This window comes from Orcinus orca, chromosome 7 (assembly GCF_937001465.1).
Source record: "Orcinus orca chromosome 7, mOrcOrc1.1, whole genome shotgun sequence".
NCBI classification, from domain to species: domain Eukaryota; kingdom Metazoa; phylum Chordata; class Mammalia; order Artiodactyla; family Delphinidae; genus Orcinus; species Orcinus orca.
This window is the reverse complement of record NC_064565.1, coordinates 59799341-59929951: the sequence shown is the minus strand read 5'-3', so window position 1 is coordinate 59929951 and position 130611 is coordinate 59799341. Positions and strand designations below refer to the sequence as shown.

Here is a 130611-nt window from a genome sequence, read left to right as displayed (position 1 = left end):
GATATTTATACCAGTATTAGAAAAAAAACGCCTTACAGAGGTTTAAGCAAAATCTAGAATACAAAATCTAAATTTTGAAAATGTAGTGTAACCTCATCTGTCAAAAAAATGTGAGAAATTGTCTTTAATTAGAAAGAGATTTGTAAATCTTTACTCAGTTTTCACTAGTGTTCGTGGTTGTAAACTGGCTTCATTGGGGTGTTACAGTTATGAAAATTAGCAAGAAAACCTCTGATTCCTGTATTTCCTCCCAAATTTCTTTAAATGTAAGTTTCTTTAAATATTCCATGTATACATGGAATATTTATTTGAGCCTGCAAATAAAATGATAACTGTTGCAATCAATGAATCAATAAGAATATGTTAATCAGCATAGCAAATAATTCCTCAGTGTTTTGTTGCAGTGTGGTAGGTAGCATTTGGGTTTTATCTCAAAGAATTTTTTAAAAGAAAGCATTTTATACTATTGGAATCTAAACCAAGCAAGAAGGTTTCCACAGTTTTAGATTTTTTTAATATACAAAGAAAGCAAAAGTTATTAGAATATGAATTTACCAGAAATGTGTGGATTGATACACATTTTTTAAAATTTTATTTAAAGAATTTAAAGCATTATTTAGCAAGAATTAAAGCTGACACCAAAGCAATGTCTTTCTTATATTCTAGAATGACATTGCCCGAGTCTAGCAGTAATCCTAGGATTCAAAATCTAAGTCCTTGGGCCTGTGTCTAGTCTTTTCCTTGTCTTGCTCTGCCTATATACAAGATAAATATCTCAGAAATAAATTTGAGAAAGGAAATCCTTCAATTCCAAGACTTTCCCCCATAACCTAAAATTTCAAAGAGGTTTATAACTATACTCCCTTTTTGTTTTCTTTCTTTTTTCCTAATATTTAGTTTTCATTTATTAATTTGAAGAATTGTTATTGATTACCTACTGTGTGCCAGGAATGGTAAGAGCTAAAATGCATATCTCTGTTCTCAAGGGGGAAGGACAGTCGGGATACTCAGTTCAACTAAGTATTATGATGGGATTAAGTAAGGAAGTGATGGAAAAACTCTGAAAAATAAAGTTTTCAGGAGGAGGTGATTCCAGAGCTAAGTCTTTGATTCTGGAAGGTTAAGTGGAAGTTTGCCAAGCAAAGTAGATGCATAAGATTGCCTTAGGAAGAGGAAAGAATATGGCCAATGTAGAGAGAAGGTGTGAGATCAGGGACTACTGGAGAATCTGGAAATAATTCAGAATGGCTGTAGGCTAAGATAAAAACTGGGCAAATGAAGCCATAGGCAGGGGTGAAGTCACATATTCCAGTTTAGATTTAGTCCTGAAGATGATGTGAATCCACTGATAGATTTTAAGTAGGAGAATGGTATGATAAGTTTAGCATATTAGACAACTGACCTTTTGAAGTGTCTGAGGAAAGGCTGGTGTGCTGGTATTTTCTATTTGGCCCTTGGACTCATTTCCTGCCCTTCTCTGCCAAGCTCATGCCTCTGGGGGTTGACCTCATCTTCTTTGAGGTTGGGTTTAATGAAAATGAGGTTTAGGTAAGGTTATCAGAAGGCAGATGGAAAGTGAAATTGGCACCTCTTCCCCACTCCTTCTCTCCTTTGATGTTATATCTCTAGTAGTAGCTTCATCCCTCCATGACTACAACTCCTGCCTGGTGGCCCCTCCTCTATGGCTCTGCCTTTCACTGGGCTCTGGAAACTTTATCTTCTCTCATTGTCTCTTTATCTTCTCCTCTGTCTCTAAGTGTTTCATCAACTCTTATTTGCTCCCTTACCTCTGCTAGCCCCTCTGCAACTGATCCTTTCATTAAAAGACCTTCATTTGAACTATTTGAGTGAACTCTGTTTCTTCCTGAGACCCTTATTGATCCTGCTTGGTTGGAAGGATGGGATATGGAGAGAACAGGCAGAGTAGAGACTAGAAGCAGGGAATGCAGTTGGAAGGCTTTTGGATGGAACCAGAAATTACATGTGTATGAGCCAATGCATTAGCAGTAGGGATGAAGCAAAATAGATTAAAGAAATATTAACATTGTGTAAGACTTTTACAGCAATAAAGCAGAGTTGTACCCCAACTGACCTTCCCACTGAAAATAACTAAAAATGAGGATAAAATAACTTCCTTCTTGCTTCAAGAAGCTGGCAAGACAGTAAAGAATACTTAGGATAGGGCTTCCCTGGTGGCGCAGTGGTTGAGAGTCCGCCTGCCGATGCAGGAGACGCGGGTTCGTGCCCCGGTCTGGGAAGATCCCACGTGCCGCGGAGCGGCTGGGCCCGTGAGCCATGGCCGCTGAGCCTGCGCGTCCGGAGCCTGTGCTCCGCAACGGGAGAGGCCACAACAGTGAGAGGCCCGCGTACCACAAAAAAAAAAAAAAAAAGAATACTTAGGATAAAAGAAGGTAGGAACCCTGAGGGCATTTACCTTACCTTGTGAATTTTCACAGCCCTGTAGGGGTCAGATCATAAAAGACAAAGCCCAAGGCCTACTCTAGACTGGGATTTTAAAAAGAAACCTCCAAACACATCCTTGATCTAAGAAATCCACTCCTACTCCTGAAGGACTGCCCAACAACTTTGCCACTGAGAGGGGTGGGAATAAAGAGGCAATTCTCTGAGAATGTGCAATCACAAAAGGGCCTTCATGTGGATTTGCAGCCTGAAATGTCAGTACTTGGATGGTTCGTAAAAACACAGATGGAAAATTTTGTTTACAGTTGTCCCAGACTTGTCATGTACTCAGGTGCCTAGGAGAAGCAAACATGAATCTTTTTTATAGAAATCCATCCTTATTCCAGGCTTTGGAGAATTCTACACAGACAAATTTTAAGAAATTTGAGCTCAAAAATCACAAAACACATGAAGAAAGAAGGCACCAAAAGCAAGAGCCAACCAACTAAAACAATAGATAGCAGAATAAGACCCACAAGGACTTCAGATATTGGAATTATCAGACACAGAATATAGAATAAGTAAGGTTAACATGTTGAAAAAAATTAAAGAAGGAACTTAAAATATGAGTAAAACAGAAGATTGTTAAAAGAACCAACTGGAACTTCTAGAAATCAATAATGTAATAACTGAAATTAAAAACTCAATAGATGAGTTAAACATAGCTAAAGAGAGCAGTATTGCCCTTACACAGCATTGGACACTATGCTTTGGAGAATGTGCAGGCCTTCATCCAGCCACAAAAAATCTTCATGGCTAAGGATATAGTAAGTCACACAGAATCTATATGCCCCCTTCTGGATCATACTTCTGCCACCAGGGGCCCTGAAATTCCCAGTTCAGATGGCCCCAAGCCTGCTTCCAGTTCCTCATGCAGACCTCTTCCTTAGGTCTCTCCCCCTGAGAGTAGACTGTGCCCTCAGGGGGTGGGCAGGAAATGGCTCTCATGGGACTATGGATGGAATTAGGATTTGTAAATTGGGTGTCTAAATGTGTACATTTGATGTCCCTTTCAGTGTGGAATGGAGCTGAGGAGAGAAGACAGGGGTTTGGGGTTAACAGTTAGGAGTTAGCTCTCCCTATGCCACTATATTATAGGGCAGAGCTCTAGGTATCCAAGAATTTTATACTTTTTTTTTTTTTTGGAACGCGGGCCTCTCACTGTTGTGGCCTCTCCCGTTGCGGAGCACAGGCTCCGGACGCGCAGGCTCAGCGGCCATGGCTCATGGGCCCAGCCGCTCCGCGGCATGTGGGGTCTTCCCGGACCTGGGCATGAACCCGTATCCCCTGCATTGGCAGGCGGACTCTCAACTACTGTGCCACCAGGGAAGCCCAATCCAAGAATTTTAAATTCAAACTTGGTCTTTGTCAAGATCAGAGGATGGAATCTATTTTATTTAATACTTTATTAGCTTGATTGCTAACTTTTAAATATATTTATATAGTATGTTGCCTTCCATTTGTACTCTTTCCCAGGGTCCTAGAAATATTAGGAACAGGTCAAGAAGAGAAAATTTGTGTATTGGAAGATAGTACTAAAGACACCATCCAGAATGCAATATGGAGAGAAAAAAAAGATAGTATGTTAGAAAGATTTAGAATCATGGCGGAGAGGAGAAGTAGGTCTAATAAGCATGTCATGAAGTTCTAGAAGGGAAGGGGAGAAAGAGTAGAGCAGAGGCAATTTCAGATGTAAAGACAATTTTCCACAACTGGTGAAAATCACCATTCTACAGATTCAAGAATTCCAATGAGTTGCAAACAGGATAAATGAAAAGAAATCCAGAACTTGACACAGCTGAATATAACTGTAAAAAAACAAAACAAAACAATAAAAAAATCAATCCTGAAAATAACCCAAATATCCACCAACTGGTGAATGGATAAAATTGTAATATATTCATACTGTGGAATACTACTCAGCAACAGAGAGGAATGAACTACTCATATACACAACGGCATGAGTGAATCTTGAAAACATCATGCTAAGTAAAAGAAGTCAGACATAAAAGACTATGTACTGATCACATTTCTATGAAATTCTAAACAAGGCAGAATCCTAGACAATGACAAAAAGCAAATCAGGGGTTGCCTGGGCTGGGATGGAGAGAGTGACTAACTGCCAAGGAGGCAAAAGGAAACTTTTGGAGTCATGGAAGTGTTCCTGTGGCTTCGTAGTATGTTTTGAAGTCAGGAAGTGTGAGACCTCCCACTTTGTTCTTTTTGAGATTGTTTTGGCTATTTGGAGTCCCTTGAAATTCCATATGAATTTTAGGATGGATATTTTTATTCCCGCAAAAAAAAGGACATTGGGGTTTTGATAGGGATTGTATTGAATCTGTATATCGCTCTGGAGAGTATTGCCTTTTTTTTTTTTTTTAACTTTTAAACCTTTAGCCAGAGTCATCAAGAAAAAGAGGGAGAGGGCTCAAATCAATAAAATTAGAAACGAAAAAAGAGAAGTTACAATGGACACCACAGAAATACAAAGAATCCTAAGAGACTACTACAAGCCAACTATATGCCAATAAAATGGACAACCTGGAAAAAATGGACAAATTCTCAGAAAGGTACAATCTCCCCAGACTGAACCAGGAAGAAATAGAAAATATGAACAGACCAACCACAAGTACTGAAATGGAAACTGTGATTAAAAAACTTCCAACAAACAAAAGTCCAGGACTAGATGGCTTCACAGAATTCTCTCAAACGTTTAGAGAAGAGTTAACACCTATCCTTCTGAAACTACTCTTCCAAAAATATCACAGAGGAAGGAACACTCCCAAACTCATTCTATGAAGCCACCATCACCCTGATACCAAAATCAGACAAAGATACCACAAAAAAAGAAAATTACAGGCCAATATCACTGATGAACACAGACACAAAAGTCCTCAACAAAATACTAGCAAACCAAATCCAACAACACATTAAAAGGATCATACACCATGATCAAGTGGGATTTATCCCAGGGATGCAAGGATTTTTCAATATACGCAAATCAATCAGTGTGATACACCATATTAACAAATTGAAGAATAAAAACCATGTGATCATCTCAATAGATGCAGAAAAAGATTTTGACAAAATTCAACACCCTTTATGATAAAAACTCTCCAGAGAGTACTGCCATCTTAACACCAAGTCTTCCCATCTGTGACTACAGAGTATCTTTCCATTGATTTAGTTCTTCTTTAATCTCTTTAAGTAATTTTTTTTTCTTGGTTTTCAGTGTACAGGTCTTGCTATCCTCAGTTAAATTTTACCTAAGTATTTAATTCTTTTTTATGTTATTGTAAATGTATTGGCTTTTTAATTTCCTTTTTGCATTGTTCATTGCTAGTGTATAAAAATACAACTGAGTTTTGTGTGTTCATCTTGTATCCTAAAACTTTGCTGGATTCGTTTATTTGCTCTAACAGCTTTTTTGTAGATTCTTTAGGATTTTCTATATATAAGATTATGGGCCTTCCTGGTGGCGCAGTGGTTAAGAACCTGCCTGCCAATATAGGGGACACAGGTTCGAGCCCTGGTCCGGGAAGATCCCACATGCCATGGAGGAACTAAGCCTGTGCACCACAACTACTGAGCCTGCGCTCTAGAGCCTGCGAGCCACAACTACTGAGCCCACGTGCCACAACTACTGAAGCCCGCACACCTAGAGCCCATGCTCCACAACAAGAGAAGCCACCGCAACGAAGAGTAGACCCCGCTCGCCACAACTAGAAAAAGCCCACGCACAGCAACAAAGACCCAATGCAGCCTAGAATAAATAAATAAATTTATTTTTTAAAAAAAGATTATGTCACCTGTGAATAGAGATAGTTTTACTTCTTCCTTTCCAGTTTAGACATAGTTTATTTCTTTTTCTTGCCTAATTTCTCTGGCTAGAACTTCCGGTACAATGTTGAATAAAAGTGATGAAAGACAGCACCCTTGCCTTGTTCCCTAAGGGGAAAAACTTTCAGTCTTGAAACTACTGCTTTTTTTTACAAAGTCAGAATATCTCCTCCTTTCATTGGAAGAGTAGCCAAGATTATTCTGTGGAGTCTGGTCTCTCTAAGACCATGGGAAACCTACTCACCCAGGGAAATATGTCAGCTCTGGGCTGGAGGAACTGAAGACTACTGCTTTCAGACAGGGAGCTGAAAGAGGTATGGGAAATAACTAGATATTGTTTGGAATTTCCATCCACTTAATAGGGAATAAAAAATATGTGAAACCCTTTAACTGGTTTCTATATCTTAGTGTCCTGAAATTTCTCTCTCATTGTGGTTAAAGAATCACTGGCCAAACAGGGATGCATATCTGTTTTTCAAATTCTAAAATCTGATTAAGTAAATAAAGGTATAGCCATAGAATGCAGTACCATGAAACCTTTAAAATTAGCATGGTAGTTCTCTACATGCTGATGGCAAATTACCTCCATTATAATTTATAATTGAAAAAAGTAAGGTACAGGGCTTCCCTGGTGGCGCAGTGGTTGAGAGTCCACCTGCCGATGCAGGGGACGCGGGTTCGTGCCCCGGTCAGGGAGGATCCCACATGCCGCGGAGCAGCTGGGCCCGTGAGCCATGGCCGCTGAGCCTGCGTGTCCGGAGCCTGTGCTCCGCAACGGGAGAGGCCACAACAGTGAGAGGCCCGCATACCGCAAAAAAAAAAAAAAAATAGTAAGGTACAGAGTAATTTGCATAGAAGTATTCCATTTCTGTAAAAAAGAAGAAACATATCTGTGTGTACATACCTGTGCAAGGATACACAAGAAGTGAGTAATAATGAATGTCTCTAGAGAAGAAGCTTAGAGGTCTTGGGATCTAGGATAAAATGAAGACTTTGTCCTGTGGCCCATTTGAATTAAAGAAAAAAAAAAGTAAATGTGTAATAACCAAAAAAAAAACCCACACAAGTTTTTATTTCGTTTCATTTTTAACACTTTTTAAAAACTCATCAGCATTGATTAGAAAGACTGTAATGGCTGAGAAAAGGTCAGTTCTACAGATATTATTTATTTCAAACCACCATGCCATTCCTACTTCTTAAAGTGGCAGGGCTGAGGAGGAATCATAGTAAGCATTAGTACTGAAGGGGCTTTTTGTTTTGGGGAGAGAGAGAGGGAGCTTGCATTTTAAAACTTCGCAGATGGGACTTCCCTGGTGGTCCAATGGTTAAGACTTTGCCCTCCAATGCAGGGGTTGCAGGTTCGATCCCTGGTCGGGGAGCTAAGATCCCACACATCTCGTGGCCAAAAAACCAAAACATAAAACAGAAGCAATATTGTAACAAATTCAATAAAGACTTTGAAAATGGTCCATATCAAAATAAATAAATAAAACTTCTCAGAATAGTTTGTAAGAGAAAAGTAAAATAGATAAAAACTGCATTTGCTGAACACACTCATATCTAGAATTACACTTGAACTCAACATGCCAACATTTAGAAAATTTTATATAAGTAACATATTGGACACACTGGAGGATTTCATTTATATGAAAGTTTAAAGCAGGTGAAACTAATCTCATGCTGTAAGTCAGAATAGTAGCTATGAGGTATGGGGGTATTGATTTGAAGGAGAAATGGGGAGGTCTGTGGTGTGCTGGTCATGTTCCATATCATGGTCTGGGTGGGGGGGTTACACAAATTTATATAATCTATAAAAAATTCATTGTACAGCTGTACATTGTAAAATTGTATACATTTCATGGATTTATATAATCTGTAAAAATTTCTACCTTAAGTCGGGTCTTGTTTACTGTTTATAGGTTATATTCAATAGAGAAGTTAAGAAAAAAGTAGCATATTAAACTGTGGCACTTAAACAAACTCACAAACCGTCCGAAAGATGCAACACCCAAATCAGAAGAGGAAGGAATTTGAAAGGGTTAGAAATGTGTCACCCAGTGATCCAGGCATCACAAACTATTCAAGGAACTCCAGTAAGTCTTTCCCAGGTAGTCGAATAGCATTTAAAACTGTTGACAACTGTTATGATATATACCCTCATTGTACAAAGTTTAAGAAATTATGTTGTAAAAAAGAAACTTATAGCTGCATTAGTGATACACAAAGCTTTCTGGTAATTATACTTTTAGTATTTTTCTGTAAATGTCACTTGTTTGGTTATAAACTCTGCTAAAATGAAATGTACTAAAATTTAATATATACATTCCTGTGACCTTTTTATCAGGCAAAGAGCATATTTCCTGGGATCTTTTCATAAATATTGCATCTCTCCTATTGTTTTGACGTGTTAATCAAAGGTCCTATACGATTTCACTTTGGTTTTGTTCCTGATGTTTCCACCACCCTGCCTTTGTGCTTTGAGACTGCTCATCTTTTGCAAGTTAACAATTATTTCCATGTCACTTGCCTTTTTATACTTTCTAAATATTTCCACTTCACCTTCAGGAAATGTATTTGACCTTGTCTTTTTGAAACACTGGCACAACTATTTTATTCCAACTTTGGAAACTATCTTAACTTTCCCATTTCCTCTCATGCCTAAGGGAAGCTATTTAAGAAACTATCTTCACTCAGAGAAGTGTTCAGGAGCTGACCAGCAAATCTCTCCTCATAATTTAACAGCATTACTTTTCTATTATCCTTATTATTGTTCTAGTCTGTATTTTTCCCTTTGGAGTGTTTGCTGCATTGTTAACTTAATATAGTTGTGTTTTTTTTTTCTCATTATTTCCTCTGCTTGTCTTGATGCACATATTTTCTCTCTTAGTGTCAAAATAAGGTGATGGTGAATTATGAGTCCCTTCTGAGCTGAGGATACTTTTGTAATCTGGTAACCTTTGGCAGGAAGTACATATCCTAGTGAATGATGGAGCACTTAAGAGTGATTCACCACCAAGCATTACAGAAAATAGGCTGAGGGTTCAAAAATTCAAGGCACGTTTCCTCTCCTCAGCATGGTGTATATACTGTGCTCTCACTTTTCTACCCCCTATGATGTGGTTAAGAGAGAGGAGATAATGACGGCTTCTTAAAGTTACCTATAATGCACTCAAAACTGTTAGGTGTAATGGTTTTAAAAGGTAGAATGAAAACACAGCTAGGAGATCAACACAAAAGGAATCATTTTCTGATAGAGACAGCAAGGCTTGTGTGTTTCTCGTTACACACACGCAACTCCCATTAACTGTAATGGGAATTAAGAGTGCCCCTTTAAAGGAATACATACCCCCCACCCTGAGTGTGGTAGGGAGATACCTTTCTCCCCCAGAATTTCTTGTATTGATTTACTTTCTTGTGGTAGAATCAAATCTTGTATCATTTTTTAAAAGTTACTCCTGCATATTCAATATGCTATCTAATGTAAGGGTGGAAAACAACAATTACTAATTGGCAGGTGTAACATAGCTAAACAACCACAAACCCTATGTAAAGCCCAAACCAGACCCAGATTGATTGATTTTCAGGTTAGAAGCATCGATCTGTAATATTCCCCTTTGAATAAATATTTATTCAACATTTGACCTTACTGACTTTAGGCAAATTTCAGGGTGGCTAAGACTTTCTACATTAACGTGGAAATGAGCTTCCAATTATACAGAACTGTTGATTAACAACATGTACAGACTTGCATAACGGGAAAAGAACTTTGGTTTGCTCAGTGATCTTTTCAGCTATATATGAATATAGAAATCTTGGTCACTGACAGATGCTGAGCTTAATATATATCTCTCACTATCCCCCGAGCTCCCAAGCCATACATCCAACTCTCCACTGGATATATCCTGGAGATCCACAGGCACCTCAAATTCAGTGTGTCTAAAACTGACCTGTCATCTTTCCCAGCAAGCCTGCTCCTCCCCTCTTCCCCATATCACTGAATGAAACCACAATTCCTTCAGTCATTCTAGCCACAGTCCTGCAAAATCATCCTTTTCACGTTTCATATCTCCCACATCTATCACTGTTGATTCCATCCCCTAAATATTTTCTGGAGGAAAGAGAAAGACATCTGTGGTGCTAAGCGGGCAGGTTGCAGCAAGTGTGACTCTAGCTAGCATCAGATCCAGGCAGATGGCCTTCATGAGGGAAGTGTGGTAGCAGGAAATGAGAATCCAGCCACAAGGACTAAAGGGGTTAAGGTTCAACCAAGACAGCACTGGGCACAGAGAACTAATAGATTAGGGGGAAAATTAGGTAGTGGTAAGGGAAACCAGGGGTGGAGACACAAGATAAGGGTTCCCAGAGTTGGGATGGCAGGCAGAGACTTGGTCACACGTGGCCTGAAAAAATGAGTCAGTTGCTAGAAGATACAAAGTGAGAACTTGATCAGCATTAAGGGTGACTTGGGGCAGAGCCACAGAGCAGTAGATCCCGTAGTCCTTACGTTTCCCTGGCCTTGGAGCCAATTAACCTCAGAGGCTGGAATAGGAATGAAGGAACAGGTGGAGTTAGATCCCAACTTTTGGCTTCTAGGACTTTAGGGCCAGTCGTCATCACATCAGCTGTCGCTGGGTGCTGTCTATAACTCTCTCACTAACAGCCCCCTCATTGTTTTAACTTGCTGCCTAAGAAGCTTTTCCCTGAATGACTGCACAGTTTCAAAAGAACAGTATTCTGGGCTTCCCTGGTGGTGCAGTGGTTGAGAGTCCGCCTGCCGATGCAGGGGACACGGGTTCGTGCCCCGGTCCGGGAAGATCCCACATGCCACGGAGCGGCTGGGCCCGTGAGCCATGGCCGCTGAGCCTGTGCGTCCGGAGCCTGTGCTCCGCAACGGGAGAGGCCACAACAGTGAGAGGCCCGCGTACCAAAAAAAAAAAAAAGAACAGTATTCTGCCGTTGATTTGACTGTTTCAGGTGTATTCTAGACTATCAAGGTACCAAAGTAAAGACAGTAAATTGCAGGGGCTAGGGCTCCCCTCTCGCTTGGCGTCATGGCCTCCCTGGCCCCGAGAACAGTGTCTAGCCCATGGTGAACACTCAAGAAATAGTCATTGAATTTTGAATGAATTACAATGTAATTATAGTGGTACTTATTACTTTGGACCTTACAGATTTACGATTCTAATTGTTCAAGACTCACAAACCCTAATCTCGCCTTCACATTGTAATACAACAAACAAGGAAACTTAGAAGTGATGGCCAATAGATTGTTTCCAAGCAGCTCTGCAGCAAACCATTTGTATTAAAATCAATGAATGTACTACTTATAAATTATTTTTGACATTCAGAGAACTCACAGAAATCATAGAAAAATTACTAGAAGACTAGGAAGTAAATAGGCAAAGAAAAAGACAGTTTATAACAGAGTAACAACAAATGGCTAATAAGTGTGAAAATGTCCAATTCCTAGTAGTGATGATATGCAAATTAAACAAGGAAATATAATTTTGTAACTCAGGTTAGAAATTATTTAAAACGTCTAGGCCTCAATAGGTAGACAGACACTCTTAGATGCTTTCAGTAAATGTGCACGTGGTTGCTGTCTTTAGGAAAATAATTTTCAGTGCTTGAAAAATATTTGCATCATTCAACAGTTGGTTCAATACCTGAGAGTGCATCCTAAAAAATAATTAAAAAAATATTGACAGAGCTTTTTGTGACTTTTAAAATAATTGTGAACAATTAGAAGCAATCTAGATGTCTACAGAGGATAACCAGCATCAATTATGGTACAGGCAATATGGTGGAAACATTCACCACTGCTAAAAATGATGCTTCTGAGGAGTGTGATGATATGAGAAATCCTTTGTTATAATGGCAAGTGAAAAAAGAAGAATATAGGGGCTTCCCTGGTGGCGCAGTGGTTGAGAGTCCGCCTGCCGATGCAGGGAACACGGGTTCGTGCCCAGGTCCGGGAAGATCCCACATGCCGCGGAGCGGCTGGGCCCATGAGCCATGGCCGCTGAGCCTGCGCATCCGGAGCCTGTGCTCTGCAACGGGAGAGGCCACAGCAGTGAGAGGCCCGCATACCGCAAAAAAAAAAAAAAAAAAAAAAAAAAAGAAGAAGAATATAAGTTTGTATATAGAGTATGGTTCCAATCACTTGTAAACAATTACGTGGGGAAAAAAACTAGAGGGAAATTCACCAAAATGTCTCACTGCCTCTAGGTAATGAGACAAGGACCCAGAACAGGAGTTGGCAAAGGAGAGTCAAATAGTCCTAGAAGAAAAAGTTTTCATCAACTGGGTGAGGATATAAAACCCCTCAGGGAGAACCAAACCTTCTCAGAAAGCATAGTATCATCTATACAAAGGACACAGGGAGTGTGACATCAGAGAACGTCATTATCATTAGCAGCTTCTAGACAGGTAAGGCTGAGAAAGGCCTGCCTTGTGGGAAGAACTCAATGCTGAAATAGTTTTTGTCAAACTGTGTCTCATAGAACCCAGAATTCTATACATAATAGTATTTTAGGAAGTCCATAAGCCTCCGATTGAAATCTCTTCAATGTTTACATTACTAAGACAGCAGCTATCATCCATTAATTCCATTTTCAAATGCATGTGTTTATCCAAAGTGTGCTCTTTGATTAACTTTATAAGCAAATGTTAAATGTTATAAAGCTGACTGCATAAAATAAATCTATGCTGATAAAATGCTGGTCTTATCTATCTTCTATATTGGGGGGTTAATTTTATTTCTAATAAAATTAAAATAAAAAAAGAGATGACACACTCAAATTAGGATAATTCAAATAGGGTTTATTTACCAAAGGGACCATAACTTTCCCAGGTACGAGGGGTTATGAAAGAACCACGAGTGATACTGCAGGATCCAGCATGGAGCTCATAGCTACAGAGCTGTCACCAGCCCTGAGGCTTGAAAGACGAGAGGAAGGAGAATAACAGAATCCTGAGAGGAGAGAAGATCCTAGGGTGTGAGCTGCTTTGAGAGGAACAGTAACCTTCTACCCAGGAACCCAGGCACCTAAGTGTATCTTACAGGTAAGCAAGTAGGGGAATAAACATCCTGATGTTACTCTCACTCTGATCTCCTGGGGCTGCCCGTTAGGCAAACGCACTTGGAAGCCAGAGAGCACAGAAAGTGATCCATGCAGGTCAGCCTCTTGAGACAAAACGCAGGAAGGAGAAGCGTAAAGCACGGTGGAGGGGCAAAGTATCAGGGGGAGAGTATCACATGGCATATTATTTCATTCAATTAATAGAATAAAGCGCTTGTTTCCGATAGATAACCTTGCGTTATTAAGTTTTGGATTTCAGCTAACTGTAACTACTGGCTTCATCTCAGGGTAGATATAATACATGTCACAAAACACTTAATAGAGATTAGAACAATGCCTGCAAGGAGTGTATGTGTGTGTTTCTTTTCTACTAGCCAAGGCAATATTTTCCAGGAATGAGAACCATGTATATTTTGTCACTTATAGAAGAAATTGAATGTGGAAACCTGAGTTAATTGGCACTATATTTCTAATTAATTCTAATTAATTAATTAGAAATTGGGCAATGTCTCAACCCTGCCCTTTATTTGGAACTGATTGGATATAGAGGAGTGGAGGAGGTGAAGGACTCTAGAATTCTTTAAAGGCATTGTATTTGATGGGGGTAGATTCATAGCACTCCTTTTTCTCCACTCAAATGTGGAACCATTTAAGAGAGACGGGGAGAAAGAGACAGAGAGTCAGAGAGACAGAGACAAAATCAGGCAGATGGAGATAAAAACATCACCTTATTATTGGTAAAGCCGTTGGATAATGTGGCATGCTAATATTCACCTCTGAACTAGGCAGCCTTACCCAGTCAGTCACTGGAAGCCCTGAACAGCACCTGGTCTCCTTGGGGAGGGGGGACCACTTCTATAAAACTCACAGCAGAGAACAGAGATTGTACTTTCTTTAAGTACACAGATGCCAAAGGAAAGAAGAAAGAACCAAGGAAGGAGGAAGCTGAATATATTCAATTTTTTTCTCCCAAACTTTCCAAGTATATAATTCTCTCTTCCTCCTACAGGGAGGAATGAGGGAAGGGATGGAAACAGGCCAGGGGTTGTACTCTGGAAGAGATCCTGCCACAAGGAAACATAAGGTGAGGAGAAAGGAATCTCTTCTCCAATAGAAGCCGATATCTTGGCTAACTGGATGCTATCAGGGAATATAGGAGAAGAGGAAAAATTGTGACTTATTTTGGGCAATGTTTGATTTGAGAAGCCAGTGGGCATCAAGATGGGGATGTACAGCAGGCAGTTCCATATACGGATCTGGAGTTCAAGAGAGATGTTGGGCTGGAAATGTAGATTTGAATCACATACATATAGATAAATGAAGATGGATATGGATATGGAAGATGGACATGTATAACAATGCCTTGGATTTAATGTACATAAAAAGAGAAGAGAGCTCTATATGGAACCCTGGAGAACACCAGCATTCAAGGAACAGGTGGAACAAAGTGATTATAAAATGGTAATGGAGAAAGGTAGGTAGGAGAAAAGCCAAGAGAAGGTGATTATGTAAGCTACAGACCCAATGACTCAACTGGGATGAGAGAGAACACGGGTGAATGTATTCAGAAGAAGAGTTTCTGAGTTCAATACAAATCAGTGGATTTTCATTATGCACATTTATAAGGTGCAGTGATTGAAGGTGTAGCGGTGTAGGGAATGCAGAAATTAGGAAGACGTGGGAATTGGCCCAAAGTTGGGGAAGATTCCTTGATTTAATTTTTCTAGTCTATCCTCTGGCTCTGGAACCTCTGAGAGTATCTGAGTTAGGGTAGTGACAGTGGGGGAGTCATTCAAGAGTGTGTCTTGGTCAGCTTTGGTAACAGTGAGATAGGGCCCCAAACTTAGAAGAGACCAAAAAGTCAATGTCTCTATACCTTATTCATAGAGATTTTTTAATTTAGGCAGGTTTAAAGCATTAATTGGCAAACCATCAGTTAATTGAGAAAGTAAATTATTATATCCAATTTCTCAACCAGACCAGTTTATTAAAATGTATTGTGTCAAATCATAAATTTTGACAGTGTTGGATTCTATTTAAAGAAAAAACAAAGGAAATACATATATAAAGAGTAAATGGATCATCACACAAATTCTTGACGCTAAGAACTAAAAGAATAGCAAGGTCCATACCAAAATACATCTGTGTGTGTGTATTTTTTAAGATCATTCTTCAGTTGACCTATCTCTCTTATAGGGTTTTAGGGTAAAATAAGAAAAAAGAAGAAATACATGAAAAGTATTTAGAAAAATGACTATCACACAGTGTCCATGAACGTTTATTAGTACTATGATTATCATTACTGTTACCACTACTTCTTCTCTTTTAGGAAAACAGGGAGAGAGGAAGTGTGCATGTAGGTAGAATTTTTCTCCACCTATACTTCCGACAGACAATTTGAGATTTAGAAGACTCTGGAGCAGTAGTTCCTAAACTTTTCTAACTCAGAGAGGCTGGTGAAAATTACAACCTCTCCTTGAATAAATTCACCTACACACAAAATATTGTACACAATTTTGCAAGTGGGATAAGGACCCTTAGAAGGGATAAGCCCTTTTAGAATAAACTCTAGACTTCCCAGGGTGGTGGGACAAGGAGCCAGTTGCAGTTACTGTAGACAGTGTTTACAAGCACTACATTAAGTGTGGAGATAGAACACAGACACATTTAAAAGAGACTTTAAAATAGCCACTAACCTCATGTAGCCAACATTCAACGGAGTAATAATTAATATGTGTCCAGTCCTCTGTTGAACATTCTGGAAAATGCAAAGATCTATAAGACTCTAGATGTCAGGGTCTCAGATTCTTGTGGTGGAGAAATACTAGACCAGAGTCATGTTCAAAGTCCAGAGGCACAGAGCCAGGAGCCAGCTTGCTGGAAGTGGCGACTGAGTGGCTACACTCATTACTGTAAAGCTAATGATGAATTAAAAACATATTTACTGAGCTGATGCAGTCAATAAAAGCCCCAATTAAGGCACCATTAAGGGACTTAACAGCGTAGTGGTGGGGAAGACATTCCTAAAAAGGTTTAATGATCTCAGATCCTGACATAGCCGGGAAGTCATTAGTCATTAATGCCACGTCTGGATCTCGATTATGAAGTTCTCTATAAGAAAACAGTTGGCATATCATAGCACACAAGATTATACCTGATTTGTTACAGAGAGCAAGATACACCTTTTCAAACGTATTTTTAAATCTCTGTGTTTTCAGGTAAGAAAAGTGGCCAATTATGAGCAGAAACTGCCGAGTGGAAATCCATAGCATGATCGCATGCAAATTAGATAAGCATTACCATTCAAGTGAAAAATAATAATAATGGAAATACAAAATGGAACATGGTATTGTACTGATTAATAAGACTGTGACTGTGCCTATAAAGCAATTCGATTAATTCCCAGTGTAATGTGTGGAAACTCCTTCAACGTAAAGCTACATTGAATCTAGAGAAAATTAAGCAGATAGAGTCTCTGCCTTCTTAAGTACTCATGCACTTACTCGTTCATTCAACAGCTATTCACTGAGAGCATCTGTGTAAGGCTTGGTCGGGGGCACTAGGAAACAGGTGAACAAAGCAGTCAAGGTACTCATGAACGGTACAGTCCAAATAAATGATGATTGACTGTGATAAGTACAGTGAAGGAACAAACATGGTGCAGACTGAAGATCTTTTAAGATAAGGTGGTCAAGGGAAGGCCTCTGAGGAGCTGGTTCAACAAAAGACCTGAAATGTAAAGAGGCCAGTCTTGAAAAGGCAAGCAGGGAAAGAAATGAGGGGTGGGACTTTTTGGCTATCTAGCATCTGAATTCCTTTCCTGAATTCCTTCCCATGCTGTGAGTCTTGGTAAGGGGCACGCTTCTCCAAAGCCCACCTACTCACTTTCCTAGACTTCCTTGCAGTTAGAGTTTGGGAACGTGACCCAGACTTGGTCAGAGTCATCTAAGGCAGTGAATCAGGAACTAGTGATACCAAAAAGCAGAGCTGAGAATTCCTTTTGGTGGCAATGAGTGTGGTAGCAACATTCAGTTTCTGGAGTAGCGATTCCAGGATATCCTTGTCTAAGGGAGCGTTGCATTCAGAGGCAAAGGCAACAGAGCCCTCTTCAGGCTGGTTCTGGGTGTGATTTTGCCTGAAGTTCTGTTTGTCCAGCTTTGCTTTGTCTCTTCCTAATCTCCAAACCTCATATTGCAGCCTTCCTGGAAATTCTGTGAGCCACCCAATACACTCCATTTCTCTTAGGCTTAAATCACCCTGAGTCGGTTTCTGATGACTCCATCTAAAAATCCTGAGAGATTGGAGTACGTTGCAGGTAGATGCATGTGCAATAGCCCTAAGGTGGGAGAAGAGGGAGAGAGGGCTTGGAGGAACCGAGAAAAACCCCGCGTGGCAGCATTAGTGAAAAAGGTAGCAAGTGAATAAGATGGGCGCAGCCGGCGAGCCAGGCAAGAGCCAGAGCAAGCAGGTGTGCGTAGCAGAAGCCGGGAATGTGCTGGGCCGAGCCTTTTCTCAGGGACACTCAACTAGCTCCCATGTCCTGATGGGATGTGTCCCTACTGGTCTCTGAGGACTCTGAGGCAGGGCTAAAGGGTTCTGGTTGGGTGGTTGCCACTCTCTGCTGTGCCAAGGAATTCCAGACTCTTCTCTACTGAGAAGGCTAAGCCTGAGCTTGCCATTTCCGGCTCTGTGAGATCACTCTCTCTTTCTCTCCTTGAAGTACCAAGATGTGTATCTCTAAAGGCATTTATAGCATTAATTTGGTTATATGTTTTTGAGTGTCACATCCATCATTAGACACTAGCTAACTCCCTGGGGTCACAGTGGGGAGGTGGGATGATTACATGCTTTGGATTAAAACAGATTTGGATTTTATCTCAGACAAGTTCCTTCACCTCTCTGAACCACAGTTTTCTCATTTGAAAAATGAGGATACTGGGCTTCCCTGGTGGCGCAGTGGTTGAGAGTCCGCCTGCCGATGCAGGGGACACGGGTTCGTGCCCCGGTCCGGGAGGATCCCACATGCCGCGGAGCGGCTGGGCCCGTGAGCCATGGCCGCTGAGCCTGCGCGTCCGGAGCCTGTGCTCCGCAACGGGAGAGGCCACAACAGTGAGAGGCCCGCGTACCGCAAAAAAAAAAAAAAAAAAAAAAAAAAAAATGAGGATACTAGTACCTCATTGAGGATTACATGCACTCTAAGTTACTACGCTGTGCCTACCACATAGTAGGCACTCTGTGATACTAGTCCTTTGCTCCTTAGTATTTCATGGAATTGAACAGAATCTTCTGCAGCTAGGAAAACAATGTAAAATCCTTACTTTGGTGCTTACCTTATTGTAAAGTGCTAATTTAGAATGAAGTAGCTTACATTGCTTTCTTAGTTCAGAATTTGATCATGAAAATTTCCTTTTTCTTAAAAATTCCCTAAAGAGTTATTGCCATTCACTAAGTTCACTCCAGCAAAATTACTAGCCAAAAAAAAATAGACCATTTTCCCCCTTCTAAGATCCTTACATTAATGATGTAGAGTACAGTTAAAACACTGCATCCAAAACCAGAAGGTAGATTTTGTTATTCTTGAGAAACAGAGGAAGATATTACTCAAGTCCTGATTGTCTTAGCCAAAACATTCCCTTATGTAATATTCCTTGGGCTTGAGTCTTTTTCATTTTAAGAACTTGAAATCATAGATGTTCTATAGGTTTGTCATTGATTGACCAAATATGTAACTCAGCTCTGAAGATATTAAAAAAACTTTACAAAACAAAAATCCTAGAGCCTCCCAAGCTCCTTGCTTACTGACTTAAACACCTTAATTTAATCTAATGAATTAACAGTCTTTTAGTATCCTTTTCTTTCCTCCTTGGCTCCTGATTTTTTCTGCAGTACGCGGGCCTCTCACTGCTATGGCCTCTCCCGTTGCGGAGCACAGGCTCCGGACGCGCAGGCTCAGCGGCCATGGCTCACGGGCCCAGCCGCTCCGCGGCATGTGGGATCTTGCCGGACCGGGGCACGAACCCGTGTCCCCTGCATCGGCAGGCGGACTCTCAACCACTGCGCCACCAGGGAAGCCCTTGGCTCCTGATCTTTAATATACATTTTCTGATCTCCATCTTCCTCTGATTTCTTGTTTCCTTGGTTTTGGTATAGTTTCTCTTTTTGTGTCTGGGGCCGTGTTAAGAAAAAAAAAAAAGGTTATATTGCAAGTGCGTGATGTTTCCCTTCAAATGGCAAATGAGGCAAAGCAGCCAGGATGCAGGATTCATTTGTTTTTCTTCCTCTAACTACTTTCTGTGACCACAAGACCTTGCAACCAGTGAGAGGCCAGTCAAGGAAGGTCTTGATTTACATAAGGGGGTTGATAACACCATTTTTGAAAAACCTACACTCCTCTCTTTAAAAATTCCCATATTCTTGGCACTGAAGTAGCACTCCCAGCACTGAAAATTCCTACACAGCCCTGGTGATTCTGAAATGGAGCAGGTCCTTGCCCCCCATGTCCTCCGCCTGCCTTTTGTCTGTGAAAAAAACTTTAGCCAAAGAATAAGTTTAATCAGAGAAGTGAGGAAAATGCAGAAGCAAAGAAAAACAGGACAAAACAATAAGAGTTTAGTCAGTAAGCAAAGTCAAGGACCTAAATAGGTAATATTCTGAGCCATATCCTGTGAGCTGTCTTATAGATACTAAACCTCCACCAGGTAAAAGAAGTTAACTACATGGTGACCAGACTGTAGCCACAACATAGGCTACCACAATTCTGAGGACTGGCCTCAAGGAAATGGGAACAAACCGACCCAGAAACTGAAGATTAACTGTACTTAAAACAATCAAGATGACGCTGGTCAGACCACCGATGACCAGTTTCAAGATGACTGTCAGGGCTGATGGTGCTGTTTCTACATACAGGCCCCTCCCTCTGTCTATAAAAGCTCTTGTGGGCTGATTGTCAGCGGTGGTGGGGGAAGGAGGGAGTCGGCCTCTGGAAAGGCATCCGCCCTCCCCCCACCCCCAGTTGCCAGTATCCTAAATAAAGCAAAGTTTACTTTCCACCAACCTGGCCACTTTATTGGCTTTTGAGTGGTGAGCAGCCGGACCCCACTTTCAGTTACAATTGGAGCCTCAAGTGAAAACATTATCACAACTTCCCACAGAGGGAAGTGAAGAAGGTTTTATTGCTGCTAAGTAAAAATGTGACAAATAATTAAGAACTGAAGAATATTCTTATAGGATAATCAGGCGCTTGTAGTTATTTCTTGGCATGTTTGCCTTGGAATTCTAATCACTAACAACAGTTCAGATTCTCAGAGAAAAGATTATCTGCCTGTGAAAACCTCTAGGCAAGACAACTGGAAATGCTTATTGCAAAGAAAAGCAAAAGTACAGCAAGATATATTTGTAGCATGTGAGAGGAATGCATAGGTGAGCATTGGAATGTTCTTTTGGTATTGGTCCTGAGGAGTAACTGTTTTAGGAGGATTTAACCAAGACAACTTTGAAAGCATCTTGTCTTCATGTGAAGGGTTAATCACGCTTAATAGGAGGAATTCTGCTCTTTGGTATAAGTTTTACCCACAAATAAGTAACTGATTTCCGGACCTCCAACACCAAACTCTAGTTAATGAGAGAAAGTGAAATCCCTGACTCAACAAACAGACTAATTTAGGGGACTAGTGCAATTATTCTGTCTTTGTTTAACGGCAGGTTTCAGGTGGCATGCATTCACCTCACTTTCTGCCTCTCACATCTACATTTAAGGACCCATGTGATTTCATTGGGCCCACTGGAATCACATCATCATCCTCTCCTTTTAAGGTCAGCTGATTAGCAACCTTAATTCCCTTTTGCCATGTAACATAACATATTCACAAATTTTGGGAGTTAGGACATGATTTGGGAGGTCCTTATTCTGCCTATCACACTTCTCAATCAGACTGTAAACTCCCTAGTTGTCTTATATTTTTCTCTGTATTTCTCATAGAGATAAGAATAGGTCTAACTATGTTTGTGTGTTGGTTGATTCTTGAACTAATAGAATAAAGGTTCTCAAAGGATGGTCTAAGGAGCTTTGGTGGTCTTTGACTTTCAGGTATATCGCAAGTTGTGTTAAAATTCAAGTCTGAAAAACATGTAGCTAAAAAAACCCCAAGTAGTTTTCATTGCCCATACAAGTTTACATTATTTTAAGAAAAGAAAGAAAAGAAATTTTATGACACTCTTCTGCAGAAACAAAGGAGTAAGCCGAAAAAGAAGACATAGGGTCTGGGAAACAGGAGAGGCAATACAGAGCAGGGGAGAAGACTGTTCTCAACGCCTAGCAGGACTGGACACAACCAAGCCAAATGGGAGCTGGAGAATGTGGGACTCCATTAGGATGTCTGTAAAATGATCAAAATGGAACAGCTAGATTACTTGGTGTGTCTCATGTACTGGAAGGATATTTACACTTCTTTCAGAGAGTTTGGAGATGAATCACAGAAAATTAAGCAAATAAAAATATGAGGCAATTCTTGTACCATAAAGAAATGTATTTCTAGAATACTATGTAGCTTAGCTGTGAATAATATTAACAAAATGATGAACACTGAATTAAATGAAATATTGATTAAATTGATATTGAATATTGATAAAATGAAAATTATAAGTACATAGTGGAATGAGGAGAATATATGGATAAGAATTAAATTCTCATCTTACATAGTAGGAAGTCAGATAAAATCTAAAACTGACAAAAAAATCAAGAAATAGTAACCTAAGAATATTATTTAGAAATAAGGATAAGCAGCTAAAAGAAGAGATATTTCTAGTAGGGAAGTTTGGGGCAGAGTCCTTGTATTATTATTTGACTGTTTAAACTACATATGTGCATTAATTAATTAATTAAAATTAAGACAAACTGTATCCACATTTTGAAAAAGATAAAAGAAAAATGGAGGGATTATTTATAAAGGCAAAATTCCTTTACATGTTGCCCTCTCTCTTTCTCTGTCTCTTTCTTTCTTTCTCTTTGTCTCTCTTGCCTATGGCAAGCAGGCCACAGGAACTTTTATTCTAACCAGAGTGATGTTTATTTTATACCTCGATTCTAAAAATTGAAAGACTTCAGTATGATTTAGCCTATTAACAAACCAACGTGGCGGGCCAGGTAAGGGTCATCAGGTGGTGCCTGCACAAGGTGATTGGAAAGAACTGTACTAGGAATAGCAGGGCATTGCAGGAAAAATGTCTAGTGGACATGAGAGGGTATTGTTAAGGAAACAATCTGGTTTATGTTTCTGTCAAACCGAACTATTCCCGGTTGCCTGTGTGCCATGTTTTCCTTCCAGTTGGTTCTTCATATACTTTTATAAACCAAACACAATTAGTCTCATCACTCCTGATATTACATTGGATATCAGAAAATGCTGAGCTACCTATGCTTGCATTATTAACCCTTTTACCTTACTTGTGGGAGGTTGTCCATGCTTGCTTGGTCGGATTTTAAATAACTCTCAGAATGATATATCCAGAGGAGACAATTTAGTTGAATTAAGCTTTGGCAAAACCTCTTCCCTCCTTCCTGTTATCTCCCTACCTTCCAGTCTAATTATAATGAGCTTAACTGTAACTATAACATGGTCAAGCAATGATTTAAGGGGCAGTGAGACAAGATTTTAAAAGTTAGAACTGTCTCAGGGATTCCAGCAAATACGGTTATCCCAGGTTCTCAATTATGTTTTGTTTTGTTTTTAAGTTTGTTGGGCAAGATTATCGATTTATAGGTTAGTTTTCTTCTACTTGTTTTTTTGAGTTGAGAGGCCCTAATCTTCATTAAACATTTTCCCGTTAAGTTGTGCAGTTTGATTAGTCGATCCCAGGAAGAGGTGTTTGGAAGCAGGAGGAACTGGAGCAACCAGCCCAAAGAAGCCAATCAAAGAATAGCAGGCTGGGGGCTTCCCTGGTGGCGCAGTGGTTGAGAGTCCGCCTACCGATGCAGGGGACGCGGGTTCGTGCCCCGGTCCGGGAAGATCCTATGTCCCACATGCCGCGAAGCGGCTGGGCCCGTGAGCCATGGCCGCTGAGCCTGCGCGTCCGGAGCCTGTGCTCCCCAACGGGAGAGGCCACAACAGAGGCCCGCGTACCGCAAAAAAAAAAAAAAAAAAGGGGGGGCAAGGTCCTGCACTGTTTGTCCCTATATTTAAAAAACGAATGGCAGGCTGTGGACATAACCAGGCTACAGGGCAGTGTCTCTCCCTGATACTGACAATATCCCATGACAAAGGCTCTGTCCTATTACAGTTCATTCGATATTTACTGAGCATCCCAGTGCCTGCCACTGTTTAGACGCTGGGAATACAGCTGTGGACGGTGTCATAATTCTGCCCAATTGTATCTTTTTCAGATGCAGCCGTGCAAATTAAGAAGAATACAGTTGAATTTTCTACACCCTAATCCAAACTTAGTCCAGGGGTCTTACCTGGCTTCATTTAACCAAAAACTCCAGAGGAAAGAGCCCTTCCCATGAAATCTGCAGTGTTCCCAGCTTCTGATCCCTCTGGGGGAACAAGGTTTATTTCTGAAGTAGTTTGCTCCAAAGCGTTCTCCCACCCCACCACCTCTCAGATAAAGGACTAAATTCCATGAAAAGCCACGGCTACCCCGAAGTAGAAATCAGTCCCTAATGATATTACACTCGCACAAATTGAAATGGGGTTAAAAGCTCAGATTGTGGATTCTTAGATTTCTTGCTAAGCTGGAAGCTTTTATGGGCTCACTTTAAATTGAGAGGCAGAGTTTAGATCCTTTTGTTACTTAAGAGACTGAGCAAATTAGCAAGTCTGAGGCAAATCTTTTTTGATTACTGAACTATTACAAATGCCTCCTGGCCAAAGAATAACCTCTCTCCAGAGGGAAATGTTCAGCAGGACCTTTTGCTTAAATTCATAAAATCTGTTAAAGCAAATCTCTCACTTTTCCATTAAGTCTGTAAATTACTTCTAGGGGAAAAGGAAAAAATGCCGGCAATAAAATGGCTGGACTATATTAATCATGGGAGGTGGGGCTGCAAAGGTGGAAGAATTGATGCTACATTTATGGTGCAGAGAATTTCAGGCTTTTTCACGTGTTGAACTAAATGTAAATGATGTCACCTTTTCCTCTGCTAGTCAGAGGCAAAGTTATCCGTCCGCAGAGGCTTCACCGAATGCATTGCGTGGCTGACATTAAAATGACTACAAGATTATTTCTTTCCATATCTATCCCCTTAGAAAAATTTTCAAGATTTTATTGTAGATGGGAAAAATGCATAATGCTACGAGAAACAAAGCCCTCGTTACATTCTTGCTACTGGATTATTGCCATTCTATCTCAATGCTGATTGAAATCCAAGATTTTGTATCGGTGCTTTAATTAGATGCTGGCAAATATCTTTCTGCCCCACTGGAAATGTAATCTTTCTATTGAACATTTTGTCCCAGTGAATTTCATCTGCAATAGCATTTTGCATTTGAATCAGGGAGGTCAGTGCTTGATAGCAGACCATGTGGCGCTGGCTCTGTTCACTTTTGGGTGAAATTGAACCCTGAAGGTGTTGAAAGTACAGCAGTGAGTCATTATCCGTAATTATCTCATTGTTTCATCCAAATGATTAAAGTCATAATACCACTGCCCAATTTGTTGTGTTTCTAAAAATCGGACTTTCCTATGAAAATGACTTGCCAATTCCCATGTCCCCAATGCTTCCCAAATATATGAATTAGCATATTGTCTCAATGCATCTTGTATACAGGCATTACATTTACTTAGGGAAACTCGTGCATGTCATAACAGTTGTCCCTAAAAGGGTCATATTTTTTTACATTTTTCTCAGTTTGTGTGAGTGAAGAAGTAGTCCATGCTGTGAACTTAACCCAAAATTTAAAGTTAAAATATTCTGTCCCTTGTCTAACCATCAGCATTTTCTGAGCCTTGGAAAAGAGTTAATCATCAAGCAAAGTGCTAAATTATACTCTTTTCTGAGGTTGAGATAGCAGAAAAGAGAGTGTCTAGCTAGTGGTTTTTTATACAGACTAGAAGCAGCAGCAAAACACATTTCCAAATATTTGGCTTGGTAGTTAAATAATTTATTCCATATCTGTAAGCAACAAAGCATACCCCTAGAATGCATCTATACACATATATGCATATTTTTAAAGTAAATGTGTGCTACCAAGATATAAAAACTTGCCTTTCATGCTGTGCTAATATGGAAAGACTGAGCATTTAACTGCTATGTGGACAAGGCTTTTACAAGTAAATTTGCACATCAAAAAGGCCTAGCATATTCTAATTTAAATTCACCTAATTTAAATAGTGACAGCTTATGGTTCTTTGCAATATGATCAGTTTAATCAAAAAATGTATAGAACTACTAGAGAGATTCGCCTATATTAGTAGACAAAAAAATTGGGTTACAAGCCAGGTTATTGAAATTCCAAGTGTAGAAGAGATTCAAGAAAGTAAGCAGCTGGTAACTGCTTTAACTTTTAGTAAAAATAAGACCTAGTACAATTTCCGAGTAGTATATTCATTGTCATCATAATGTAACCTTAAGTGTGGAAAAAGGAAGTGAAAATTTTGTATGAATCTGTTAAGTATAAAAAGAGGAAGTGAAAATTTTGGTACGATGATTTAATAATAGACCGATAAAATTTCTCTAAGTAGAGAATATAATTCATAAAAATATTTAAATGTGCCTCAAATTTTTGTGATATGTATTTAAAAACTTAACATTGTACAAACACTTTGAAGTACTGATGAACCTAGTGGCAGGGCAGAAATAAAGACATAGACTTAGAGAACATACTTGAGGACACAGGAAGGGGGAAGCGTAAGCTGGGACGAAGTGAGAGAGTGGCATGGACATATATACACTACCAAATGTAAAATAGTTAGTGGGAAGCAGCAGCATAGCACAGGGAGATCAGCTTGGTGCTTTGTGATGACCTAGAGGGGTGGGATAGGGAGGGTGGGAGGGAGGCGCAAGAGGGAGGGGATATGGGGACATATGTATGCATATGGCTGATTCGCTTTGTTGTACAACAGAAACTAACACAGTATTGGGAAACAATTATACTCCAATAAAGATCTATTAAAAAAAGAAATTATACTAAGGGAATTAAGAGTTTAATAAGGATGCTTAAAGGAGTTTAGTTACAATTATCATAGTGCTGTTAATTATAACAAAAATAGCATTGGAAAAGTCTAAAAATCCTATACTGATGATTTGATTGTGCACATTATTTCCAGTATAGAACATGTATTCTATATGATGGAATAGTATGTAGCTATTAAAATTATGTTGCAGAAATATAATTATAGAAATGTTATATGGAAATATATTTGCAATGTTATGCTGTGTAAAAAAAAAACGTTCAGTTTATACAATAGTACATAAGTATGATCCCATGAATATATGTATAGGTGTGTGTGTTTGTTTTCAGGAAAAGTTGTCGCCAAAATATTAAGACTGGTGATCTCTGAGTGGTAGGGTATGTGTGATTTTTATTTTCATTTTGCTTTTCTATTTTTTTTTTCTTTTCTATTTTTGATTTGCAGAATTTAAAAATTTAAAATATAACAGGAATGGATTGCTCCACAGTGCCAGAAGTGTTATACATTATTCTAGCTAGGATTCAATCTGGCTTTGCCATTATTCTCTTAAAATTGAGGGAATCCAATCTAAGTAATTTTCCAATCCCCTCTCTTCTCTTAAGATTATAAAAGAACCCCCAGGAAATTGGAGCAGAGCCTGTGCTCTTCAGTTCATTATGGTTGGCACTCCTGATACTCCTCACCAAGGGAGCATGCTCCATCTGAAGGTGAGCGGCTCTACTGGTGGTCACGTGCTTCCTGCTCAGTGTGGCCACAGGGGCCTTCACTGGGGTTTAAGGCTCAGTTCCCAGGCACCCATTCAGCCTTTTAACTTCATGGTGGTGCTGGTGGGGACTTGGGAGGAGCTGGTCTTTCTTTCCCTCCCTTAATTTAACAGTATTCAACAAACAATAACAAAAATAAAAAGGAATTTTTTTAAAGTAAAATTACCCTGTTATGCCATTTATTTTCAAAAATGTGCTTAATGCCTTTATTTTGAAGATAATGGCATTTAAATATTAATTTTAAATTTATAAGAACAACAACAACTAACTATTCTTAATATTTTCAGGCAATGAATGATACCAGTGAAGACACAGTTCTTATCCCCAAGAAACATAATTAAATTAGCCTTTTTTTTCTTTGGAGAAAAATAAAAAGCAGGTCTATGGACAAGAGAGACTTGTTCAGGGCAGGCAGCTACATTTCCCCCTCAGCTTCACCTCTTCTTCCCATATCCGTCTTGCTGCTGATGCAATGTTGGGTGCTCTGAGAGTCAGCTAGATCATACAGCATTAGATTGAGATCCTCTTCCAAATGAATGGACAGGATTTAATGCTGGGAGATCCAGTGACTGACCATATACAGCCCCTTGTTAAAAACAGAACAATTTGCCACAGTCTATCAGGGGCTGGCTCTAAAGGATTTGGTTCTGCAAAGTTAGAAGAGGGAAGGAAGGTGCTGGCATCGGTAGCACCTACCAGATTTGAAAAGAGCTCATCTGCAGAGATGAGACTGAAGCCCAGAGAGCTGACACAGTAAAGACCACCCAGTGCCTGTTTGTTGAACGTGTGATGGTGATATCTGAGCCCTACCCTTGTCACACAACTGTGTTCCTTCAATAAGAGCACAGGTTAATTGGACATAAGACAAATAGTTCATAGTTTTGGTTTTAGATATTTAGTTGAGATTAACAAACAAGACTCTTAATAATAATGACCTTCCAGAATATAATGGATTGTTTCACAAGCAAGAAGTGATCAATTGTCTTCCACCCTCACTCAAGACAGGTTGAGAGCCTGAATTACAGCCTGAGAAAGTTCAATTGCCATTTCAAAGAGCCAGTCATTTAGATATTGATTATCTGTTTCTCCTTAGTGTTACAATGTACTCTTTATTTTGCACTTACAGTGCATCAAGTTCTGTGCTAAACATTTCACATGCTTTTTTCTCCACTAAATTTGTACAGTAACTCTGTATAGTAGGTATTACATACCCCAATATACCGGTGAAAGAACTGATGTTTAAAGATTTTAATTCTTTTTCAAGTTTACATAGAACAAGTAGGAAACAGGTTTGCCTGATTTCAAAGCCTCACTCTTAACTGCTGCTTTTCAAACATTTAGGATGCTTTTGGCTGCAAGTAACAGAAAAACCCCAACTCAAGTTGCCTTAAGGAAAATGCTATAACTAACATAACCAAAGGTCCAGAGGGAATGTGGATTCAGGGCAGTGTGTCAGGGCCCAGGCCCTCATCACAGAGCTTCCCTTGACTCTGCCCTCACTCCACCCCACCCCCTCCAACCCCCTATGTTTTGGCTTCATTCTCAGGCTGATACCAAGAGGGCTCATCAGTTCCAGGCATCATATCCAGGCAAAACAACATCCAGAAGAAGAAAGGGACTATGCATTTCTTGTCTCTCCTTTAAGAATAAGAAGGAGAAGACCTTTCCTGGAAAGCTCCCCAACCCCCAGAAGACTTTCTCCCACATCTATTTTGCCAGAAATAGATCATATATATTCTTAATCAACTTACCAACAAGAGGAATATGATTACTGTGACTGGCTTAGATCAATCACCTGGGGTGAAACAGATTCTGATGATTTGGGAACTTGGACCACTCTAATGTTATTAATTAATTGTAATGCTCAGAGCCACATTTTAGGTTTACCACTAGCAGTCTCATGAACTTTGGATATTAACATTACCTTGAGCCTTATCTTATTTTCTACCTCGGTTTTTTCATATTCTTACTTTTCAATATATTGAAATATGTGTTTAATTGTAAGTGACCTCAAATCCTTTTTAGAATGAGGTGGAGTAAAAATAATAATGATTAAGTAGCTATTTAGACACTTAAATTTTAAAATAGTGCTGGTTTTATTTCTAACCTGCTTTATTATCTGTGAACTTCTTGTGAAGGAACAGGGCTAGTATAAATTTTGTGCATATTTATGACATTTTGGGTTATTCTGCAAGGCCAGGTTATATTTTTAAGAGGAACTCCTTGACAGTGATCATTGTTAAACCTATGATTTGAGTGATGAGAGATTATTGGATTTCCTCTAGAGGTCTTTGCACATAAAAAAATTAAGACTCTAACTACCCGTGTGATTGAAGCAGTTTTGCTGGATGAAGAGGGCTTGAACAGTCAATTATTTATTCAAAACTCATCTCTTATGTTTCTAGACACTGAGCCGACTGGAAAAGTATGAGATTCAGATTCTGCCCCAAAGGTGTTTACCAACTAGATGGAGAGGCAACTGCTCCTACACAGAATAATCAGATAAAAGTCACAGACACTGCATGGTTCAGGCAACTGTGGGATGAACTCTCAGTTTTCCCATCTACAGTGAAAGAAGGTTGGGCTGCCCACAACTTCTTGGTTCTGACAGTGCTTAACCTTCTGTAATCCTGTGATGCTTCTAATGTTATGACTCTGTCTCTATTTCCTCTTCTTTCCTTATCTCCATACTCAGATTTAATAAGGTTAAGAGATGGGCCTAAAACAACACAAAGTCTAGAATCAAGGCAAACCTTGATAGCTCAGGACACTCAGTTGATAGATTTTGTGGGTCCCTTTGTTAGGGGGAAACAAAATCACAGCAAAAGAATTTTATGTCTGGTTGGAATTTATTCAAAACAGAAGAGAACTTCCAAGACAAACTGTGAGGTCTTCTCCTAAGTCCTTAGTATCTACAACTAACAAATGAGGCCTCAGGATGGTCAGCACTAGGTGCTGACAGATCCTGATTTACCAAAGAATGATTCAAATATGTTCATTGTACCATATGTACTTATGAAAGAAAGCACCTGGCACATAGTAGGTGATTAATAAATATTTATTGATGTCATTAAATAAATTGAGTGAGTGAATGAACCAATGAGTGAATAAATGAATGAATAATTTTATCAAAGTGTTTCAGGTTGATAAAGAAGATGTGGTACATATACACAATGGAATATTACTCACCCATAAAAAAGAACAAAATAATGTAATTTGCAGCAATATAGATGGACCTAGAGATTGTCATACTGAGTGAAGTCAGGCAGAGAAAGATAAATATCATATGATATCACTTATATGTGGAATCTAAAAAATAGTAAAAATGAACCTATTTACAAAACATAGACTCACAGACATAGAAAACCATCTTATGGTTACCAAAGGGGAAAGGGGTGGGGGAAGGATAAACTAGGAGTTTGGGATTAACAGATACAAAATACTATATATAAAATAGATAGGGCTTCCCTGGTGGTGCAGTGGTTGAGAGTCCGCCTGCCGATGAAGGGGACATGGGTTCATGCCCCGGTCTGGGAAGATCCCACATGCCACGGAGCAGCTGGTCCCGTGAGCCACGGCCGCTGAGCCTGCGTGTCCGGAGCCTGTGCTGCGCAACGGGAGAGGCCACAACAGTGAGAGGCCTGCGTACCGCCAAAAAAAAACAAAAAACAAAACAAAACAAAAAAAACCAAACAACCCAACCCAAAAATGGGCCGAAGCCCTAAGTAGACATTTCTCCAAGAAGACATACAGATGGCCAAGAAGCACATGAAAAGCTGCTCAACATCACCAATCATTAGAGAAATGCAAATCAAAACTACAATGAGGTATCACCTCACACCAGTTAGAATGGGCATCATCAGAAAATCTACAAACAATAAATGCTGGGGAGGGTGTGGAGAAAAGGGAACCCTCTTGCACTGTTGGTGGGAATGTAAATTGATACAGCCACTATGGAGAACAGTATGGAGGTTCCTTAAAAAATTAAAAATAGAACTACCATATGACCCAGCAATCCCACTACTGGGCATATACCCAGAGAAAACTATAATTCAAAAAGACACATGCACCCCAATGTTCACTTCAGCACTATTTACAATAGCCAGGTCATGGAAGCAACCTAAATGCCCATCGACAGATGAATGGATAAAGAAGATGTGGTACATGTATACTATGGAATATTACTCAGCCATAAAAATGAACGAAATTGAGTCATTTGTAGAGACATGGATGGATCTAGAGTCTGTCATACAGAGTGAAGTAAGTCAGAAAGAGAAAAACAAATATCGTATATTAACACATATATGTGGAACCTAGAAAAATGGTACAGATGAAGTGGTTTGCAGGGCAGAAATTGAGACACACGTAGAGAACAAACGTATGGACACCAAAGGGGGAAAGCGGCGGAGAGGTGGGGATGGTGGTGTGATGAATTGAGAAATTGGGATTGACATGTATACACTAATATGTATAAAATTGATGACTAATAAGAATGTGCTGTATAAAAAAATAAATAAAATTAAATTTAAAAATTAAAAAAAAATTAGAAATAAAAAAATTTTAAATAAAAAATAAAACAAGCCTTATTTTAAAAATACAAAAAAAAACCCACAAAAAAATAGATCCAGTAAATTTACGTAACTCTTAAATGCATTTGGCAAGAATAAACATCTACCTAAAACCTATGTAGAATTCTGTGAGGTGCTTTTGTTTTGGTAATGTCCCATCCCACCCACTCACCCTGGAGGCAGAAAACGTCTATTCCATTAGCGAAGGGCTGGGCTGCTCTTGAACATTTGATAAATAATCGCTGGAGTTATGGCAAAGTAAGGGTCAGTGATGTGGCCTCAGTCATGTTAGCCAACATTCATTTCCTGTGGTCCTCGGCACACTGCAGTGTGGTCTCATCTTACTGCACAACAGCAGGAGTGAATGGAGGGGAACAATGCACAGGCCCTGAAAAAGGCACAATTCACATACTGCAGCCAGGCCACCCAGAGGCTCTCAAACACGACAGCCCCTAATCCAGGTGAGTGCAACGCTACAATCTGTAATCCAAACACTTAAACGCTGCAGTCTACAATCTACTTGAGTATAACATGAAGGCCCTAGAGATCCTGGTGCAAAAGGCCACTCCAGGCAAATACTGTTCAGCAAACCAACAAACAGAACCAGGAGTGAGAGACCACTCAGCCCAGTGCGCTGTTTCCCATTTCCGCCCTCAGCAGTTTTCCCAGCCTCAGAGACCTCACAGAACTGCCATTTTGCAGGAGTGGAGGTTTCTTCTTGGGTTCCCCGGTTTCCTTCTGGTATATCACATAGCACTCACTTTTGGTTCCAGGTCAACATTTTCTAACTTGACCTATACATCCAATCAGTGATTTATCCTGAGTTGCTCACCATTCACAATCACTGTTGTTATCTGCTTTGTGTTATAAATCATCACCGTTTCTTCTCTTTTGCGAAGAACGTGGCTACACTTAAGAGAGCAACTATCATTAAAGCAACATATATTTTTAAATAACACTAAATTGGCGTTTAAAAAGAAGCTAAGGCACGTCTTGGCTGAGGCTAGAAGTCAGAATTTATCAATGTCATTGATAAACGCTCAGCCTTTGCACACATTCTCCCATCTCTCCCCACCACCCACACATAGGTTGTTATAAAAACACCTCTCAGATTGCTGGGGTTGGTTATAGTGCCCTCTTGTGTCTCTGCCTTGCAATGTCATCTTAAACCTTTCAGAGGACGTATTATTTTCATTCATATAAAATATAATCAGTAATGGCATTTTTAAACAGTAGAAGCAAGTCTAAAATTCTCAAAATGTACATACAACGTTAGACAGCTTTGAAGAGCCATAAATGGCTCAGACTGGTCACCCCGGTCTCATGGCAAATTTTAAATTTAACGACAGAAAATCAACAAAGATTTGACACCAAGGAAAAATATATCTAAGGGACAGATGATGAAAATATTACATCCTCCTTAAAAATAAACTTAAAGCCCCTTTAAACCTTGAACTTTTTTTGAAACCAAGTTGCCTTTATCATCTCTGTTCAGATTTTGAAGAATTCTAATTGTACATTTTGTGAGAAAATGCACGTTTGACAGTAGCTTACTCTTCCACTCCCCAGCAAAACGTCAGAACTACTTATTTCAGAAAGGTTAATTTCAAGTCAAGCTTCACTTTTTGTTTTAAAATAGGTCTTAAGAGAGAATATTTAAGCATAGCCTCAATTTAATTGGTTTAGCACCCAGAAACTCATGTTAAAAATAAGGACATTTATAACAAAGAGAAACTGCCATGGCAGAGAAATTATTACATTCTCTGCTCCCTTCAGATTTTTAACTCATTGTTTTACAAGCCCACCTCACCTTAATTGCTTTTCTTTTTTTTTTTTTTTCCCCCATAAGCTTATAGCGTGGTCTCAGCCCAGGAAAACTGCTGCCATTTGCTGAAACTGGCAAGTAGGTCATCCTAGTCAGTAATAGCAACGAAGAGCAGGTATCAAAAGACTCCATTTCAAAAACATAGCTTTTAAAAGAACATACATAACATTTTCCTCCTTGCTGAGAGAGCCAGTAAGTGTCAGAAACATTTAAATTGAAATTCTCTGTGGACGTCATCCCTATTCTTCATCCCACAAATTTTGGAAAAGAGAATTAAGTCCCAGGTCATTTGACAAGGATCAGTCTTGGGAAAAAGAAAGATTTATCTCCGACCTTACTTTTTAAAGGACAAGTTCTGAATGACATTACTGCCTCTCTAGGAAATCGCCCTTCTGGCTCTTGGTTTCAGGTTTTATTTCATTTCCTACGTTACTCTCCATGTGACATGGGGATGAACCAAGATCAAAGTCATTCACAGTCTGGAAAAAGGTTTAACCTGTGATCCGAGGAACAGAGACAAGAAGTAGAGACAAGAAGCAGCCTCAAAAGTTCATGAAGAGACTCTGACATCTTAACAAGAGGGTAATGAAAGCCGTACTCCAACAAAAGTCTGAAAGAACGCAGTCAGATATCAAGCAACAAATATGTGTTTCCAACCGTAGTGGGAAGCTTACAAAATTTTGCTGAATGGCATTGGACCTGTGAGAACTCCAGAAACTCTTGGCACAGTGACTTCATCCAAACCCTGACACTAAGAGACTTGACCAAACTCTACCACAGCTGCTAGCAGCCTAAGACCCAAGGAGACTTAGTGATAATTCAGAATCCAAAACCAGATAAACCAAAAACCAAAACAAACGAACCCCATAATGTTTAATTTAAACATTACAGGAACTCACAGCTGAAATAAATTTCAAGGCTTTCCGTTTTGAAAGTCAAAGAAAAGCCTGGTAAATATACAATGAGACATGAGGAAGAGGGATAAATAACTTTTTGGCAAAACCACTGAAGTTCCTCAGACATTGTCGTTGTCAATTATATTCAAATGGTCAGAGTGTTGGCTGGAATGAAAGGAATATTTGTTATCATGATGCTAAGAAAATTCGGTTTTAATAATATTGAGGTTCAAAGTTTGGATACAAAACAAGATAAAACCATCTAAAGAATTACAACATTTTTTTCTAATACTTTTTCCAGTGTTAACTTTACTAGGAAACTTGTCTCAACACCCAAAACTAAAAGCTAATGTGAAGAAGATTTAGAACTGCCTATTGATGAGATGACCTGGAATTCAGTCTAAAGCATCGAATTTATTTGAGGTAGGGGATGGTGGGGTGAGAATGTCATGTTTGAACACCATGAGGTTTAGAAGAGTATGCTTTGGTGTGTATGTTGGTCCATATCCAATCCAGAAGTCGATAGTCACATGAAATGGAATATAAACTGTCTTGGGTCTTGGCTCTCAAATGTCTAAGAAGCTCAGCTATGGAAGGTCTGCTGCTTGAACAAAGACTGCAGAATCTGCAGAAATATGAGTGCCTTGGAGAATTAAGAAAAAGGGAAAGGAAAGAGAAACACCAACTCAGCCCTTCAGATGGCTTTTCAGGCATGGGGCTAAATGTTTACACTTAGGTATGAATAAACAAATATGCTGAAATCACCCCTCTGTAAAGTTGAGGTTTTTGTCCTGAGAGAGAAATTTAATAAATTTTAAGCAAGGGGACTTTAGTTTTAGAAATATATTATCCAGGAATTTATTAGCTATTAGCATTTCTAAAGCTACCCCAGAGGTCTACGTCTTGGTGTCTTATTCTGAGAAATTGAGACTAACTGGAGAAGAAAAATGGAAGTAGTTTGAAAAATACAGAATTCTTTAATCTGGCTACTTCTATGTACAAGCTATCCCCAGAAAGTGGTAGAGATACAATTTGACTCCAGTTTCCTTACTTTAGGTGTTTACATTTTTAAAATGATATATTTAATTTTTTGTGCTCAGGCAAAGAAATTCAGATTTTCTTTAAAAACAAAACACTGTATGGGTAAGGAAAATGTTTAAATGGTAACATGAAAGTAATAAGCTAAGCCTAAGCTATGATTTATTTAATAAATATTTATTGAGCTTCTGCCATGTAAATGGCACTATGATGATTAGCCTAATGACCTGAATAAGAAAATGTGGAAGTGCTTATAATATCAGTGAGGACTCTCGGGGTTAAAAGGGATAGACATACTATTCAAGCCAGCTTTTTTTTTTTACCAAAAGTGATAAAGGGAATTTATTGTTCACTGTTACTGAAAGTTCAAGAGCTGCTTCAGGGACTGCTGAATCCCGGGTCTCAGTGTCTTATCTCTCTCTTTATCTCTTGGCTCTGCCCTCCTCTAAAAGGAGTTAGATGTTAAAGAAAAATAAAAGTAAAAAAATAGGGCTTCCCTGGTGGCGCAGTGGTTAAGAATCTGCCTGCCACTGCAGGCGACACGGGTTTGAGCCCTGGTCTGGGAGGATCCCACATGCCGCGGAGCAACAGAGCCCGCGCACCTGGAGCCCGTGCTCCGCAGCAAGAGAAGCCACCGCAATGAGAAGCCCACGCACCGCAACGGAGAGTGGCCCCCGCTCGCCGCAACTGGAGAAAAGCCCACGCACAGCAACGAAGACGCAAGGCAGCCAAAAATAAACAAATAAATAAATAAAAATAAAAATAAAAAATGAAAAAGAAAGAATGCACTGCAAAAATAAAAAAGGAGTTAGAAGAGCCAGAAAGGAAACCCACAATTTAAAGACTTTAAGGTCACGTTTACAATCACCATTAAGGAAAATCTCCGTTGAGACTCATATCTCTTGGTCCCACTTTCTTTTCCTTAAAATGAAAGATGTGAACTATCATTTCTAACGTTTCTTCCAGCTTCAACATTTAGATTTAGCAAATAAAAATACGCACATTTTAATTTCAGATCAACAAAGTAATTTTTTAGTCCAAGTATGAACTGAATATTGTGTGGGACATACTAATACTGAAAAGTTTTCTTTGTTTATTTGAAATTTCAAATTTAACTGGATTTTACCTGGCCATCCTAATCTAGACCTAAAGTTCCATCTATTCACCCATTCACTCATTCGTTCATTCATTCATTCATTTCATCCATCCATCCACAGATTTATTCAAATGGCTGGTAACTGAGCACCTGCTATGTGTCCAGATAGGTGCTAGGGATACAGTGAAGAACAAAAACAGACAAGATTTCTGCTCTCATGGAACTTTCAATCTCTCTAGCTGGGAAGAGTGACAATAATCATAAAATTGACAAGGTGAATGGATAACTGCTAGCCGAGTTAAGTGTGCTGAAGGAAAGGTGAGCACATTACAAAGGACCAGAGGTCAGAGAAAGCTTCCCTAAGGAAGTGGTATTTGAAATGAGAGCTGAAGGCTGGGGGAAGAGCATTCAAGATGGAGGAATTAGCCAATATTTCTTGTCTGTGTTAGTGACTGCAGAGTTGGATTGAAAGATTGGTTGGCCTTTTACTGGGTAGAGTTGGAGAAAAACATGAGTAGAGGCACCCTCTCACCTCCTCAGTCATTCTGGTTCCTGTTACACCCCCAGCCTTGCTTTGTGACCATAATAGGACACTTTCCATGAGTAGTACCACTGTTACCCTAGGTAACCCTTTTTCGGATGTCATTATAAGGAAATGTGGGCATTAGAAGATACAACTTATGATGCCAGTCCTGAGAACACATTACTGGTTCTATTTCACTTCTGCTTATTAATGATGAGTAACAACACACGGAATTGTTTTCTAAGTCAGGAGACCTGGATTCTGGCATTCACTCTGCTGCTAGCTAGCTAGGTGAGTGTGGGCATGCCATTAAATCTCCCTGTGCCTCAACTTCCTCAGCTATCACATGGGATTCACATCATGAATTCAGCCTTTTGCTCACTGGACTGTTGTGAGGAGTAAAATAACATGGAACCTTATGTTTGAAAAATGAGTTTTATTGTTCCTATATTATTGGTTATACTGACATAGTTACTACTATTGTTTCTGGTATGGAATAACTTCCATACAATATTCAACAAAATATGTCTCCAGATGTTATGCCAGGTATATTGAAACTCGGACACATATAAATGTGACATGAATAAGTGCCTTTATAGGTTTTTCATCAGTTTAATGAGAATACAGTATAATATTTGCTAGGTTTCCACCAATGTGGGGTTGAGAGGGTTAATGTGCTTAGAACTTTTTGAAAGTAGGCTGCTTACTGAACACAAATATAAATCTCACTTGTTATTATTACTATCATTATAGCTGATGTTTCTTTTTTTATAAATTTATTTATTCATTTTTGACTGCGTTGGGTCTTCATAACTGCACACGGGCTTCCTCTAGTTGTGGCGAGCAGGGGCCACTCTCCGTTGCAGTGCACGGGCTTCTCATTGTGGTGGCTTCTCTTGTTGCAGAGCACGGGCTCTAGGCGTGTGGGCTCCAGCAGTTGCGGTGCGCGGACTCAGTAGTTGTGGCTCGCAGGCTCTAGAGTGCAGGCTCAGTAGTTGTGGCGCATGGGCTTAGTTGCTCTGCGGCATGTGGGATCTTTCCCAACCAGGATTAGAACCCGTGTCCCCTGAATTGGCAGGCGGATTCTTAACCACTGCGCCACCAGGGAAGCCGTGATGTTTCTTTTTTTTAACACATTAACTTCCCTCCACTGAGCAAACTGCTCAATTGTTGGGAAGACTCATGTCATCATTCATCTCTTCTTGATGTGTCTCACTGCTGTTGAGCTAAACAATTCTTTAGCTCCCAGGGTGCCTATTTAATAAATGATGCTGTGAATTTCCCAAAGAAAGACTTTCAATTTTCCTCTTGTGTGATGGCTGTGATCAAGCTCCAACACCCTGTGGTCTGGTTCAATGGGAATGTGTACTTGGAACTCATTCACTAACTTGCTTGTTGTATTTAATCTGTTAAGTTCTATAAACTGTAGAAGTACCTAATGCTTTTCTTCTTCTCTTGACAATTTTCTCCTTTACTTTCCCCCAAACTTGGAAAAAAAAAGGTTAATTGCTATATATTTTTGAGCTAATTTTCTCTGACTTCTATAAGACATTGTGAAATAAGAAGGTTATCAGTATTTTATGTATCTCTTAAAATGCACCCACACACACACACACACAATACATCCTGTCTAGAAGCTGAGTGGAAATCATAGCCGATGCACTGAAGTTGCAGAATCATGGAGTTATCAGAGATTTTGAGATCAAGTTCAACTTCTTCATTTCACAGGTGAAGAAACTGAGGCTCAGAGTTTACATGTTGGTGCCAAGAGCACATGACAAAGGCAGCACTAAAATGTGACCTGAGGACCAAATCCAGCCAAATCCAGCCATCATTGTATTGTCTATGGCTGCGTTTGCACTCCAATGAGATGAGTAGTTTCCTTTTCGTTGTATTGTTTCTAATTTTATTTGATAATTGATTATTTATTTTTACTGAGGTATAATTGACATACAGCATTATATTAATTTCAGATATACAACATAATGATTTGATATTTGTATATGTTGCAGAGTTGAGTTGAGTACTTTCAACAGAGACTATATGACTCACAAAATTTAAAATATTTACTGTCTGGCCTGTAAGGTAAAAGATTGCCCACCTCTGTCTAGGCTTTTGGAGTCTTCTGCCTCCAGCTGGCAGATGGGGGGCAAGCAGGAAGCATACATGAAGTGGGGACTGGGAAGGCGGTGAGGGCAACCAGGCCTGGAGGGGTGAACATCGTTTCTGCTCACTTTCCACTGGTGAGCATTCATCATACGGCCCCACTTAGGAGCAAGAAGGGTTGGGAAATGTAGCCCTGAGCAGCTGATTCCCAGTGCAAATTCTACTCTATGGAAATGGGATCATGACTTTTGATGGATAGCTGGTTGTCCGTGCCACAGGTGGTCAGAACCTGTTGGTCCCCCGTAGTGTAGTAGATACAGTTTGTGGGTATCTGCTCAACACTTGGCCCCCATCCTTGAGAACTATCGCCTCCCAGAGGGTGGGCCTCTTTGGCCATGTCTTTAATATCTGACCCCATTGCTTGTCATAGCTAATTACTGAATTAAATGATGACACTTAGTCCAAAAGATAATTCCAGAGATTTGGATCAGATACTAAGAGACAATAGTTGGTCTCTGTGGTTTATTTTTATTTTTTTAATGTTCTTCATTTACTAAACTTTTAACTGGAATGATATATACAGACTCTCAGTAGAGGCCATGTTTTGCTTTAAATCTATTCCAAATGTTACAAATTGCTGGACCTTTAAAAATAATACACATAGCTTATTCAGCTAAGACGGGAGTACAGCATCATAATTATAATTAGTAATACAAAATCTACAGAGGAAATGCAAAAGATTAATATCTTTCAGTATTCAAGACAATAAAGCATAATAAATTAAAGTATTTTAATTAGACACGGAAGCTGTGGGGCAGCCATTTAGCCCCCATAGAAAAGCAGAGAAAGCCACACTTCAGAGCAAGTGAAGGATGAAGCAGATACACAGAGAAGAGACAAGAGACCATGTGGCTCCATGAAGAACATAGATTCTTTAGCTCCTGATGGTTTTTGGATTCCTGGTTCTTGTTTTGCATGAGGCCCATCTATACTTCCTAACTTTGAGACTTTTCAGATGCCCATTGTAGTGGACATATATGGTTTTTGTCTACCCTGCACCTCTTCCTTTATTTAGGGGAACAACTCTTCATCCACCCCATACTTGTGACCCAACGTGTGATCATATGACCTTGATTTTTTATTCACGGTGATTAATACAGGGGAGAGACACATGACCCAAGTCTGGACAATCACAGTCTCCTTCTAGGATGTTTTTGAAATGGAAATGGGAGAAAGAAACACTTTTCTCCAAAGAAGGAGTCAGAAAGCTATGTTCCAGCCAAATTCAGCCTACTACCTTCTTTGCTTTTGTTTTTTGAAATAATTATAGATTCACAGAAAATTGTAAAATTAATAGGGAGATTCCAGTAGCCATCACTCAGCTTCCCCCAATGACAACATCTTATATAACTATCATACATTATTAACATCATGAAATTGATGCTAGCCCAATGCAATTAACTAGACTAGAGACCTTACTCAGATTTCACCAGTTTTCACTTTTCAAAAACGTCTTTGTGTAAAGTTCTATGGCATTTTATCGTATTTATAGAATCCTATAACCACCATCACTATCAAGGTACAGAACTGCTCCATAACCACAAAGGAGGGCCCTCTTGCTACCCCTTCATAGTCACATACTCCCCACTTCTTCCCTAATGTATGACAACTACTAGTCTCTTCTTCATCTCTATAATTTTGTCATTTCAAGAATGTTACATAAATGGGATCAACAGCACATAACCTTTTGAAATTGGCTTTTTTTCTCTCAGCATAATACCCTTAGAGCCATTCGAGTTGTGTGTACCAACAGTCCATTCCTTTTCATTGCTGGGTCGTATTCCATGGTACAGATGTGCCACAGTTTGTTTACCATCCACCTTTTGAAAGACATTTAGGTTGTTTTCAGTTTGGGGCTATTACAAATAAGCATTCATAGACAGTTTTTTGTGTGTGAAAAAATTTCATTTTCTAGGGTAAATGCTCAGGAGTGCAATTGCTAGATCATATGTCAGGTGCGTGTTAAACTTTTTAAGAAATTGCCAGACTGATTTCCATTTCACATTCCCACAAGCAATGTGTGAGATCCAGTTTCTTTGCATCCTTGCGGGCGTTTAGTCCTGTATTTTTATTTTAGTCATTTTAATAGGTTGATGATAATATCTCATTGTTGTTTTAATTTGCATTTCTCTAATGGCTAGCAATTTTGAACATCGTTTCATGTGCTTAGTTACCATCTGTATATCTTCTTTGGTAAAATGTCAGTTCAAGTCTTTTGCCCATTTCCTGATTGGATTGTTTGTTTTCTTACAGTTGGGTTTAGAGAACTCTAAACATTTTGGATATGAGTCCTTTGTAAGATAGGTGTTATGCAAATATTTTATTCCATTCCATCCACCACATGTTTTTGTAAACAGTTTTATTGGAACTTTGTTTCATTTTTGTAAATGAAGTTTTTATTGGAATGTAGATAAACTTACTCATTTATTGAAGTATTGTCTGTGGCTGCTTCTACACCACAATCGCAGAATTGAGTAGTTGCAACAGCGGCCATACGAGAGACACCAGAGACCAGCAGAGGCCTGCACAACCCACAATATTTACTATCTGGATCTTCACAGAGTTTGCTGACCCCTTCTCTAAAGTAGGGAAGGTGGAAAGATGAAAGCCCAGAACTGCTAGAAGTCACTCCTCACTTAGAGAAAGTCAGTGTAGAGTAAAAGGGAATAAGGTGGACTTGAAGAGAAACTAGAGAAAAGACCAGGACATGAGAAACCAGGTTCCAGACCCTGGATTCAGTCCATTTACTCGACGCTCCAGCACTTGTACAAGAACCAACAAATTCCCCCTCTTGCTTAAGCTGGCTCAAGTGGTGTGAGGCAGGAAGGGAACTTGCCATATGGCACAGGCAGTATAAAGGAAAGTCAGGATGAAGACCACTGACCAGCCCCAAAGAGCGATTTCAGGATTTAAAAAAAAAATCTGTCCTTAAAACCCATCAAAGCAGATGACAGCTTCTGATTTCCCGTGTCTTCTCATTTAATAGATCTACTTTTTTTCATTTACCCCTTTATAATGAGTCTTTTTATAAGTGAGTGATAGTTGTGTTTCCTCTGTGTTGTACAGACCTGATAGTAAGTGTATCTATCAGTCAGCATTCTCCAGAGAAACAGATCCAATAGGATATACCATATATATCCATATTTATAGATATGAACCTATACATAGGGATATATAGATAGATAGATATAAAGAGAGATTTATCTTAAGAAATTGGTTCATCCGGGGTGGGAGGGAGGGAGACGTAAGAGGGAAGAGATATGGGAACATATGTATATGTATAACTGATTCACTTTGTTATAAAGCAGAAACTAACACACCATTGTAAAGCAATTATACCCCAATAAAGATGTTAAAAAAATATACTAATACCTAACTAAAAAAAAAAAAAAAGAAATTGGTTCATCCGATTGTGAAGCTTGGCAAATCTGAAATCTAGGGCAGATCAGTAGACTGGAAACTAGGCATAAGTTGATGGTACAGTCTTGAGTCTAAAATATATAGGGCAGGCCAGCAGCCTGGAAACTCAGGCTGAATTTCTATGTTATAGTCTTGAGGCGGAATTCCTTCTTCTTTGGGAAACCCATTTTTGCTCTTAAGATGTTCAGCTAATTGGATGAGGCCCACCCACATTATCCAGGGTAATCTCCTTTTCTTAACGTCAACTGACTGTAGAGCTACAAAATACCTTTCCAGCAACATCTAGTGTTTGACCAGACAACTGGGCACCATAGCCTAGGCAAGCTGACACGTAAAATTTAACGATCACAGTTAAGATATGACAAAATCACTGCTGAATTCATTTTTTTATTGAAAGCCAATATAGGGATTTTTCAGTCACATTTATTTACTAAATATTTATTTAACATTAACTATCTTCCCAGCTGCATTAAGGTATCCACATAGCCACTTCCATCTCAAGTGCTGCTTACAAGTAGGTCCCAGGAGTACAACACTCACAGAAACTCCTATAACCCCAATTCCTCTCCTTTTCCAGTGTCGAGAAAGCTAACACTCTCCATTTTGCACCACCTTCTTTTTTTTAATTAATTTATTTATTTTTATTAATTTATTTTTGGCTACATTGGGTCTTTGTTGCTGCACGCGGGCTTTCTCTAGTTGTGGTGGCGAGCAAGGGCTCCTCTTCGTTGCGGTGCACGGGCTTCTTATTGCGGTGGCTTCTTTTGTTGCAGAGCACGGGCTCTAGGCACATGGGCTTCAGTAATTGTGGCCACAGGCTCAGGAGTTGTGGCTCGTGGGCTCTAGAGCGCAGGCTCAGTAGTTGTGGTGCATGGGCTTAGTTGCTCTGCAGCATGTGTGATCTTCCCAGACCAGGGCTCGAACCCGTGTCCCCTGCATTGGCAGGTGGATTCTTAACCACTGCGCCACCAGGGAAGTCCCTGCACTTAACTCACATGTCAGCTACAACCCCTTGCGGGAAGCAGCTTTAGCTTAGCTCCTTCAAAGGCTAACATTTACAACCCTGAGTAGTCCCTAAAACACAGAGAAGCTCTTAACCACCTTCCCTGAAGTGGGGAGTGATGGAGCATGAGATTGTGGGGTGTCAGGGCTGGACCAAAAGAGACTGGACCCAAGAATTAGAGGGTTTGGCTCTTCTTGCAGGAGGCAGGAAGCAAGGAGAATGATCGTTTTATTCTTTTGAATCCCCTACAACTCCAAGACAATGTAAAGTTAAATATCTCAATCAATTGCCCTACCCATGATTTTGATTCATTTCTTGAGAGGAGCAGAGTCAAATCGTAGAAATAGAATTTGGCAGAGAGTTGGGCGTTTGGGTTCTAATCCCATCTTTGCTGTTATGTATAAATATTTGTTGAATGAATATTCAAGTCGCTTCATTGATGTGGGGTTGATCACCACCTCTTACTCCTTCTTGCTTCATTTGTACCGCTCACTTCTCTCAGAGAATCTTTGTGAAGATTTTTAAAAGAAGGGAATGACAAAGAATTTTGAGTGCGTACAGACTGGTTCCTGTGGTGACAGGATAATGGCCTCCTGAAGATGTCCAGGTCCTAACACCAGACCTGTGAATATGTTAGGTTACACCATAAAGGGGAATTCAGATTGCAGATGGAATAAATGTTGCTAATTAGTTAACCTTAATTTAGGATTACCCTGGATTATCTGGGTGGGTCCAATATAATCACAAGGGTCCTTGAATATGGAAGAGGGAGGCATTAGTGTCAAGGTAATGTGATGTGAGAAAAATTCAACCAGCCAGTGCTGGCTTTAAAGACTGAAGGAGGGCCCAAACCAAGGAATGTGGGTGGCCTCTAGCTGGAAAAGGCAAGGGAATGGATTCTCCCCTAGAGCCTCCAGAAGGAACACAGCCTTGCTAATGCTTTGATTTTAGCCCAGGGAGACCCATTTTGGATTTCTGACTTCTAGAATTGTAAGATAATAAATTTGTGTTGTTGTAAGCCTCTAAATTTGCAGTAATCTGTTACAGCAGCCATAGGAAACCAATACAGTTACTTATAAACCTTTTAGATGGCATTGGTCCCTAACCCCCTAGAATGAAAATGGGTCTCTCTAGATTATTAACCATAGTCAGATGTTTGTCATGCAAACTAAGGTATCCATGCCTAAGGCTCTTTGTTCCCAATTAATCTGAACCGTCAAGTACATTATATTGATATGCATTTTACTTGTTTGTGTTTGCAATGGATAGCAGTGTCCCTTAAAGTGAAGTGTGAGGCTGCATTAATCTCCTAGGGCTGCCATAACAAACTGGTGTCTTAAAATAACAGAAATTTATTCTCTTACAGTTCTGGAGGCTAGAAGCCTGAAATCAAAGCGTCAGCAGGGATAGACTCCCTTTGAAGACTCTAGGGAAGAATCTTTCCTTGCCTCTCTAGCTTCTGGTGGTTGCTGGCAGTCCTTGGTGTCCCTTGGCTTATGGCAAACTATGTCTCCATCTTCACATGGCCTCCTTCCCGTGTGTCTCTGTCTTCATCTCTTTCTCCTTCTAAGGACACTAGTGATCGGATCTAGAGCCCACTCTAATCCAAATGACCTCAGTTAACTTGATCATTTGCAAAGACCCTGTTTCCAAATAAGGCCACATTCGCAGGTACTGGGGTTAGGACTTCAACATACCTTTTAGGGGACACAGTTCAACCCACAACAGAGGGCTACTTCCTCAGAATTCCCTGTTGCGCTCGTTAAAGGTGCAAATTCTGGGGGCCCACCCCTGACTACCTGATTGGTTTCTCGGGTTCAGGCTTAAGAATCTGCTTATTATTTATTTATTTATTTACTTATTTATTTTTGGCTATGTTGGGTCTTCGTTTCTGTGCAAGGGCTTTCTCTAGTTGTGGCGAGTGGGGGCCACTCTTCATTGCGGTGCGCGGGCCTCTCACTGTCGTGGCCTCTCTTGTTGCGGAGCACAGGCTCCAGATGTGCAGGCTCAGTAGTTGTGGTTCACAGGCCCAGTTGCTCCGCGGCATGTGGGATCTTCCCAGACCAGGGCTCGAACCTGTGTCTCCTGCATTGGCAGGCAGATTCTCAACCACTGCACCATCAGAGAAGCCCATGAATCTGCTTATTTACCAAGCTCTTCCAATGACTTTATTTAGTCACCCTAAACTTTGAGAACCATTGATATGTTTAATGGTTTTATTTTTCACAGTTTAAAAATGGTAAGGGAAGACAATTTAGCTTAAAGCCTGTTTTTGTCTTCCAAATATTTATTTTACATATTTATTGAGGTGAAAAAATAATGCAGGGAAGCCCTCCACCTGTGTACAGTGGCATCCACAAGATACTAAAGGAGCCCAAGAAAAACATCAGGTGTGCAAATGCTTCCATTAGCACAAAACTGACCAGTTTTCAAGCTTTCCCCAAATGACCTCCAAGGTGGGCAATTTCTTAGCTTAGAACATAAGAGGTGCCCCACAAAAACACCGATCTGAAGGAAAAGAGAAGGTGGCTTTCTAGAGCCCCTGAAACACAACATGGTCCCAAGAGAAGCCCTGCCATGCTTTCTAACAGTGACTCGGGTGCCTATAGAGAGGTGGCCCAGGGAGAGGGGAACAAAGGAACGGGAGAAATTCTGGGGAATCTGGCAGAGGCAGTTCAAGTCCCCAGGAAAGTTCTGTGTTGTGCTGTCTCTCCACTTAGACTGTTAGCCATAAGCCAACACAAGTGGATGGATGTGTCCTAAATACGTAGCCACCCCCAACTCCCGCTTCTGTTTTCTCTAGACAAGATTTATTCTAAGGTTAAAGTATAACAGATATACATAGAAATATTGGGAAAGATGTTTGCCAAAATAGAAACAGTGGCTATAACTGGTCTAGGTTTGGGGTCACCCTACTCTTTTTCTACACAGAACCCCATGCCTTATCAGATGTTTTTACTTAACATGGCCGTAAAGGTAATTTTTCTCCAGGTATTATTGCAGCTCTAAATCATGGCTTCTAGAACATTTCTAGCTAACGGGGAGTTTAGAGAGTTTAAAGTTTTAAAATATAAGCTTGCAAGATTTAACATATTTTTATTTTCTATGTTTCTTTCTGACAGGTAAAAAATAACTCTGAAATCTTCACCACATAGCAATATATACCCATAGTCCACACTTCCAACCACAACATGATTTCCGCTGGGGTAGAGAGATGCCGGGACTGACTAGAGATTTTCTTCAAAACTCCTCTTTACCACAAAGACCCTGTGGAATTTAGAGCATGTGTGGAAGGGAAGGGAAAGAGCTGGGGAGCAGACAAGATGAAGCATGATAGAGCAACAGAAAGGAACGGATTTTACTTAAAGATTTTTAAAAAGAGAAAGAAGTGAGCTGGTTAAAACTGCGGGTAGGGGCCTTCCCTGGTGGTACAGTGGTTAAGAATCCACCTGCCAATGCCGGGGACACGGGTTCAAGCCCTGGTCCAGGCCGCAGATCCCACATGCCGCAGAGCAACTAGGCCTGTGCGCCACAACTACTGAGCCTGTGCTCAAGAGCCTGCGAGCCACAACTCCTGAGCCCACGTGCCACAACTACTGAAGCCTGCGTGCCTGGAGCCCGTGCTCCTCAACAAGAGAAGCCACTGCAATGAGAGGCCCGCGCACCGCAACGAGGAGGAGACCCCGTTCGCCGCAACTAGAGAAAGCCTGTGCGCAGCAACGAAGACCCAACGCAGCCAAAAATAAAAACAAACAAATAAATAAATTTATTAAAAAAAAAGGAAAAGAAAACTGGGGGTAAGCGAGCAGCAGAGCATTTGGAAGCATAATAGGGGCTGGAGGCAAAGAGGAGCCATTCAGAGCAACACGAAAATTCCAGTGAGGTGAGAAGGAGGAAGAGAGGCTTTGCCAACACAGGCCAGGGTCATCCTGGCATGTAGCTCTGAGCCTGAGCCTGGGGCCCATGTTTGGAATCCTGATTAAGTTCATCCCTCCATTCCTCAGTGTCAGGAACTAAGAGGGCAGTGGCTGGGCCAGAATACGTCAGGGAAAGGGAGCCTGCAGGAATAGCCAAGAGAAAAATCAACACTTTCCACTCTGCTTATTCTAGCAAAGAGTGTGTGACTCATCCTAGAGCAAAGTTATTACTTGTCACCTAACAGCTGAATGTGATGCTGCTAAGTCTGATTGAGGGGATATGGGAAGGAAACTAACAGTTGGCAAGTTCCCACCATGTGCCAGGCACTTTGCTAAATGCTTTTCACCTTATTTAATCTTCAAAACCATACAGGGAGACAGCACTGTTGTCCATATTTTGCAGATGAGGAAACTGAGGCACAGGGAACTTACATAACTTGGCAAAATGACAAAATTATCAAGCGGCAGAACTTGTAGGATCTATCTGGCTTGAAAAATCATTGCTCTTTTTGCTGAGTAGAAACACTACGGCACACCGGAGAGTTCAAATCTCTACTTTTGTTTTTGCTTCTGGTCGTCACTGCCACCCATTACAGAAGGATTTTGGGCCTTGAATTTTTAAATTCTTTCTTTAGGGTAGGGGCTGCCAGTGCATGGTGTGTTAGTCCAGGTCCTCCAAGAAGCAGCCCTCAAGACAGGATTAGATGTGCAAAGATTTTATTAGGGGAAATGCTGATGTGAGAGAATATAGGGCAAGAATGGGAGAAGGCTGAGAGCTGTCAGACTGCGATGCAAGTCTAATCCCGATGAAGAAGAAAAGGAAGGAAGATTGGATGGAAGCATGTGAGACCACAGAGCAATCTAAGGAAGGTCTGGTAAAGCCTTCAGGGATCCTTGAGACAAAACCAGCTATGGGAATAATGACTCTCGAGCCAGAATCACCTTGCACCAAAGTTGAGAAGTCACACATCTCCTAGGAATGAGCCTGCCTCAGATTCCTTTCCTTATTCAGCCATTGGCTGGGAGCAGCTATGGGTATCGTGGTCTTTGCAACCATTATGATGGACAAAAAAGTGAAAGACAACCCATAGAATGGGGAAAATATTTGAAAATCATATATCTGATAAGGGACTTGAATCCAGAATATACAAAGAACACAATTCAATAATAAAAAGATGAATAACCCAATTAAAAATGGGCAGAGGATCTGAATAGAAATTTCTCCAGTGAAAATATACAAATAGCCAATAAGCACGAAAAGATGCTCAACATCATTAGTCATTAGGAAAATGTGAAAACCATCATGAGATATACTTCACACCCACTAGAATGGCTATGATTAAAAAGATGAACAATAACAGGTATTGGCTATAATGTGGTGAAACTGGAATTTCATACATTGCTGGTGGGAATTTAAAATGACGGTGTTCCTTTGGAAAATAGTCTGACAGTTCCTCAAAAAGTTAAACATAGTCTTGGCAATTCTACTCCTAGATATTTACTCAAGAAAATTGAAAACATATGTCCACATAAAAACTTACACACTAATGTTCATAGCAGCGTTATTCATATTAACCAAAAAGAAGTGCTCATTAACTGGTGAATGGATAAACAAAATGTGGTATATCCATACAACTGAATATTATTTGGTCATAAAAAGAAATAAAGTATATGTATGTATATATAAATACACACACACACACACATACATACATACATATATACACATATATAGTTGACTGTTGAACAACACAGGTTTGAAATGTGTGAGACCACTTATATGTAGATTTTTCAATCAATATACAGTTAGTCTTATGTATCTGTGGATTCAACCAACTTCAGATCATGTACTAAAGGGACTTGAGCATCCGTAGGGGGTGGGAGGGTGTCCTGGAACCAATGCCCCATGGATATAGAGGGACAACTGTATATATATAATGGAATATTATTCAGCCTTAAAAAGGAAGGAAATTCTGTCATGCTACAGACGACGAACCTGGAGGACATTATGGTAAATGAAATAAGCCAGTCACGAAAAGACAAATACTGTCTGATTCTACTTATATGAGGTACCTAGAGTAGTCAAATTCATACAGACAGAAAGTAGAACAGTGGTTACCAGGGGCTGGGGCTGGGGGTGGGAGCTGTTGTTTAATGGCTATGGAGCTTCAGTTTTACAAGATGAAAAGAGTTCTGGAGACTGGTGCACAACAACCTGAATATACTTTACATTATTGAACTGTATACTTGAAAATGGTTAAAATGGTATTCTATGTTATATGTATTTTAATACAATTTTAAAAAGAGGGTGGAAAAAATGGAATGAAGTAGTGACACATATCACGACATGGATGAACCTTGAAAACATTATGGGAAGCCAAAGAAGCCAGACACATGTTGTATGATCCCATCTGTATGAAATGTTAAGACCAGGAAAATCCACGGAGACAAAGAGTAAGTTAGTGGTTGCCATAGCTGGAGGGAGTGAGGAATGAGGAACGACTGATGATGGGGACAGAACTTCCTTTTGGAATAATTAAAACGTTATGGAATTAGACTGGGAGGGAGGCACAAGAGGGAGGAGATATGGGGATATATGTATGCATATGGCTGATTCACTTTGGTGTACAACAGAAACTAACACAGTATTGTGAAGCAATTATACTCCAATAAAGATCTATTCAAAAAATGTTATGCAATTACATAATGGTGATGGTTGTACACCTTTATGCATATAATAAAAACTACTGAATTGTATACTTTAAAAGGATGAGTTTTACGGTATGTAAATTCTATCTGAATGAAGATATTATTTTTTTAAACACTGCAATAGATTTCAGAGCACATCAGTTGCTGGGGCCCCCCGGTCAATTACACTCCCTGCAGTTACAGACCTACAATGTGTATTTTCATGGCTACCATATATAAAGCTCTCCCACAAGTACATTTTTGGTGTTGATCACGATAATGGTTACCTCAGATGCATTAAGTGCAGACCTGAGCAGAGTAATGGACTAAATTATTTCCCCAAATGATTTCTTTTTCCAGGATTCAGCAAATGCATGGTCCTGAATTTCTCACTGAAGGTATATGAGTTTTGCTGCTCCTATTTCACTGTTGCAACCATTTTGATTCTCAGAGAACAAAGAGTATATCAGCAGAAAGTATGAAATGCTTTCAGATCTACTTTGTGACCCTAACAAACATAAAAGGAAGTTTGAAACAACTTGGCATTTTCAACTGCTGACCAGAGCCATGCTTATGCAAACTGTCACTGAGTTGTTACTGCCATCATCCTCACTTTGGGCAAATCAAATGCAAAAAAGGAAGAATGGGACAAGCCCTGCTGAAATAAGATGGGAATGCTCGTGACTCGAGGTACATGGTAATTTTTTTAAGTTTCAAATTTATTAGTTTAAGTGGAAGATAAACCAAAATCTAATCTTAAAAACTTTCCCAGAGAGATGGAAAGGACAAAAGGTGGGAATAGTGATAGAAGCCAGATGTTTCTGAAATTACTTTACTTAGATATTTGACTTTGGAATTATGTAAATGTTTTACATGATTAAAATAAAATAACTATGAAAATCAAATATGAAATTAATAAATCCAATTGTGGATTGAGTGGGTGGCTTAACTACACAGAGAACTATTTCAAGGTATTTTAAAAATAATAATTTGACTGAGATGTATCCTAAGATAAAAAGAACTGCAAAAATGTACAAACTTGAATTTTTTTCCAGTAGTCATATTGCTAATAATAATATTGATATAGTTATTCTAAACTATTATGTATGTAATAGGATAAAGCAAATAAATAATTATGTTCATTCATTAGAAGCCAAGATTTTCAACATAAAAGAATTATAAATATAAAATAAGAGAAGTATAAAACATGCAATCCTAAATCTGAATCAGAAGTATAAATGCACAATTCATTTTCCATTAAAAAATATTTCCTAGGGGCTTCCCTGGTGGCGCAGTGGTTGAGAATCCGCCTGCCAATGCAGGGGACATGGGTTCGAGCCCTGGTCTGGGAAGATCCCACATGCCGCGGAGCAACTAGGCCCGTGAGCCACAACTACTGAGCCTGCGCGTCTGGAGCCTGTGCCCCGCAACGAGAGGCCACGACAGTGAAAGGCCCGCACACCGCGATGAAGAGAGGCCCCCGCTTGCCACATCTAGAGAAAGCCCTTGCACAGAAACGAAGACCCAACACAGCCAAAAATAAATAAATAAATTTATAAAAAAAAAAAATTCCAAAAACAAAAAATATATTTCCTAGTTCTGTCTACTGGAAAGGCCTAGGAACAATGATGAATCCAGTCTCATTGATCTACTCTGGCACTCAGACTACAGTCTCTAAATACAACTTCCCACCAAAAGCAACCAAGCCCGCCTGGGGAAATAGCTAATTAACTGGGGCAGGAAATGATTATGACAGTTTGGAATACCTTGTCATATTAGAAAATCAGGAAGCTATGAAAAACTGCTGGAGTCATGACAAAAGGATTCAGAAGGCAATATGAAGAGTCTCCCACGGGCCAAAATTGGGACAATTCAATCATCAAGATGAATAACTTCAATGAAATGAAACACACTAAAACAAATGAGTTTCATCTTTGGAGAATGCTAGCAACCAAATCATTTTTCTGAAAAAAAAGAAAAGAATCAAGCATTTATTCTGCCTTTCCTGTATAAATTATACCTCAGGACAATCAAATTGTTGATGAGAGGAAGTTTCTCTTGATAAGATTTAGGCTAGTAAATGAAGAAGGAATGATAGAAAGAGAGTATGATCATTTTGCAACCCTCTAATGAATTAGTGGATATAGGCAACAATCTCATTGGGCTGCTAACATTACAGAGACAACCAGACATTTTTCGCCCCCTAGTGGAAGCTCACCATTATGATGTATTCTTGATAAACAGGCAAACCTGAATCCAATAAAGTAGCAATGAACAATTTCAAATAACCTAATTCAAATTTCAATTAATCTCTTTGTGTTGTCCGATATGGTAGGCACTAGCCATTTGTGTCTAAGTAAATTTAAATTAATTAAAACTAAATAATTCAGTCCCTCAGTCACATCAGTGCAATAGCCACATGTGCAGATATAGAACATTTCCATCATCACAGAAAATTCTGTTGGGCAGGGCTGAAAATGTAACTACTAGTTTATAGGAAGTACAGGAAACAGAAGAACACTATTCACACAGTATGAGGATTCAATCACCAAATCCAGGATGTAGGAAACTCTATTGGACGAATGACCCAGGTCTTTTACCCAATAAATTATAAGGGGAAAAGCGGGGATGGAGAGGAAGAGCCTATAGTTTAAAAGAGACTTAAGAAAAACATCAACCAAATGTAAAGTATGGACCTCATTTGAACACTGACTGGGTATTTGATGATACTATAAAAGTAGTATTACCTTTTAGTGATAGTGATATTTCGGTTATATCTAATACATAATTATCTTTCAGAGATATATCCTGTAATAGAAGGAATGATTTGATGTCTAGATTTAGCTCTAAAATCCAGTAGGGAGAGAAAGCAGACCCGGGCATAAATGGCATAAGATTCGCCATATGTTGATAACTCTTTTTTTTTTTTATTTCTAAATGTATTTTTATTTCTATATTATATACAGGCACACTTCGGAGATATTGTGGGCTGGGTTCCAGACCACTACAATAAAGTAGATATCACAATGAAACGAGTCACACAAATTTTTTGGTTTCCCAGTGCATATAAAAGTTATGTTTACACTATCCTATAGCTTATTAAGTGTACAGTAGCATTATATCTTGAAAAATCATGTACATACCTTAATTAAAAATACTTTATTGCTAAAAATTGTTAACCATTGTCTGAGCTTTCAGACTGTCGTTGTCTTTTTGCTGGTAGAGGGTCTTGCCTCAGGGTGGATGGCTGCTGTCCGATTGAGTTGGTGGTTGCTAAAACTTGAGGCTTTGGAAATTTCTTAAAATAAGAGGACAATAAAGTTTGCTGCATCGATTGACTATTCCTTTCACGAATGATTTCTCTGTAGCATGCAATGCTATTCTTCAGCATTTTACCCTTGAATTTAGAGATTCCATTAAACTATTCTATTTTTTTGTATAGGTCTGAAGTCTTCCATAAGAAAAGTTTAAAAAATGACTGATTTATCTTTTAGATTCATACAGCTGTTGTATCTTTTTTTTTTTTTTTTTTTTGCTGTACGCGGGCCTCTCACCGTTGTGGCCTCTCCCGTTGCAGCGCACAGGCTCCGGACGCGCAGGCTCAGCAGCCATGGCTCACGGGCCCAGCCGCTCCGCAGCATGTGGGATCTTCCCCGACCGGAGCAAGAACCCGCGTCCCCTTCATCGGCAGGCGGACTCTCAACCACTGCGCCACCAGGGAAACCCTGTTGTATCTTCTTTATTCTCCATGTCAGAATGCTTGCAGCACAGAAGTGGCGGCATCACATCGTGCCACTCTGTTCTCTGACGAGCTCTCTCACCCTTTGACAAGTTACATAAATGTGCTTTCCCATTATATTAGCTGTAAGACCACTTGGGTAGGTGTCCAGCAGCCATTTGACATTCAACGTACACTACGAAGTGATCATTGCATCCAAAGAAACATGTAAGCTGCTGGAATTACAAAGATGAATAAAATATAGTTCTTGACTTCAGGGAAATTACACTCTCATGAGGAGGTGGTTATATAATTCATAATACATAAATTACTACAATAAAGTAGTCACAAAGTTTAGCGAAGACTGAAGAAGGATTGGTCTATTATATCTTGGGGTAGTGTTGAAGAAAGGGTGTATAAAGAAGGTGGACTTCGCACAACATTTTTTTTAAAATAAATTTATTTATTTATTTTTGGCTGCATTGGGTCTTTGTTGCTGTGCGCGGGCTTTCTCTAGTTGCGGTGAGCGGGGGCTACTCTTCGTTGCAGTGTGCGGGCTTCTGATTGTGGTGGCTTCTCTCATTGCAGAGCACGGGCTCTAGGCACCGGACTTCAGTAGTTGTTGCATGAGGGCTTCAGTGTTTGTGGCTCATGGGCTCTAGAGTGCAGGCTCAGTAGTTGTGGCACGTGGGCTCAGTAGTTGTGGCTTGTGGGCTCTAGAGTGCAGGCTCAGTAGTTGCGGCGCACGGGCTTAGTTGCTCCGCGGCACGTGGGATCTTCCCAAACCAGGGCTCGAACCCGTGTCGCCTGCATTGGCAGGTGGATTCTTAACCGCTGCGCCACCAGGGAAGCCCTCGCACAACATTTTGAAAGAATGAAAACACACTTTAGAGGTTGACAACAGGAGCAAAGACAGACAGGCATGGAAGGGGCTGGCATGTTGGAGAGACTGCACACAGCGTGCCTCACTGCTCTGGAGGTGTTCATTAGTAAAATTCAAGTAATTACTGTCTTACTAATGGTAAATTTCAATTCAGTTCAATAAATTCAATTCAATAAACTTTCAGTTCAATTTAATTAATACCTAGCAAGGCAAATGAATAACTGAAAACATTCGATCATTTAAGCAGTTTCTACGTACTTAACACTCCCCTCAGAGTCTGTGGAGGGTCCAAAAGAAAAATAGGAATAATTCCTAAAGGATTTTCTGGTCTTGATAGAGAAGTAGGATTTACATGTGTGGAATAATCACAGAGAATGATGAGAGAATTCCTGAGGAAGGCAAAAAAGCAGACTTTTAAAGAGACTTAAAAAAAAAATAGGCCAGGGTTTTGTTCTAATTTGAGCTAATTTTGTTGGTAATGGCAGCCAACACTGAGGACTCCAGGACATGTCAGGTCTTGTGTGAAGCGCTCATACCACCTCATTTAAGCTGAGATTCATGAACAGAAAAATCGAGGTCCCAGTGACTTGTATAATGGATATTTTTATATCCATTGTATCCAGAAAAATATAATGGATATTTTTCCTCCCATTTTTTAACTGTAGATACTGGGAATGTCATCCCCCAAGTTTGCCTCACTCAACTTTAGTTGGTCTTCATGTATACATGGGGCTTGGGGAGTGTGGGGAGGATGGGGCTGTGTAGCATGGGATGAGACTGACACAGGGAAGTCTTTGGCCTGCCTGACTATGGTGAGACTTGCTATGAACAGATGAGCTGGGCCAATGTGATTCCTTCTCCAGGCAAACTGGTCTGCAAACGCAGAAAGAATCTGATAGTTGGACGAGGAGAGAAGGGAGAAGGGAGCAAATACATGAAGAGCAAGAAGCTCAATCACATTAGTCCAAACACCAGTGAGAAGCTCCTGTGGCCCAACCTAACTGCCCTTCTGATTTTAGTCTAGATATTTGGATTTTTCCAAGGTCTCTTTGCACATTCATCCTTTTATAGGTGGTATGAACTTGAGGTCTTAGGATTAAGATGTGCAAAGATGTTTTTCTAACTCAACTGTGGTTTCAACTTTGGTTTCAACTCAGTCTCTTTTGGGTAAATACACATCAAATATGGAATTCTCCCTCTCCCTCTTCTTCCTTTCTCCCTGGAGGGATGTAATTCCCACAATGGAGACAAATGGGCCCTGGCAGAAAGAGGGAACTCTGGCCTGTACAATGTTCACCCTCCCCGAGGCCCATGTGGTCCTGGGTGATCTCCTTCCTCTCTACGGCATCCCTGGCTGATGACCTAACCCTGATAGCTCTGAGGCTGGTCCTACACTGTACCTCTTCCTCCTTCAGTGGCCAAAGTTGTCACCCCCACTTTTTCTTTGAGGGTCAGAGACTCTTGGTTATGTTCCCTGAACCATGCAGGAGTACACTGGGCCTGAGAGGATGCCCTAATCTATGAGACTGACATGCTGCCTACTGCACTAAGGAGGCAGGTTGGGGATGCCCTAATCTAGTCTGAGATAATCTAGGATGTGCCTGGACCCTGCCCCCAGCATCACAGTCTACTCAGGAACAGTGTTGGATGCAATACTTCTCTGTGAGGCTTGCACTCTCCCCAGCTACAACCCTGGGCCCAGGCACAGCCCCTTCTGTCCTTGGAGCTCCCCAAATGCAAGCTTTCATTTGACAATCTGCACTCTGCCATACATGATTTAGCCAGGCTGAATAAAACCCAAGTCCTGGATGAGTTCTTCTAGAATCTTCTTTCCCATTCCCTGCTCAAAATTCACTTCGGAAAGATAGGTACCCTGCTCTTGCATGTTCATGCACGCTGCTTCTTTCTGGGGGTTGTTGCTTCATGTTCTCAGTACTGAGCCCTTTCAGGGAACACAGGCTTGCCTCTCTCAACTGGTCTGGCTCCTACATTAGAAAATTTACTTACAAGATTAGTTTCATTTCTCTTCTTAGTTTTAAGAATCTAAATTGGAACTCAGAGGTGAAGAATGATTTCTTTTTTCTTGCCTTCACACACTCTCTTCCAGTGAGCATGCAAAGTTGCCTGCTGTCTGAAAGGGAGAGGGAGTGTAATGATTACAAGAAAGCTTGAGGAGAAAACCTTAATGGTATTGCAAAGCGTTATCTACTATATAACAATACTTGAGTATCTTGGTGAAGTTTCTTACAACCTGTGCAACACACCACCGGAATCCCCTTTAAAATGCTGATATTTGTGCTCCAGGATACTTTACAGTATAGACTTCCTGAATTACAGTACAAGGTTTGCATGACATAATTCTGTCCACAGGAAACTGTCCAACTCACAATATAACCAACTCTTCTTTTTAAATAAATTTATTTATTTATTTATTTTTGGCTGCATTGGGTCTTTGTTGCTGCATGCAGGCTTTCTCTAGTTGCAGCGAGCGGGAGCTACTCTTCATTGTGGTGCAGGGGCTTCTATTGTGGTGGCTTCTCTTGTTGCAGAGCACAGGCTCTAGGCACGTGGGCTGCAGTAGTTGCAGCACGCGGGCTCAGTAGTTGTGGCTTATGGGCTCTAGAGTACAGGCTCAGTAGTTGTGGCGCATGGGCTTAGTTGCTCCGTGACATGTGGGATCTTCCAGGACCAGGGCTCGAACCCATGTCCCCTGCATTGGCAGGCAGATTCTTAACTGCTGCGCCACCAGGGAAGCCCAGATACAACCAATTCTTGAAATAGCTTCATTACTAGATTTTTCTACATAACTAGGTCTTTCAATTTTACATGTAAGATATGTGAAACCCACAGATAATCTACTAAATTCATTTTCACCATTATCTCCAACATCAATCTAAACATACTCTTTTTATGGGCATGAGCAATTACATCTAGTAAAATAATTAAAATGCAAGTTTGGAATTTTTCCTTTTCCAATCCTTGAGGAAGATACTAAGGAAGAGGAAACAGAAAAAAAGGCAGGACATGATAAAATGGTAGAGATTTTAAAAACCCACTCCATTTGGAACAATTAATATTATTAAAATGGCCATACTACCCAAAGCAATCTACAGATTTAATGCAGTCCCTGTCAAAATACCCAGGACATTTTTTACACAACTAGAACAAATAACCCTAAAATTTATACGGAACCACAAAGACCCCAAATTGCCAAAGCAATCTTGAGAAAAAAGAACAAAGGTGGAGGTATAAGCCTCCTAGACTTCAGACTATACTACAAAGCTACAGTAATCAAAACAGCATGGTATTGGCATAAATCAGACACATAGATCAATGGGACAGAATAGAGAGTCCAGAAATAAATCCACACAGTTATGGTCAATTAATCTATGACAAAGGAGGCAAGAATATACAATGTATACAAGAATATACAAAGACAGTCTCTTCAACAAGCGGTGCTGGGAAAACTGGTTAGCTATATGTAAATCTATGAAATCAGAACACTCCCTCACACCATATTCAAAAACAACTCAAAATGGTTTCAAGACCTAAACATAAGACCTGAAACCATAAAACTCCAAAAAGAGAACATAGGTGAAATACTCTTTTACATAAATTGTAGCACTATTTTCTTGGATCAGTCTCCTAAAGCAAAAGAAATAAGAGCAAAAACAAACAAATAGGACCTAATTAAACCTAAAAGCTTTTGCACAGCAAAGGAAACCATCAACAAAATGAAAAGACAACTTACAGAATAGGAAAAAATATTTGCAAATGATGTGACTGACCAAAGGTTAACATCCAAAATATACAAATAGCTCATATAACTCAATAACAAAAAACAAACAATCCAATCAAAACATGGGCAGAAGACTTGAATAGACATTTTTCCAAAGAAGACATACAGATGGCCAACGGGCACATGAAAAGATGCTCAGCATTGCTAAATATAAGCGAAATGCATATCAAAACTACAATAAGGTATCATCTCACACCAGTCAGAATGGCTATCATCAAAAAGTCTATAAGTAACAAATGTTGTAGAGGATGTGGAGAAAGGGGAACTCTTCTACATCATTTGTGAGAATGTAAACTGGTGCAGCCACCATGGAAAACAGTACAGAGGTTCTTTAAAAACTAAAAATAGCAATTCCACTCCTGGGTATATATCTCCCAAAACCAAAAACACTAATCCGAAAAAATGCATGCACCCCAATGTTCATAGCAGCATTATTTACAATTGCCAAGATATGGAAACAACCTAATTGTCCATCAACAGATGAATGAATAAAGAAGATGTGGTATATATACACAATGGAATACTACTCAGCCATAAAAAAGAATGAAATGCTGCCATTTGCAACAACATAGATGGACTTGGAGGGTATTATGCTAAGTGAAACAAGTCAGACAGAGAGAGACAAATACTGTATGTTATCACTTAACATGTGGAATCTAAAAATAATATAAATGAATGTATATGCAAAACAGCAACAGACCCACGGATATAGAAAACAAACTTCGGTTACCAAAGGGGAGAGGGAAAGGGGAGGGACAAAGTAGGGGTATGGGATTAACAGATACAACTACTATGTATAAAAAAGAAAAGCAACAAGGATATACTGTATAGCACAGGGAATTATACACAGTATCTTATAGTAACCTACAATGGAATATAATCTGCAAAAATACTGAATCACTATGCTCTATACCTGAAACTAACACAATTATTGTAAATCAACTATACTTCAATAAGAGAAACAAATTTTTAAAAACCCAATCCATGCTAGGATTATGACTATGTAAAATGAATGCATGCAAATTCAGGGCATAAATGAAGCCTGGAAAATGGAAACCCAGCTGACTTTTTAGTGAGGTGGGATTGTGATTTTTTAAATCTTTAAAATTTTTAGCTAACATTATTGTGTTAAATAGAGGAAACATTCTAAAGCACACAATAATTTGGATTTACAACAGAAAGATCATTGTTAAAGACTGAGAGGAAATAGGAGAGAGAGTAGAAAAATAAAGTCTAAATAATCTTAAAATCCTGGTGAATTCTAACTAATCAATTCTCATCTGGGAAGAAATGACAAGAAATCTATGATATTTAGAAATAACGTTGAAACAAAGCTCCACCGTCTCTCACATGTAGGCATTGTATAATTCATTTCATTAAATGGGTGTGCAGAAAGGAGAAGTTTCCCTCCAACTGAACAATTTAGATGTCTAATTTGAGGTCGGATCCCTTTTAGCAGAAGATTTTTTTTTTGTTTGGCAAACACAGCAAACGCAGAGCCTCTCCTATTTGTCCTCTCTCTGGATTATTTGCCTACCCTGGGAAATGAAAGGATGGCATGGTTTGTGAATCAGGAGTTGTTATTCTTTGCCTGCATATCATGTTGGCTTTTTTTGGTAAGAAAACTCACAAGAGTATACAAAAATTTTTGGTGAATAGAACCCTTTATTTTTAGGAGAAAATGGATGGAACGGTTTGGGGCTTTAGGGCCGCCTGTTGCTCTTGGGTGAGCGCCTCCCACCGCCTTGACTTTTTATTCTGCCACGTACTTGGTGCCAAGATTTACATGGCCACGGTGGGGAACAACAGGATTTAGCATAAGTAAGAATAATTGCTTTTCCCCTGCGGAGAGACAAAAAGGATACGTGCACAAGGTGCAAAGACAATATTATCAGGAGTTATATTCCTGTTCGGCTCTTTTATTCACTCTGAATCCTGGATTCTGTTGCAAATAATAAAAGCAAGAAGCCAGTTGGCTTGGAGCCAAGGTCTGGGATTAGCAGAAGAGACTATTTGGGGCTAAAAATATGTTTGCCGGTGATGGTTCTGTACATTACAAATATGGCCATTTGGATTAAAAATTGTTTCTTTTTTCTGCAAATTGAGACATTGCCAGGAAAGCACAAATTAATAACGATTTGAATTAGGCAGGGAAAGACAGGTTTCTATGAGTACTTGGGATCCCACACGCTGTGCAGGCACACCTGTTACTTCTTGCCACCCTTTCTCAGTTTGCCCGTCTTCTCTGAATTTGGGTTGGATTGTCATTAGTCCCTTAATAACCTGCACCTTGTTCTCTCTGTTAATTCAAATTGTGAGGTACTTTTTACTCTAGCACTCTAAAATCAAATGATGTCCATAAACAACAATGTGCTGCTGTAGAGCCCAGGGAACTATAGTCAATATCCTGGGATAAACCAGAATGGAAAAGAATATGAAAAAAGAATGTCTATATGTGTATAACTGAGTCACTTTGCTGCACAGCAGAGACAGGCACAACACTGTAAATCAACTATACGTCAATTAAAAAATTATTTTAATTAAAAAAATAAAATAAAATGATGTCATGTTTTCCTTTTTACCCTCCTTTCAAATATCCCCCTCTTTTCCCCCATAAAATACATCGAGTTAATTGCAAGAACTCATTTTGAATTCAGGCAAACCTGGGTTGGAATCCTAGTTTCCCTGCATGCTACCTATCTTTGTGATCCTGGGGAAATTAATTTTTTTTCATCTTAGTTTCCTCATTGATAAAATGAGGAATCACAATAATACACATCTCGTTGAGTTTTGTGAAGATCAATGAAATAATACGTAAAGAGCGTTTTGCATTGCACCTATGCAATAGTAATGTTGCATAGTAATTGTAAATACTCAACAAGATTTTATCTCGATTGTTATTGTGGGGTAAAGTGGTATTCAGAGGGAAATTTATAGCTTAAAATATAAAAAATACGAAAGCCTTAAAAATGAGATAAGCATTCAACTTTAAAAGTTAGGAAAAGACAAAGAAATGTTTGTCTTTGATGATGACTTCCATTTCTGATTATATGGAAGACTAGATGTCCAGAGAAGTCTTCCAGTACGGAACTAAAAATGCTGGATAAAACATACTTTAAAATTTTTTTAAAAAATACTTGGCTGGCCTATCAGGAAAAGGAGGAATATCCTTGCTATAGATAGTAAGAAATTAAAAATTCAGAGAGGTAAGCCTATCTGATACTGATGTTTGCCATGGAGGTGTCTGTCTATCTTAGGTGGCCATGTGCTGAGGAGAGACCAAAGCATGAGGCCTGTAAAAGCTGAGATGATGGGCTGGAGAACATCCACATGAAGCCAGGATTCCAGAAAGGTTATACTAGGTACGTTCAAGAGCACTGATCTGGGATGTGGTGGTGAGAGTGGGGTGCCCTAGAGAAAGAGAGAGTGGAGGGAATTTACCTATCGTCCTTGCATCTAAATGAAACGTAAAAATGGGGAAAAATACTTGGAGAATATCTAACCACAAGTTTGTCATCACATGTGTTTGAGGCCAGAATTTATACCATCTGTGTTACCCACACCCCAATCAACCTGAGCTAAATATTTGGTTAAAAGTGCTCCCAAATATTTGGTTAACAGAATATTAACCAAATATCAGGATAAGCCTTAAGAAGGCAGAAGGGTGGAAATAATAAGAGAAAAAATTAATGAAATAGAAAGTGAAGAAACAGTACAGTCTTTTGAAAAGACTAATAGTAGCGATAAACCTTCAGAGAGTTGCCCAAGAAAGAGGAGAAAACACTAATAATATTAGCAGTGGAAAGAGGACATAATTTGCCAATAAATTTGAAAACAGGTGAAATGCACAGATTCCTACAACAGTGTTTCTCAGATTTCAGCATGTATCAGAATCACCTGAAAGCCTTTTAAGACCACTGATGGCTGAGACTCCTCCCTCGAGTACCTGATTTAGTAGGTCTGAGATGGAGTCTGAAAATCTGCATTTTTAGTAAGTTCACAGGTGATGAAACATTGAGAACACAGTCCTAGGAAATATAAATTACCAAACACACTCTGAAAGAAATAGAAATTATTTTCTAATCCAGTGCTTTCCTACCTTTTTCACATCATGTCACATACACACAAAACCCAGTAACACTGTATGCCTCACTGGGGTAAACAGTTGAGGCTGCCCTTGGCTGGGGATAATATGCTCTTGAACTCAGCTTATCCCGGGCCCGCCTTGACCTACCTGTTCTTGGCAGCCCTAGTGATCGAAGGAGCAATATCTGGGCTTACCTGTAATCCATACTCCATATACCAGTGTGCCTTGCTGCACCTGCTGGGAAGCGCCGTGCTAGGATTTATACTCAGACGTAGTAATTATCTATTGCAGCATTAAAAATTTCCCCCGATTTAAACGGCTTGAAACAACATACATGTATTATCTCACAGTTGCTATGGGTCAGGAATCCAGACGTGGCTTAGCTGGGTCCTCCGGCTCCGGGTTCTGACAAGGCTGCTATCAAGACGTGGGCAGGGGCCGCAGTTATCTTGTGGGGAAGAATCCGTTTCCAAACGCACTCACTTGGTTGTTGGAGGGAATCGGTTCCCCCGGGGCTGTTGGGCTGAAGGTTGCTTGGCTCCTGTCCGGTTGCTGGCTGCAGCCCTCAGTTCTTTGCCCTGTGGGTCTCTGTGTTGGTTCAGCTTGCTCCAACAACTTGCTTCTCGCGAGAAAGCGGGAAGGGCTAGAGAACGAGAGCTAGGCAGAAGTCAGCTTTTTGAAACCTAATTTCAGGGTGGCATCCCACCACTTTTGATGTATTCTATTAGAAGCAAGTTACTAGGTGTAGGTCACCCTTCAGGGGAGGGAATTGCACGTGGGCATGAAAACCGGGAGGTGGAGATTATTGGGAGCCGTCTTAGAAGCCTGCTTACTACACCAGAAGAGAAATCCCTGGGTGATAGGGTTAATGCACACGTTCAGCTTTACTGGACAGTTCCAGATTACTATTTAATGCTGCGTGATGGTTGCCATTATTACAAATTCTCACCAACACTTGCTATTGTCAGACTTTTTAATTTTTGTCAACCTGGTGGGTATGAAACAAGAACTTGTATTTCTCTAGTAACTAATGAGGTTGAACATAGTTTCGTATGTTTATTTATCACCCAGATGTGTTCTTCTGTGCAAGGCTATTCATATTTGGCAATTTCTATATTCGATTTTTATCTTTTTCTTATTGATTCAAAGGAGCCCATGTGTCTGGTTATTAACCCTGAGTCCACTCTATGTGTAATGAGTATCTTCCTCCAGTTTTTGGCGTCTGTTTTCACTCTCTTGATAACTTGATATTCTTTGAGGAACAGCAGTTTTATTATAATGTAGTTGAACCTGTGCTTCCGGTTTTATGTTAAGAAATCCTTTGTTACCTCAAAGTGAGAAAGATACTGTTCTACGTATTCTTCTGAAGTTTTAAAATCCTGTCTTTAAGGCCTTTATCTATCAAGAATTGATTTCTGTGTACAGTTGTGAGATAGGAGTTCACTTACCTTTTCCCCTCACATGGTTAATCAATTAACACTTATTGAATAGTCTGTATCCCTCCTCCTAATCTGCAATGCCATAGATAAGTTTTCCTTATATTCATCTGTTCATGGGTATTATTCTGGACTCTGTTTTGGTCCATTGATCTATCTCAGAATTGATAACATGTTCTTAGTTTTTAATGACTTAATAACAAGTCTTAGTATCTGGTAGTAAGACCATTGCTTCTCCTGGTTCTTCTCCAGGATTGTTTTGGCTATTCTTGACTCTTTGCTCTCCTGTATCTTAGAAGCAGCTTGTCAAGTTCCATGAATAGAATGTCATTCAATCTATAGGTCATTTTAGCAAAATATTGTTTACATCCTCTTTAATGTCCTTTACTGATATTTTATGATTTTTTTTCCATAAAGGACTTGTACATCTCTTGTCAGATCTATTCCAAGTTGACTTATATATTTTGTTGCCATTATAATTAGCATCTTTCTTTTAACTGTGTCTTCTATATATTTATTGCTAAAGGGTAGATTTGCAATTATATTTTGTCTATTGATCTTACAGTGGCCTGAAAACCTCTTTTCCCAGTTCTTGTCTGGTTTTAGTGTCAAAGTTGTGCTAGCCTCAGTTAATGAGCTGGACGCTATTCCCTTTTTTTTTTCTGTTCTGCAAGATTTCATGTATGATTGGAACCATCTCGAATATTTGGCTGTTCTTGCCTTTAGAAATAGCTAGGCTTAGCGTTTTCTTTGTTGCAAAATTTGTTACTACTAATTAAATTTCTTTAATGGTAGTAGCAGAGTTTTCTATCTGGTGTGCCGTGTAAGCAAACTGGTGTGTTCTGAATGGGCTTCAGGGTTTTTAAACCCTCAGCCCTGACGAGGCCAAGGCAGATAGGTGAGAAGTGGACATGGGCTGCAGGAGCCCCTGGACCAATTGCCTCTGGTCATGAGCATCCTCATCCCTTTGCCCCACTGTACCTTTGATGTATATCACTGAAGCTTTCTGATTTCTCCATAAAGACCTTGCACATGTTTTGTTGGATTTATTCCAAGGTGCCTTATAATTTGTTGCCATTACAATTAGCATCTTTCTTTTAATTGTGTTTTCTAATTATTTGTTGCTAAAATATAGATGTGCAATTTTATTTTGTCGACTGATCTTATTTATGGCAACCTTACTAAACTTTCTTATGAATACCCACAATTTTTCTATACAATAGCTTTTGCGTGTATGCCACGATGGGGAAAAGGTTGGTAAGCATTGCCTCAGAGAAAGTTTAGCCTTGGTTTCTTCATCTATAAAATGGGATTGAAAAAGTGTCTGCTTTATAAGATTGTTATGAGGATCAAATGAGTTAATCCAAGTTAGGCAACAGAACAGTACCTGGTAAACAGTAAGTGTTTAATTATTCTTCCTTTACTTAAGACTACATGTTCCCCTCCTGCCAGGTTCATCCTGATACCTTAGGCTTTCAGAAGTAGTTTTGACCTTTTTTGCGTCTTATACCCACTTTTAGAACCTGAGAGAAGCTTTGGATCCTTACCCCAGGAAAATGCAAAAATATATAATTTTGCATATAATTTGAGAAAGGTCAAGATCCCCTTATCTCTGTGCTTAGATCTTCCTCTGCCTCCAAAAGATTTATAGAACCAGGTTGAGAATCCTGCTATAGAACAATCTTCCTGGATTCCTAGAGGAATTTAAACTGTTCTAGTGGGATACCCTGTGGATTTGGGATTAATTGAATTCACTCCTAGTTCTGGTTGTGACATTGTGCCCCCATCTGATAAGTGGGATTCAGTCCTGCTCCTCTGACCTGCAGCCTAGCTTTGGTAATCAGGGCCAGGTCTTACTTTCCTTCTAGAGCCCGTGCCTTGGCAGACAGCTCAGAACCCCTGACATTCCTGAGATAGGGGTCATGCCCTGTAAACGTTAGTGTCTAGGGCAGGGTTTCTCCACATTGGTACTATTTATGCTGGATGTACATTTATGCTGGATGATTTTCTATTGTGTGTGTCTGTGTGTAGGGGCTGCTCTATGCATTGTAGAATGTTTAGCAGCATCCCTGGCTTCTGCTCATTAGATGCCATTAGCATCTCCCAATTATAACGATTAAAAATGTCTCCAGACATTGCCACATATCCCTTGGAGAGACAAAATCGCCTCCAGTTGAGAATCACTATTCTAGGGCCTGAAGTCTTGTCCTTAAACTTCTGCCTGTTGCCTGAAGTCCTGCCATCTGCTGACAGACTGCCCAAATACCACAAGCTGAGTTCTCCAAATACAGCTTGCTCCTGGATTTCCCAATGCCATGTTCTGCCTTCCTGTAAAGAGGCCACTGTAATTGTTTTTTTTTTCTTTTTTTTTTTAAACATCTTTATTGGAGTATAATTGCTTTACAATGGTATGTTAGTTTCAGCTTCACAACAAAATGAATCAGTTATATATATACATATGTTCCCATATCTCTTCCCTCTTGCGTCTCCCTCCCTCCCACCCTCCCTATCCCACCCCTCCAGGCAGTCACAAAGCACCGAGCTGATCTCCCTGTGCTATGCGGCTGCTTCCCACTAGCTATCTACCTTACGTTTAGGCCACTGTAATTGTTGCAGCATCTTGCTGGTGCCAACAGCTTGCCTGGACTACCAATTGTTTTGTTTCAACATACAGTTTTCTCTGGCTTGAGTGAATGGCTCTCCACCCATCACACCTGCTAGCTTTCCCTCAGGGATGGGGTGGGGCTGATTTCACTCTTTGGATCCAGTTGAGATCCAGTTAGTTCTTCCAAGAATGGCTGTGTCATGAGATATGGCAGTGAGAATGTGTTTGTTTTTCTTAGAAAAGTAATCTTCGCAGTGGTTTTATGTGAGAGAGCCTGTCCTTTTACTGTGTAAGTGGTGGCAGGGTTTTCTGAAGGCGATAAACTTCCCCATTCTACCATGCAACAAGTCAGCTGGGAATGAGCTGTAGAACAACGGAATTGCAGCCTTACTAGATGCCAGCAGCACAAAGGTGGTCAGCTTAATAACACAGCCTTAGAGAGAGTGAGAAAGATTGATTGATTGAAAGCTTAGAGCAGAGAACAGAATGAAAGAACATTGTGTAATGCTTTTCAAAGAGAACTTATCTAAGAACCACAGGAGAGAGAGAGGGAGAGTAGAGAAAGAAAGTACAGAACAAATCGTACCTTGCAGCACCCTAAACCTGCCCTAGTTCATTACAGTGGGGCAGGGGGCGCTGGGAGGGCCCAGAGCCTGAAAGGTGTACTCCACAGGCTGACACTGACTTTGACATTGGGAGAAAATCTATTCAAGCAGGTAAGAAATGGTATCCAATGGCTTTAACAAGTTAGAAGCTTATTTCTCTCTCATGTGGAAGTTAGTGGCTTTCCTTTGCAAAGTAATCAAGGGCCCAGGTTTTTCCCTCTTGTTTCTCTATCATCTTTCGGATGTTGCCCTCATCTCTGCCACCAAGATGGCTCGTTCCCCCACCCATATTCCTGCTAGCAGAAAGAGGGAAAGAAGGGAAGACACACCCCTTCCTCTTAGAGGCTTAACCCAGAAGTTGCAATACATTACTTTGGCTCACATCCCATTGGCCAGAACTTAGTCATATGGCCACACCTAGCTGTGAAGGAAGCTAGAAATTCTGGAAGGCCATGTGTCCAGAATCAGGGCTTCTCCCTGAGAAATTTCTCTACCACCATTAGCCTGAGTGCTTCTCGGCCTCAGTCTTTCCTCCAAATTCAATTTTCCAAATGCCCGAAGCATCTGTCTGGCAGATCCACCCTTGGAAGACAAAAGATGGAAAGGAAAAAGATGGAGTCCTCTTGAACAAAAAGGGGTTGCTAAGCACTTAGATTTTGTTTAACTGCTAAAAGAATGGCGACTATAAGTGTAACGCCATCAGGCAGGTAAAGTGACCTCATCTTGTGCTAGGGCCCCACTTCTAACAGAAGAGTTGCTGGCTGGTAATTGTTGCGAAGTTCCAGAGAAGCCTGCGGCAATGACGTGGGCTCTTGGAAGGCGAGAGGCACCTGCTTGGTGAATTGGGATCTGAAGTACACCCAGTGTTCTAAGGCAATCATCCCTAGTAATGCTCACCTTCCAAAGGAGTGAAATTTAATGTGTGGATGCCAGCACATTTCTGAGACTGAAAGAATTAGAAACCTAGAAGGGAAATGTGTCTTTGGCCACACTGGAAAAGACACTTCATTATACTGACAGCCTCTGGATTATGCGGAATGTGGTCTCTCGGCTGGAAAATCTCAGCAGTCTAGTCCTCACTGTCAAGAGGGCCAGAGGTCTGTGGTTACAGGACAGCACAGGATTGCAAAGCAGTGAAGGCAGAAATGGAGATTAGGAAAGAACTAGTTATATAAAAGATATTCTGATATGATGTATGTTATTTTACAAGATTATCTTTTTTTACATTTAAATAAACTTTTTTAGAACAGTTTTAGATTTACAGAAAAACTGAAAAGATAGAGTTCCCATACATATCTTACATTTTAATTTTATTTTCAGAGATAAAGGAATTTATTACAGCACAGCAGGAAGCAAGAACATCTGCATATTTGTCTTATATTTTTACATGAAGCCTTTTTTATTCTGTAACGTTTTAATAAGGACATTAAGGACAAGAGTTGGTCAGTAGCAGAAAGTCAAAAAAGGTAACATTTTCTTTATTCTGCCACTCCCTGAACATGAGATTTTTTAGCAGATCACTTATCATCTTTGAGCCTCAGTTTTGTCACTTATAAAACAGAAATAAAACTAATGTTTCATAGAGGTGCTATGGTGACAACACAATAAAGTACATGTGAAATGTCTGTATATGGACTTATTGTAAACTCTGAAATACTGATCAAATCGTAGTTCTAGCAATTATTCTGCAGCACCCTATGATATTTTAAGTGACTGAATACAGTATGTGAGCTGACACGCAGGGGTTAATGTAGTTAATTAGCTTGTCATAGTATGGGCAGCTGACTCAAAGAAGGGTTGCTAAACTGATGTTGGAAAAAAGCTAAAATCATTAAACAATTGAATTTCCACTTGTAAGAACAAGTGGAAATTTTTCACTATGAAAATATGTATCATAAAATTTTAGATGACCTAATAATCATTTTCCGCAAATAAAACATTTAATATGATTGACGAAGGATGTGAAGAAGAAATAGTTCTTAAGTGTCTCGGATTTACTGTCCCTACCTCCTAGGATAAGGAGCAGAAAAAATGGACAGGATTTGTATCTGGAGGGGTTGTATGAACCAGAGAGGAAATGAGGGTTTTCCTAACTTGCTGAGGTACTTGAGCATGTTTGTAATATCCATAGATTATTATCAACGGTTATCTCTGAGTGATGGGATTTAGGGGTAATTTTTTTTTCTACTTTTTAACTTGTCCAAATTTCCTACAATGAACATGCATTGTTCTTTTGTAATAAAAGTTGTTTAAATGCTAAGTGTTGTCAATGTTCAAAGTAGATGTTGAGGACTTCCCTGGTGGCCCAGTGGTTAAGAATCCACCTGCCAATACAGGGAACATGGGTGCAATCCCTGGTCTGGGAAGATCCCACGTGCCACGGAGCAACTAAGCCTGTGCACTACAACTACTGAGCCTGCGCTCTAGAGCCTGCGAGCCACAACTACTGAGCCCACGCACCACAACTACTGAAGCCCACGCACCTAGAACCCATGCTCCACAAGAGAAGCCACCACAATGAGAAGCCTCTACACCGCAGCGAAGAGTAGCCCCTGCTCGCCACAACCAGAGAAAGCCCGAGCGCAGCAACGAAGACCCAACGCAGCCATAAATAAATAAATAATAAATTAAAAGAAAAAAAAGTAGATGGTAGGTTAGCTCACCTTGTTAAAACAAAAACTGTGAAGCATTTGCTTAGTTTTTTCTGGTTAAAAAGAAAAGTCATGGTTCCTGGAAAATCCCATCAACCATGAAGCACGTTCTTTACACTTCATGTTTCCAAGATAAGCCACCCATGAAGGTGGAAAGATTCCTATAACGAGTGGACAAAAGGGTATGCTGCCTTAGCCACTCTTGGGATCCATTGTATGTCATCAGTCCCAGCTATCAAACCTTGAATTTTCTCTTTCATATAATGACTAACATTGAAAGAAAAGCTGCTAATAGTCACCTGGAAATCAGAGCACTAAAAACCACGAACAAAAAATTTTTTCTTTCAAAAGCAAGGTCCAAGAACTGGCTTGAATCAACACATTACAGTACTGAAAGCAGATACTCACTTCAACCCTACCCTTTATTTGTGAAGTCATCCTGTTTTAGGTAACTGGGAAAGAGGAGACACAAGTGTCCTCAGTAGTGGGAAATGTAACCTTTGTCTTTGCTCTTCAAGCGTGGTCCACTGACCAGCCGCAGCGTCACCTGGGAGCCTGTTTGACAATCAGAATCTCGGCCTCCACTCCAGATCTGCATACTGACAGGCTCTGCATTTGCCAGGTGATTCGTAGGCACATTAAACCTTGAGAACCACTGATGTGTTGAATGGCTAATTTTGAGCTGCCCTGACAGTATTGGCTAAGAGATCCAGCTGCTCTGGAGGCACTTGTAGAATGTGGAGGTAGGTCACCGGTGTCAGCACTTCCAAGAAGCTCATCTTCGCTGATTCATCGAAAAGCCCGCCCCAACTGGTCAGGAGTAAAGATGAAAGGTGGGGTAATTATTCAAAGAAATTATCAGGGCATTCGTTGTGCAAAAAAACATGTTACAGGAATTCTTTGCAGTATTTTTTTTTTTTTTTTTTTTTGCTGTACTTGGGCCTCTCACTGTTGTGGCCTCTCCCGTTGCGGAGCACAAGCTCCGGACGCGCAGGCTCAGCGGCTATGGCTCACGGGCCCAGCCGCTCCGCGGCATGTGGGATCTTCCCGGACTGGGGCACGAACCCATGTCCCCTGTATCGGCAGGCGGACTCTCAACCACTGCACCACCAGGGAAGCCCTTTGCAATATTTTTTATAACAATAGAATAATTGAAAAGAATCTAATGTTAACAAGAGATTAAAGAAATTATGGCTGCAAAGTAGCCATTAAAAACCATGTCACAGAAGAAAGTTTACTGGCATGGGAAAATGTCCGCATTGTATTCCTGAGTGAACAAAGCTGGCTACAAAACATGGCCTGATTCCATTGTTATGTTTTAAACACACATATACGCACAAGGAAGAAAAACTGCAAGGACATGTGTTAACAGTGGTTACAGATTTAGAGTGATTTTTTGTTTTATTTTCACTGTACTTTTCACATTTTCTGCATCAAAGCAATTTTTATTTTGTACAAAGAGAAAGAGTGTTATAACCAAAAAAAGTGATCAAGACACAACCCTGTATTTCTGGCTGTAAGTGGTAGAAATTTTTATCTAATAGAAACTCATTTCTACTATGAATCAATTATAGCCAATATTCAAAATGACACTGACTCTTGCACTAGAGCCATAGGTCTCAATCCTGGCTACATGTTATTATCACCTGGGGAGCTTCAACCAACCAGCCAACCAAACAACAATACAAAAACAAGGTCTGGTTCCCACCCCCCACCCCGCCGCAAAAAAACGCAAAAAACCCTGGGCACTGGGAATTTTAAAAAGCTCCTCAGAGTTGAGAACCACTGCGAAGTACGGATGGAAGGATATTCATAGTCAGTTCATTCCTGAAAACGATTCCTACATTGTCTGTTTTAGTTATAAAACCTTATGGTTATATATTTTGGGTTGTTTATGAAAGTACAGTTTTTAAAGTTCTCCCACCATCATTTAGTTTTATTTATTTATTTTTTTGGCCATGCCGCATGGCTTGCGGGACCTTATTCCCTGACCAGGGCTTGAACCCGGGCCCCAGCAGTGAGAGTGCTGGGTCCTAACCACTGGACTGCCGGGAAGTTCCTCCACCATCATTTTATTTAACAATATTTAACAAACATTTATTGAGCATCTAGACTATTTGTTCCCTGTGAGTCTCACAATAACCCAGGAGGTCAGTAGGAGAGGTATTAAGTCCATTACACAGAGGGGATAGCTCAGATCCCACAGTTCCTTAGGGAAAGGGCTCAAATCTGTGTTCCCAGAAGCAAAGCCAGTGTTCTTCCTGTCATCACATTGCTCCTAGTGTTCCACATTTATGTTAAGTTTAGAGAAGGCACTTTTTTTAAAATAATTAATTAATTAATTTATTTTTGCGCGGGCCTCTCACTGTTGCAGCCTCTCTTGTTGTGGAGCACAGGCTCCAGACACGCAGGCTCAGTAGTTGTCGCTCACGGGCTTAGTTGCTCGGCGGCATGTGGGATCTTCCCAGACCAGGGCACAAACCCTCGTCCCCTGCATCGGCAGGCGGACTCTCAACCACTGCGTCACCAGGGAAGCCCGAGAAGGCACTTTTCTAGTTCATTCGTTCTTTTTCTTTATACATCTCAAGCATACTTAGAATGTTTACAACTGAGGGATGTGCAAGAGTCTTCCTTTACACTACTTTGAAAATTAGGCAGTGTCAGCTCAGAAATTTCTGAGGACCAGTCTTATAATCATCATTTTGTTGCCAGAGCTGGCACCAGATCCTTGCTCAAAACTCACCAATCCCCACCTTTAACAGGAGTTAATATAAATCTTTAAATCACAGAGTCTGAAGATAAGAAAGGAAGCTATAGGAAGAGAAAAACAAAAACCAGATGGAACCAGCTGGAACCAAGATGGCAACGAATCTGACCCCCAACAGACCTTGAGTCTCATTATATGCTGATTTTACTACATTAGCATATTAAATGACACACTTACTGGTGGCCATAACTGGTGGAAGTCAAGGACCAAAAAAGGATAAAAAGAGGGTGTCACCCCACTCCCTCAGAAAGACCTGTCCCTTTCCTGGAAAACTAATGCATATGCTTCCCCATCATCAGCCTCACTTCTCCTCCCTCTGTCTTCACTCTTTAAAATCAAATCCCTCTCCCCAGGTGGGCGAGACTACTATATTCCCACTTCTCCATTCTCTGGCCATTGAATAAAGCTTGTGCTGCTTTAATCTCGGCTTTGGTTTCATTTTTGGCTGCACCAACCCTAACAGAAAAAGAACCTTCCCCACCAAAGCAGAGGGCCATGGCTGGACTAGGGTCTGAGCAGGGGTCCATAAGATTTAATTTGTTAGGGAGGGTGGGAGGGAGGGAGACGCAAGAGGGAAGAGATATGGGAACATATGTATATGTATAACTGATTCACTTTGTTATAAAGTAGAAACTAACACACCATTGTAAAGCAATTATACCCCAATAAAGATGTTAAAAAAAAAAAAGACTTAATTTGTTAACCCTTTGGGGCTTAGGTGCTAAGGGGTTCAGAGCTTCCGGATCTGGCAATGTAAGACTGAGTAAGAAAGCTAGAGACTTGGTGTGACATTTCCTAGCTGAATCTGGATTTTAGCAATAGTGTCCTACAAGAAGAGGCCACTGGAACCAGCTGTAATTTACCTGCTGTCAAATGATTCTGCCCTTTGTAAAATGCAAATTGTTTGAAAGACTCTTTCTCTGAATATTTTAGCTGTTGACTTCCACTGTACCTTCACAATATAAATGTATGTCTTATTATGTGAAATTATTCACATGACTGGTACACTTTGGGAAGTAGGCGTGGTTTTAAAATAGTAAAGCATTTCACCAAGTATATTGAGAAAAAGAAAAAAAAGGAAAGAAAACAAGGTGAGGCTGTTTATACTAGATATCAAACTATTGTTTATGTTACTTGTGATTAAACCTGAATAATTTTTAATTGGAAATGGTCACAATGCTTTTCTAAATCCCAGCACTAAAAGAAACAACCAAATCTGACAAACTACAACCGCCCTGTTGGTGGTGAGGAAGTCAATGGCGGCCTTGGTTGCCCTTGGAGGCTGCTTGTTGACAGCCGTGCAGTTGCTGCCACCTCGTGGACAGTCCAGATAGCACAGCCAGGGAGGCGGCCTCAGCCACCCAGGGAACAAGGGCTCCACAGCCCAGCTAGTCAGTGACACTTTGATAATGCTTCAGCTGAGCTCACTTATTACCTTGGAAGACAAAGGGCCTGTGTGGTTTATTATGGATTTGTGGTGTTTATTAATCCACTACACTATTGTTTTATGATAGACAACCTAAGATTGAGGTCAATAAAGGACTCGGAACATGGACTCAATAATTTTGTTGGCTTGAGAACAAAGAAGAAAGTAAATAGTACCTGGATCCTCCAATAATTACTCCATCTTATAAATTACTGTTTTCTCTTATTCCAGCCCACAGTCTGTCATTCTAGAAAGTATGATATATTAATTTTTAGCTAAACAATATCCACAGGGAGTAATCAGAGTCGACACTGTACAGGTGTTTTCCCAGTGAAAAAGGTTACTGTTGGAATTATTTATAAACGACATGAGAACACTGAATATTAACGAAGTGATTTTCATCCATTTATTAAGTAGGTGGATTGGCAGGTGGATTCTTAACCACTGCACCACCAGGGAAGCCCCCACCATATTCATTTTGACAGGCTCCCCTGATCATTGGATTACATGCCTCTAAGCTCAGATGGCTGGGACTGCCGGTTAAATACAGGGCATCTCATGTGGCATTGGTTCTAATGCTTAGCCCACATAGATTAAAGTAGTACTGAGGTTACAGGTGGAAGAAATGGCACGCTAACTGGGGAGGTAAGAAATCTGGGTTCTGGAGTCAATCCTCTATTGACCCCCAAACTCTAAGAGACGAGAAGCCATTTTGTCCGTTCCTCTTCCTAACCATTTACCTGATTTAACTGTCAGGGAGGTTGAGAAGAAATAACCACTGACTGACTCCCTGGTTTGGGCTGGGAGTGCACAGTGGGATTTTTGAAAATACTTTTTTTTAAAATTATTATTACTGAAGTAAATAATCTTATGGAAATTTGGAAAATGGAAGGAAAAATGACTTTTAAGCCTACTAACCGAATCCATCTATTTCTCATCTGCACATTTTTACAGTTGCAATCATTTGAATCTAGTTTTATAACCTATAATAACAGATCATTTACTTTGTTGCTATATAATCTTCATAAATGATTTTTTTAAGACAAGTATTTTCATCTCCATTTTACAGTTGCACAAACTGATGCTCAGGAGACTGACTTACTAAAAGTCTCACAATTAGTAGGTGATAAAGCTGAGGACCATAAAGAAATTGCAGTTTATAATGCCTAAAATCTTGTAACTGTTACAAGGTTGTATTTACATATGTGGATATTTCTAGTAACCATTTACACATCAACATCCCATTATCTCTTGCCACGTGACAAACCACCCCAAAACTTAATGCCTTAAAACAATGACTGCATTTATTTTTCTCATGAATTTGTAATTTGGGCAGGGCTTGGCAGGGACAATTTGTCTTTGCTTCCCAGGGCATATCTGGGGTGGCTTGAGACTGGTGGCTGGGACCATCTGCAAACTCGCTTACTCACAGGTTGCCAGGTGATGCTGGCTGGGAGCCAGGACAGCAGCTGGGCTGTGGCCAGAACACCTCCACAGGGCCCTTCCATGTGACTGCTTGGCCGCCTACCACAGTGGTGGCTGGATTCCAAAGGCAAACATGCCAAGAGAAAAGAAACAAGGCAAAAGCTGCCTCTTCTTTTGTGATCATCTGAGAAGTCATACAGGATTGCTTCTGCCATGTTCTATTTGTTAGAAGCAAGTCACTGAGGCCAGCCACTTCCAAGGGAAGGGGAATTAGGCTGCATCTTTTGTTGGCAAGAATATCAAAGAATTTGTGGACATGTTTTAAGACCTCACAATCTGCCCATTGAACATGAATTATTTACATTTCCCCCTACATGTAAGATATACTTACTCACCTCTCTCTAGATCCCTAAAACATTGTACCTACGGTAGCATCAGGCTTGAGGTCCATGATCTGGACACGTAAATCAGGGCTAGGGGTGGCTGAGGCTCCTTGGGTCCCGTCCCCTGTGTGCAGCTTCTCCCAATCTGAAGACCTGTGAATCAAGAGACAAGCCGTCTGTCCACCACACCCAATACACGATGGCATGTCAAGCTATAGACACTTTTGTTCAAAAAGGAGAAAAATGGGAAGCACACGGCAGTCCCTGGTTCACAGCTGTTCTGAAATCCATCTGAGTGTGTGTTGCCAGTTCCTTGATGAGGACCCGGTCTTCCTTCCTGGAAGTTGTTCACCATAGCTGGACTCGATTCCACCCTTTGAGTCATTTTTCCTTTTCCACTAAAAGTAGTCCATCTTTGCAGCCAAGTAGTTCTCTTAGACTGCTTCGTGCCCTTTGGGAATTCAAAGGCCTGAATGTCCCTCTTGGTCTAAGCTGATTATAATTCTTAAAAAAAATTTTTTTTTTGTAGGCTTCTCATGAATCAATTTATAACCAACTCTATTTGGCAAAAGCCACACCCACCAATCTCATTTAGCCCTTCTCTACCTCAGTGTCTCCAAAGCTGCTGTCTGAGAACATCCTGATGCTTTGCAGGTCTTTTGTATGCTTGAAAGGGTCAAGGAAGCAACACCTTAAAACTTCCTGAGGTCTTAACAAAGAGTTTTATAGTCACACCCCTGACTTCACCTTGGGGCCGTGTTTCATGACAGGACTCTGGATTTGATCTTCACTTGGAAGCCATTTATTTTGCCATATGAAGAGGTGAGGAAGGAGAAACGGTTACTTCAAACCTAGCAATTCCTGCCTGCTATATATTTAACAGTTCTTTCTTTAGTTTCTCTCTCTTCTTGCGTTCTACTGTAGTCAGTAAGAATAACCAGGCAGCACATGCAAGGCTCTTCCTGAAAATCTCCTTAGATAGGTCATTTGCGTAATTTGGTATATTTTTAGTAAAAGGCGAAAGACTTATGCGTTCTGAAGAGGAACCAGAGTATTGGTATATTTTTTATCTTCCATGTTACCATATATGACACTGTTGCTAACTTTCTACCACTATATGACAGCTCCCAATAACATTTCCTCACTTTCCGGTCACCCCTAACCAATAACATCTTCAAGAACCATGAGGTTTTCTTTAACAGTCTCTTGAAGACCCTCCCAAATTCTGCCTGCTGTCCAGTCCTGAAGTCGTTGCTGTATGTTTTCAATTCTCATCGTGACACCAAAATCTGTTCCAGTTATCTGTTGCTACATAACAAACCACCCCAAACCTTCATGGCTTAAAACAGTAATGACATTTATTTGCTCATTAACCTACAATTTTGGAAGAACTTAGAGAAGACAGTTTCTCTCTGCTGTACTCAGTGTCAGCTGGGCTGGCTACAGGACCGGGGGCTAGAATAACCTGAAAACTCACTCACTCATTCACATGTCTGGTGGCTAATGTTTGGCTGTCCGCTGGGAGCTCATCTCTAACTGTTTTTGGAATACCTACACTTGACCTACATGTGACCTACACGTGAACTTTCCCTGCAACAGCTTGGCTTTGTCACTAAATGGTGAAGGGATTAGGCTCCAAGAGCAAGCATTCCAAGAGAGAGAGCCGGAGGGAAGTTTGTCTCCTCAGAAGTCACATAGTATTATTTCTGCCACATTCCATTCTTTAGGCGTGAGTCACTGAGTCTGGCCCATGTATAAGGGGAGGGGAATTGGACTCCACCTTTTCATGGGAACAGTGTCAAAGAATTTGAGGACTTGTTTTAAAACCACCAATAAAAACGTATTCTTAGCTCCATTTTACAGATGTAGAAGCTATAATTCAGAGAGACTGACTTGCTGAAGGTCTTACAATTAGTAAGTGATAAAGCTTGGAACCATAGAGTGTACTTTCCGTATTTAATTACATAATATGTAATGTACAATTGGTAAAGCATTATAATGCTACAACATTTTACTTAGGAAAGCAGAGCTGTAGATGTCTGAAGGAGAGGGAGGCAAGGTCCAGAAGCTTTCTAGAAGGCCTTTGCACACATAAAATACTCCAATAATGTTAGAAAATACACAGAGCACCAGTCCGTGCATGTAACATCTGCAAAGTCATCAAATGGCACATTTCTGGATTCATATGATCTCAATTATTAATTGAGTGAACATTAAGATGATCTCAGTTGAGCTTTTTCTAGTTTCTTAACATAAGGACCAGAACCCATCAGCCATATGGGTTATTAATCAAGGAACTTGATTATTTCTTGTGTGTAATGAAACAGGAATTTATTTTGCTGTTAGTGTTCTTTTAATGAATCAAACTGTCCTAATGGCCAGAAACATCTTCAGTCCTGACGTCAGAGCACCTAACTAGGTTCTACATTTCTACCAACCACCGTCTAGTTTGACGTACAGTACACTGGCTCCATATTCAGCTAAGATAACTGAGCACAGGGGAGCCCTTTAACATAACATTACATTGGGCTGTTTGGATTCTCATAAAGAGGGAATATGCTCACCAACTTTTGCCCAAAGTTATTTTTGGTCTCAAAGTGAAAGTCTGATTAGTGGTCAGTTTTCCTTGCTGAATGCCTCGTATTTCTTTTTCTCAGATGGCCTTTATTCATGTCTGTGTGTGTTTGCGTTTGAACATGAGTGCATGTCCTTATGTGAGCGTATTCCAACTAGTTTGTTTCTCAGTTGTTAATAACTGACAGGCCTTTGAATTTTCTTGGCAAGCACCTTATTGTGCAATGAGGAAAAACAATCAAATGAAGATATATTACAACCAATATAAAGTGCTGTGTCTAGCAATGTAACTAAGTATCTTCTGAGAAGTATAAAAACAACTTTCCCTGACCTATTATGTCCTTTATGATTATGGTTAGTCTGTGTAGTTTTTCTGAAACAAAACACCAGTTCCTACTGATTTGGGCACATGTTCCCTATATTGGTCAAAATCTATGATCTTACCCATTAGGTACAGTCTTTAATCTCCAAGGACAAAGATGTTTAGCTTAATCTCTCCCTCTCCTGCAGTAATTGCAAACACAATCAACATTGTTTGGTTCAGACTGTGGTTGCCTGAAAAGAATAATGTATTGTACTTCAAGGAAAACAAGGCATTTAGACAATCATGCTTAGGAATTTACCACCATGATCTGCAAGTTTCCCCGTTGCTTTGGCTCAGGGTTTCTCCCTTTTGCTCCCTTCCCCCAGGCTGTTCTGAGCCACGTGGGTTTGGTTTGGGTCCATCTCCAACTCTTTCCTCCATTTATCCCTTACCACGGTCTTGCCTTTTTGTTACAAGGAGACACCCACTTCCTCTCCTTTCTAGAGTCCTCCATATCTAGATTACAAAGTTTTACTCCACCCTTAAACCTTGAGAATTCTAGATAATTCTATTGCAGAAAAATGGAAATGGTGGTGTAAATTAAATTGAGTGCAAGTCTGTAAAATAACATAGACTCACAGCATTCCAGCATGAGCCTAGGTCAGTGCCTGCGCACACAGGAGAGCCTCAGTAAATAATTTTTTAAAATAACTTTATTTATTTATTTCTGGCTGTGTTGGGTCTTCTTTGCTGTGCGTGGGCTTTCTCTAGTTGCGGCGAGCAGGGTCTACTCTTTTTTGGGGTGCGCGGGCTTCTCATTGTGGTGGCTTCTCTTGTTGCAGAGCACAGGCTCTAGGTGTGCGGGCTTCAGTAGCTGTGGCACGTGGGCTTCAGTAGTTGTGGCATGCAGACTCAGTAGTTGTAGCCCACAGGCTCTAGAGCGCAGGTTCAGTAGTTGTGGCGCACGGGCTGAGTTGCTCTGTGGCATGTGGATCTTCCTGGACCAGGGCTCAAACCCGTGTCTCCCGCATTGGCAGGCGGATTCTTAACCACGCGCCACCAGGGAAGCCCCAATAAATAATTACTGAGTCAATAAGAAGGGTCTGTTTTTGGAGAGGATAGAGATCAAGGAACTTTTTCTAGGCTACACTCCTGGACGATGATAGCGTTCTTACCAGAATCCAGATCTTCCTGTTTTGTCCAGTTCTCACGCTTCTACACTGCCCAGATTCCAGTAATTTGCATTACCTTCGGAAACTTTCAACATTTATGCCTCTGGGGATCTGGGAGATCAACAGTGCTGCAAAGCACGAGGATCCTTGGGCCATTCTGGTGTCTGACCAAGTTGGGTTTTTAGCAGATGCTTTGGTGCCTCTTTCCTGATGTTAACAAAGCATTTATTTTGATTTTAAAAATATTGTCTTTGATTTCTTGTTAAATTAGACTAAACCAAGATTTGGATGATGTCAACCAGGCAGATGGATTTCTAATAAAACATAATTTTAAGTACTTGTAAATGTTTATCTTAGTACAAAAGTAATGCATGTTAATTATAGGAAATACACATAGAACAAAAAGAGGTAAATTTTAAATGCCCATTATCCTACTCTGACCCAAAGAGAACCATTATTAACTAATTAACTATTCGGTATATTATGCTTTCAGTTATGTATATATGCATATATATACACACACACATATATATGCACATTCACATTTACAAATTGTTTCATATATTATTTTACTTAACAATATTTTTCCATATTGTTAAGTATTCACCTACAACACAATTTTTGACATAATGTTTTTATAGCATAACATTGTATTTGTCCATTCTATTGGACACTGTTTCCAAAGACAAGAAATCTTTAAAGAAGATCTGCCATACAGATAGTCATGACAAGAATGATTCTCGGTCTCCATTTGCACCTGCTTCCAATCCAGTGCTCTGGAAATACGAGAACGCAGCGGCCATGCACTGGGTTGCCTCTGGGAGCAAGGATCCAGCAGATGGCCAGAGGAAAACGGCTCTCAACCACCGATGCTCTGGGCTCCTCTTCTCGTCCTCCTTGAAGGAGGACCAGAGATTTTCACAACCTACAGATCTTGTGGGCTCCCTTCTTGAAATCAATCAAGTATTTGTACTTGGGAAGATCATGAACCCAAGAAATGAACAGGGAGTGGGGAGAACAACTTTATACATTTAATATAATTATGGAGGGTGGAAATAGAATTTTTAAAGTCTTTTTAATGAAGCAAAGAAACATGTATGCAGGGTTTTTTTGTTGTTGTTGTTTTTGTTTGTTTTTTATTTTTGGCTGTGTTGGGTCTTCATTGCTGCGCACGGGCTTTCTCTAGTTGCGGTGAGCGGGGCTACTCTTCGTTGTGGTGCGCGGGCTTCTCATTGCGGTGGCTTCTCTTGTTGGAGAGCACAGGCTCTAGGCGTGCGGGCTTTAGTAGTTGTGGCTCGCGGGCTCTAGAGCACAGGCTCAGTAGTTGTGGTGCATGGGCTTAGTTGCTCCGCAGCATGTGGGATCCTCCCTGGACCAGGGCTTGAATCCGTGTCCCCTGCATTGGCGGGCACATTCTTAACCATTGCGCCACCAGGGAAGCCCACATGTATGCAGTTTTGCATGCTGATTTAAACTGACAAACTGCAGGTTAGGGAGACGTGTGTGTGTGTGTGTGTTTGTGTGTGTGTGTATGAGAGAGAGAGACAGAGACAGACAGACAGACAGACAGAGACAGAAAATGGGAGTGGAAGGCTAGGTAAGGAAAGAATGATTTTCTGTCTCGTGGGAACTGAATCTTAATCACCACTCCACACTCTTGCACACACTTGAGTTGTGTTTGTACTTTTGCTCTCCCTGGGATGAATAAAGTCACACTTAAAAGTTGTCACTACTCCCCTTGCCTCAGCCCTCTTTTACTTTCCTTCCTCCTTCCTATCTTGCCACGTGTTAGTGTGAATGGCTTTTGATGAGAGAAAAACAGAAGGGTTAGGGCACAGAGAAACTAGGGAGGTAAGACACTAAGAAAAAAGGTCACTGAGGACTTCTCTGGTGGCGCAGTGGTAAGAATCCGCCTGCCAATGCAGGGGACACAGGTTCGATCCCTGGTCCGGGAAGATCCCACATGCCAAGGAGCAACTAAGCCCGTGAGCCACAACTACTGAGCCTGAGCCCTAGAGCCCGTGAGCCACAACTACTGAGCCCGTGTGCCACAACTACTAAAGCCCACATGCCTAGAGCTCATGCTCCGAAACAAGAGAAGCCACCGCAATGAGAAGCCCATGTACCGCAACGAAGAGAAGCCCTGGCTCACTGCAACTAGAGAAAGCCCGCACGCAGCAATGAAGACCCAACAACGAAGACCCAACGCAGCCAAAAAAAAAAAAAAAAAGGCCAGTGAGCCAGGAAGGGAAGTTTAATTCAGCCTAGGACCAACCCCACAATCCCACTGTCCAGGCACAGAGGGAAGCAGCTCTCAGCAATTCTGCGGCCCCGCCGCAGCTTCTCTTTCCCACCACCGGCCATCTCTCTTGCTACCTGCTTCTCTCGGTGATTAACCCTTCATAAACATTCAACATCTATCTATCTATCTGGCCCTACCATAAGCCTGGGGGTGCAAATTCAAACTCTCTACACTTACAGAAATCAGGAAGGGAGAGCCAAAGAGCAACAGGTACAGTCTGATAAGAAGGGCTCGTGGCAGGAGCAGGGTTCTTTGAATGCTCTGAGGAGAAATGCTCCACCCAGACCAAGGGGTAGTGGGACCAGGAGCACAGGAGAGGAGAGGGAGCCAGAGAGGGGTTTTCCTAGGTGATGCCTGATTCGAGTTTTAGACGAGATGCTGAGTTTCGCAAGGCGCAGAAGGTGGGGCAATGTTTGGTCTGTTGCCAGCTCCCGACCATCTTGTAAGCTATTTCAGGGAGGCACTTGGTCCTAAGCCTCGCAGGCAACCACTACTTAAAGCAGTTAATTTGCCGTATCAATGTAGTATTGTAAACCAGAATAGAATTGCAGAGACTATTATGCTATACAATAGGACCTAACGTACTGTGTGTACTTCACACACTAGTAACCAGTATTAGCTTCACAAGATCTTTTCCACCCGTTTTCACCTCTGCTTCCCTCTTCTACTTCACAATCTGTTTTTTTCTGAAAAGAGATATGATTTCTGTACTAAGGAGGGAAATTAACTTATCCCAAAAACATCACCTGGGACAAGATCTATATGCTTTTCTCAAATGGATATTAGATGATATTATGCAATTAATTTATTTTTAGGAGATGCAAGCTGAAGTATCTCTGGGTAAAGTCTTATGTTTGCAACTTACCTTAAAAACTATGGTGGGGAAGGAGACTGGGAGAGACACAGAGAAAGAGAGAGAAAGTAAATGTGGGAAATGCAAAATGTAAATCATTATAGAGGATATATGTGTTTATTATACTATTTTTCAATTATTCTACAGTTTAAAATTAAAAAATAAAAAGTTGGGAAAATACAAATGGGTTACTCACTTGGAACAAAGTACTGAATTGGTCAGTAGTAGATTCCTTTCAGAGTCCATGTAAAAAATGCCTTTGCCTTCACATGGTGCATATCACCTCATGAACCTATCTCTGTACATATTTGTTTTGTCTGTATTCCCATCTCTAAGTGTCAAGCTGCCAGAATACAATCTCATATTCAGAATTTTTCTCTTGTCCAGTGGCACAAACCTAGATGTTCAGACATTTTAAGTGGTGAACACAATCACTTAATATTACCTTACAATTCTTACCTTATAACGAAGGTCAAACTCGTCTTAATTGCAAGGTGTTTAAAGCAGGTATGTTTTCTACAGCATTTAATTAAGTGAGCATTAAATCTAAGTGGATGACAAGCAAGGTCTGGATTTGGCAAGAAGTTGTAAGGGCACCTTGAATAAGGCGGTCCTCTGATCAGCTTTTCCCAAAGCAAAGCAGTCATTCTGCAGCTGTTCCATTAAAACAAACAAACAAACAAACAAGACCTTTCTGGTCAAAATCAGTTAGTAAAATACTGCACATTATATTGTCTGTCTTGGAGATTCATATTATATATTAGCAATTAAAAGTGTTGCAAAGTTCTAGTTTCTAGTAATGGAGGAGTAGCTTCTATTGGATAAATGCTTCCACAGATAACAACTAAAAGTTCTGGAAAAAATATTTTTTAAAAACTACCTGAAAGGACTTCCCTGGTGGCGCAGTGGTTGAGAGTCCGCCTGCCGATGCAGGGGACACGGGTTCGTGCCCCGGTCTGGGAAGATCCCACATGCCGCAGAGTGGCTGGGCCCGTGAGCCATGGCCGCTGAGCCTACGCATCCGGAGCCTGTGCTCTGCAATAGGAGAAGCCACAACAGTGAGAGGCCCACGTACTGCAAAACAAAACAAAACAAAACAAAAACAAAACAAAAAAACAAACAAACAAAAAAAACTACCTGAAGACACTGGAAAGCAATGAAAACCAGACAGAAATTGGAGTACAGCCTATGTTTGTAAAAAGGGAATGGCACTAGATAAGTTTCCATTTTTAGCTTTTTTGCTGAGGGAAGGCCCTGGTCTCTGTAAAGCAAGGAGGCTGAAACTCAACAGAAAACTCCGTTTTACTTGGTTGAAGAACCAGAGGACAAAATTCAGTGTGACCACAGGAGCTTGAAAGAAGGGGGAGGATCCTGGGAAGAATAGAGCCTATAAGGGAGAGCCTTAAATTCTACACATAAACTCTACTCACATCTTTGGCTGCCCTTGAACTATATATGCATGGGTAGATTCCAAGCAACTCACCTAAGCTAAAAGAATTGAGCAGAAACTTCAGCTGCTGCTTGCTGCAAGATAAATAGTGTATAGTGTCAGTCTGACCAAGTTAACTGCCTATTAAAACAAAAGGTCAATATTCTTTAGAGGAATATAACAGAACACAGAGTCTCTTCAACCATTCACAATGTCTAGGATACAATAAAAATTGGTAGACATACAAAGAAATACCTAAATGTGTCCAAATTCAAGAGAAAAGGCAATCAATGGGAACTCATTTCAAAATGATCAAGACATTGGTATTAGTAAACAAAGATTATAAAGTGGCTATTGTAGTTATGCTCAGGGATAGAAATGGAAACATGCTTGTAATAAATGGACAAAGAAATTCATGCCAATACACATCACAATCAAACTTCCAAAAACAAAAGACAAAGGAAAAATCTTGAAAGCAACAAGAGAGAAAACAACCTGACCTATAAGGGAAAAACAATTTAAATGACCACAGATTTCTCATCAGAAACCTTAGAGGCCAGAAAGGAATGCGGTAACATTTTCCAAGTGCTGAAAGAAAAAACTGTCAACCCAGAATTCAATATTCACTGGGAATATCCTTCAAGAATTAAGAGGAAATAAAGTCATTCTCAGACAAAGGAAAACTAAGAGAATGTGTTGCCAGCAGACATACCCTAAAAGAAAGGTTAAAGAGTGTTTTCTAAAAAGAAAGTAATCTTGGAACATCAGGAAGGAAAGACTAACAGTGGAGAGAGTAAATATGTAGGGTAAATACAATAGATTTCCTCCTAATCTTGGGTCTTCTAAACTTTGTTTGATGGCTGAATCAAAAATTATAATACTGAGGGCTTCCCTGGTGGCACAGTGGTTAAGAATCCGCCTGCGAATGCAGGGGACACAGGTTCGAGCCCTGGTCCAGGAAGATCCCACATGCCGTGGAGCAACTAAGCCCGTGCACCACAACTACTGAGCCTGCGCTCTAGAGCCGGCGAGCCACAACTACTGAGCCCACAACTACTGAGCCCACGTGCCATGACTACCGAAGCCCATGCGCCTAGAGCCCGTGCTCTGCAACAAGAGAAGCCACTGCAATGAGAAGCCTGCACGCCACAATGAAGAGTAGACCCCGCTCACCGCAACTAGAGAAAGACCGTGCACAGCAACGAAGACCCAATGCAGCTAAAAATAAAATAAATAAATAAATATATTTTAAAAAATTATAATACTGTCTGATGTGATTCTCAATCGGTAGAAGAAATATTTAAAACAACCATAATAAAAATGGGTGGGGAGGGAAGGTAGAGAATATAAATGGTGTGGGGGGAGAGGAAGTGGATGAGAATATAAAAGAGTACCACGAGAGATCTTTGTGGTGTTGTAATAGTTCTGGATCTTGATTGTGGTGGTGATATCATGAATCTACACATGATAAAGTGGCATAGAACTATATACTCACATTGTTCCAATGCCAATTTTATATTATACTATAATTACATAAGATATAATCATTGGGGCAAACTGGGTCAAATACCTCTGTACTACATTTGAAACTTCCTGTGAGTCTATAATTATTTCAAAATTAAAATTTTGGTTTTTTTTTTTTTTTTTAGTAGAAGAGGGGATATAAAATATAGAAATGTAAAATGACTTAAACTCTTATTTACTAAAAATGTATATAATTTTAAAAAATGAACAGAGCCTCAGTGACCTGAGAGCAATATCAAAAGCTCAAACACATTGTAAATGGAGTTCTAGAATGAGAAGAGAGAATGGGGCAGAAAAATATTTTAAGACACAATGGCTAAATATTTCCCAAATTTGATAAAAGACGTAAATTTATAGATTCAAGAGGCTCAGTAAACGCAAAGCATAATTAAAAAAAAAAAATGTATACCCAGGTATATCACAATTAAACTACTGAAAAGCAAAGATAAAAAGAAAATCTTGAAGCACTGAACTGATCTCTCTGTGCTATGTGGCTGTTTCCCACTAGCTATCTATTTTACATTTGGTAGTGTATATATGTCCATGCCACTCTGTCACTTTGTCCCAGCTTACCCTTCCCCCTCTCCATGTCCTCAAGTCCATTCTCTACATCTGTGTCTTTATTCCTGTCCTGCCCCTAGTTTCGTCAGAACCATTTTTTTTTTTTTTTTTTTTTTAGATTCCATATATATGTGTTAGCATACAGTATTTGTTTTTCTCTTTCTGACTTACTTCACTCTGTATGACAGACTCTAAGTGGCCAGGAACAAAAGACACATTACCTACAAGGAAACAATAATACAACTGATTATTGTTTTCATTTGTTTGTTTGTTTGTTTTTGGCCACGCCTCCTGGCTTGTGGGATCTTAGTTCCCCCACCAGAGATCAAACCCGGGCCCCAGCAGTGAGAGTGCCGAGTCCTGACCACTGGACCGCCAGGAAATTCCCCTGACTACTGTCTTAACATTATAAATTATTGAGGCCAAAACACAGTAGAATGACATCTTTAGGGCGCCAAAATGAAAAATCTGTCAACCCAGAATTCTACGTCTAGTGAATACATCCTTCAAAAATGAAAATTATATAGACTATTTTTAGAAAAATGAAACCAAAGAAGAATTTATCATTAACAGACCTGCACTAAAGAATTACCAAAGGAAAAAAAAAAAAGAATTACCAAAGGAAGTTCTTCAGGATGAGGATAAATGATGCCAGATGGAAACAGACTTCAGGAAGGGATGAAGAACACTGGAAAAGAAAATATGTGGGTAAGTTTTAAAAGGTTATTTTTTTACTTCTGCATTTCTTCTTTCTTTTTTTTTTTGTAAGAAGATTTTTAATTTGAAATATGGTCTGAGCAACATGAGTGTAGTATGTCTTCATTTCTTTAAAATACTTATGATTATATAAAGCAAAACTTTTAACACTATATTGTGGGTTTATAATATATCTAGTTGTAATACAGGTGACGAGAATGCAAAGTTGGTTCAATATTCATAAATTCATCAATGTATTTCACCATGTTAACAGAATTAAGGAGAAAAGTAATATGATTATTTCAGTTGATGCAGAAGAATCATTTGACACAATTTAACAATTTCACTCATGACTTCCAAAAAAAATTCAGCAAATTAAATTTCATCAACTGGATGAAGGTCATACATGATATATTTAATGATAAAATATTGAATACTTTCCCTTTATGATAGTGAACAAACTAAGAATGTCCCCCACACCAATTTACTGATGTTTGCAACATTTTAAAATGTATAAAAATTTAAGATCGAGTATTTGATGAATAAAGGGATGGATACATAGAAATATGATAAAGCTAATATAGCAATTGTTAATTATAGACTCTAGGTGGTAGGTATGTGAATGTTGTTCACTCTGTAATTCTTCAACTTCTCTGTATGTTTGAAAATGTTGAACAACAAGGTCCTATTTTATAGCACATGGAACTATATTCAACATCCTGTGATATATATATGAATAACTGAATCACTGCTGTACACCAGATACTAACACAACATTGTAAATAAACTATACTTCAATTAAAAACAACAACAACAGGGCTTCCCTGGTGGCGCAGTGGTTGAGAGTCCGCCTGCTGATGCAGGGGACACGGGTTCGTGCCCCGGCTCCGGGAGGATCCCACATGCCACGGAGCGGCTGGGCCCGTGAGCCATGGCCGCTGAGTCTGCGTGTCCGGAGCCTGTGCTCCGCAACGGGAGAGGCCACAACAGTGAGAGGCCCGCATACTGCAAAAAACAACAACAACAACAACAAAAAAACACAATAAATTTTGGCTTCCTGCCCCCGCAAAAAAATGTTCACAATAAATGTTGAGGGAAAGTCTGCAAAGTCTTACATTAGAGAAATATGTTTGTTTGTTTAACTGTTTCCCAAACTTCTTTTTTCAACAAAACAAAATAAACAAAACCCCTAAGGAGAATGTAATAAGCCCTGCAGAACGTACTCTAGAAAACACTTCCTATTTAAATTTAGTTTACACCCATTTAGATTTTTAAAATAAGAATGGTGTTTCACATCCATTGATCTGTAACAAACCACCCCAAAACATAGTGGCTTAAAATGAGGACAACTTGTTGTTTCTCATGATTTTGTGGGTTGACTGGAACTCACCTGGGTTGTTCTGTTGATCTCACCTGGAATCTCTCATGCATCTGAGCTCATCTGAAGCTTGAACATCCAAGGTGACTTCTCACCCTCCAAGGTCTCTCTTTGGGTAGCCTTCAGGTGGTCTAGTCTAACCTTCCTCAATAGCATAATGGCTCAACTCCGAGAAAAGAAAACAGAAGTTGTGAGTTCAGTAACAGTTTGTGGATCTTCACTCTAGTACCTACCATTAATTTGAGCTGGCCACCTCCCTAAGACTCCTCCACTGTCCATTTGTGTTTCCTGTCATCTACTATCAATTCTTCCTCTCTACCATCGGCATTGTCTCTTTACCACATTGTTCTTGATTTCTCATCATTTCAGCCTGCCATGAAATATCATGGCCCTACCTCATGATCTAGACCAGGGATTGGCAAACTTTGGGCCTATGGGTCCAATATGACCTGCATAAATAAATAAATCTTTTTTGTAAGTAAATACAAAATAAGTAATAAGTAAATAAAGCTTTATTGGATCACAGTCATATTCATTCACTATTGTCTGTGGTCTCTACTGGCTACAATGGCACAGTTGAGTAGTTGCAACAGAAACTGTGTGGTCCACAAAATCCATCTGGCTCTTTAGAGACTTTTTCCTGATCCCTTATGGCTCCTGTCTCTAGGCATTCATTTAGCTTCCATTCTCACTGACTTATTCTTGAAATATTTCCCAGTTCAAGTTCCTAGAAGAGAGAAAACCAAAATCCTCTGAAATGCTTATTCCTCAATCTGGAATGAAATGAAAGAGGACATTCCCATTTCATGAGAGGCCACTCCATAGTGTGTTGGCCAGCTACGGAGAGGCTGCATGTGGGCAATGTGTTCTGTCCCCGCCTCATCCAATTAGCTGTGACTGAGGAAATGCAGGTAATATGTAGTCAGTAAAATGGAGCTGCCTGGAGGGATCGGGGCATGGTGGGCACTATTACATGTCTAGCACAACTGCAAATTGAACTGAATGAGCTGATATATGTAAAATTACATGACAATGTGCTTGAGCCATACATTTAAAAAGTGTCAAAAGTACTTGCCAATTAAGATCAATCTGAAATGAAATAGTACCCCTGAAATTAATAATATAAATCAGTGACAAAACATGATGTAACTTATACAAATTCAATTCACACAATATCATGGCTCTATTGCATAACAGGACATATACTATTATGGTGTGATTATACCTACACATCATAAAATACCATTAACATTTCCCAGGTGGCAAAAAGTAGGTGAAAAAAAGACTAAATGAGGGACATCCCTGGTGGTCCAGTGGTTAAGAATCCGCCTTCTAATGCAGGGGATGCAGGTTCCATCCCTGGTCTGGGAACTAAGATCCCACTTGCAACGGGGCAACTAAGCCCGCGTGCTGCAACTACTGAGCTCACACACTCTAGTGCCTGCAAGCCACAACTAGAGAGACGCCCACACCGCAATGAAAGATCCCGCATGCCACAACTAAGACCCAATGCAGCCAAATAAATAAATTAATTATTTTAAAAAGACTAAATGAACAGTTAAATTAAGATTCAATGAGTATTGATATATACTCAATATATACTCATTGATATATACTCAATATATATATAGATATATTTGACTATGCATTATGAATTATGTATTTTCTCAAGGATACATTACTATGAACACAGAATTCTGTAAATAACCAGCACTTTTAATAGGTTTTTTCCCAACTTAAACTGCGTCTGCTTTGATTGCTTACATCTTGGCTCCTTCCACACTACAGAGTATAGTTCCAGCTCAGATCCTATATGGAGGACACCATGACAGTTTTGAAACAGTCCTCTGATCCTTTTAGCAATGTAAAAGGTATGGTACTCAGAGTACAATTTATAGAGAAGTCTGACAGCGTTTTCAATAAGCAAACTTTTAAAAAAAATTTTCCCCATTGAAAAACAAACAAAAAAACCTGGGAAAGAGACTTTCAGAGCAACGCCTACAGGGACTTCCCTGGCAGTCCAGTGGTAAGACTCTGTGCTTCCAATGCAGGGGGCATGGGTTCAATCCCTGGTCAGGGAACTAAGATCCCACATGCCATGTGGTGTGGACAAAAAAAAAAAAAAGGACAATGACTACAACTTCTTCAACTTCTTGTCTGGACAAATTGTAACATACACAATAGCTTCCAAAATAACTTTTATTACTATATAAAAACAAAGTCAAGAAAAAATAGATGCATTTTTTTCTACAAAATTATAAAATATTCATGCTATTTAATATTTTTCCATAAATGTGTTGAGATAAAAAGGCAAATTTAAACATAGAAATCTTTTCCACATAAAGTTTTCAGGTACCTTGCAGGGGATAAAGAATAGTTTTTCTTCTACTTTCCTATGTGTAGCTCTAAGACATAGCAGTTACAGTTTTCTGTCAGAGTTACCTAAAAAAGGACATACAAAGATAAAAATTCCATCATGTTGCAATAAAATTAGCAAAAACTTTACTTTGGGCTTTCAGATTTGGCAGTTGTAGTCAACCGGTATTGCACTGGAATTTCCAACTCAGCAGGGAAAAGAGCCTAATTAAAAACAAGGCATCCTCTTAATTTTTGTCCTTTAGAAAAGCAGTCCCCAACCTTTTTGGCACCAGGGACCGATTTTGTGGAAGACAATTTTTACATGGAAGTGGGGGTTGATGATTCAGGCAGTAATGCGAGCGATGGGGAGTGACAGATTACGCTTCGTTCGCTCACTCGCCTGCTGCTCACCTCCTGCCGTGCAGCCCAGTTCCTAACAGGCTGTGGACTGGTACTGGTCCTCGGCCCAGGGGTTGGGGACCCCTGCTTTAGAAAACAGAAACCACTTGTCAGTATTCCTTAAAAAGTACAATTACCTTTTTTGTCATTTGATCGTAAGCTCTGAGATGCTGTTTCCAACCCACACAGCTTAAATGAAACCACGAGAGGAAAGGGAAGAAGGTGATTTGGAGCGTGGATTCAGTTTGACACAAGGTGCACAGGAAGCTGTACACTTTTGATAACATTAATTCAAAAAGTATATTCATCTGAGTTTCTCAATAAACCCTTTGAGACAAAAGGCTTTAGTGTTGATTTAGATTAATGTTAAAGCTTTTTTTTCTGAAATTAGATTATGGGGTAAACCAAGCCAGACTATCTCTGCAGGTGATATAAGCTATAATTATTTGGGAAGATTTCAATCACTGTTTTAGAACTGATACCTAAGGCTTTCTTCTCCCCTGTTCTTTTTGTGGGCTTTTTAAAGAGAAATTTTGGGGGGAGATGCTTTAGGCAGGACAAACCAGCTTTTGAAAGATAAAGGTACAATTATCATTAGAATAAAAAGCCCATTAAAAGAAGAGTCTCAAACAGAAAGGTTTTCTAGATATATTTGACTATGCATTGTTTTCATAAAGGTTGAGAAAGAAAGAGAAGAAGTTCCTATAATATCTGTAAGATTACCCTCACATTAGCCCACAAGAAGGATAAAATAAAGGGCTGAGATGAGGGGTGTTCAGATACTTCTCAATGGAGCAGAATAGTCTAGTGCCAAATCCATAATTAACTTTTAACTAATAACCTCTTTCTTGGCCTATATGAAATGGAATGGCAGCTTCAATCCTTGGGGCTGCCACTATTCCCTTCCCCCTAAAAAGCCCTGGAATTTTGTGCACCTCTATGTAATGAAATATCCATTCACCAAAATATGTCTGTGTGTGACAATGCAATTATTCCTTCCACTTAGCACCCTAACTGTAGCATGCTCTACTTATACTGAATTTATGTGTCTACTACGTGCCAGGCATTGGGCTGGGCACTAGGGATTCTTATGACACTATTGCCAATTTTGGAAATAGAATTAAGAAAACAGTGTTTTGGTGAGGGACTCTTGAATGGATATTGTGAAGCTTCAGGGATGTGACGGAATATAGTTTGTACTCAGTCTATGGAAGTAATTACCAGTTACCCTAAAAGGAAATTCACTAAGCACCAAAAATGTTAAGTTTATTTGGTGTAAACTGTATGGTTTAAAATTGCAGGGAAACCAAAAATCAATCCCAAATGAAAAGCAACATTTCAGCATAGGCGCCACTCTAGGTTTTAATTTAAGTCAGCCCAGAGCCTAGACAGAGGCCTCATGCATGAAAACTGTCATCTCTGAGTCTTAATTCGCTACTGAGAACCAAAGCACAAGATGTCCCCTAAAATTCCACCCAAATCAGGAGGGACCCTAGCTTTTGCCCCTGAGGAAGGGCAGACCATGAAGTCCATCTCTCCTATCTGCAAACCCAAAGCTGTTCAGCAGCGATATTGTTGCCTAAACCTTTCTTTGCTACCAAGACAGATTTAAGATCAAAGGGGCATCAAGGTAAGCCATGGCTTGTTGGCTGTGGCAGGGTGCCCATGATGAATTTCCAGGTAAGGGTAGGCCTTTCTCCTTGGTTATTTGGGAAATCTGCCTTGGAAACAGAGCCAGAAGGTAAATTTTAACAACTCTACTGCATTCCACCAAATGAGGTTTATCCACGGGTGGGTCAAAACAGGTATAAATTAGCATGTAACAGAAAAAACAGCATAGTGAGGTGGTTAGGATCATGGACTGAACTGAGGTGCCAAACTGCCAGGTTTTGAGATGTGTGACCTTGGGCAAGTTACTAACCTCTCCAAGCCTCAGATCTCTCATCTGTAAAATAGAGCTTTTAATGGTGCCTACCGCAAAAGTTTTGTCTGGGGGTTGAATTAGCTAAGATTTATAAAGTGCTTAGAATAGTGTCTGACACTTAGTAAGTTCCATGTTTAAAAAAACCAGAAACTTGGGGAAAAGTGCTCTTTAAGGTTTGTGGAGTAGTTTATACTGCTTAAGCATTCAGGCATATTCTCATCCTAATTAAGTTTAGAATCTGGATCATAAAGTATACCAAACCCAAGGAAGCCTTGGGATTAAGTCAGTTTTGGAAAAACTTCCAGGTCCGACCAGGCAAGATCTTCAGCTACCTACAGCCCTATCACTGCTCCAAAATGCCCTAATACAAACCCTGGTCTCCAGGGCCAATCTAAGGATAAACCAGCTGGGGAGGGAGCAAAGGGTAGGCACAGGGAAAAGGGAACCAGTTACTTTCCTAAATTTTTTTCTGTGCTCTAGTCATGACATCTGTGTAGCATTAACCCTGTCCCACATATGCATGATCTGATTCCAAAACTTTACAACTGGACTCCCAGAATTAACAGAAAATGACTGCATGACAAGAGGCCAGGGAAGCTGCCAGTTTATCAAATTTACCAACCAATAGATACATTTTGATCATCTGTTCTATGCAAGGCACTGTGCTAAATGCTTTGGTCCTCAAGAACAAGGTAATATAACCACAGTTTACACCTGCTGTTATTTACATTGATCATCTCCCTTCCAATTCAGGTAAGTTCATAGGCCTCAACCAATACAAATGCTTTCAAGAAATCCTACTTTACGATTAGAATAAATATTGAGTCTGTGGAGCTCAATCATCTTACGGCTAAATAAGAGAAGCTAAACTGTAGAACTAATGGAAGTTATATGGCTACATCTCTAGCCCATTTTACATGGTGGATCTCTGTCCAGCCTCATCAAGGGTGATGTTTCTTTTCCTTGCTGCTGCTTCACTGTTTAACTCTGAATCTGATTTGTCCATATTGCCAAAGTTCATTGCCATGGAACCTTCCATTCCCTCTGGAGCGCCTCCGTTTGGCTGAAGAAGGACAGAATTTGGTTCTTTAGGACGTTTCCATTGTGGTCTGGTGACTATCCAAAAAATGAGCGCCCCAAACACCAGAATCAGAAGGCCGAGGGTATTTGTGAAAACACCTTCTGGTGGGAATGTACTGTATGCAGGATTTTTCCTGCAAAAAAGGAGAGAGTGTGTCCAATTACAAATAGGGTGATACACCAAGGGGGGAAAGCTGGGAGGGAGGGGGAGGATGAATTGGGAGATTGGGATTGACATATATACACTAATATGTATAAAATACGTAACTAATAAGAAACTGCTGTATAAAAAAATAAAATTAAATTTAAAAAAATTAGGGTGATACAGCAACATGCCAAACAGTCTTGAATTTATCTGCTCAAAATGCACACTGGTACAGCTTCAATGTAAATTCCCTTAAAGCTTGACATTAAGAAGAAATTTAAGATATGCTATAATTCACTCAATGGATTAGTATGAAATTGTTAAAAATCATAAGTATGAAAATAATATAGCATCTAAAACACCTTCATCACTTAAAATTTTAAAAATGATACAAAAATGTAGGTATATCATAATTACAGTTAATATAAAAACATACACATCAAAACGATTGAAAGGGCATGCATAACTTCAATAGTTGTTTTGTAAGAGTAGTACAATTTGTTGGACTGTTTGGCTTTTCTTCCAAGCATTATTAATGTTATATCACATGTATAATATAATACATTTCTAAAATATTTAAATTTTCTATTTTCAACATTTAAAAATTTTTGTTACATTTATATTTGTCCAATGAACAAGTATTTAACATTTTGTAGCTTAAGAATTGCAATTAGGAAAACTATGCAACTTACAGGGCAAAAATCAGTTTCTCCGTCACTCCCATAAGTACTGTTGCAATCACTGTTCCAAAGACGAGAAGTCCAGAATAAACATGTATGGGCATGAGAAGTGCTCGGAGAGAAAGTGGAGCCCAAGGAAGCAGAAAGACAAAAAAACCTAGGAGAAGCTAAACATCAAAAAGTACAAAAGTTATCAATTAATTGTAAGTTTTAACTAATTTTAAAATTATTATAGAAGCAATATGTACAAAATGAGAAAACATTTCATATAGAACCAAGGGCATAAAATGAAGTTTCCCCATTCCAGTTCCACTCACTCTCTCGAGTATCCTTCCAGAAAATTTCTATGACTAAACAAGCGTGTGTGTGTGCACACATGTGTGTTTAAAAAGAGAGTAAGTCAGACATAGAAAACAAACTTATGGTTACCAAAGGGATGAAATAGGAGGTTGGGACTAAAATATACACACTACTGTATAAACAGCACAGATAAACAACAAGGACCTACTGTATAGCACAGGGAACTATACTCAATACCTTGTAATAACCTATAATGGAAAAGAATCTAAAAAAGAATATATATATGTGTGTGTATGTGTATATATATACAGTGTGTGTGTATATATACATACATATATATATATAAAAAACGGAATCACCTTGCTGTACACCTGAAACTAACACATTGTAAATCAACTATATTTCAATAAAATTTTTTAAAAAAGAGAGAGAGGGGGACAGTTTTTTAAAGTACAAGTGGGATTTTACTATACATATTTGTTCTGCATATTGCTTTTTTCCCTGAATAGTGTATCTTGGAGATCTTTTCATATCGATGCATGTATCTAGTTTATTCTTTTTAATGGCTGACATTCTAAGACTGTAACAAATTATTCAGTTCCCTATTAATGGACATTTCTGTTTCTAGTTTTTGCTATCATTAACAAGGCTACAGTGAACATTCTGATACTTATTTGCTTTTTATCAATTTCCTTAAGGTTGCCAAGTAGGAAGGGAAGTAAAAGATTTTTAAGTCACTAAATCCAAATACAATAGAACACATTTATTCAGTTCAACCTAAAAAACTATGTGGAAAAAACCTGGCAATTTTGTTTTATGAGGAAGAAATGAGTTCTGCAGAAAATTCTCTCCATTTCCTTGATAATTAAATCCCTAGTGGGATACTTCTCTGCAGAGAAGACAACAAGATTATTACATAAACTAAAGTCTGTTAATGCTTTCACAGTTTTGTTTTGTTGCCCCAGACCCCTGCCCATTAAGTAATCTCTTCTCCTCCAGAAAATAAAGATGACTCAGTGACCATTGAGTTACTGAGTTTAAAGAGACTTCTTTTTCAGGTATCTCTTTGGTATCTACCACTCTAACAAAACAACTATGAGAATGAGGAGAAACACTAGCATCACTGTTCATTTTTCCTGATTGATATCAAAGGACTAACGGGGGACAGAGAGGAATGAAGGCAGAAGGGGTGTGATGCCCTAAAACACATTTAGAATCAGAGTAAAGGCAACAGTAATGAATGGAAAGTAACTGAAAATGCATGCAATAGGCTGATTTGCATATTTTATTGTCCATTAATACCACAGATGCCTGAGTATATTAGAAATGGTTCAGAGAGTCCCCCTTGGTGGTTCAGTGTTCCTAATTCTCCTTCAGTGATCTTTAGTGATTCTTTTAGTATCAAAGGGTAAGCATCCTGATGTACAGGTTGTGCTTTCTATACAAAAATGGGGCTCAGGTGAGTGACTGTCAAGGATTTAGCACAAATACATTTCTACGAGTAAGTCACCATATCTTTTCTGTGACTTATCCATGTAAATATATATATTTTTCCATATTCCTGTTATCCTGCCTTTCTATTCCTAAGATTCTTATTGTTTTGAATGATTCTTACTGTTTTCTCTTATTTCTTTCAGGATTTATCATGTGTGTCTCTTGTAATCCCATAAAGCTTAATGATCTAAGTAGATGGTACACCAGAAATTTGCATACAGGACCCCAGGACGATTTAACTCTCCTAAATCTTACTTTCCCCATGAAAACATTTTTTTTTCAACAACAGAAAATTACTTTTAAAAGGAAAGGAAAAAATTACAGAACACTTAACTTTGATTAAAAGGGTTCCAAATTATGCAAATGTATAATAGCTTATAAAAAGTTAAAATTTATATTAATCATTCTCTATTTCCTTTTAACCATCTTAGCCTTACTATCTTACAAGTAATAGGGCAACTTAAATCCTAGTGGACTGAATATTACAAAATCCTTAAGTTCCTTTAAGTCAGTGTTTCTTGAAATGTTGTTCATAGAAGACCTGTATCAGAAACTCTTAAGGTGTTTATTTAAAGAGATCCCTGTGCCACATCCAAATCTGCTAAATCAGAATTTCTGGAAGTAGTGTTTAGGAATCTGCATTTTGATGGAATGCCAGGGTGATTCTTGCTACATGTTGCAGTCTGAAGACCACTGCTTTTGATTCGCTCAAGTTATTTCAGAGATATGGGTTAAGTGCATTCTGGAAAATCCCTAAAAGTGAAGGCAGTAGACTGCTACCTTCAGTCTACAAACACTTATTAAGTGTAAACGAAGTGCTCCAGAGTTTAGGAACCATCACCTACAGAAAACTGCTCTTCACCACTATGGAGTTCTTAGGAGAGCTAAAGAAAAGTAAAATCTCATTTAAAAAGTTATTATTTAGATATGAAAGTGAAGATGTAGTATGATTCTAATTATGCTTAAATTTTTTTCTTAACTATATATTCATGGGCATAATAAGAGCCTAAAGGAAATAAACCAAAATATAATGATATCTCTAGATTATGGCATTATCAGTGATTTGAGGATTTTTCTGATTTTATAAAATTTTAAATAAATGTATATTACTTTTATAATTAGAAATATACAATGAAAGTTTACTTTTAAAGTTCCTGTGTTAGATATCTGGGCTTTTCTCAGTTGATTATTATTGTCCTTTAAAGATACAAATGTATTTTACTATGCCAGTTTTATCTCACTTTATGAAACAGATGAGTTTTTAAAAAAAAGATATGTGTAAACTTTTAGACATAATAAAAGCTTTTATTTGCAAAAGTCATTAATGAGACGAGGAAACATCTGCTTAGCTAGCTTTTGTATTAGGTTTGATTTGCTTTTCTTTAAGGGTACAGGTGGATTTAATGTGAATCAAGTGATTTACAGATTATTATATGGAGGCTCCTCCCAGCTCCTCTTCATTTTTCTGCTATTGTATATATAGCCAGCAGAGATTCAACCAACTGCTGATGGAAAATTTTTTTTTTTTTTTGGTAGGCGGGCTTCTCACTGCCGCGGCCTCTCCCATCGCGGAGCACAGGCTCCAGACGCAAAGGCCCGGCGGCCATGGCTCACTGGCCCAGCCGCTCCGCGGCATGTGGGATCCTCCCGCACCGGGGCACGAACCCGTGTCCCCCGCATCGGCAGGCAGACTCTCAACCACTGCGCCACCAGGGAAGCCCTGATGGAAAATATTTTTTTTAATTTCCATAAAGTTCCAAAAAGCAAAATTTGAATTTGCCAGGCAATTTTTTACATAGCATTTACATTGTATTAGGTATTACAAGTAACCTAGAGATGATTTAAAGTATACAGGAGGATATGCATGGGTTATATGCAAATACTACACCATTTTTTTTTAATATAAATTTATTTATTTATTTTTGGCTGCATTGGGTCTTTGTTGCTGCGCACGGGCTTTCTCTAGTTGTGGCGAGCGGGGGCTACTCTTCGTTGCGGTATGCAGGCGTCTCATTGTGGTGGCTTCTCTTGCTACAGAGCACAGGCTCTAGGTGCGTGGGCTTCAGTAGTTGTGACACACGGTCTCTAGAGTGCAGGCTCAGCAGTTGTGGCGCATGGGCTTAGTTGTTCCACAGCATGTGGGATCTTCCTGGACCAGGGCTTGAACCCGTGTCCCCTGCACTGGCAGGCGGATTCTCAACCACTGTGCCACCAGGGAAGTCCCTACACCATTTTATATAAGGGACTTGAGCATCCACAGATTTTGGTATCCATGGGGGTCCTGGAACCAATCCCTCGCGGTTACTGAAGGATAACTATATTCACTCATTCCTTCATTTAAAGCTCATATTTCTGGGCCACATCCCTAGAGTTTCTGACTCAGTAGGTCTGGAGTGGAGCCTAAGAATCTATTTCTAACTCCCCTGGTAATGCTAATGCTGCTGTCCTAGGGACCACTCTTTGAGAAGCTCTGTCTTAGGTTATTTGCAAGTTGTGTTTTTCAAACATAACAGCATATTTTCTAGGGGTAAAAACACCTAATCAGAACCAACTAGAATATATCCATAGTTTTTTGTAAAAAGAAATGACAGACATTCAAATTGAAGTCTCCTGTCAATATCCTACATTTTCTTGCTACACTGTCTTTCATCAAGTCCACCTGGCAATACCTCAACCTGGCTCAGACATCTTCAGGACTACCCCTGGTATGCTAGGTCCCACTGGAATAAATCATGCAGTCAAGGGGACTAGCATCACTATAAATTCATGGTTATGATGCTCATGGCTATAAGCACTTCCGTGCTGCTCAACAATCCTCCTACTGTATGATTTATCAACTGGTCCTCCATGTTTCTCCCAGACACAAACCTCTGGCTCTCTTGTGTGCCTCCCCACTATTGGCAGATGATCCTACTACCACCTCATGGGAAAACAGAGGCAACTTCAGAGAAGAGCCTCATTTTTCTGCCACCAAACGGAACAAACCAAAAAACCATCCCAAGCGAACAATTCCTTTCCTTCTTCAGTTGCAATGGAGTTGGTGTCCTCCAATTTTCCAGCAGTCTCCACAACCTACTTCTTGAAGACATAGCTATAAATTATTGCATCTCTCCAGTATTCACTACCTTTCCTTCTCTATGGTGCTATCCAGTGAGCATTTTAACATGCCCAAGCTTCTCCCAACAAAATGAAGTAAAAAAGAAAGCACCCAAGCACCTGACTTGACTCTTGTCTCTGACCAGTTACCAACCTCTCTTTCGCTTCCCCTTCTTACCCAAACCTCTTTATTGAGTTGTCTCTATTTTCTCACTGTAAACAAAGGAGGAAAAAAGAGAATTTTGCTCAATACCCAATTCTACAAGGATTAACCTGCTGCAGTCACTGACCAACAGACAGAGGAAAGGAAGACATAAACAGGATGCTCTGTTCTTTGGACAAATAGGCCCCTTAGATAGTTAGATGTACATCTCAGGAAGAATTCTAATGAGCTCAGACTCTTGCATCTTCCCATACATTAGAAAAACACTAAAGTCATAAACTTGAGATATCTGTTCTTTGGGACTAGCAGTAATCTTTTACCAAGATGTTACTTGACTGCATGTATTCCCAAGCCCCAAATCACATATATACTTACTGGCTTCTCTCCTGCCTCTTTGGAGCAGTTTACTCAGAGCTACTGAGTGATTGTCTCCCACACTATAGTCCTCAGTAAGACCCTGAATAAAACTTAAACTCACAGCTCTTATGTTGTGCATTTTCTTTCAGTCAACATCACCTTCTATTTCCTGTTCAATTTACTGAAATCTGGCTTCTGCCCACCAAGGAAACTGCTCTCCAGGGTCATCAGTGACTTCCAGATCACTAAATCCAATGGATAGTTTTTAGACCTTATTTTCCTTGACTTCTCAGTTGCATCTGGCACTCCTAAAGCCCTCTCCTCCCCCTCTAATGTTCCCTTTCTCATCCCACCCCCACTTTTTCAAGCCTGAAAGTGACTCTCTCTCATCCCCTGTATCACTGACTTTCCAAATCTCATTAATTCTACCTCCTAAATATCTTTAGGAACTATACGCTTTGCTAACTGCTATTGCTACTCCTCCAGGCCACCATCATTTCTCATCAGAACCTTTGTAAACATCTTCAACCTAGTCTCCCTAAATTTATCCCTGTCCAGCCTCCAATTCATCTTCCATACCCCACTCCAGGCAGCTCAAACTCCTTCTGGTTTCTCAAATAAAGCAAATTTTTACCCATATACTATTCCATTCATAGAATACTCTTTCTGCTTTGACCACAGACCTCATGACTCCAGTTCTTGATCTGACTTCCTTTATTCTCTATACCATATGAGAGCTCTCCTAGAACACTCCATACCCACCCAATCTACCAAATACTCAATGACCTGTCTTCCCCTGTAAGCTTCATGAGGGCAGAGAGCATGTCTCTTTGGGCCCATGCGTGTCTTGTGGAACAATGTATGCCCCATAACTTAGACAGGTATCTGACGCATAGCAGGTATTTAACTCTGTTGAATAAATGGATGGATTTAGGAATAAAACTTCAATGACATAAAATGCATATTCTCAACCATGAAGGTGTCTATGATCTATAGTTGAAATGAAAAATGCCATCTTCAGGTCATAAAGGAGCCTACCACAAGACTTACACTTCTAATAACAACAGCTTACTTGTGTCATTCCAGTACGCTAAGCCCTAGGCTGAGCCTTTCCATGCATTATTTGTCTTTGGTTCTTATGATGTTGTGAAGGATGTATGAAAATCTTAATTTCTAGGTGAGCAAACTAAGTCTGAAAAAGTTCAATACCATGTCCAAGGTCACAAATTACAAATGAATGAAACTGATTCAAACTGAGGTCTTCCTGAGTCCAAGTCCTGTGTTCTTAAATACTACCAGCTCTCTGGATCTGAGCAAGGAAGAAGCCAGGGACCACATTTTCTCCTGCTAAACAAAAGTCAGAAAGTTGTGACATGACATTTCTGAGAAGCCTAGTTAGCACACAAATAAAACAACCGGAGATAAGAATCTGAATATTTCAGAGGGCAAAAGAGAATCTTGAAACAATTAAAAATGTTTTCAATTCACCCAAGCTTAATATTAGAAAATCTAATGATGTGATTGATTACATTAACAAATTAAAGAGGAAAAACCATATTCATCTCAACATACACAAAAAATTCTACATCCATTCATGATTTCGATAGAAAAACAAAATGGTTTCACAAACTGGAATTAGAGGAAATGTGAAACATCTGCACTGAATAGTGAAATATTAGAAGTATTCTCTTTAAAATAAGAACAATTCAAAGATTTTTATCTCTACCTCTATTCTATACCTCGTAAATACTTCTAATATACTTCAATACTTCTATACTCTTCAATTCCACTGGCTAAGACACAGAGGAAAAGACATACGACAAAACTGGCAGTGCAGATAAGTGGCAAAGACAGGGACGATTCAATAAATGATGCCAGGGAAAGAGTTTATCATTATGGAAAAAAATGAAGCTAGATAACAATATCACTTCATGAACTAAGTTACTTCTAAATGAATTAAATACTTAAAGACAAAACTTTAATATTCTTAGAAAACATAAGAGAAATTAAAGTTTCCAATAATATTACTGTAATGTAACCTCTTGGCTATTTGTAGGCTTTTCTCTTAGACCAATTGCTCTCAAATATCAGTGCGCCTCTGAATCACCTGTAGGGCCTATGAAAGCACATACTACTGGGCTCGCCCCCACCCCCAACCAACCCAGACTTTCTGATCCAGGAGGTCTGGAGGAGAACCTGAGAATCTCGTTTGTTTTGACCTCAGGGTAGGGAAGGATTTCATACACAAGGCATCAAAACAAAAAATAATAACCTTAAAGGAAAAGATGATTAATTCATTTCATTAAAATTGAGAATTCCTGGGCTTCCCTGGTGGCGCAGTGGTTGAGAGTCTGCCTGCCGATGCAGGGGACACGGGTTCGTGCCCCGGTCCGGGAGGATCCCACATGCCGTGGAGCGGCTGGGCCCGTGAGCCATGGCCGCTGAGCCTGCGCGTCCGGAGCCTGTGCTCCGCAACAGGAGAGGCCACAACAGTGAGAGGCCCGCGCAAAAAAAAAAGAAAAAAAAAAAAATTGAGAATTCCTATTTGTCAAAAAGTACTAACAAAAGAGAAAATACAAGTTTCAAAAGCTTGAAGATATATGCAATACATATAAATGAAAAGGAATTTGACACAGAACATCTATAAATCTTTAAGAAAAAGGAAAACAAACTCATTTTTGAAATGGACAAAAGACATGAACAGGTATTTTTTTAGAGGTGAACCATAAGCAATCAGTGAAATAAACAATAAAACCACAAGAAGACACCCTTTTATACCCACTAGTTCGGCAATATTTTAAGTTTGCAGAGGATGCATGCTGGCAAGGATGTGCCATATGGGAACTCTTATTTGCTGCTGGCAGGAACACACTTGGGTCATCCAACTTTGGCAAACAAGTTGATGTTACTCTTTTAGACTGAGTATATAACTGCAGTCCTAAGTATACCGCCAGAGAAACCTTTGCATATGAGGACCAAGAGATGTGTATATGAATGTTCAGTGCAGCATTGTTTGTAACAGAAAACAATTGAAAATTGCCCAAATGTCTAATAGCAGGACAATAGATAAGTAAATGTATGGCTTATTTATAAAGTGGAATACAAAAGTAAAAATGAAGGGCTTCCCTGGTGGCACAGTGTTTAGAATCCGCCTGCCAATGCAAGGGACATGGGTTCAAGCCCTGGTCCGGGAAGATCCCACATGCCACAGAGCAACTAAGCCCGTGTGCCACCACTACTGATCCCAGGTGCCGCAACTACTGAAGCCTGCGTGCCTAGAGCCCGTGCTCCACAACAAGAGAAGCCACCGCAATGAGAAGCCTGTGCACCGCAACAAAGAGTAACCCCTACTCGCCGTGCACAGCAACGAAGAACCAGAGCAGCCAAAAATAAATTAATTTTTAAAAAAAATTATTTGAGGAAAAAAAACAAGTAAAAATGAATAAACTACACCTAGAGGAATCAATATAGTTGAATCAGTAGAAAGAAAAAAAAAGTTGTAATTGAATACATTTGATACTGCTTTTTAAAAAGTAAAAAATAAAAACTAAACATATTGTTTGGGAATTTACAGTATGTGGTAAAATTATAAAGGAAAACAGGAATGAGAAAAAAACTTCTGGAGAATGGTTACCTCCAGGGGTTGGGATGGGTAGAAAGATGTGGGATCAAGTTGGGGGTGAGGAGGTGTTCTATGTTTTCTAAATTAAGTTGGACGGTGGAATCATGAGTTAACTTTATTATGATTCATAACTTCTACATACACACAATGGTTTGTTATTTTTTTAGAAATCTCCCAGAGGCTAGATCTCACAAATAGAAAAAATACCTACAACTTAAAATGCTTTGCAATTCATAGACAAACACGAGGAAGGGTGAAGACTTTTCAGCTTGTATTGGTTGTATTGCTTTGTTGCTAGCCCCCTTTCTTTCCTCCTTTTTAAAAAAATATTTATTTATCTATTTATTTTTGGCTGTGTTGGGTCTTTGTTGCTGCGCACGGTCTTTCTCTAGTTGTGGTGAGCAGGGGCTACTCTTCGTTGTGGTGAGTGAGCTTCTCATTGCAGTGGCTTCTCTTGTTGCGGAGCACAGGCTCTAGGCGTTGCGGGCCTCAGTAATTGTGGCACGTGGGCTCAGTAGTGTAGGCTCTAGGGCTCAGTAGTTGTGGTGCACAGGCTTAGTTGCTCCCCGGCATGTGCGATCTTCCTGGACTAGGGATGGAACCCGTGTCCCCTGCATTGGCAGGCAGATTCTTAACAACTGCACCACCAGGGAAGTCCCTGATTTCACTCTTGATCAGTAGACATAGTTACGTTCTTTGTAACAGCTGTATAATATTCAACATGGATTTACCACAAATTATTTAGCCATTCCCTTGTTGATGGACATTTAGGTTGCTTCCCGTTTCCTGCAAACATTGCCACACTAAAAATCCTTCTTAGAGTTCCTTTTGTGACAGTATTTTATTTCCACTCTCCCCAAATGTGGGATCACTATGTTAAAGAGTAAGGAGTAAGTATATATATATATATATATATATATATATATATATATATATATATATATATATATACTTTAAATTTTTACTGGAGTATGGTTGATTTACAATGTTGTGTAAGAGTAAGTATATTTTTTAAAAAAATAATAGATATTAACAAACTACTTCCCTAATTCGGTGGCAATTCACTTTCCCACCAGCAGGGCAGAAGTTCATCCTTACCTCACATCTATGATAGCAATGGATATCACTATTGTTGTTCTGTCAGTCTCATGGGAGAAAATGTTACTTTATTGTTGTTTTAACTTACATTTCCCTAACTTCTTAGTGAGGTTGGACATTTTATCATATGCTCATTGGTGATTTAATTCTTCTTTGAACTGCCTGTTCAACTCTTTTGTTCATTGCTCTATTAGATTGACTTTTTATTATTAATTTTTAGGAGTTGTTTTGTATATTAAACACATTAACCCTTAACACATGACATGATTATTCCCCATATCTCCTTGTGCAGTTCCTGCTGACTTGAATATCTTTTGTCACATATACAGTCAGCCCTCCATAGCCATGGGCTCAGCATACATAAATTCCACCAACCACAGATCAAAAATATTCCAAAAAAACAAATTCTGGAAAGTTCCAAAAAGCAAAATTTGAATTGGCCACAGACCAGCAACTATTTATATAGGATTTACATTATATTTACAGAGCATTTACATTATTAGGTATTGTAAGTAATCTAGAGATGATTTAAAGTATATGGGAGGATGTGTGCAGGTTACATGCAAATACTACACCATTTTATACAAGAAACTTGAGCATCCCTGGATTTTGGTGTCCGAGGGGGTCCTGGAAACAATCCCCCAAAGATACTGAGAAATGACTATAATTAAAAAAAAATTTTATGTAGTCATAAATGTCTTTCTTTTCCTTTATGGTTTTTAGATTTCTTGTCAACCTTATGGCCTCCCCTACCTCAATATTATACAGATTATATGCTTCTTAATTTTCTTTTTCTCTTTTCACTGATTTTGGATTTTTTATACTCATACCTTTAATCTACTGCATCTGGAATTTTTTTTTCTTTTGTGTGATGTACAGAGTCTTTTTGTTTGGTTGGTTTTTTCCAAATGGATAGCCAATTATGAAGGTAACATTGATTAAATAAGCATTCTTTCCCTGGTAAATTGAAATACCATAGTGTCATAGAAAAAGTTCTTATACACACTTGGGCTGTTTCTATCCTCTTTGTTCTTGCCATGGATATATTTTGTTTATTCCTGTGTGAATACCTTGTTTTGAATAAAGCAGGTCTCCCTTCTCTTCTTCAAAATTTTCTTGGTTATCCTTGGGTACTTGTTCTTCTGCATAAAGTTTAAAACTCCCATTGGGTTTAAAATTAGAATTATATTAACTATAAATATTAGTTGAAGAGGGAAGGATATTTCTATATTAATTTTTCTCTTTCAGTAACATGGTATCCTTCTATTCATACCATGTTTTCTGTTTTTCAATAAGTTTTTATAGTATTCTACTATAAGATTTACAGGATTCTACTTCTTATTCTAAATGGTTATTTCTAGCATGGGCAAAAGTTATTGGATTCTGCATGGCTATCTTATATCCAGATACCTTTCCAAATTCTCTCATTATTTTAGCTATCTCTTGTGTTTCTAAACATGTATTATATGATCTGCAAACAGGAAAAATGTCACAAATTTTCTATTATTTATACAGATTTTTTTCATTATCTTATGCATTAGCTAAAACCTCTAAAACAAAGTTGAATGACAAAGGTACCAAGCATCAATGTCTTATTTATTTAATGGAGGTGTCTTCAGTATTTCACAGTTTAAGCTGATGTTTGCTGTTTGATATTGGTAAAGGTGTTTATCATCAGAGCTGCCACCTTAGATGTGAAGTATGGAGTGCACAACGGGGCAACATCTAAGAGGAGCTTGTTTTCTCCCAGTGTACTGGATCAGTTTAAAGTATCTGTTCCTTGTAGGTCAAAGGTATAAAACAATCTGGACCTGATGTCTTTTTTAGTGATAGATTTCAAATGATCTTACCAGTTGCTTATAATGTTATTGGTCTGTTTAGGTTTTCTAGTTCCTCTTGGGTCAAATTTGGTCGTTTATATTTGGCAAGAAAACAATCCTTTTTTCTTTCTTTAAGATTTTTAAGAATATTACCATATATTAATAATTTAATAAATTTAATAAACTGTCCTAATTTTAAAATATTATTTATATCTATGACTATATTTCTTTCTTATTCTTAATGTTGTATATTGTGCTTTTTTTCAATCAGATTTGCAGTGGTTTATCTATTTTATTCTACTTGTTTTAAAGAACCAGCTTTTCATTTTATTTGTAATTTCTTCTATTTTTAATTTATGGTTGTGATAGGCTAAATCATGCCACCTCCCAAAGATGTCCACAACTTAATCCCTGCAAGCTATGAATACGTTATGTTACATGGCAAAAGATGCCTCGCTGATGTAATTAAGGTTATGGATTTTCTGATTGGGAGAAAACCCTGGATTATCTGGGCAGCCCAATCTAATTACATGAACCCTTTCAAAAACAGAGAACTTTGGCTGGAGAAAGAAGAGATGAAGAGGAGAAAGAAGGAGAAGTCAGAGAGATTCCAAGCCAGTGAGACAGAGGGGGCCATGTGCAAGGAACAGAGAGAGAAGCTAAGGACAACCCTCAGCCCACAGTCAGTGACAGTATGGGGACCTCAGTCTTACAACCGCAAGGAACTAGATTTTGCCAACAACCTAAATTAGCTTGGGAGGTGATTCTACCCCAGAGTCTTTCCATAAGAGCCCAGGCCAGCTAACACCTTGATTTTGACCTTGTAAGACCCTAAGCAGAGAAACCAGCCAAGCCAATCTGGACTTCTGATGTAGAGAAACTGTGAGGTAATATATTTGGGTTGTTTTAAGCCACTACGTTTGTGGTAATTGTTATAGCAACAATAGAAAACTAATACAACTGTTCACGGATTTTTTTTTTTTTTGGTGTTTACTTTTCCTTGTATATTTTGCTGTTCTCTTTTAGTTTCTTTTTTTTTCTCCTGGTTTTATCGAGATATAATTGAACTTCAGTTTCTTAAGTGAATACTCCATTTACATATATTAAGTTTTTCTTTCAATAAATAAAGGCATTTAAGCCTATATTCCTCTGAGAACCATTTTATCTAAGACCCATATATTTTCCAATAAATATTCTCTTTTTTGCTAATTCCTAGATATTTCTTAATCTTATATATTAAGATATAGAGCACAGTATAAATTGGTTTTTAGAAATTCCAGATTAAAAGGTATATCTAGTATAGGAAACTTTTTTTTTTAGCTTTAAAAGCTTTTATTGTTATACAGAAATGCATGTGTATTTAGAAGATACAAAAAGTGAATAGAAAAATAATCAACTGGAATCCAGCCACCTAGAGATCGTTTCTGTTAACATTCTGATGCATATCTTTCCAGATGTTCAGAGAATGCCTTGGCATATAACTAACGCACTAAAGGCATTTTATCTAATCCATTTTAACTACTGTACTCAGAACATAAACCCTCTCACAGGCAAGCTACATCAAGTTTTGGGTAGTCTCCATTCTGTTCCTCAGAAATACGGCCGTCCACTGAGGATGATCAAACACGGGCTGAGTGATGGTGGGCATGTTGTGGAAACAGCAGGACCATGTGGGGAGAGCTCAGGATTGGAAAGACCAGCGCCTGAGTCCCAGCTCTGCCTCCTGCTGTGTAACCTGTGCGTCCTCAGCATCTGTAAAGACTATCTCACTTGAAGGACTACGTGAGGTAAGCAGAATGCCTCACACTGCGCTCTGGCTCTAATATCCTGCATTCTGGTGTGGCACAAAGGAGGTGAGGCAAAGGGAGGGGAACAAACCGCTGAAAGCAGAACAGAAAGCTAGGAAAGTCCTGAAGAGATGCTAGTAGACCAAGGGGGTCCCCAAAGCAACTGGCAGCATCTCAATGGCCCCTGCTCTTGCCATCCTACTCTGTGAAGGGAGAGGGTCCACCAGCTGGCAGCAGTGGAGGACGCTGTCTCCCAGATGAGAACACTGAGGGAAAATCAACTTTGAGGGCAGGAGATCTGGGCTAGGCTCAGCCACCCAATTTGAGATATTCTCCTTGTTCCTTCTTGATCAGTAAGATCATGTTTGATACAGGGTTCTCCCTATGCTCCCCTTCTGTCTGGCACCTTTCAATCCGCCAATCCCTACCTCCAGGCATGCTAATGCAAACTTAAATTATTAATAGTGTCCATATAGATATCAACTTTTACTTACTTAAAATTCAAAAAGGCTTAAGGCTTTAAAAACCTTACTTTAAGAAGCAGAAAAATGACAAATACATGTCTGCTAAGAGATCCTTTTTTAAAGAGGTCATACATTCATATATTCTAAAATATGCCTTGAGGTTTTATGAACTCACTCCAGTTTCTTCTCCTATATCCACAGAAAAGTAAGTTCACAATGATGTCCCAATCAGGAGTTGGATATATGTACTAAGCAAGGGAAGTGAATTGACATAGTTTGTCAAAAAAATTGACAAAGATTTTTCAACAAAATGGTTAACACCAAAAACATTAAAAATTAACCTTTACTTTTGTGATCTAGAACAGCCAAATTCCTATCTCACTCCATTAACTTACATTTAAATATAGTGCTCTTAAGTGTATGTGTTTTTTGGGGACTTCCCTGGTGGTCCAGTGGTTAAGACTCGTGCTCCCAATGCAGGGGGCCTGGGTTTGATCCCTGGTCAGGGAACTAGATCCCCCATGCCACAACTAAGAGACCGCATGCGGCAACAAAGACCTGGTACAGCCAAATAAATAAATACTTAAAAAAGAGTATGTGTTTTTAGTAAATGAAGACATTTAATAAATGAAATGAAAATAAAATAATCACTGAGCCTTCAAAATCTAACAAAGACGTAAAAATTCACCTCTTTACTCTTAAAGTTAAACCTAGAAAATAGAAGTGACAGAGAACGTGAGAAAGAAATCTATAGCTCTTGCCTATGCTAGTTGATCCAGCACATGGAATTTAAAGTCCAAACAATGGCAGCCTAGATATTATGAGATGGCAATTTCTCTACATACATATGTCCATATTTAAACCCTTACATTCAAGCTCATAACTGAATTCTGCAGTTCTGGTGCCCCCTCAGGGGGAAATACTTATAATGGAAACAAATGGAACAGTGACTAGTGGGAATGGGATGATTTCCAAGAAACTATGAATGAATGGAAAACATCGAAAGTATCTGAATTGTTTTACTTTTTATATCTTGTTTAGAAATACACTGAGAGGGCTTCCCTGGTGGCGCAGTGGTTGAGAGTCTGCCTGCCAATGCAGGGGACATGGGTTCGAGCTCTGGTCTGGGAAGATCCCACATGCCGCGGAGCAACTAGGCCCGTGAGCCACAATTTCTGAGCCTGCGCGTCTGGAGCCTGTGCTCCGCAACAAAAGAGGCCGCGATAGTGAGAGGCCCGCGCACCGCGATGAAGAGTGGCCCCCGCTTGCCGCAACTAGAGAAAGCCCTCACACAGAAACAAAGACCCAACACAGCCAAAAATTAATTAATTAATTACTTTTTAAAAAAATTAAAAAGAAACACTGAGATACTGACCTGTAAGATGTAGAGAATGACAGCTGTCAGTCCAACCCAGCTGTGCAGACTATACATATTGGGGATGTTCCTGGCATTGTGGAAATCAAAAACAGCCACCAGAGAAATAATTGCAAGAATGGCAGCAACAGCGTTTAACCCTGCATGGATGGATTTCATCAGGAGCTTGCTGCATTTCCAGGTCCATGGCAGTCTGTATACGATGATGGCTAGAAAGAGACAAAAGTGGACAGAATGTAGTGGTACTGTTGTTTTAATCAACACAAGATGAACAGTTCGACACAGTGAACACTCCCTTTTGTGAAACCCTTTTCTCATGGTTTCTGCTTCCCCCCTCTTCCCTGCCTCTCAGTGATTCCTTCTTGGGCTCTTTGCTGGCATCTTCTTTACTCCCAACTTAAGAACGAAGCTTGCTGCCTCTCAGGCTCAGTCCTAGGACTTTTTTCCTCTCTCTGCGTGATCTCATTCACTCTTTCATTAAAATGCTACCTGCATGGTAGGGACTCCAAAATTCTCATCTCCAGCCCAGAACTGTCTTCTGAACTCCACACCCACATAATCCAATGGCTTCTTGACATCTCCACATAGATGCCTCTCAAATATTTTAAACTCAACATGTCCAAAATGAAATTCTTAATCTTATGATCTGGTTTCTTCATATAAGTGTCTTAATTTGACAAGAAAAAGACAGACTAAACAACAGAAAAATATGTGCAAAGATTTAAATAGACCAAGTATATCCAAGAGTATATCTAAGTATTTCACAAAAGAGTATATCCAAGTGACTAATAAACATAATAAAGATATCAACTTCATTGGTCAACAGAGAAATGAGAATACCTCTACCACATATCTGAATGGCTAAATATGGAAAATACTGAGTATTGGAGAGGTTGTGAAACAATCAGAACGCTCATGTTCTGCTGATAAGAGTTTAAATGAGAACAAACACTTTGGAAAACTAGCAGCAGCTACTTAAGCAAAATATATGCATACCTTATGATCTAGTAATTCTACTCCTGAGTATATGCCCCAAAGAAGTTTGTACATAAGTTCACCAAAAGACAAGTATAAGAATATTATTACAGCACTATTCATTGTAGCCAAAACCTGGGAACTTCCCAATGTCCATCATTAAGAGATTGAATAAATAAATTGTGATATATTCACACCATGGAATAATATACAGCAAAGAGGATGAATGAACTAAAACTAGAACTTCACCCAATGATATGGACCAACCTATAATGTCAATGCCAAGAAACCAGACATAAACAAGTATATACTGTATGATTCAATTGATATGAAGTATAACAACAGGCAACACTCATCTCTGCAATAAGAAAAGTCAAGATATTGGTTGCCCTTGTGAGGAAGGGGTATAGCAACTGGAAAGGAATGCACGAGGGATTTCTGGGCTCCTGCTAATAATCTGATTTTCAAACTAGGTGTTGGTTACATAAGTAATCACCGAGGGAAGATTCATTAAGCTATATATTTATATGTATACTTTTCTGCATGTAGATTAAACTTTAACAAAAAGATACTTAAAAAGCTTTTTTTTTTAGTGTCCTGGCTTAAGCAATAGGTTATATACCCACCTCACCCAGCATGCAATTAATTTTTGTTCTGAAGACAATATCCTGCCCCAACCCACCCTCATTCCACTCCTTCAGTCCATGTCAGGAAAAATTTAGATATCTGGAAATATATGGCGGATTGAAAATGTTTAAAGAATACTTCCTTGGGAAATGGATTCTATTATATCAGCAGTGAATCATGTATATTTCTTAATTCCAGAAAAGAAGAAGCAGACACTGCTGCTGCCTTTTCCCTTCAAAGACATTTATAATTTGAATATATGAAACTTAATTGGATCATAAAAATGTAAGATTATCTTGTCCATTTTCAGGCAGAAACACAAAAAACCTACAAAGATAGAAGTGAATTCAGCCTCTTTAGAGCTTTCAGCACAAGATGTCAATCTTCCTATTATTTGGTTCCATTCCAACACTTGACAGGCCTCACCATTAGGACAGTATTCCTTTTATGTAATACAAATTCTGAAGGACTACCACTTACTAATTTTAGTGCATATATGTCTATCTTATAAATGATTGATTATATTTCCTTAAGGATATGGAAACTTTGTAGACAATCATTTATATATTCAACAAATTTTTTCAAACCATTTAACACAACACCTTAAAAGGTACACTTTGTTTTTTTGGCCATGCCGCACAGCTTGCGGGATCCTAGTTCCTTGACCAGGGATCGAACCCTGGGTCCTGACAGTGAAAGTGCCTGAGTCCCAACCACTGGACCACCAGGGAAATCCCAAAAGGTACACTTTTAAAAGCTAGTTCAGGGAATTCCCTGGCGGTCCAGTGGTTAGGACTCAGCAGGTCCACTGCCATGGCCTGGGTTCAATCACTGGTCCGGGAACTGAGATCCTGTAAGCCCTGCCGCATGGCCAAAATAATTAATTAATTAAAAATAAAAGCTAGTTCAAGGCCCCTTCTCATCCCTACTTCATCCTCTTTGAAGGCAAAAATGTGTCTTGCTGTTTCTCCTTGTATCCCCAGAGCCTAGGACAGCCCTGGGCTCAAAATATGTATGCAGCTCCGTTAGTATTTTTTTTTAACTTATTTTGAGATACTGTAGATTTACATACAGTTGTAACAAATAATACAGAGAGATCCCATATACTCTTCACACAGATTCCCCCAGTGGTAACATCTTACATAACTACAGTATAGTATTACATCCAGGAAATTGACGTCAATATAATCCATTAACCTTTTTCGAATTTCAGTAGTTTTATTTGTGTGTGTATGACCCTTAAGTTTTTTGTTTTTTGTTTTTGCGGTACGCGGGCCTCTCACTGCTGCGGCCTCTCCCGTTGCGGAGCACCGGCTCGGGACGCGCAGGCCCAGCAGCCATGGCTCATGGGCCCAGCCGCTCCGCGGCACGTGGGACCCTCCCGGACCGGGGCACGAACCTGCGTCCCCTGCATCGGCAGGCGGACTCTCAACCACTGCGCCACCAGGGAAGCCCTAGTATTATTTAAATAAATAAATGTAAAGCACTTTCTGCAGACTGATCAAAGTCCAGAAATCAAATTGATGTCAACTCTAACACTGTGGTTTCCCCTCCTCATGCTTTTCCTCCTCTGATGACTCAGCGGCACATCCTATATGATCTAATGGTTTTTTGGTTTTGGTTTGTTTTTTGCATTTTAAATTATTTTTATACTTAAAATTATGAACATTTCACATATCATTAAATTATCCTTGAAAACATGAATTTAAGGACTGTACAATATTCTCATACATATTGGATTTTCTAGATAATAATCAATTGTATGTTGACATACAATTGACATATAGATTATTTCCAATATTTACTAACTTCAACAAAAAGTTGAAGTAAAATAAATTTCACTGTCGTAATTATATGATTCTTTCGTTTTTAAGGAAAGCAAATGCCTCTTTACCCACAGACTTAGTAACCTTTTATCTACACAATCGAGTTTTTTGCAGTCAATCTGTGATCAGGCAGCAGTAAAATAAAAATCTACAAAATATTAAAACCTAATAACGTGGGGCTTCCCTGGTGGTGCGGTGGTTAAGAATCTGCCTACCAATGCCGGGGACACGCGTTTGAGCCCTGGTCCAGGAAGATCCCACATGCCGCAGAACAACTAAGCCCGTGCACCACAACTACTGAGCCTGCACTCTAGAGCCCGCAAGCCACAACTACTAAGCCTGCGAGCCACAACTACTGAAGCCCGCACGCCTAAAGCCCGTGCTCCGCAACAAGAGAAGCCACCGCAATGAGAAGCCCGCATACCGCCACAAAGAGTAGCCCCTGCTTGCCACAACTAGAGAAAGCCCACGCACAGCAAAGAAGACCCAACGCAGCCAAAAATAAATAAAATAAATAAATTTATTAAAAAAACTCAAAAACCTAGTAACGCATTTCCCCTTCTCCTGGTTTAGTCTCATTTATTACACACACACACACACACACACAAACACCTGAGGCCTTGCAAGGTAGTAGGCACCATGTTAAGTGCTTTACAGGTTTACATTATAATCCTCGACTCAACTGTGTGAGGAAGGTATGTTTATTATTACCATTATGCAGAGCAGGAAGCAGAGGCACAGAGATGTGAAGTAGTTTGCTCAATAACATTTAGTGTTTTTAAATTAATATCACTGTTGTTATCATCATTGTGGTCACCATCATTATATCCTCCAGGCACCACCCCAGGGGAAGGAATCTTAGATGAGGAAACTTGAACATCCACATGCGAAAAGGAAATACTCAGGATGTTTGCTCAAATAGCAAATTATAAGCAATAACTCACAACAGCTTTTCCTCCCCAATCTGGGTCATATTATATCAAAAACTTCCAAAATCAAAACTAACCTCGGATGTTAGAAATCAAGAATAGTTATCATGACTGAGGAGAGTTACAGGGGTAACCAAGGGGATTCTGGGGTGCCTGGAATGTTGTTTCATGATGGATACATGAGTGTGTTCATGTGATGAAAACATGTCACTTATGATTTAGGTACTTTTCTGCATGTATGTGGTTCTTCAATTAAAAGTACCTTAAAAATGTTGCCCAAAATTCATAGACAACTATGCTCCCAATGAAGAATCTTCACTCTTCTCAATACTACGGGCACCACAGAGAAATGTGTCAAATTTTCCAAAAAACTGAAGTCTACCCTCTTTGAGTGTCAAAACTTGACTTTTAAACTTTTCACATTTACTCAAATATTCTTCATATTGGTTGCACACTAGCTTTCCTTCTCTAGCACTAGCATGAGTGGAACACAATTTAATCTTTTATTGACAGTTTGCGGGTTATCAACAAAACACACTGTCCTATTACTATAAGAGAAAGTCCTAGGAACTTTCGAAGCAGGAGAGGTACTTGCCTCCGATCCAAACGGGCCCAGACAGTTAACGTTTCTCTTTTAGTCCCTGGGTCTAGTGTAGAATTTTTCTACCTCCTCTTTTAGTTTCTTGCTCAGGTTAGGGTGCCTGCCTCCAACTTCTCCCCTCCATCAGCCTGCATTATCTATTATTCCTACCTGTTTTAAGTTCTATTTAAGTTTATAAACTTTTATGATGGCAACAATTTTAACATCTGTTAAATCTGGGCAATGAGTACATGGGGATCTGTTATATTATTTTCTGTATGGTTGAAAGAGTTCATAATAGTTTTAAAGTTAGAACAATATTTCTGTAAGCCTCCAAACCCAATAGCCAATTAGTCTCAACTGCTAAGTAGGCAGCTTGTGGAAATCTCAGCGGCTCTCATAGAAGTGAGGCATGGAGTCTTCAGCACCTATCCTGGCAACAGAGAAGTTCTGTGGGGTAGCTGACTATGTTTCAAAATGCTCTCTGGATAGATGGAGGATAACTGCAAAATGCTGCATTTGCATAAGGTGTTTACATGCTTTTTAAAATGCATAAGTAACCAAAATACGGTGGACTTCAGGAGAAGGGGCAACCTTTGCAAATCAACCACATTTCTTAAACAAGTAGCTCTTCTCAACAGTAGTATAAACTGCCTTGGAGAGTGGAATTTAAACATTTCTTGCTTCTTTGGCTTGGCACTGACCTAGACACCATTCCTGAGGTTCAGTGAGAAGGAAGAAAAAGGTCTCATAAGCCCATGAAGAGGGAAAATGTTATCAAACAGCTACTTGTGACTGAAACAAGGGTTTTTCTGTTAGAGGCCCTAGTTGGCAAAACCGTTTTCGCCCAGAAAATGTAGGGAAACGTGAACACATATAATGTGAAAAATACATTTTAAATCTTTCTAAAAGAAAAATTATTCACCGTTTACCCTTCCCCCTCCCCATAGCCTCAAGTCCATTCTCTAGTAAGTCTGTGTCTTTATTCCTGTTTCACCCCTAGGTTCTTCATGACATTTTTTTTTTCTTAAATTCCATATATATGTGTTAGCATACGGTATTTGTCTCTCTCTTTCTGACTTACTTCACTCTGTATGACAGACTCTAGGTCTATCCACCTCATTACAAATAGCTCAATTTCGTCTCTTTTTATGGCTGAGTAATATTCCATTGTATATGTGTATATATATAACTGATTCATTTTGTTGTGAAGCTGAAACTAACATACCATTGTAAAGCAATTATGCTCCAATAAAGATGTTTAAAAAAAAAAAAAAAAAAGAAAAATTATTGGTGGTGGAACATTCTATTGTGATAAACTTAGGAAGGAAGGAAGGGAGGGAGGGAGGGAGGGAGGGAGGGAGGAAGGAAGGAAGGAAGGAAGGAAGGAAAGGGAAAAAAAATCAATACCTGTGTACAATTATTCTTTCAACAATGAAGGGAAAAATGAAGTAACTTGAATTGAATTGAATTATTTAGAAATTTTCTCAGTTCCTAGCAGCATAATCAACTCAGGAATATGTGAAATATATATTCTCCAAGATGTAATCTCTGGTTTGACATCAGCTTTCTATCCATATACCATTACAAAACTATCCACATATACAAATTTGTCTCATAGCAGGCAATGCAAATTTAGAATTTGTCAAAGTGAATGTGGGGAGAAGGGCACTTGGAGGGAGAGAAATGTCCCCAAACATAGAAAACAATTTGACTCCAGTTCTTCTGTGTTTAAATCTTGTGATTTACAAAGGTAGGAGTACGTCAGTCTTGTTCACTGTCAGATCCCAATATTTAGCACAGAGCCTAGCACATAGTAGGAATTCAGTAAGTATGTGTTGAATATACAAATCTTGATAAAGTACAGTAATTTAATATTTCCCAGAAAATGAGCAGATCCTCTTTTAAAACGCACAAATCGGGCTTCCCTGGTGGCGCAGTGGTTGAGAGTCCGCCTGCCAATGCAGGGGACACAGGTTCGTGCCCCGGTCCGGGAAGATCCCTACATGCCGCAGAACGGCTGGGCCCATGAGTCATGGCCGCTGAGCCTGCGCGTCCGGAGCCTGTGCTCCGCAACGGGAGACGCCACAACAGTGAGAGGCCCACGTACCAAAACAAACAAACAAAAACGCACAAATCAAAACCTCAACTGCTGACCCACGTGTTAGTTCATATAAAACCAAACAGTTGGGCTTCCCTGGTGGCGCAGTGGTTAAGATCCCTCCTGCCAATGCAGGGGACACGGGTTCGAGCCCTGATCTGGGAAGATCCCACATGTCACAGAGCAACTAAGCACGTGTGCCACAATTACTGAGCCTGCGCTCTAGAGCCTGTGAGCCACAACTACTGAGCCTGCATGCCACAACTACTGAGCCCATGCACCACAACAACTGAAGTCCACGCGCCTAGAGCCTGTGTTACTCAACAAGAGAAGCCACCACAATAGAAGCTCGCGCACTGCAACGAAGAGCAGCCCCCACTTGCAGCAACTAGAGAAAGCCTGCACGCAGCTACGAAGACCCAACGCAGCCAAAAATAAATTTATATTTTAAAAAATGGTCCTTTCAAATAAGTAAAAAGTATTCTGCACTCGGCCCCACCTAATAGCTTTAGGTAAGCTTTAAGTGAACCCCAAAATAAAATAAGAGTAAGTTATTGAGACTGAAGTACACTGGAATTTTAAGACACTTTATAAATTCTACTTAAATATGGTGTGCCCATTACACTTTTCTTAACACTCTGAATAACGTATTACTTTGACCTCCTTGGTAGTATGTTCTGAGCACAATTATCAAGATTTACAACTTATTTCCCTGTGCACCTAAGAATTCACCTGACACAGTCCAAAGGACCTCAAGTTTAAATGTAAAAGCAGAGAATCCTCTTTAAATACACTTCTTGAAAAGATTCCTGCAGTGGCTACCAAAGGGAATCTGAGCTCTGAACATGCCTGTGCTCTCAGACTGTCTCACAGCATGAATACCATGAAACTGAAAACCTCTGGAGAATCCAAATGAAAGAAGCGATCTGGATGATTTGGAAGATTTGTTTTAGCAACTTGGCACTAGAAGCATCTCTTTGAAGTGACTAAAACCCTCACAAAGGCACCTACTTGGTACAAAATAGTGTATGAAAAGAGAAAAATTCAATTAATTGGCTAGACGTTTACAAATACCCAGAAACACCAGCTATATTTTCTTATGCCTCATATCAATATTATGACATTAGAACTAGTATTGGCTCTGATATCATTGGTGGTCTAACCCTGGTTAGGCATTTGATCTCTAAAATTAGGAGTTGAACTTCAAGTCCTAGACAGCTCTAAATATTTAGGGCTTAGGTTTTCTAAAAGAAAACCATAACTTGCCTCTAACAAACTCAAATGAGAACAACTTGTAGATAGGGCTACATCTTACTCATTTATTTTACACTGTCTGGCATACAGTAAGTGCTTAATAAATGCATGCTAATTAAATAAATAGGATAATATATGAAGAAATCGAATGAATAAATGAATGAACAGACTTAGAAAAGTACAGCTGGGACTTCCCTGGTGGAGCAGTGGTTAAGAATCCGCCTGCCAATGCAGGGGACACGGGTTCAAGCCCTGGTCCGGGAAGATCCCACATGTTGCAGAGCAACGAAGCCTGTGTGCCACAACTACTGAGCCTGCGCCCTAGAGCCTGTGAGCCACAACTACTGAGCCCGCATGCCACAACTACTGAAGCCCACGCGCCTAGAGCCCATGCTCCACAACAAGAGAAGCACCGCAGCGAAGAGTAGCCACTGCTCACCGCAACTAGAGAAAGTCCATGCCCAGCAACGAAGACCCAACGCAGCCAAAAATAATTAATTAATTAAAAGAAAAGTACAGCTGAAGTCTGCAGTCATTTCAAAGCCTGATTTGATCTTTTAAGAAAGTTTCTATAGGAAGAAAAACAGTTATAACAAATATTTCTGGTTTATCTTTCTTAAAAGGGAAGATTGTTCTACTCTTTAAGGGAAAAGTTTAAAACCCCACCAAGTCAAGATAGAAAACTCTAGAAGTCACTGGAAGATATATACTGGATTTGGTCCACAGATGTGTTTTGTTTGATCAGCATGATTTGGGGGTTATATTTTGGTTTTGTGGCTTGTTTACTTTTAGACTGAACCAGTTTTTTAAAATCTAGATTCTCCTGGATAATGAGAAACTCTGGTCACTGTGGGCATCCCCACATAGCCACAATCTGCTGAAGCTAAGAGGTTCCTATTTTGCCAGAAGTAGGCAATCTCCGATTCTCTACCTATACCCTGCTGCACGAGGATCTGATCTTTGGTCATATGCACTAGTAAACAGAGAGGTTTCTCACCAATGTTATTGGGCAACACTGCTTATAATAAAATTGGCCTCTGATTGGTAAACTGTGTCTGGACTGGGAAGAACAACAAAAAGTTTGTAAAAACCTTATGAAAATACCATACTTTGGGCTTCCCAGAGAGCAGTGGTAACTGTTATATCCTGTATTGGTTTCCTAGGGCTACCATAACAAAGTACCCAAAACTGAGTGACTTAAAACAACAGAAATGTATTCTCTCACAATTCTGGAGACCAGAAGTCTAAAATCAAGGTATTGGCAAGACTGGTTCCTTCAGGAGGCTCTGAGTGAGAATCAATTCCATACCTCTCTCCTCGCTTCTGGTAGCTGCCAACAATACTTGGTATTCCTTGACTTGTAGACAGATCACTCCAATCTCTGCCTCCATCTTCACATGGCCTCCCCTCTGTGTGTCTGTGCCTCAAATCTCCTTCTCTTTTCTCTTATAAGGACACCAGTTATTGGACTTAGGGCCCATCCTGAATACAGGCTGATCTCATCTTGAGATCCTTAATTACATCGGCAAAGACGCTAAGGCCCTATTCACAGGTCACTGAGATTAGGACTTGAACATATCTTTTGGGAGCCACTGTTCAACTCACTATATATCTTTTTCAGGAATAAGAAAACCAGGTCCATAGAGTATTTGCAAGAGATACACAACTAAGCTTGTGCGCCACAGCTACTGAGCCTGTGCTCTAGGGCCCATGAGCCACAACTACTGAGCCCACATGCCTCAACTACTGAAGCCCACACACCTAGAGCCCGTGCTCTGCAAGAAGAGAAGCCACCGCAATGAAAATCCCATGCACCGCAACGAGGAGTGGCCCCTGCTCACCACAACTAGAGAAAGCCCGTGCGCAGCAACGAAGACCCAACACAGCCAAAAATAAATTAATTAATTAATCTTTTTAAAAAGATGACAGAAATTGTAACACATTGAAAATAATCCAATGGGGGAGAAACTTGATGCACAAGGAAAAGGGGAGAATTGATGGAGTGAGAAGGCACAGGTGGTAGGCAATTCTAATGAGGCAGTAACATTCTAATGAGCTTGAGGCCTTTAGAGTAGAGATGCGCTTCCAATATAACATGATGCCCATTCTCCCCTGAGGCTGACTAAAGCAGTGCTTCCAAACGGGCTGTAAACAGCAGAATCACTGAGGGGAAGGGAGGGCACTTTTTCTTTGGATGCTACTATTATCACCACAAATGAGTGGCTGTAAAATTGCATTTTGTTACTAACAATTGGCGATGGTACTGAAATAATCACTCATTCATTCAACAACTATTTACTGGCCTACTTTGTGCCAGTTCCAGGTGTTATTCTAGATGCTGGGGATGCAGTAGTGAGCAAAATAATCATGTCTAAAACATTTTTATTAGATGTATTACAAAGAGATCTGCATGTACTTATTTATAACAAAAAAAAATGTGCTTGTGGTTGTCTTGAATTGTATCTTGAAATGTGCTTGTGGTTGTCTTGAATTGTTGTCTTGAATTGTGTCTTTATGCTTTTAAAAACCCCCGTTTCTTTATGAATGACAGGTTTAATTATCTATGGTGTCCTGAAGGCTGGTTTTGGAGTAGGTATTTGGAGCACTTTCTCCATTCTATTCTTTGCCAGGTTTTACCCCAAGAGCCTTTCCAAATATATTTAAGTGGTCTTCGAATTTGGTCACTTTTAGATACATTAATAGGATATCCCATTTGCCTTTTAAGAACTACCCTTAATTTCTTTTTGTTATTCTTTTAAATGTGACTTAAATGAAGTTATATTCTCTCACAAAACCAACCTGAGATCATTATACTATTGAATTTCTCTTCCTTCAGTTTATACAGTCAAAAGAGTTCTACACGTGGAAAAGTAAGGCGTCTATAATTGCTGAGGCTTCTTTTCACTAAATTTATATACTTGAATTTTCTACCTTTTACTAAAGAACACATTCCACCTTGCTGAACCTTTTAAAAGATCAACAGCCACTTTGAGAGCATTTATTTGTTTCAGTCTTTTCTGTGGCCTTTTCAAGTTTTGTTTCTCTGATTTCCTGGCAGTATACTTATTTCATGGGAAACAGTCCTTTCAGAGAAGCACAAAGGTCTTCTAAAAGTTCTCTTTGAAACTTCCTCATTCATGTTTGCTGGATTTCCTACTAGTTTAAAATTTTATTTCAGTTTTAACTATCCTGTAGTCTCTTACACTTTATTTTAGAACACATATATTTTCCAAAAGACACATAGATATTTATTTTGTAACTTCTATGTTACCCTTGCTTTCTTCAGAGCTTACTTCTTAAAGGTGTTTCAAAGGACACATATTTATTCTCACATAGTTTTAAATATCATTTACTGTTTGCATTTGTAAAGCATTTTATGCTTAGAGTAAAAACTGTACTTTGGCCTTCCCTCCTCATCGCTGAACATTTGTGTATCACAGAGCTCAATTACATCACGTTCACTATTAGAGATCTGAAATAACATAGCCTAAAAATTTGCTCCCTGAAGCAATTATATACAGTAAAAAAGCTTTTATAACATGGCTAGTCTGTAACATGTGTGTTTCCCCCAGCCTATGAAGTCAACTATTTACTCCTAGTCCTTCTACTGGAGGCTTCCTACTGCTGGATGTGAGGACATGCAGGTGGGCCAAGACTTGCAAGAACTCATGAGTGCTATGCATGTGCCTATATGTATGAGAAAGCTTACGTGCATGTCAATTAAATGTGTCACCTACATAGAGAACAGACTTGTGGTTGCCAAGGGGGAGGGGAGGTGGGGGAGGGACGGATTGGGAGTTTGGGGTTAGCAGACGCAAACTATTACATATAGAATGGATAAACAACAAGGTCCTACTGTGAACTATATTCGATATCCTGTGATAAACCATAATGGAAAAGAATATGAAGAAGAATGTACACATGTATTCCTGAATCACTTTGCTGTACAGCAGAAATTAACACAACATTGTAAATCAACTATACTTCAATAAAATAAATTTTAAAAATAAGTGTGTCATCTGATTAAAGTGCTTTTTATATCTGGAATCCAAATAGTAAACAGGATGGGTAATGTTGACAGGACAAACATTCCAAAACTACTACAAATACAGGAGTTAAGCTTAAATAAAAGCAGCAGATGAAAATTTCCAAAATATCCATGTACATATTTTTGCTCCAAAGTGAATATAAACAGATTAAGAAAAGTCCAAGGTTTAGACAAATTATAAATTATTTTAGGAAAACTGTAATGGACTCTAACATGAAGGAAAAGTTTCAAAGTGTATTTTACATGAAGCTTTTTGCTTCTCAAACAGAATATCTTACAGAAAATAAGCGTATTGCCATAAAAGCAGAGAAATGAACCTTGAAAATAAAGCCCCTGAAAACACACTACTTCTGTGTAGTAGTGCTACACAGAAGTAGCACCTGCTCTGTGCCTCAGTTTACTCTTTTTTTTTTTTTTTTTTTGTTGCGGTACGCGGGCCTCTCACTGCTGTGGCCTCTCCCGTTGCAGAGCACAGGCTCCGGACGCGCAGGCCCAGCGTCCATGGCTCACGGGCCCAGCCGCTCCGCGGCATGTGGGATCTTCCCAGACCAGGGCACGAACCCGTGTCCCCTGCATCGGCAGGCGGACTCTCAACCACTGCGCCACCAGGGAAGCCCAGTTTACCCTTATATATCTGTGAAATAGTGCACTTAGTGCACTAAGTAAATGTTAGAGCGTCTCCTCTTTAGAAGTCAAGAAACAAGTATTATCACCTGTGTTTCCCTTACCCTCCATGGTAAGGAGATATTCTACCCCTCCGGAAAGTTTCTTAGTATTAGAAGCTGCTCTGAGGAGTTGGTTTGAAGAGATGAAGAGACTGTTCCTACTGCTGTGAGCAAACAAAAGGTGTTGACAGCTCTGGCCAAACTTAAGGGCTCTACCACAAAGGAAAGAGTGCTTCTGCCAACAGCGACTTTGGAACTTGAGTATGTTTTTCTCATTTTAGTTTAGCGGCAAAATACGCAACGAATAACTTAGCCAGCCAGTGGTACTCACACCCGGGTGCCATCTCACACCAGGGAAGCCTCAGAACCACAGCTGGGCCTTGGCAACAGCTTCCAGTACCTCCCAGAGTGGGAGGATGCCAGCCACGCCAGCCACACTGGCCAAGGCTGCTGCCCACGTTTTAAATGGAAACAAAAATCTTTTCTTTAGAAAGGAGGTGGGCGCTTTTTTGTTCTCTTCTTTGTTTGTGGAAAGTTAAATACTGGTGGAGAAAAGGCAGCTTGCTCAGAGGCAAGGCTAGAGGTTTCGGCTGGTGGGCGCCTCCTTCCCAAGTCCTTTCCACTCCTCTCCATTACTTTCTACGACATAACTCCAGTCCGCTACTTTCTGCCTTGTTCTAAATACTTTCTCTGCCAAGGCCTTGACTTCACTTTTTGGAAAGTGGTTACAAACAAATGGCGCTTGCACCACTCGCTAGAGGTTCCTCCAGCTCAACAGCAGCTGAAGGAAAGGAAGCTGTCAGGACATTGTGAGCAGCACTAGACAAAGACAACAAAACCGGACACTGACGGAGAGAGGAGGTAAGGGGGGAAATGGGTGAAGGTGGTCAAAAGGTACAACCTTCCAGTTAAAAGTTCTGGGGATGTAATGCACAGAATGATGGCAGCAGTTAATAATACTATACTGTAGATTTGAACATTGCTAAAGAGACTAGATCTTAAAAGTTCTCATCCCAAGGGGGGAAAAATTGTAACTACGTGAGGTGATGGAAACTAATATATCAATTATATCTCAAAAACAAGAACAAAAACTGCCATCCGCTGAGCGCTCTCTCCGTGCCAGCCTCATCCCAGAGGCTGCAGGCCGAGGCAGCAAACCCCAAAGATGTTCCAAGCAGAAGCATCTCTCCCAGCCCAGCAGCCGCGAGGCCCCCTCGGGCATCTCTGGTCCCGCATTCCGGGCTAGCGCCCAACAGGAAGCCCCGCAGGGGAACTTTCTCTGGGCAGCAGCCACAAAAACAAGTCGGGCTCCAGACTGTCCAATAACCAGGCAGGGCAGCGAAACACCCTTCAGAATCTTGGCAGCTCCTCGGCTCGACTGCGTTTAACGCTCTAGGAGTGAAACCAGAGCTGATGCTTCCTTCACTCACCCCGGCTACCCGCTGACGGGCCCCTTCGCTCAGGGCTGAGGATGAGACAAGAAGCAGCAAATTCTCGCCCCTCCATTCCCACCGCCAACCCCCCGCCCCCATTGCCTTCCTCTCCTAACCCGCAGCCTTGAAGCAAGTTCAACGAAAGGCGTCGCCTAAAGAGATCTCCGCGCCTGTGATGGCGCAGGCTCGGTCCACAGGGGGCGATTTTCGGGGGCTCGTGGGCTGCCTGGCCGCACCACGCTCCCGCATCTCTCCTCCGCTCCCGCGTTTGGTGTCGTCTGGTATCGCGTCGCAACCACTCGCAGCAAAGAGTTACTAACCAAGCCGGGCTAGCGCGCCCGGCCAGCCCTCCGCGCCGCGTCAGTGCCCAGCCGATTCCGCCACGCGTCTCACCGCGAACCCCGGCCCCGCGCGCTCCGCCCCAGCGCTCGCCCAAGTCGGCCCGGCCCGCGCCCCCGGGCCTCGGAGCCCGCCCACCTCCCTCCAGCGCCGCGCCCCGCCGACTCCGCTCCCGGGCCGCCGCGCGCTGCTCCCTCACCCCCTCCCTCGCCCAACCCCACTCGGTTGGAACTCGGTCGGGAACTCCCGGCCCCTGCCTCCCCGCCTCCTCCCAGGAGGTGCCAGTACCGATGCCCTGGATGAAGACGAAGCCGGTGACCACGAGTACAGGGTGCCAGTTAAACTCGAGCGCGGTCCCGTCCCAGCCGAGCCCCTCCCGGTAGTGGAGGACCCAAATGAGGGTGAAGATCACAGACAGGAAGCCGACGAGCAGCGCCGACACCAGCAGCCCCAGGAAGCCCCTGTAGCCCTCCATGGCCATCAGCGCCCCATACTCCGCGCGGTGGTAGCCACAGGAACTCCGCGAAGCGGCGGCGGAGGCCTCTAGGTACTGGCACAGGAGCGGGACGCGTCGTCGACTTCTAGGAGCGCCCGGGGGAGGGGCTTTCTCGCATGCCTGTCTGGGAGGCGGGGCCTCCAGGGGGCGGGCAGCTGGCCGGTGCTCAGAGACTAGCCCCACCCTCGGGCTCTAGTGGCCGCCCAGAGCTCTCGCTGCGGGGTGGCCGCCCCTGGCCCTGCGTCCGTGCTTGCGGAGAGCTCGAACAACCGATCCGGTTACTTGTTGAGAGCGAGAGTGCTGAGGGTTCCATACCCACCACTTTCTTTTAGCTCTTCCCGTGTCTCTTTCCTTATATGAGGGGAGGCAGTGGTGCGCACTCTCGGTTAACAGAAGAGAGGGGTCCGTTGGGTGGCTTTGTGTGTGTGATTTTGACTAACGAAGCCTCATGAGCCGCAGTTCTAGAGGACTGGCTGTCTTTGATGCCAAGGAGGCAACTGTGGGACTGTGTGGACCTGGCCTTACCTAGCAAGGAAACTACTGGCAGTGTGCACTTAAGAGAGAGAAGGCAGATACCTCCTGGACCCTGGACTTGTCCGTATGTGATAAAAATGGATCTTAAAAGTGCCACCTGCTCAAACCTATTTGAACTAAAGCCCCACCTTGGTGGAGTGAAGCTCACTCACTCCCTGCCTTCTTTCCAACATTAAGTTTACCCTTCTCCATTGGACAAGAGAAGTGTCAGTGTTATCAACTGCTGTTAAAGAAAATGGGGCTCTGGCCGTTAGGGCTCCTAGAATGCACTTGGGAACGTTCACTTCTAGCTCTCTCCTGTAGCTCACCTCCAAGGACTAGTTTACCAAATTATCATCCTGCCATTTTGAAAGGCCTTAGAATATGCAGGAGATGTATGGGAGTGATTTTCAATGGAAAAGACAGGTTTTAGGCAAGGAAGTAGGAGTGTCAAGCACTGGTAGTGGGGCAAGATTGAGGTCTAAGAGTAAGGGGCTGCAGACTTCACTGATGTCACTATTTTTCCCTTGTTGGTAAAAAGAAAGGGAGAAAAAGAAAGAGAGTAAACAAGTGGAAAAGAAGGACCCCTACCCACAGTATAAGGCTTTCTACGGTCTGGCCCTGATGTCCATGGCTTCTCTCCCAACTCCTCACCACTCCCTACCCATGTCCCTGCCTCTAAAACTGTCCAACCCCATCTCCACCAAGAAACCTTCCCTGAGTCTGCCTATGCCCCTGTTTTACACTTCTACCCACCTCCCCATCCAGTGCCTCTCTGCATCACTTATCAAGATGTGATATAACCATCTGTTCCTGTGGCTGTCTCCACTCCCCAGACAGCCTCCTTGAGATTAGTAACTGTCTAATTTATCATTTTATTCTTCCTTGAAATATAGTAGCTACTCAGTAAATATTGGGAGAAGAATGGGACTGAGTGTGTCAGTCAGGGTGCTGGCAGGAAACAGATGGCTCATTCCAGTTGGGCAATTTTATAACGAACAGGGCTACTTACAAAGTTGTGGGCAGGGTGTGGGAAACCACAAGGGTTTTGCAGTGCCCAGGCCTGAATGGGAGAGGGTTACTGAAATCCAGAGAGAGAAAGAGAGACAGAGAGAGAGAGAGAGAGAGAAAGAGAGAGAGAGAGAGAGAAAGAGAGAGAGAGAGAGAGAGAGAGAGAACAGTGTAAAAAGGGCAGGCTGACTGAGGCTATGGCCTTGAGTTTGAGGGATGCAGTCAGCCGGCAGGGACCCCACAGGGAGGAAGAATGGGAGGCAGCATGAATATTCCAGCCTTACTCTCTTCCCCTCCAATCTCCTGCCTGGTCCCAAATGGCTGAAGCTAATCTGAAACCCAGAGGGAAGATGATGTAGCCCATATAGGTCAGCCTCCAGGACACAGCAGAGTGGAGAAGGGTGAGAATAGATCCATAGGAATAAACAGACACTATCACTGAATCTTCCAGTTTTATTTTTTCAGACCTTTTGGGTTCCTGAGTGCTACAAAGATTCCCTGTTTAATTTTATGCTGTTTCTCTTCCTCTTCGACCTTTAACTAGTAATTCTTTAACAACAATATCATTGTGTCCCTATTCTTCTCCCTAAAAGTATCTAGTTCTTGTCCCCAGGTAACTTCTTCACCCCCTTAGCCCAACACCTTCACTCCACTCTCGAGTTGATTTTACTCTGCAGCAGCAGCAAAGAAGAATCTGTGGGATTCCAGACTCCATTTAACAAAACATCTCAGGAGAATGAAAACATGGCCAAATAGTATGGATGATGTTGAATCATCCTGAAGTTACCAGCTAAACTGAGAAAAATTTCAACTTTTAAGTTGTCCTTTAAGGACCTAACTTTGATAAAACTTGTCACTTGAAAGAGGAAACTTTTTAATAAAGTTTGTTGTGGCTTGGTATTAACAACTTTTAAAAACAGATTTGTTATATAAGTTTCCCTCAGGGGGTGGTAAATAATTTGCCACCAAAGTACTTACTCAGATACTTTGTGAAGTACTTTGTAAAGTTTACAAAGTTACTTTACTCAAGTACTTTTTACATCAATGCTATCAAAGGGCTGCCTGATGTGTGGGGATGGGGTAGGGCATTGAACAAGAGAGCCTTCCGAAAAACCTATGATTCTAGAAACATGTATATATTGGCACAGATTTTTATTGTCCCTGACAGACACAAAATGCAGAGTGAGGAGAGTTGTGAAGGGCCAGGGAGAGAAAATCTAAACCCCACTCATCAAGAGATCAGGAACCAGGGGCCCTGTTTGCCATTTATCTGCTGATCTTCCACGAGGCAGTGTTGCATTTCTTTGGCACGTACAGAAGTCCAGTATTCTAATGTAAAGTCTAATAAGTTGTACTTAGTGTTTGCTGTCTGGAGTAAGTGGACCATTTTTTAAATATTCAAATGTTGACTGTGTGTTGGTTACTCTGTTTGCCCCTCCACTCTCCACCCTTCTTGGTCTTGCCCTGTGCCCTGACAGACTCTAGTCCTCTGGCTTCCAATTGACTTTGGTCAATGGGTGGTGCTGGAAGGTCAGAGAGCAGGAAGAAAGAGGAGTCATCGATCTATTTATCCCACCATGCACCCTTGCCAGACCATGGTTTTTGTTTTGTTTTGTTTTGTTGCGGTACGTGGGCCTCTCACTGTTGTGGCCTCTCCCGTTGCGGAGCACGGGCTCCAGACGTGCAGGCTCAGCGGCCGTGGCTCACGGCCCCGGCCGCTCTGCGGCATGTGGGATCTTCGCGGACCGGAGCACGAACCCGTGTCCCCTGCATTAGCAGGCGGACTCTCAACCACTGCGCCACCAGGGAAGCCCTGCCAGACCATGGATTTTACAGTGGTTGTGTTCCTCTTTTGGAGGAACACATGGGGACTTTTCAGTGTCCCCTCTTCCCCAGCTACAGCTCCCCCTGGGACCAGTAACACCATGCCCACTCCCTTCTACAGGCCTGCGCGTGGTATCGGCTGCCGGCTCGTACTTGTCCTTGGTCCTCACCATTCCTTGTGGGGTTCGTAACCCAAACAGACAGAAGAGTCTGTTTGCACCCCTGTAAATAGTCCCCTTATTAAACGCTCTTGAATGAAAGACTTTGTGCAAACCAGCTGCTTCCTGCAGGACCGTGACAGAGACAAGTGGAAAAATACTCTTGCCTAATACTACTGTTTCCCCAGCCTTGTCTGTGCCTTCTTAGGACATACTATGAAAGGAGGAATATATGAAGCAAGAAAAAAATCACAAGCAGAAGTGAGCTCACACATCTTCCTCTCTTCTCTTCTACTAGACCAGAGATTTGGGGATCAGAAAACGCTCTCAGATGACTAAGATAAAGTGACTCACAGCTCATGCCGTGACTCATGCTGTAATCCAAGCCCAGGCAGTGCTCAAAGGCTCCTTAGGGAAAGAAAACAAGGGTTACAGTTTTGAAAAGAACACAAATCCACGTTAATGGGAGGAATATTCTTTCCTCCTGTGTTGTCTTCAGGGCAAAAACCAAATGTCTGCTTTGCTGAGGTGTTTCTCCTCCGAGGGAACTGCTGAGGAGATTGGCCCCCCGCTCTGGCGGTGGAACCCGCCTCTACCACTTCCCTCACCTGAAGCTCCCAGAGTCCAGCCGCCCTAAGAGGGCAGCAGGGAAAGATTTCATCTGTATCTGGCACAGCC

At 40.2% G+C, this 130611-nt stretch overlaps 1 protein-coding gene and 1 long non-coding RNA gene across 7 annotated transcripts; both read right to left on the bottom strand.

Annotated features, from left to right (window-relative positions):
• Window positions 1-54541: 54541 nt before the first annotated feature.
• Window positions 54542-90569, bottom strand: LOC117200496 (uncharacterized). Of its 4 annotated transcripts, XR_007478411.1 has the most exons (7): window positions 89028-90569; window positions 87536-88619; window positions 74568-84439; window positions 70607-71008; window positions 63236-70359; window positions 57023-57146; window positions 54544-54985 (listed from the first exon to the last, which is right to left on the bottom strand). It is a non-coding gene; the product is annotated as an uncharacterized LOC117200496 (long non-coding RNA). The 4 variants fall into 4 exon arrangements; XR_007478409.1 differs by having other exon boundaries at window positions 54542-54985; window positions 63236-71008; window positions 76212-84439; XR_007478410.1 differs by having other exon boundaries at window positions 54543-54985; window positions 63236-71008; window positions 87536-87606.
• Window positions 90570-91173: 604 nt separating this feature from the next.
• On the bottom strand, window positions 91174-130309 carry LOC101289061 (plasma membrane ascorbate-dependent reductase CYBRD1). Of its 3 annotated transcripts, none has more exons than XM_033423569.2 (4): window positions 130288-130309; window positions 111155-111363; window positions 95591-95745; window positions 91174-94887 (listed from the first exon to the last, which is right to left on the bottom strand). In XM_033423569.2, exons 1-4 carry the CDS (start codon window positions 130304-130306, stop codon window positions 94587-94589), a joined length of 684 nt encoding a protein of 227 aa, XP_033279460.1. In that variant the 5' UTR covers window positions 130307-130309; the 3' UTR covers window positions 91174-94586. The 3 variants fall into 3 exon arrangements, with proteins under 3 accessions (XP_033279460.1, XP_004267340.1, XP_004267341.1); XM_004267292.4 differs by lacking the exon at window positions 130288-130309 and adding an exon at window positions 126220-126526; XM_004267293.4 differs by lacking the exons at window positions 111155-111363; window positions 130288-130309 and adding an exon at window positions 126220-126538 and having other exon boundaries at window positions 94622-94887.
• Between the last annotated feature and the right edge of the window lie 302 nt (window positions 130310-130611).

What these genes read in the sequence shown, in the direction of transcription:
- LOC101289061 (XM_004267292.4), bottom strand. Translation starts at nt 126,412, where the DNA reads ATGGCCATGGAGGGCTACAGGGGCTTCCTGGGGCTGCTGGTGTCGGCG. An exon ending in CGTCTTCATCCAGGGCATCG is followed by an intron (nt 111,364 to 126,219) that starts GTACTGGCACCT and finishes GTCTCTTTCTAG; the next exon opens with CCATCATCGTATACAGACTG. An exon ending in GAGAAACTGATTTTTGCCCT is followed by an intron (nt 94,888 to 95,590) that starts GTAAGTTGCATA and finishes CCTTTTTTGCAG; the next exon opens with GAAAAATCCTGCATACAGTA.